General features: G+C 40.6%; 1 protein-coding gene and 1 pseudogene across 3 annotated transcripts; both read right to left on the reverse strand.

Moving 5' to 3' along the window:
• Positions 1–21,333: 21,333 nt before the first annotated feature.
• Positions 21,334–120,714, reverse strand: PARM1 (prostate androgen-regulated mucin-like protein 1). 3 transcript variants are annotated; one of them, XM_036413722.2, is made up of 4 exons: positions 120,592–120,714; positions 60,667–61,401; positions 38,614–38,692; positions 21,334–25,278 (listed from the first exon to the last, which is right to left on the reverse strand). In XM_036413722.2, exons 1-4 carry the CDS (start codon positions 120,632–120,634, stop codon positions 25,194–25,196), a joined length of 942 nt encoding a protein of 313 aa, XP_036269615.1. In that variant the 5' UTR covers positions 120,635–120,714; the 3' UTR covers positions 21,334–25,193. The 3 variants fall into 3 exon arrangements, with proteins under 3 accessions (XP_036269615.1, XP_045427642.1, XP_036269633.1); XM_045571686.1 differs by lacking the exon at positions 21,334–25,278 and adding an exon at positions 27,009–27,222; XM_036413740.2 differs by lacking the exons at positions 21,334–25,278; positions 38,614–38,692 and adding an exon at positions 48,842–49,119.
• On the reverse strand, positions 45,462–46,231 carry LOC118705255 (annotated as a pseudogene).
• Positions 120,715–144,179: the final 23,465 nt, after the last annotated feature.

A 144,179-nucleotide genomic window follows, 5' to 3' on the forward strand; every position in this document is an offset into this window, starting at 1 on the left:
GACACAAAAACATCACATAGTCTATTCTGTATGCTCAGTGAAATCCTAGCTCTCTTTTTTATGCACCCAGATGAGCTTTTAATTAAAGGGTTCACTTGAGGCAAATGTGAACATATTCTAGCAGCAAGATTCAGTTAAATTTTTAATCAGTATCAAATACTGTCCAAATGGTAGGATGTGGTACCAGAAGAAATACCAAGGCCTTGGGCATCATTTTAAAAGATACAGGGCTAAGAGGAGTGTCTGGAGGTGAAAGAGAGTATGAGGGGATAAGTGGTGATGGAAAAAATAAAGTAAAACAAAAAGAGATTAAAAAAAAAAAGATACAAGTCTGTTAGCATTACTAGAGTCCTATATTTGCTTATGCAAGGGTGGCAGTTCCTGTACAATCTTTTTAGTTATTCCATATAACTGGAAGACCATTTATTTTATCAAAGAAAAATAATTTTCAACATTTATTATACTAAGTGATAAACCTGTTGATCAGATAGTAAAGTAAGTAAACCCTTAACATCGCTGCCCCTGGAGTGGATTTTGATTTGAGTCTTTCACCTACTAACTAACCATCCTGGAGGGCATATTTCTGATTAGGGTAGTTCAGGTATTAACCTACCATTCCTGTTATGGGTAGGGAAATCTCCTTGCTCCCACCGGTTGTTGTGGGAGTGAGGTTCTTGGAGCGCCACTGGAATAAGAATTTATGGAGGCCCCCAGGGAAGCATGAGGTTTTGTAGAAAGCTCTATTTCTGTGGAATTATACCCCTGAGTTTCCAAAGTCCCATTTCCCTCAGTTCCACCATAGAATAAGTGTAGCCATGGTTTTAGCAGGGTTAGGATCAAAGCCAATTTGCTCCATGTTGGAGCAGTGTTCCGTTCAGCATCAGGCTGGTTTAGTTTGTGTTGCCTGCTGCAGTGGATTAGCCCATTGCATGTGGGGTCTGCAGGAGCAAAGTCAAAGGAACCAAAGAGCCAAGAACCAAGTGCCAAGAGCCAAGAAATAGAATACTCCTTTTTGGGGGGGATTATGTATTCTTAAATTTTTGTGGGCCACTACTGTCCCCTCTGGCCAATGATCTTTGCTCCCAGGTTTGACTGACAAGCATCCTCTGTATCTCATCCCAGCTGTACATGGTATGCATCTCTCTCCTCTTTGTTAGACCGCTTCCCAGAGATCTGTGGAGAATGGGCCAGAGGTTCCCTGGGGAGTGTGAAATTGCAGCTTCCTGGTGAAGCTGCCAAAATGACATGTCTCAATAGTGGCTGGCCTTCCCTTTGCTCCTTTTCTATTATTAATAACTAGCTAATTGCAATGTTATCATCCCTAGTGCATAAACTAAAGTGCTCACTTATATATCACAGATTATTGTGAAGTAATTTAAAGTAAATTGCCAACAATATAGCAATGGTTAAATTTGCAGGTTCGTGTCTAGTTTATTTACTAAAATGTAAGTTCCATGGAGTGGGAGGTGATATATTTATATTATATACCCTGAATCTGTACAGTTCCAGACCCAGGGCAGGTGAATCTGTACAGTTCCAGACCCAGGGCAGGTGACCTAGGAATGTTTTTGTAATAAATGGAGATCATCTGCCTTTTTGCTTCTCATTTTCTCCTGTCACTCTCATTTCTAGTTGTTTGTCTTTTTATCTCACTCTTGTCATCATTTCCCTCCCCCTTTCTCTTTTTCTTCATTTGAGAAAGACATGTGGCTTTTCCAGAGTACTAGTTGAATATTCTGCTATTAAAGAACTGGAGTGTTTGAAGACTTGCTTTATATTGATTAGTTGTCTTGAAGCATTATAGTTTTGTTTTCTTTTCCTAGTCTGTAAAAACAGGATAGCAGTAGCCTACCTTAGAGTGTTGTGAGAATTTATGGAGTATTCCCAGCATGCTTAATTCTCTCCCAACCCATCTGCTCCTTGTTTAGCCTTAAGCCCCATTTCACTAATTATTTGATTACTTTAATTTCCTTAGCCATGAAGTCATTTATTTCTTTCCCCAACTGGTATTGGAAATGTGAAAATGCAGCATCTTTTTTTGCTGCGTGTGTATATGTGTGTGTGAGGTGGGTGGGGCAGGGAATGGCAAACTAAAGAGAAACACTTTGCCTTTCTCTTTCTTCTCTTCTAGCTGAGTTCTCTAAAAACAATCCAGTAAATCACTTGCAGCTTTTGTTTTTCTGTCTGTAAGGTTGTGTTATGATGGCAACCTCACAAAGATGTCATGCAAATACAATGAGATTAGTGTATGTGAAGAAAGTTGGCCAGATAGATACTCAATAAATGTTAATTTAGGTTCATTTAGGAAGCTGACTTCTCTGAACTATGGATGCAGGATTTATTGCAGGAATTAGATCCTATACAGGCATAGGAGGCTGGGAAGTGAAGATCTGAAGGCTGAGGTGAAGGATCATAGATGACACCAACCAGTCAATCTGAAAGCCAACCACATTCAATTGCCAAAGTGAGACCAAAAAGGAAAGTGAAGGACAGGTCTATGGGAAACACATCTGTTGAAGAACCTGAGATTTCTGTTGAACAGCAGGGTGAACAACAATATGGAGCAGAGAGTGACAACAACATGGAACTCACTGGCACCTGCATATATGTCTATCACTCAAATCCAAGCATGATGACCTTCAGAGGATAATGACTGCTGCTTCATTTCCACCTTCCAAATTCCATGCAAATGCCAGCTTTGACCGATTTTAACTCTGTATAATATACAGGCTTAAGAATTCTGGAAAATGTGGTTTCAGCTTTACCAAGTTGACCTGGCAAAACTACCATACCAATATTTCCATTTTATAGCAGTCTTCTTTTAGCTTTGACTTGAGTTACTATTTCCTTCCAAGGAATGCCAAAGATTACCCTTTAACCATGACCTTAAATTTATGGAGTTAAATACAGTAATATTTAAAGGGATCAAATCCCCTACTTCACACTTGAAATATTGTCACATAAGAGAAGGATTTTAATTTAATTATATGTTAGTTTCCTTACAAACAGGCAAGGGGAGATTTTTTAAAAATATGTTTTTATTGATTTCAGAGAGGAAGGGGGAAGGAGAGAGGGACAGAAACATCAAGGATGACAGAAAACCATCTATGGGTTGCCTCCTGCTTGCCCCCTACTGGAGATTGAGCATACAACCCCGGCATGTGTCCTGACTGGGAATCAAACCCTACTCCAGATTCATAAGTCAATGCTCAACACTGAGACACACTGGCCTTGTGGCAAGGGAAGATTCTAATTATTATAATTTGGGTTTGAATGCCAAATATACACTAGCAATTACAATATCCAGGGATTTTACATCTTATTCATTTGTTTGTCTCCTCCCACTAGATTTTAAGTTTCATTGTTTATCTTGCCATCTCTTTGAGTCCTAGGGGCCTCTGACATGAGAAGGCTGGACTCTTTCAGACCCATGCTTCTATATATCCAGTGGGCCCAGAAAACTTACATTAAGTGCCATCTCCAACTTGTTAAGGAGACATAAGTATTAAGATTCTTGAGTACTTAAGGTTAGGTTCCTTAAATTTCTCTTAATAAAATTCACTACTCCCCCTTACTGAAGGCTGTTAGCATAACTATGAGGCCACTCACTTGAGGAGTTCAGTGTAGTTTAAAGCATTGATCATATTCCTTGGTAAACATTGGGAAATGGAAATATGGACAAAATGCTAGCATTATTTCAAGGGACTTAAAATCTACCTCAATAGTGTGCTTGGGTGGAGGGGGAGGGAAAAATGATGAGATAATTTTATGTTCAAGGTATAATAATCAGGAAAACATTGGGGAGGAGAAGGCAGAAATCTGGGCTAGCAAACTGGAGAAGATGCCTTCTGTTGTAGGTCCTTCTCTAAGATTTCATTAAGGTAAGAAATTAGTCAGTGTGTTTATTCCCAGTAGGGGAAACTCAAGGAGATCTGAACATTTAATTAATCTTTTAACAGCCCTGGTTGAGTGAACTGAGAAGTTTAGTTATTTTAACAAATTAAAACCTGACAAGAATCTATATAGGGGAAGATAGAGAGCAAGGAAAATAGAATGAGTTTGTGATTGCAGGAGGTAAATTGTTAAGGGGATGAAGTTTATTTTTAGCAACTTCATTTATCCTCTGTACCTCTCTAACCCAACTACTCTGAGCATCTCAGTGACCTTGTTTCTATGGCCACTCCCCTTACATTAATGTCAAACCTTGGCTAACCATAACTCCTTCTCCTGTTAAACTTTACCTGTCTTCATTTGTTTTTGTGTTTTGTTGTTTATTAGACTATAAGCACTTCTTTACCCAGACACTCACTTTCCTCATTCAAATTCCTTATGTTGCAGTGTTCCTTAAACTTTAAGTTATTTTAATATATTATGTAAACTTTTAGATCAACTTATTAGAATGCACTAACATGTTAATAAGTCAGACCCTCTAGGTAACACAATGATATGTTAACAATTAGCTATTCAAAATAATACCATACTCCCCCAAATTCCTTAGATCTACATAGTTCTTTATCCTTTGTAAAGTATTTTTCACATCTGATTTTTAAAAACATATTTTTATTGATTTCAGAGAGAGGAAGGGAGAAGGGGAGAGAGATAAAAACATCACTGGTGAGAGAGAATCATTGATCTGCTGCCTCCTGCATGCCCCCCTACTTGAGGTTACAGCAACCCTGGCATATGCCCTGACTGGAATCAAATTGAGACCTCTTGGCTCAGGGGTCAATGCTCAACCGTTGAGCAACACCGGCTGGGCCCACATCTCATTTTGAAGACATTTAGAGTGGTAGGAATTGGGTACTGGAGTAGACTGGAAGAGAAGATAACAAGGCAGAGTAGTCTCTGGGGCCAGGGCCACCACACTGTGCAACCCGAGGGGTGTCCTTGACCCCGTGGAGCCTGGAAATGGTACCCTTACCACTGTGGCAGGCAGATGCAGTAACTCTGTGATCCTCAGTTCATTCCTCTGGTTCCTCTGCCTGTGCCCAGGAAGATGGCTTACACCTGCTAGCCAGCAAGGATGACCAGGGCTCGGTGCAGAGAATCCTAACTCAGAACTTCCCAGGATGGAATAACTAAAGCCACCATACACCCTTCTTCCCCAAACCCAGGGGCAGTCATAAAACTATGCTTAGTACGGACTGGTAAAATCTTGATGGGGTTCAGAAAACAAACAAACGAACAAAAAACTATGCTTAGCAGATAAATTTTAATCTCAATGCTCAGAGTAAACCTGCTTGGAGTTATGATTAGAGTAGAGGCCGGAGACTATAAAAGCATATAAAGCATAACAGGAATATTTCCTTTTAGTATAAAACCCCCCTCCCCCAGGCAGCTGCCATGTACAGTTCAGCAAGTATATTCTCATTGCCAAGGGCCTGCAGACAGGCTGCTGTGATTTTCAGTTTTCCTGATGAATTCAGAAGGACTCAGTTTTAGAAACAGTTTGTTTCAGTGCTGTGCATTGGCTGTCAGAGCCCTTTCCTATCCATCTTTTACATCAAAGTGGTATTTTCATGGCTCTTCTGCTATAAACTCCTCTCTCACTGTGATATTTCTGCTTCAGAGGTCCAGGAGGTCTGAGAACTTCCTGATAAAACTTCTCTGATAACCAGTGGTCTTGAGAGCCCATTCGTACCTTAATAGCAAATCTGTAATTAATAGCAAATCTGTAATTAATAGCAAATCTGTAATTAATCTTAATAGCAAATACTTAGTATTTGCTATTAAGATTAATTACAGATTTCGTAAAAAATACTGTCTCATCCTAACAATCCAAATATTCTAAAAATGTTGCTATGTCAAAGGACAAGTAGGTCAGCTGTCCTTGCTAACATTCCATTCATCTCTATTACTGTGTTTGTGTTGGGTGTTCATTTTAAAAAGTTCATAATCACTTCTCTGGACACAGACATATTTTTGTTTTAGACTTCAGGGCCAAGAGTAAATGGCAAAAGCAAGATTGCTTTACACATTAAGGCATTCCTTCCTTCCCCATTTCGCTTGGCTCAGGTAAGGGATTCAGAGGAATGTGACCTTTTTGTATTCTTGGCGGGACATGTAGAGATCCACAGAGATAATGTGATAGGTTTGAGCAGCCATGGGGAGCTTATAATGAATGTACAAGAAGATTCTCTTCACAAATACATGGAAGCTGTTCAGAATACCACTTTATTTGGGGCTGGTTTTGAAGGCTGAAGTGAGTAGGGTCTATGAGTTGCAGCATATCCTAAGCCAGAATGGAGATTCTGTCCTCCCCTATTTGTCCACAACTACTTTCTTTGAACTGTACTCTCACATTTAGTTCCTGCCAGAACTTAACAGGTAGTTTTGACTTACTAGTACAGATTTAAAAATATGTATATATTATCTTAGCCTCCAATTTATGTCTGTCTCAAAGTCACTCTTTGTCGTCATCTTAGGTAGTTTTATAGAGGTGAGCTTATACTAGTATGACATACATGTGTATTCATTTGTGCTCTCACACCAATAACTTTTTACTTCACAGCTGTCACACTTACAAGCTCTCTGTCCATCTCTTAAACTGAAGGTGAGGCCATTATAAACTATTGTGCATAGAAATTCTGACAAGTTGAGTATTTTTTCTCCTAGCACCATTCTATTTTATTTGGTATTATTATTTATGTTTGTTATTTTAAAAGTTTGGTTGTTGTATGATATCTTGATTTTATCCAAATGATTCAAAGTTTTAAAAGCACTTATCAAAGTAAAAATATAATGACAATAATACTCACATAAATATTATAACTCAGAATGTATTAGGTCTAGTTATAATTAATGTCGTTTTCTAATACTTTTTTAAATCGAATTTATTTAAACAATACAACAAAATTTAATCAACAATATAGTTGCCGTTGTTTTCTACTACTTGTGCCCAATGCTCAGGAAGCATTTTAATCCCTCTGTTGTAAAATTCTTGTGATTTTGATGCGAAAAATTCGGTCAATGCATTTTTGAGGCATTCTTCATTATTAAATTTTTTTCCAAGAAGAAAGTTTTGCAAAGAACGAAACAAATGGTAATCGGAAGGGGCAATATCAGGAGAATATGCAGGTTGAGGGAGAACTTCCCATTCCAACTGGCGCAGTTTTTCAGCAGTGATTCTTGCAGTATGCGGTCGTGCGTTATCCTGGTGAAGAATTACGCCCTTCCGATTAATCAGCGTGGGTTCTTTTTCTCTTAAAGCTTGGGCTAACCTTTCCAATTGGGCACTATACACTGCACTTGTAATGGTTTGGTTAGATGGTAAAAGTTCATAATGAAGAATTCCTTTAAAATTCCACCAAACACACAACATCACTTTTTTCGCATGCAAGTCAGGTTTTGGCGTGGGCTGCGGAGCCTCATTTTTGTCCAACCATTGAGGCCACCTTTTCAAATTAACATACAGCACCCCTTCTTCATCTCCGGTAACAATTTGCTCTAAAAACGGCAAACGGTTTTGACGAGAGAGGAGCGAACTGCAAATTGTGACTCTTTGATTATGGTTGTTGTCGGTCAACTCATGAGGAACCCATTTTCCAAACTTTTGGATTTGCCAAGTGCACGCAATTGATTGGAAATTGTTTTTTGTGAACAATTTAAAGTTGTCGCAAGCTCTTGTTGGGTAATTTGAGGATTTTGCACCAAAAGAGCTTGAAGAGCTTTTTGATCAAAATTGGACACACGACCTCGACCACTCTTGTCATCTAACGAAAAATTTCCCTCGCGAAATTTCTCAAACCAACGCTGGCATTTTCTGGCACTAACTGCATCTTGACCAAGAGCACTACAGATGTTTTTTGCAGCCTCACTTGCTTTTCTTCCTAATTGGAACTCGTAAAGCATGCAGTGCCGAATATGCTCTTCATCCGCCATCTTCTTAGCCCTAGTTTTGCAACAAAAACCAAACCAAACACAAACTTTTTCAAGCAAAACTTGTTAATTGCACTTCACACATTCTGTAGATACCACGTGTTTGAAGGTTATGTCAATACAAGTCAACGCCAAGCAAGATTTTAAACGAATGTTTAAAAACGACATTAAGTATTACTAGACCCAATATTGATAGAACTTCTACATATAGAATGTGAATATAATGAATTTATACTAAATTTCATAGACATTTAGCTGGAACTAGAGAATCATGGAAATAATTTTTCATAAGGACAAAAAGTATTATTAGAAGCATAACAATAAATATCTGAAAGTTGAATGTTACTGGACTGACAACTTAATTTTCCCTAATACTTAGACTATTGTTCACTGAAAAATATTGTCTAATAGAAGCATGAAGACATTATAGCTCTTGAATCTTTAAAAAAAAACATTAGAAAATAATTTCAGCTGCATTTAAGAAATTAACACTGAAATAACAGTGACTTGAAATGAGCATAATTGAAAGAGCCTCTGGGACAACATCAAGCATGCTAAATTCCTCTCATAGGAGAGCTAGAAGGAGAAGAGAGTGAGCAAGGAATTAAAAACCTATTTTTGAAAAAAATAATGACAGAAAACTTCTCTATCCTGGAAAAGGAAATAGTTATTCAAACCCAGAAAGTACAGAGATTCACAAACAAGATGAACCCAAAGAGGTCCATACCAAGACACATCATAATTAGAATACAGAAGGTTAAAGACAAAGAGAGGATCTTAAAAGCAGCAACAGAAAAGCAGTTGCCTATGTGGCACCCATATGACTCACTTGATTTCTCAACAGAACTTTTGCAGGCCAGAAGGAATTGGAATGAGATATTCAAAGTGATGAAAAGCGAGGAGTTACAATCAAGATAACTGTACCCAGAAAAGCTATCATTTAGAACTGAAGGACAAATAAAGTGCTTCCCAGACAAGAAAAAGCTAAAGAAGTTCATCAACCCCATGCCAGTATTATAATAAATGTTAAGAGGTATTTTTTAAGAATAAGAAGAAAAAAAAGTAAAAAATATGAATAATAAAAAGGCAATGAATACATATCTATCAACAGCTACTTTAAATGCAAATGGATTAAATGGTCTTAACAAAAGACATAGGTGGCTGAAAACAAGACCCGTATATATGCTGTCTATCAGAGACTCACTTCAGATCTAGACAAACACAGACTAAAAATAAAGAGATGGAAAAAAATATTTTATGAAAAAAAGAGAAAAAGCTGGGGTAGCAATACTTATACCAGACAAAAATAGACTTTAAAACAATGTCCATGTATAATAAGAGATAATGAAGGACCCAGCAATTCCACTTCTGAGTATTTATTCAAAGAAACCCAAAACACTACATGCAAAAGACATAGTCATCCATGTGTTCATTGCAGCATTATTTACAACTAGAAAAATTCGTGTAATAGTCCTTCCTTCCCCTGGCTGCCAGCACAGTTTTCCTCCTGGACCCAGGCCTTTACTCCGGCTGCAGCAGAAAAGCCAGCCTCTTCAGTCTTAGTCATCTTTAGTCTTTAGTCTTCAGTCTTCACTTCGTGCCTGTGCATGCAAATTAACACTCCATATTTCTTTGGTTAATTTGCACACTCACTCTTGATTGGCTAGTGGCGTCATGGACGTATGGCCAATTTGTATATTTCTCTTTTATTAGTGTAGATAGCTAAGATATTGAAGCAACATAAAGGTCCATCAATAGATGAGTGGATAAAGATGTGGTTCAAATACACAATGGATTATACCTCAGTCATAAAAATGAATGAAATTTTGCCATCTATAACAACATGACTGGATATAGAGGCTATTGTGCTGAGTGAAGTATGAAGGAGAAAGACAAATGCCATAGGATTTCATTTATATGTGAAATCTAAAACAGCAAACACAAGTAGAACAGAAACAGACTCATAGATACAGAGAACATTTTGATGGTTTCTGATGGGAGTTGAGGGGATTAGTGAAAAAGGTAAAGGGATTAAGAAATACAAATTAGTAGTAACAGAATAATCATGTAAAGTATAGCATAGGGAATATAATTAATAATGTTGTAATAACTATGTATGGTGTTTGATGGGTGCTCACTTTGTAGGATATATAATGTCTAATCATGGAGTTGTATACCTGAAACAAGACCCTTATATATGTGAACTGTATTTGAAAAATAAAATATGATTTATAAATAAAATAATGGTGACTTTAATAGAGAAAGATTAATTCCTCTTTCTTAAAGAAGTCTTGGAGCGTATAGTAGGTATAGTAGGCCCATAGTGTCATCCAAGCCCCAGACTATTTTTTCTGTATTCTACCATATTAATATGTGGCTTCTACTCTTTCAGTTACTTCATGGTCAAAGATAGCTGCTGGAGTTCCAGATATCACAATCCCACTGTAGCCAGCAGTGGGATTGTGATATCTGGAAGTAAAGAGAGGCACACATATTCCCTCTCAGGGAGATTTCCCAAGATTCCTACACAGACATATCTATTTATATCTTAACTTAGTCACATGATAATACTAACTGCAAGGGAGGTGGGTAGGTAGTTCTCTATCTGAGCAACATTGTCCATCTAAAATTTGAGGTTATGATACTAAGGGAAGGGGAGACTAGAAGGGAATATATGAAATAATAGTTTTATCACAGAATTTCTGGTACTGGATATTTTGGCTTTTATTTCCCCCCCTCTATTTATTATTTCCCCATCACCATTTATCTCTATTGTATCCTCTTTCACCTCCACACACACCCTCCTACCTTGACTTTTAAAATTGAGATTTATTTTTTGTTGTATAAATGTGTTAGACAAAATAGTGCATTTGTTTTATTTAGAATTTTAAAAATCGCTAGCAAGATTGAAAATATTCTTACATGTACATTTGTAAAATGTCTGTGGGCATGAATATTTTTGGACCTGGTCTTTATATATGCTCCAGACCAATGGCCATTTCTTTTTAACTTTTTCTACTTGTTTCCCATGGTGCACAGCAGAAGACTTTGAAGTTTGCTAGTCTTGCTAACCAAAAATAGGACACTATTCTGTCCTCCAGTCTCCCATATTCCTAGAAGGGTCAATTAATGAAATAGGGTGGAGAATTGGGTTGGAAGTATGCTAAATATAAATAGGGTTTTTTTTTTATTAAGACATTATAAACATACTTCATGACTTTTCTTTGTTTGTTTAAGTTTTTTAAGTTTGTGACTTCAATTTTTCCAAGGCTGGGTTATTTTTTTTGGATGAAGGGCTAAATATTTTAGGACTAAATGTGCAGACTTAGCTCTCAGCATCCATGGCCCTGTATTGGAATCCCCTTCAGACTGACAAAAACTTCAGCTTTTATCTGATTTCATTAGGTTAGTTAAACAAACTTAAGGATATTTGGAAGCTTTTTCAAAAGTTAGAATACTTTCATGCCTTTCAAACTGCTACTGACATTTTAAAACTTGATTATGCAAAAAAAGTTTGTCTCTGGAACATGGAATTACCTACTGCCAAAAATAACTCAATTGAGACCTGGAATCTTTTTTCTAGCTCTGAGAGAAGTGATGTTAGTAGGATTAGTTAATGGACCAGAATCCTCATTTTGAGGAAAGACGTCATATGTGATAAATGGAATATTTGGAACAGGCACCTCCTGATTTAGGATGGCTTAACTTGAGAAGTTGTCTTAAATGCTATCATAAATAGTATAGTACTTTAACCATACTGAACAAACTTGTATTCATGATTAGCTAAGAGCTGAAATTCATGTGTTCTTAGAATAAAGTCATTGCAAATAATTAGTGGTCAGACAATGTGATGTGCTGATTTGAGTGGTGGAAACAACTTGATGATATGTATTGAGGACTAGTTGAGGGACATGTCTCTTTCTGGCAAAGGCACATTGATTGTCACGTGTATGAACAGAGCTTTGGAAACAATCAGAGCAGGTGATAAGTATAGTAAAGAATGGTTAAATCTTTCAGGCTGAAAAATTCTCAGATTTCTGGGAAGCTAAAAGGGCTGATATAAAGACATGGACAGCTCTTCTGGACAAGTTGGCTGACATCTTCAAAGATGCCAGCTACCGTTCAAGATAGGTGTTTCAAATTTTTGCAAAGGGAAAAGGAGATTACTGTAAGAGATGTCACCTTCAAAATTCCTCCCATAGAATTGACCATTCACACTCATTACCTCACCAATGAAAAAATTTCCCCCCAGTGAACCAAATATCCAACATTTCCAGAGGTCTCAGATCAATCAAAACTGTTGTTTCTGACAATAAAGAAGAGGAGGCATTTTCAGTCCACATTTCATTGGGCTCACGTTTTTCAGGAACCAATTGGCCCAACCTCACCCCCACCCTCATACTTTAAATATATATTTATATTATGTGTTTGGTTTTGCATATTAAATACTAGAGGCTCAGTGCATAAAATGTGTGCACTGAGCAGTGTCCCTCAGCCAAGCCTGCTCTCTCTCCAATCTGGTACCCTTTGGGGGATGTCCAACTGCCAGTTTAGGCCTGATCATGATCGAACATCCCTCTCACAATCCGAGACTGCTGGCTCCCAATCATTCACCTGCCTGCCTGATTGCTGTAACCACTTCTGCCTGCTAGCCTGATAACCCATAACTGCCCTCCCTGCAGGCCTTGTTGCCCCTAACTTCTCTCCCCTGCAGGCCTGGTCTCCCACAACTGCCCTCCCTTGCAGGCCTGGTCCCCCCCAACTGCCCTCTCCTGCAGGCCTGATTCCCCCCAAATGCCCTCCTCTGCTAGCCTGATCACCCCCAAGTGCTCTCCCCTGCCAGCCATCTTGTGGTGGCCATCTTATGACCACATGGGGACAGCCATCTTTGCAAGGGTGTGATGGTCAATTTGCATACTACCTCTTTATTATATAGGATTGTATAGGATATGATTTTAATGTGTATCCAAAGCATGTATTTTATTTTATTTTATTATTTAACATTTTAATTATATGATATGGATTTTTAGGAACAAATTCCAATTAAAGAGTCAACTGGGACTCTTTCTTAGCTATTATCCAGAAACTTTACTGTAAACCATCTGTAAACAATATCTGAATTTCTTATTCTAGTTTGTCATTTCTTCTGAGTTACAGAGAAAGGAAAAGAAGAGATGGGGTTAATAGTTATTGAGTACTATGCACAAATGATCTTATTTAGCTTTTATAACTATCATTATTGAGTATTATCATCCACATTTTCTGAGATGTAGAGAGATTAAGTAATGTGCCCATAGTCATTAAGGTTAGTAATTAGCAGAACTGAGACTTAACTGCAGGTTTATTCCCATATGCCGCTTTGCCAGTAAGCTATCCTACAAAAAGATAAAGATATGGCATTAAATTATTAACTTGAAAGTAACCATTGTGACTTTACTTCTTTTTACTTCAAAATATGCCTAGCTCAGAGCTAGACTCAGAAGAGATGACCCACAGGGGTAGGTGGGGAAATGAATAAAGCATTAATTTAGGAACTATATCACCCAGACTCAGAGGCTCTTGCTCCGCAACCACCACACACAGTCTCAGTTCCTGGATTCACCACTCACCAAATACATACTCTCAGGCAATTCAGTCTTCTCATTTAGTAAAATTGGAATAATGAGACCTATCTTTTATGGTAGTTGTGAGGAGTAATTGAACTGATGATAGGAAATCACTTAGAATAATGTCTTGGATATAGCAAGTTCTGAGTGAATATTAGTTTTATTATGACTAGTCAGACATATTCCATCACATTGCAGCTGTGTGAACTTGGGTAAGCCTCAGTTTGCTCATATGGGAAATAATTTATTTGGCATGGCTATTTTACTTAGCAAGCATGGTCTTTGCTAGATACTGTTCTATGCATTCTACAGGTGTTAACTTTCATAGCAGCCTAAAGGGGTAGGACCATTATGACCCCCATTTTACAGATGAAGAAACTGAGGAACTGAGATGTTAAATATTACATTCAAGAGAATACAACTAGTAATTACCTAAAGTGGAATTCAGACCTGCTAGCTCCAGAGTCTGTAATGACTATTCCATGCTACAGATATGATGAAATAATATTTCAAAGCACCTGTCCATTCCTGACACATAGCAGGAGTTTAGTAGATGTCAACTCCTCTGCCATCTTCTTAATAAATACATTTTTAAATTTTCATGGAATGCAAGACCATATGAACTTATCAGCTGGTCTACATGTTTTCCTCAATGTCCAAGTTTGTGTGGACATCTCTGTGCTCTTTGGGGGTACCCAGAAACATGTGATCTCTGAGTGGGCCCATCTTGGATCATCTTGTCTGTTGACACATTGGCATTCCAGGAAGCAAGGCATTAGAATGCGCTCCTGTGAACAGTGATATCTTGGAGAGCAGCTGCTAGTGATGACAGTTTGGAGCAGAACAGCTGGAGGGCAGAGCTGATGTTTCTAATAACTGAGAACAAGTAATGGAGATAAGGCAGTGAAGGGATCCCTGACAGCAATTCGCACCACCCATGCTACTGTTCAGGCTTCCTTCATGAGAAGGCTAAAAGAATTTTAGGTGGGACAACTCTGTGCTGTGTAGGACTGTTCTAAGAAAATCAACCTGTATTATCATACATAGAAGGTATGTAGCATCCTTAACCCCCAGATACTAAATGCCAGAATTATACCAGTCACTGTGACAACTAAAAACAAACTCAAAATATGCTGCCCTGGGGTAAGAGATGGTATTATCACCCCTATTGAAAACTGCTCCCTGTGAGGCTGTTGGGTTTACCTGGGTTATAAGAAGGCTGAATCTTATATCACCTCACTGCTCAAAAATGGAGCAGCCAGAAGCCTCTAACATCAGCACCATGAGGGAGATTATTACAAATACAGAATCTCAGGCTCCACTTTAGATCTATGAATCAGAGTCTGCATTTTCAAAAAAGATTTTTTATGGATATTTATTGAAAGAGGAAAGGAGAGGTGAAGAGAGAGAAACATAGATGTGAGACTGAAACATCCATCAGCTGCCTCTTGTACGTCCCCCACTGGAGACTGAGCCCCGAAACCCAGACATGTACCCTGACCAGGAATTTTATTGGCAACCTTTCAGTTCATGGGATGATGTCCAACCAATCGAGCCACTCTGGTCATGGCAGAATCTGTATTTTAATAAGTTCTCCAGTGGTTTGCATGCACATTAATGTTTGAGAAGCAGTGCTGTATTAGATAGAATATGGGCTTTGGAGTAAAAAGGTCAACAATTGAAATAGAAACTCTGCCTCTTACTAGCTATGTGACCATGTGAAGGTCGCTTAACCTTTCCAACCTCAGTTTCCTGATCTCTAAAATATTTTAATACCATAATTACAGCACAGACACATAATAAGCACTCAATAAATGTCATTTCTCTTCTCCCTTCCATCAAAAGACAGTCAGGAAAACCACGTGGACTCTTTGGTGATCATTAGGAAATCGTGGCAAGATGAAAAGATGACTCTTCTTCTCTTCATCTCCCCCTCTCCCCCTCTCTCCCTCTCCCTCTCTCCCCCTCTCCTCCCTCCCCCTCTCCCCCTCTCCCCTCTCCCCTTCCCTCCTCCCCCCTCCCCTCCCCTCTCCTCCCCTCCCCTCCCCTCCCCTCCCCTCCCCTCCCCTCCCCTCCCCTCCCCTCCTCTTCTCTCCTCTCCTCTTCTCTCCTCTCCTCTCCTCTCCTCTTTTCTTTCTGCAATTGGAGACGAAATATTTATCAACTTCTAGCCAGGATATTGTTGGGGCATGACAAGCACTGGAAGAGAGGGAGGATCTGAATATGACCAGGGTTGGGAAAGGCCAGTCCTCCTAATTCCAAAGGATCAGTTAGGAGAAACAAATTAAAATTTTAAGATAAAATCTCTGACCAATGGCAAAGGATAGAACTTCAAAGGAAGAGTGGTGGATGGCGGAGGGGGGGGGGAGGCAAAAGGTTAGGGGGGGGAGAGGGAGGAGTGGTTAGTTCAGGAAGTTGATAAGGAAGACAGTGGAGCAATGAAATTCAGAGAAGCATCTGGAATAAGGAAGATGAAAATAAGCTTGTCAGAGCACTTCCAGATCCTCTCAAAACATCATTTTCTGTGCTCCCAGTGTCCCATGCACATTATTCTACCTTGGTACCCATCATTGTGTATGGAAGCACATATTTGACTGTTTTAGTATAAGATTGAAAGTATTTTGAGGATGAATATTATCTTGGGGATTGTGTTTTGTTTCACTTGTTTACATATCTATAGAATGCATAATGAATACTGTTTTTTGAATGCTGAGAGAATGTAAGTGCTACAATTCCATCACAGTCCCTTTCTTAGGAGAATTTGTGGGACCTTTAATACAGCAAACATAGAGGCTGTTCCTGAGCAAATGAGTCCATGTTGGCTTCAAATCCCATTACCCTCTATCAGGTACCGTAGCAGCCTGGGTTTCCCACTGCCCCCTCTTATAGCTAGTGACCTAGACATAGAGAAGAAGCCAATGGGGAATTACAGAAAGCTGGCAGAATATCTGGCCTACCAGTTCTCCTTTGGTTATGATTTTGACTATGGTTGGATTGAAAGTCTGTTAATTTGCAGGGAACCAGCTGCCTTGGTTTCCAGGATCTCAGGAATGGTAGGAAATAATGATTGTGACTTTCTTTATTGAATATCTACATGTCAGTCCCTTGGCTGACTCATGAGATCAGTCCCCAAGAAGCTAGCTCAGGGATTTGCCTCAACTCGTGTGAGCATTAAAACTGGCCCATGGGAGACAAACATATACAGCCTCTCCACTCTAGAGGTTATGCTGGGGACAGGGAAAGGCCTTAAGGCCATGCCCCCTTGAGCAGGGCTGCCTGGTGAGTTTGGCTCATTTCCAGAAATGGCTGTTCAGGAGCACAGGGCATAACCCCTCCAACAACCACTGGGACTCAGGTCCTGAGATTAATTACCATCAAGGATTCTTTCTGAGGAGACCTCAAATAGATATGGGGGAGTTGGGAGGACTTGATGGATAGATAGAGATGTGGAATATCCTGGGTTCTGCATGCAGTAAGCTAAATGCTAAAAATGATGTTGAACCCCTTCTTTCTACTTTCTTCCCCTCCCCATCTTTTTCTCCTGTTTGTTGGGGGTGGATGAAAGGGGCTGGAAGGATGTGGGAGGAAAGAATACAGAGCAATGAAAGTAGGGAGGGGGGAGTATTTGGTACATTATATACAATGTGAGTCTCTTCCCTCCCTGCCTCTTATCCTTCCTCCCTTCCTCTTTTAAAATTTGGAAATAGAGTATCCAGGTCAGTAGCTCCCTTTCTTTCTTTTAGTCCCTAAGTTTTGCATTTCTACAGAAGGTTAAGTCATGGGTCACATATAGAACCATGATCAGATGAGATGTTGGAAGTTTTGTTTCACTTGTTTACATATCTATAGAATGCATAATGAATACTGTTTTTTGAAGGACAAAAGGAACATGCAATGGTTAGTGGAAGAAGAATGAAATAAATATCAATATGGTCAATGACTAGTTGCAGAAAGGAAGTCTTTTATAACTACTTATTCTAATTTTTGCTTTGTTATATATATTATTATATATTTCTGTCCTTTTTCTCTCCTTTCTCATGCCTCCTCAATTCCAATATAAAGTGATTAACCTTATAATGTAGCATTTAAATCATAGACTATCAAAAGAAGATTGCATCTGAACTAGGAGTGACTATTTTCAGAGCTAAAGCAACATACGGGACACTTTCTTTTTAGGGGGCTGGGGAGTGGACCCTTGGTTGTGTAAAAGACAATTGCATCACATTAGGAATAACATGATGTCCTTATTGTCCATTTTGGGAAGTTCTCATCTGGAGTAAGAAATGTGGACTGTGCTCATTAGCTTATGTTCAGCTCAGCATCGTTGCCACCCTTTTCTAACCTCTCCTTTGCAATGCAGAGGAGGAGCCAGGAACCACATTTCCTGCAATCCCTTTTCCTGTATGATTCTGGCTTAGAGCTTGTCCATGAGAGTTTCTCAAGATGAGATATGGAAAAGGCAAAACCATTTTCCAGAAACGGGTGTAGAGGCAGCTGTGACTTCCCAGTGCACTCTTGAAGACCTCCCACCTCATTACTGTAGCTTTTCAGCAGTCACCAGCTAGTGGCTTCCCTCACCCTTTCTCTTCATACTCTTGCAAAGTTTGTGTGAGACTCTAAACTCCATACACAATCCTTAACTTTGTATGAAGCCTTTAATACTTACCCCAGGAATCTGTGGAAGAGTGGTGTGTGTGTGTTTCTTTTCCCTGATGAAGCACTGTTACAGAGCTGACTGTCCTGGCACAGGAGCTGGGTGGGCATTTGTTTCTCACACCGCCTTATAACACCTGGCTTCTGACCGATCTGAACTTTTCAACATTGCCCAGCTGTGTTTATGGCAGTGAATTCTGTCCAGGTGCCAAGGGAGAAATGGCTGGTGGGAGAGCAAGACAGTGGTCTGGACTGTCTCACCACAGCTGCTGTGTGGATCTGATGACAAGGAAAGGTCATCCTGGAGGCCCCTGCTGTTGAGTTGGTGGATGTCGAGTGGATGACCTTGGATGGAAGTGCCAGACTCCAGATAGAGGCAGCTCAGAGTCTGCCAGGCCGGGTGCCCTAAGAGTTCCTATTCCTACCCATTTTTAGTCACTCTAGAAACTTTCTTTTGGGGGCCTCAGGTTGTCTCACACTGGGTTTAGACACAGATGGCCTGTCTGATGACGGGTGAGTGTGTGTGTCAAGAACCTCCAGCATAGAGTGAGGGCTTTGTAGAAGTGGTCAAGAGCATGGACTTTGAAGGTCAACCGTTGCCATTTGAATTCTGCCCCATCACTTAGTAGCTGTGTGACCTCGGACAAGATTCTATACCTTTTTGGCCTTTAGTTTTCTCATCTGTATACTGAGGCTATTAATAACATCTACTTCATAAGGGAGGATAATTCATATAAAGTGCTTATGACAATATATGGCTCATAGTAAGTGCCATGTGAGAGAAAGCTATCATTATCATTATGACACCAAGGACAGACTAGTGGGCATGAAGATGGAGCCTTTGGGTAAGAGCATGAGTGATTCCAAGGGCAGCATCCTTGGAAGCTGCTGTGGACTCACATGTAACTACAGGAGGAGAACAGGGAAGACACAAATGGAAACTAAGAGTGAGGTAGTCACTAAAATCTGGGAGACAGAGGAACCCTGCATTGGTGTCCTGCCTGAACAGGGTCGGGGGAGGCTGCCTCCCCCTTGGCAGAGAACACAGCCCAGGAGGGCAGCAGGAGTCAGCAGACACATGCTTGGGAGCTGACTGGGCTTGTTATGGGCTGTGTGCCAGATGCCTCCACGACTGCCCAAAATAGCTTAGGAAGACTTTGCAAAGGGTAGAAGGTCCCACTTTAGCAAGAGGTATAGGAACTGTGTCATACTTACATCAGATACCAATCCCTGAGGTAGAAAAAGACAAAGGGCTCTGGTGGCTGAAGAACCTGGTTTGGATCCCAACCCTGACTCATACTAAACTGTAAATATGTGGCGAGCAGGAGCCATCTGATTCATTATGGAGGACATAGAATTCAGCACAGACATGAATGACTTAATATTCTGGAACCTCAGTTCCCTCATCTGTAAGCTGGGGAGAGTGTAATGCCTATTGTAACTAATGCAAAAGTTACATTAGATAATGCTCACAGGCACCTAAAGTCCATAATGAATACTAATTAGAATCATTTTAAAAATAGTGAATATTCAGTGTGTTGCTCAAAATAGAAATACAATATATTTATTTGATCAAGTTGATTAATGCTGCTTTAGTGCAGTAAATGTAGTCCATTCTGCATTTGCCAAAGGTTAGGAACCTTAAGAGAAGAGATGAGACCTCTTACAGGTTTCCTCCCCCAATTTGATCAGTGCTTTTCAGTGTCATTTATGATTCAATTCTTTGACAACAGTCAAAATATGGCCAACATTTGGTTAGTGCTATTGAATTTTAGGAGAGTAAAAGATGTAGATAGGTTGCTAAACAATCAAAAACAGATTATGATCTGACTTCAGAAAGGTATAATACTTGGGAAAATACTGGATTTGAAGCCAAGAGTTCATACTATATAGACACTACATATTATTAAGCCATTTCTTTCTATGTGCATTTAAAAGTGATTTCTGGCTGGGACCGGTTTGGCTCAGTGGATAGAGTGTCGACCTGTGGACTGAAAGGTCCTGGGTTCGATTCCGGTCAAGGGCATGTACCTTAGTTGCAGGCACAGCCCCAGTAGAGGGTGTGCAAGAGGCAACTGATCGATGATTCTCTCTCATCGATGTTTCTAACTCTCTATCCCTCTCTCTTCCTCTCTGTGAAAAATCAATAAAATATATTTAAAAAATAAAATAAACGTGATTTCTGATCAATTCTGTTCAGGCATGCTTGGAATAATGAAATCTTTACTTGTTTTCATGCCCATACTAGGTCCTCAAGAAATAACAAATAATCAGTCGGAAAGGGACTGTCCCATGCTTTCTTCCTACTTCCTGACTTGGCTTTGCCCATGCTGTGTCCTGGAACCCAGGTATCTAAGATATAAATGTCCCAGGTATAAATGTGATGTGAAGTTTACATGCATTGTGACACCAATGAGCTCTAGTTTGTAGATGGTTCCATTCTTCTCATATGTTGCAAAATCCATGGCCACGACAGCTGATGCAAAGATTACATTTGACAATGCCCACAGGCACCTAAAGTCCATAATGAATATTAATTAGAATCATTTTTTAAAATAGCAAATATTAGTGTCTTGCTTAAAATAGAAATGCAATTATTTGTTTGCTCAAATTGATTAATGCTGCTTTAATGTAGTAAATGTAGTCCATTCTGCATCTGCCAAAGGCTAGGTACCTTAAGGGAAGAGATGAGATCTTTTACCAGTTTGGTGTTGCTCTTTGCTTCAGAACCAGAATAATCTTTGGTTAGCTTCATAGAGTTGAAATTATATTTTGGATGGTTGATATCACTTGCATTTAACTGTTAGATAAAGATGAATATACGGAATGTAACTTTTTGAAAGAGAATGAACCAAGTATTATCAAATGTACTACTGATGCCAATATGCTTTTACGTGACTTGATTATGCATCACCATCTATTCATTGAATCAAAGTTTTGTGTTTTTTTTTCATCTGTTTTATAAGACCTGGTATATAGTTAATAGTAAAATTACTGTTTGGAAAATTGCTTTATTCCTGATATTCTTCAATTCTTTTTAAATATCAGAGATAATTCCCTGCACTGTAGAAAATGTTATTTATTGATGTGGAATAAATTTTCTATAAGAGCAAGCAAGAGCTACTTAATATAAGCAATATTGGGCATATCAACTGAATGGCTTGAGTAACAAAACATATCAAAATGCGAATCACCATTGTCAGACACAAGCTTTTAACACCTTTAATTTATATAATTGGTATACAATAAGTCTTACAACAAATGTAGATACAATTACATCCAATATCAAAGAAGTTGCAGATCTTTCCATCTTTAAACGACGTTGGCTAACTCACCCTAAGAAAGCAATCTGGCAATGGTCTCTTGGTTAGCACTTATTACCAATATCAACTAGAACTTTTAAATCAAAGTTGAAATGGTACATTCATTTACAAAAAAAAAAAAAAAAAAAAAAAAAAAGGTTAAAGGCAAAGAAGGTGGATCGACATGCAAATTAGCATCTAGCCCAGTTGCAAAATTCATTTCTCAGATGCAAGAGGTTGAACCATGCATCCTTGCAAGCAAGATGAAGGGAAAACAGATGATATCAAACCAAAATCAACTCCACAAAGAACCCAGAAGACCCCAAGATGGCAAAGGCTGTTAGTACTCAGGCATCCATATTGTGCTACCCTAACCTCCTGGGTCCTAACTCAACAGTCTGTGAGCATATGTCTTAACCTTCCTTCATTTGCAGATGGAAGCTAACCTTTGTGGTTCCAGGCGTGGTTAACCTTCAAGCAGTAGCTGCACTGGTGGGTAGCCTGAAGCAGTAAGAGCTGTCTGATGTGGCTACGATACAGCTGTCATGTTATAGATTTAAGTAAAAACAACACACCAGTATAACAACAAACAAGGAATTGAGATCACTTATATGCCTATAGAATACATAAAATACTGAAAATGTCTATAAATATTCCTCTGCAGAAACTGAAAACACTGTAGACATGGTTTCATTAGTCCTCACAACACATTTGTGAGGTAGCATGGGGTGAGGTCAATATGAAAGCATCACCCCCATTTAAGAAATGATGACACAGGCATCCAGAGAGAACAGAGCCTTCACTTGGGCCACGAGTAAAGAAAATAAAGTTGGATCTCATTATTTCATCATTTATAAGCTACAGTCTAAGAAGAGGCTGCTTGCCTCCCTCCTGCTCTGACATTCCTCTAATGCTTTGACTATTCCTGTCCCTGGATGGTATGTGGTTGTTTAGATCTGATGGAGCCATTTCTCTTGGGTAGAGCTGGACACACTCTCCCTGAGTTAAAGGCCGTCAATTATCCACATATTTCGTGTATGTGTGTGTGTGTGTGTGTGTGTGTGTGTGTGTGTGTGTAGCAAGTTTGTTGAATTCAGTTGCTAAAATCCTTTGGCCAACTCAAAAATAGAAGAAAAAATGCATTTGGCAAAATAAGGTTTGTCTCATTGGTATTTTAAACTAACCTCTCAAGGAGTGAGAGTTTTTATGGGAAGCTGTCACCTTGGGGGAGGTGTAAAACTGCCTGCTGGTTGAGATCTGCTTTAAGTCCATGGTCCTCTCTCTTCTATAAGGATTTGGAAGTTAATAAGAACACCAAACGCATCAACTGCTCTTGCACAATCACAGCCTCCGTAAGGAAAGGTGCTGGCTGAGTCCATGGCTTGTGTTGGTCAGAATTCCTTGGCAAGAGGCTGGCTCCTCTGATCCAGTGTCTATGACGAAAGCAGTGTCCAGAACTGCACCTCTACCAGGGGTTTCCTGGACACTTTGTCAGAATGCTTTTGGGGAGAGAAAAAAATATGGAATGTTCTGATTTAATTGAATTATCCTTTGCCAAAATGAAAGCCTAGGCAAGAAATGAGGGTGGAAAAGAAGGACAGTTATTCAGGCCAACCATTGCTGAAGGGGTCATGGTTGGCCATTCCTGCCCATTTTTTTTTTTTTCTTCTGAGAATATCCACTTTAAACTTTTTTTTTTTTTTTTTTTTTTTTGCTTTAAATAATCTGAGATATCAGATTTCCACTCCTCATTACTCACTCCTTTTTAAAAATTGCCCTGGAGGTTGCTCATTCTCCTTTTGTGCTTAAAGAGTTTAGGAAGAAATTCTTTTTTAGAAAGTGGGATGGCAGGTTTGTGGACACGGCCTAGCTCCCGGTGTCTGTGACACCAGAGGGGTTTAGGACAGACAGACTGGCAATGGTGGTTTAGGCCAGTACTTTACTGGTCACAAGTGACAGGATGGGCTGAGGGTCAAGTTTCCAGAAACTAACAGAGTCATGGCAGCAGGTCCAAGTTCAAAAATAAAAATCAACCAGTGTCAAGCTCTTTATGACATCGCTAGACAATATAATACATTTTGAAATGGGACCCAATGGATATTTTCTCCTCCATGAAATCAGGACATCAGATGCCAGTTGCTAATATCATGTGTTGTAGGAGGGCTGTTATAGCCATGAAATAAAGCTAATCAAGAACACACAAACAAATAGAGAGGCAACTGGCATGCCCAAAACAACCTGTCAGCTAGAAAATGAAACACTTTTGAGATAAAAATTTGACAAATCATTTTATTTAATTAAAAATCTGTGAGTGCCCTGTTCTGTTAAGCTGGGCACGGCAATAAGTTAGGAATTCTCGAACTCAGCACTATTGACACTTTGGGCCAAATAATTCTTTGTCGTGGTGGGCTCTTCTGTGCTTCTTAGGATGTTCAGTGCATCCATGGCTCTACTGACTAATTAGCACCGCTAAAGTGCGATAATCAAAACTGTCACCAGACATCTTCATATGTTCCCCCACCAATCTCCTGGGGCGTGGTGGTGCAAAACTGTCTTGCGGGTTGAGAACCACTGCAATAAACGGGTACCTGCAAAAACGACCCATTCTTTCTCAAAATTTATTATGCAGGATTTTAAGACTATCTACCCAGGGTCTTGATTTAGTAGAGGGCAGAATTAGCAAGGTAAGTGTATGGGAATAAAAAAAATGGATTAATCACTGCATCTGTTTCCTATGGAAATGCCTCACAGAGCAATTGCAGGTAGCGTCTTAAAAATTTTTTTTTTCTTAAACAGTTTATAGTCATTATTCTACAGACAGCTAGCAGTAAACCAGTTGCTTTGTGGGCATAAAGCAAGGAATCCCTGGGCTCCTCCAAGCAGTGGATGCCTCTGGTCATTATTGAGAGCTGATTTCCACTTTACCTAATGAGATACTCAGTTCATGTCAGCTCCCTCCCTCCACACGCCTCTCCCTTTACTTCTCTAAGCTCAGCTCCTGGGGAAACACAACTCCATAAATGCTCTTGGCTGGGATCCCGGCTGCTGATGCCTAGGACACAGGCATCCTTAGCAGAGATGATGGTGGTCGGGAGGGGAGAACAGGTAGAAGGTGCACTGAGATCTGACAGCAACCTGCAACTCTGCCCCTCTGCCTGCTGCCCTCCTCGGAGTACTTTCTAGTTTCCTCTTTCATTAATTAAACAGCTAAGAGGCTAGGATGCAGCTAGTAGAGCCACACAGGGGTCCTGTCAGATACAGCCAGATAAAGAGACCTTCAGAAGGGATCTGAGAAACCATTGCTTCCTCACCTGCAAGGTGAGATCCTTCCACTACTCCTTTCTCTTCCACTGACTGAAATTTAATGTCAATTTCTAAATAAAAGTTTAAGAAATACCACAAACAGAAATTTCCCCTAAAAGTAACCCCCAATAAAACACTTGGATTCCTTGTCCCGTCCTCACAGTGGGTCCTGTGGTGGTGGGTGCAGAAGCTTCCATCCTGGTGGTCTGGCCCGGCGGCCTTGAAGGTTGGCCCATTTCAGCTGCAAATCAGCCTCCACACACCTTTACATAATGGTTCTTTTTGTACCAAAAAAGGGGAAGTTGTAGCAGCCAAAGGAGAGGGAGGAAAATGAAACAACCAAACCAATAAAACAGGGCTTAAGATTGTCGCTCAGGTACTTGTTATCAATTCTACTGGATAATCACTTATAAATAAAGAGCTATCCCTCTCCCCAGGCCATGTTCCTCTGTTAGGAATCGTCATACAGAGGGTTGTTGTAGTTTCCCCAGGACCCGTAGTCATGGTCGTCCAGAAGCCTTCCGTAGGAGGAGTGCCTGGTGGGAAGGAGAAGAGGTTGTGGTTATTTGGAGAAGTTGTCCATCTGAAGACAGCCTAATGCCTGGCAGTCTGAGCTGGGGAGGCTCACAGGGCCGCTGGAGGGAAGCCATGGTTCTTTGCGAGAATGACCCCTTGGCAACAGACCCAACAACCATAGGGGGGTCTCAGTGTACAAACACTCTGTGAGTTACAACTGATCCGCTGGGAGCCCAGATGGTGCCTTCTGTTGAGATCAGCAGGGTCCTCTCTCTCTCCTTGACCTCCAGTGCCGAGAAGGAGAGGTTTATTCCCACGGCTATTTAAAAAGAAGTAATGAGAAAAAGGGAAGGTTGCATTCCTGGCATTTTGACTTAGGTCCTGGGCTTAATTTTCCCTGAAATAAGAATGTTCCCACTCCTTCTGACATTTATATAGCGTTTCTACGTCTACAAAGTGCGTTTATGTTTTGTTTCCACTTGATCCCCAGAATGAAGCAATGGGGTAGATATTGGTTATCCTTATTTCTCCCAGGAGAAAAATGGGGCTCAGAGATGTTAACTGACACAGTCAGTCACCCAACTGAGCTATGAGTCAAACCTCTATCTCCTGGATCTAAGTACAGTGCTTTGAGCTCAGCTTCCCAGAGTCTGATTAGCACCTTAATTCAATGGCAGTAAGGGTTTAACAGGCTCTAGTGGGTCATTCTGGGAACATGCCCCACAATTAATATTATTTCTATGAGAATTTGAAATAATCTAAAGTCATTGGAAATGTTTTCAGTCTGACTGGTGTAGCTTGGTGCTTGAGCATCAACCTATGATCCAAGAGGTCACGATTAGATTCCCTGTCAGGGCACATGTCCATGTTGTGGGTTCAATCTGCAGAAGGCAACCAATCAATATTCTCTCTCATCATTGTTTCTCTCTCTCTCTTCCCCTCCATTTCTCTCTCTGAAATCAATAAAAACAAAAACAAAACAAAACAAACAAAAAACCTACAAGAGTTTGCAAAGCCCTACAAGATCTGGCCCTTGTTACTTTTCTAAGCACATCAGCTACTATTCCAGTTTTTCTTGCTCCCTCTACTCCAACATGCTATCTCCTTGCTCTTCCCTTTCATGCCTGGCATATCTTGCCTCAGAGCCTTTGCACTTACTGTTTCCTCAGCTTGGAACAGTTGTCTTCCAGATCTCCACAGGCTCATTCCCTCATCTTTTTCAAGTCTTTGTAAAAAAGTCACCTTCTCAATGAGGCCTTCCTTAAGAACTCCATTTAAACTTCCAATTATCTCCCTCCCTCCCCAACTCCCTATTTCATTTTTCTCATAGGTCTCATCACCATCTAATATACTATGTAAATTTTTATTTTTTTATTTTTTTTTTTTTTTTTTTTTTTTACCTATTTTGTTGTTGCCTCTTTTCCTTAACTAGACTAAACATATGGGTTATTTGCCCATTTTCTTTATTCCTAGCTCTATTTTCAGAAGAATATCTGGATCATAGTAAGTCCTTAATAAATGTTGGTGGAAGAAATAGTGATTGGGGGGGAAAACACATCCTGCAAGGCCAATCTGTTCACAAATTGGGAGCTTCCTGGAAAGAATTATGGTAATGTTAAGGCTAAAACGAATAACAGGATTGGGAAAATATTACACAATGAGCATGTGGTGCCTCTGAGGTTTGTGCTAGTGTGTGAATTATTACACCTTGCCGCTGGAAATCAGCTGTGCTATTTACAGTATGGATAAACATGCCTAGTCTTAGCTAGATATAAAAATTAAGCAAAATGAAAAGAACAATCTGAGAAGCGCAAGAAGAATGTGCTATACTTTTATTTGTTGCTAAAATAATTGTTGCTACTCTCTGCAGACTTCTTCCATCTGCCAGGTATTTGAAAAGAGTGGATTTGTTGTTAAGAACCACACCCTGATGTGTTGGTTTCTCTAAAGGTCCACATTCATTTCTGTGGGTGTGAGAAAGAAAGAGATCACAGATAACACACCACTGACCTTCTGGTTTGACTGAATGAATGAGCTATCCATCTCAACATCCCCCCATATTTGAAACCTTCAATTTCAATAAAATACTTTAATAAGATGGTTGAGAAATGGGTTCTGTAGAATGGACAAGTGAAAACCTGGGGATTATAAGACTGGAACCAAGCCTAAATTTCAGCATGACTTGGTAATGTAAGGCTGGCCAACATCTACCTAATAAACATGCTCCTCTATTGATAGGGCATTCCTGTCTCACTTTTGTATGGTAAATTAACTTCTCACACCATTTTTTATTTCTATCGTATAATTTTATTCCCTTAAGATGTCAGTAGAGCCAATGGATGTATGTTCTAGAATATGTTTTTAACCCCCTGTTTCTTCATCTATAAAATGGAAAAACTTAAAAAAATTTGTGTTAGAGTTGTTGCGAGGACTAAATGAGGTAATGCATATAAAAGGCCTGGCACATAGTAAATGCACAATAAGTGTTGGCCAATATCGCTTTTTAATTTTTATTATAATGAAAGTTACACAAGCCCATAGCAAATCTGTAAAAAGTAAAATACATTCAATGAAAAGGGAGCCTCCCTCCCACCAGGAACTCTTGAAATTACACCCCAAGCACAGTTATAAAACCAGCTTCTTATATTAATATTTGAATTTTTAAAAATTATTATCATGCTGGAGTGAGGTCAGAGGATTAAAATCCTTCCTGTCATCAGGTTTTACTGATAATGGTTATTTTAGGTAAGACTATTTGATCAGAACTGCACCTGGATCTGCTGAATTAGAAGAGAATTCACTGCACACACAATACAGTAGCAAAGTAAAGGAGTAGATGGATCTTTCATTTTTCTTAGCCTTTTCATTGGATTGAATAGTGTGTTGAGAAAAATACTGATAAGTAAAGATAGCAAAGCAAGAGATTAGATAAACCATATTTGGGAATGCACTGAACTCATAAGACTTATTTAATATATTAATTAGCTAAGCAAGAAGAATTGTGTGTGCTGGGATTCAAGCCAGATTTGTTGAAATCCTACTATATATATACACAAACACATATGTATGTGTGTGTGATAAGGGGAGAATAATTTATGATCACTTTAAACAATCTCTCTAGGTCAAAACTTCTTAAATTATGGCCTGTTTTAGATGGAAATGGAGGAGGTTTTCATTTACAGAGTCTAGAGGTGAAAATACTCCCATTTCCAAGTTTAGGAAGGTGGGGCTCAGGGAATCTAGAAAACCTTGTTCACTTGATTTAATGGCAGAGCTGGTACTAAAACCCAGGTCTCCCTGTCCTATGAACATAACACGGCCTCATCCAATTTCAATCTGAATAGTAACCTGAACAAATGGCATCATCATAAGGTCAAAATGGTTTTGTTTACTTAATCTCTCCGTGAAGGCTGGCACACCCACCAGCATAGCTGTTTCCACTTGCTGTGCCTTCGCTCCCCTTAAATGGTAAGCCTCTTGGGGACAGACTGTGTCCTGTATTTTTCTTCTTATTTTTCTGAACATCCCATATGTTGTTCTTGATGCAGTGGTTCTTTTATAAATATCTGATAATAACTGCATACATGCAGTAGCACATAAATAGTATATATGGAGTCTGCTTGGTCAATGCCAGCAGGGAGTTGTATGGCCTGTGGCAATTCATTGTGCACTATAACTGTGGCAAAGTAAAAACATCTTATTAAAGATCACATCTTAAAAATAGGAAGAGGAAAGAGAATCACAGCTAAATTTCTCCTGTGCAATGACATGGCTTTAAAGCATTCGGCACAGGGCTCATAGTCTTGGCTAACCAATGATGCTGTGCTTACTGCCAATGTTGTTCTACTGTACTGTTTGGTTTTGTTAGCTTAGAGCAGAACCCGAGGGGACAAAACAGGGAATGATTTGTATTAAGTCCTGGCCTCGTTGCTTCCTTCTCAAGTGACTTTGCTCCAAGAGGAAACAGTCCTTCCCAATTGCCCTCCTCCCAATCAGTGAGTCCTTGTTGATGACAACTGGTACATGTGATAGTGATACTGGTTTTGAGGCCTTCTCCACAACTACAAATGGTACCTGTTCCAAGAAAGCTGTAGCATCAATACTTAATGGAGCTCAATTGTCTTAGAAGATGAATGAGGTTTTAATTTCCTTGTGTTGAAATAAACATATTTTGGGAAGCACCTTTCCTTTATAAAAGTCAACCCCAGTTCCTCAACGAGGCTTGAATTTTATTACCTTTTCTCTCCTCTTTAGTCAAGTGAATCTTGCCACTCAATAATTAGGGCTTATTATGTGCTGAGAAGGAGGGATATAAAGATGAAGAAGACAGGGATCAGTGCTGTGAAAACACAGCTGAACTTGCATCTCATTAGTCATTAGTAATTAAGCCTTAGACTCTTATCATTCACTAGAGGCCCGGTGCATGAAATTTGTGCACAGCATGGAGGGGTGTCCCTCTGTCCAGCCTGCACCTTCTCCAACCTGGGACCCCTTGAGGGCAGTCGGACATCCCTCTCACAATCCAGGACTGCTGGCTCTCAAGTTCTCACCTGTCTGCCTGCCTGATTGCCCCTAACCACTTCTGCCTGCCAGCCTGATCACCCCCAATCACTCCCTTGCCACCCTGATTGACACCTAACTGCCCTCCTCTGCCAGCCTGGTCACTCCTAACTTACCCTTTCCTGCTGGCCTGGACATCCCTAACTGCCCTCGCTTGACAGCCTGGTCCCCCCAACTACCCTCCCTTGCAAGCCCGGTCCCTCTCAACTGCCCTCCCCTGCTGGCCATCTTGCGGCAGCCATCTTGTGTCCACATGGGGGCGGCCATCTTTGATCACACTGTGATAGGCCTAAACGGGCAGTCGGACATCCCTCTCACAATCCAGGACTGCTGGCTCCCAACTGCTCACCTGCCTGACTTTCCCCTAACTGCTTCTGCATGCCAGCCTGATCAACCCATAACCACTCCCATGCCAGCCTGATTGATGTCTAACTGCTCCCCTGCCAGCCCATTTGCCCCCAACTTCCCTCCTCTGCTGGCTGGTCACCCCTAACTTCCCTCCCCTACAGGGTTGATTGCCTTCAACTGCCCTTCCTTGTAGGCCTGGTCCCTCTCAACTCCCCTCTCTTGCAGGCCTGGTGCCTCCCAACTGCTCTCACCTACTTGCCTGATCACCTACAACTGCCCTCCCCCCTTACAGGCCTGGTCCCTCCCAACTGCTCTCCCCTGCTGGCCATCTTGTGTCCACATAGGGGCAGGATCTTTGACCATATGGGGGCAGCCATGTGCTGGTCAATTTGCTGGAGTGATGGTCAATTTGCATATTACTCTTTTATTAGATAGCATTAGCAAAGCTATTTTTTTAAAGTTTTATTTTATTGTTTAAAGTATTACAAATAGTAGTACATATGTCTACTCTTTTTTCCCCATTGACCTTCTCCTGGCTTCCCCTACCCCCAGGCACATGTCTTCTCTCCCCTCCTCTAGTGTCTTGCATCCACTGGTTATGCTTATTAGCACAGCTAGATTGGTGCAGCTATCACTGTCTCCTTCCCAACCCCCCCCTCCCCCTTTTTTTTTCTTCCATTGGTGGCTTTCATTCTTTGATTGTCATTTTTCTGCCTGGCTCTTTTCATTTAACTATTCAGTGAAAACCTACCATTATCAGGCTCTATTATGAGGTCTGGGGGATCCCACAGTGAATTAAAAAACCAAACTCCCTGTCCCACGTTAGCTTACATTTTCATGGGGCAGACACAATAAATAAGACATGAAAAATAATAAGGTGGATGGTAATAAGTGCAATGGAGAAAAATAAAGCAGGAGGGGAAGTGAGGAATTCCAAATGGGAGGCATGGATTATAATTTTGAATATGGCCATCAGAGAAAGTCTCACTAAGATGACATTTGAGCAGACATATAAAAGAAATCCGAGACTGGTTTGGCTCAGTGGATAGAGTGTCTGTCTGTGGACTGAAAGGTCCTAGGTTCGATTCTGGTCAAGGGCATTTACCTTGGTTGTGGGCACATCCTCAGTGGGAGGTGTGCAAGAGGCAGCTTATCGATGGTTCTCTCTCATCGATGTTTCTAACTCTCTATCCCTCTCTTTTCATCTCTGTAGAAAAATCAATTATATATATAATAAAGGAGATGTGATGAGCCACAGAGATGCCTGAGATACTGAGATACACCCTACAGGCAGAGAGAACAGCAAGTGCAAAGGCTCTGGGGCAGGAGCAGATAACACACCTGCAAGGTAGCTATTGGACTATAATTAAAGAAATTAACTTCTTCTATTGGAATGATGTTCGATTTATAAAAAATTACAAAAATAAAGTCCCATATGCCTTTCAACCAGCTTCCTTGGATGTTAACATCTTACATAACCATGGCACATTTGTCAAAACTAAGAATTGTGAGCTACGATTTTGAAGCCAAGAAAACTATAACCATTAGAGGTGATTTTATTAGCCCACAGTTACCAAAGCCAGTTAATGGCAGAATGAGTATCATAATTCAGGAATTCTATCAGTTTCATATTCTTATTACCAAAATCCCAATAATAGAAACATTTCTAAATATCATTTTCAAAGTGCTCTCTACATAGTCTGGATTTCTCTTTAAAAGCAGTTTCTTTCAAACTAATCTTTACATAGCCACATGTACTTTGAAGGGGCAGGTAAACTTGCCTATTATATTTTTTAAAATTATCTGCCAGATATCATGCTGGCAGACACTCAGTGAAAAAAAAGGCCTGCACATTAGAACACCTGTCCGTCTGTAAACAAGTTCAGAGTCCCGAGGTAACTAGTGCCAGGCATGTGGTTTAACAGGTTCCCCAGGCTTCCCTCCCACCAAATCTCATTTCTCCTGACTTGAAGGAAACAAATCCTCCTTCCCCTAAACTTTCCTGCCCAGAATCATTCACTTAGGCAACTGTTTATAAAGCAACTGCTATATTCCAGGCACTGCCAGGGCCTTTATATCCTTCTGCTGGAGGAGACTGGTGGAGACAAATTCCAGTACAGGGACCTGAGTGATATGAAGGAGGTGCATGCAGCAAGGAACTTCCAGTGGAAAGGTGGGGATGAGGCTCCTGGAGGGGGTCCCTTTAGAGCAGGGGTGTCGAACTCAATCAGAGAAGGGACCAAAATCTAAAATCCAGCCTAAATCGCGGGCTGAATGGTTTACTGAACAGTCATAAACTGTCATTGTGATGGAAATGCAGTGGAGTGCAGTGATGACAGCCCGGTGTGGGCCACATTGCAAGGCCTGGCGGGATGGATTTGGCCCGCGGGCCTTGTGTTTGACACATGTGCTTTAGAGCTAGACTGGTGATGGGCAAACTCATTAGTCAACAGAGCCAAATATCAACAGTACAACAATTGAAATTTCTTTTGAGAGTCAAATTTTTTAAACTTAAACTTCTTCTACTGCCACTTCTTCAAAATAGACTCACCCAGGCCATGGTATTTTGTGGAAGAGCCACACTCAAGGGGCCAAAGAGCCGCACGTGGCTCGAGAGCCCCAGTTTGCTGACCATCGAGCTAGACAACTTGGAATCAGCCAGATAAGAAAAAGGTGGACCAAATATCTCCGACAGAGGGCTCAGCATGTTCTAAGTAGCAAGGGCGTGAGGAAGCAGGGCAATTCATTTGAGAAACTCTATAGCAAAGTGTGTGTTTGGAGTGTTGGGAGATGAAGGTGGAGCAGGCTTAGTTAAAACGCGGTCATGAGCCCAGCAGCATTACACCGCCTGTGAGCTGGTGAGAAAGGCCCATGCTCAGGCCCCACACAAACCTACTGAAGTAGACCCTGTGGGGCTGAGACCCGGGAAACTGTGTTTTTAATAAACTCTCCCATTGGTTCCTGTGCCCAGAATCAAGTCACCTAGATGATCAGAATGCGAAAGCTGAACTGAAAAAGGCAACCTGTAGATCACCAATTCTAGAGCATTGGTTCTCAACCTTTCTAGTGCCGCGACCCTTTAATACAGTTCCTCATGTTGTGGTGACCCCAACCATAAAATTATTTTTGTTTCTACTTCATAACTAATTTCGCTACTGTTATGAATCATAGTGTAAATATCTGTGTTTTCCGATGGTCTTAGGCTCTCAGGTTGAGAACCGCTAGCAGGGTTGACTAAGACCATAGGAAAACACAGATATTTACACTATGATTCATAACAGTAGCGAAATTAGTTATGAAGTAGAAACAAAAATAATTTTATGGTTGGGGTCACCACAACATGAGGAACTGTATTTAAGGGTCGCAGCACTAGAAAGGTTGAGAACCACTGTTCTAGAAGGTCCTAGCCTTTGTGACTGACTACGTCTACCTCTTTAAACCTAACAATAACTAGAAAGAATCCAGTTCTATAAAATATAATCACCAGGAGACTTAAAGCAAAACAGGTGACTTCTAACAAGATGCCTTCAGAGCGAAGCCCTGTTGTGTCTATAAATCAATACCACATTTATTTTTGTGAAGGGAACAGCCGTCTTGTCTGTCTGGGCTGCCAGCACACCTAATTATAGCAGCATCCACGTTGCTGGCGATAGCAGATACGGTCTCTTGCGCAGGGGATTATCTCGTGGCTGACCGGTTTTGAGCCAATTTAAACTAAACAATGACTTACTTCATTCTTCAATCATCACTAATTAAAGACACCCTTCTGCAAGAAGCAGGCAAGGCCTCTGCTCTCTTTTAAAGTTGCAAATAAGCCCTGGAATAAAGAGTGCTAGGAGGTAGTTTCTATTTGTGAACATGCGACACGGATGCAACTTCATGGGCATTTAGAAGGAGCACAATTGAAACTGCCAAAATGCAATATTAGAAAACAGAGTTCCTGGGCCATCTCCTCCTCCTCTTCCTAGCAGCCCCCTCGCCTTTGGTTCCCTGATGCCTACCAAATGGGACTGCTGGACGTTACCATTTTGCTAAGCACCTGAATAAGAATTGTTTTAACAAAAATGGCAACAACAGTGGTTAGCCCTCCCATTGCTCTCATCTCATACCCTGGCATGGTATGTTTATCTGTATCCCAATGTAACAAGCCTGAGTTAGGTATTAGTATAGTTCCATTTACAAAGGAAGAAACTGTGCATGTTCTTAACCACCATGCTATCTGGTCTCTCCCAGTATTCTCCATTCATTACTTCATCTTCAAAACAAGCTTGGAAGATAGATATTACTTCTATTTGTGCAGATGAAAACATTAAAGATCCAGGAGATTATAATTTGCCTAAATGGTAGTAGAACCTGACTATAACACCCATGTTCCTTCTCTCATACATACCACACTGCTGCTGGCTACAATTGGCAGGGGGGTGGGGGACGGGGGACAGTTGATAATGGAGAGGAGCCCTGGAAGGCGCAGGGCACTTCATTTCTAGGAGCTGCATCAAAAAGTGACTTAGGTCTCAGAGATATGTGGTAGCTCTCCAGCAGGGGACACTGTGACAAAATTAGGGGTTACGGTCCCCAAAGAATCGGGGTGTGGAAACAGATGGCTAATGAGTTTACCGATGCCTTCGGAGGCAAGTAGAACTTAGGAGAAAAGTCAAACTACTAAGATTCTGGCAGCAGAGCTTGCAAGGGGCGCCCTTTTTTCTGGTTGTGAGGCTGCTGCTCTCTCAAGCAGACTCTTCTTTTGCATTTGCAGGGACACAGCCTGTGTTTCAGGCCAGAAGCTAATGGCTCCCTCATGGGTTGATATTTCAGTCACTTGCTACTCCAGCCAAGTGAGCTAAATGACCACAGACAGCAGACTTCTTGCCATGTTATTGTTCTCATAGAAATAAAATAAATTTCCAGCCAAAGCAAAACCCAGCCTTAGGTAGACACACACACACACACACACACACACACACACACACACACGTGCATGTGCACACACATACACACACATTTGTCAATTGAGCCAAATGTATTTTTGATGAATGATTAGCAGGTCTTTCCAAGAACCTGGCAAAACAACAATTGAAGGGGTTTTAGCACACAGCCTTAAGATTCATGACAGTTATTAACCTCCTTATGCTATTTTACCAAATAATAAACAGAGCAGCAGAATGGGGTTTTCCTTAGGGGGTTTCTAAGCAGAGATCTAATCACTTTATTCATCCTGAAGTATGCAGTGCTAAAGATGAACAGCACCCTTTTGCCCCGGGGGGGCCTTTCTATTCAATACATTTGGGAGGATCTAAGTATCTTGGGGAGAGGAACCATGACTGATTTAACGTAACCACTCACCACATTAGTCTGGTGCTGAGAATGCCTTGAGAAAATATTTAAATTTTTAAAAACATATTTTATTGATTTTTTACAGAGAGGAAGAGATAGAGATAGAGAGCTAGAAATATCAAAGAGAGAGAATCATTGATCAGCTGCCTCTTGCACAACCCCCGTTGGGGATGTGCCCGAAGCCAAGGTACATGCCCTTGACGGGAATCGAACCTGGGTCCTTTCAGTCTGCAGGCCGATGCTCTATCCACTGAGCCAAACCGGTTTCAGCTATATTTAAATTTTAAAGATAAAATGATATACAATTTTAACCAGTACTCATTAGAACCCATTTAGATGGCCTGCTAACAAAAATGTTCCAAACACAGTAATTTCTGTGGTGGCAGGACTGTGTCTCATCCCGGATGTGATGCCCCGCTCCCAGGCTCAGAAGGGTGCCTGGCACATAGCTAATGCTCAGAACTACCATCAAGCCATTGTCCCATTGTTGGGATAGTGTCCTTTCAGTTGATCACTTTGGCGGTGCTGAAGATGATGGTGGTGGTGGCAGGGCTATATCTTTGGGAGGCATTATCCAATAATCCTCCCAGCAATGCTAGTATGAGTTAAAATTAAGGCCCATATTTTACATGGGAGGGAAGTGAGGACGAGTGAAGCTCCATAGCATGCTCAGGTCACACTAGAACCTGCTCCAAAATAGTAGAGCTGGGATTCAAAGCGAGCTCTCCCTGCTGAGAAGTCTGAATTCTCAATCACTATTCTAGACTACCTGTCTGTAGTCAGTGGGAGGTTTGAGATGGTCAATTTGAATTCTTGCCTTTTCAAAAAGAAAAGTCCTTCCTTGGGTTATTTCAACATAATTTTTTGGTAAGTGTGTGGCAAGAGGGAAGAGTTTCTATTTCTAGCCACACTCCAGTGGAGGTCCCATTCCAGGAGACATAGCCCTTCAGACACTCCCCAGTGGTGATTCCAGAATGACTCTAAATCAATCCGCAGGGCCCTTTTTATGAGCACACCCAACACAAAGAGAAACTTTGCTATAAAGTGGGAATGAGGTTCCTAGACTAGTTCATAAAAGCCAATTTAACTTATAATTAAAATATAGTGTATCTGCAGTAATAAACTAGTAATTAAAATAGTGAAAAAGTGTGCCATTTAGTAAGATATAATTTATAAAATTAAGTTTGCTGCTCAAGAAAATGTAAATTTAATAAAGAGAGAAAAAATTTTTTTTAATATGAAAGAGACTTAAGAATGCTTTTATAAAAGCTTTTAAACACAGGTAATACTGGCCATTTGATTACAATTTCTCTTCCAAACCTGGCTTTTCTGTTCTTTGTATCTTAGATATCACAGGGCATTCTTCTACTGGACACCATCATTACATTGATTTGGCGTGCATTTAAAACAGGAAGTGGAGAGAAATAAAAGGGAAGGAGGAAGGGAGAGTTTCCTACTAGTGGGCTTTGTTTAGGGCAGGGTGACTAGAGGTGATGAGAGAGGGCCAGGAGAGAAGGCAGCAAAGGTGATGTGTGCATAGGGATGAGAAATTAAATATGTGAGCACCACCTGGTTTTGAGATTTTGGGATTTCACAGAGCAATAGACAACAAAAGTGGGGGCTCATAGTTTTGTAACTTTCTATTTAGCTAAAAAGAGTAAAAACTCAGCTACCATCTGTGATCACCTTCATTTCATAACAAAAGGTATTTTAAAATAAAAAACATAAGGACATAATCTCAGGGGGGGGGCATTTTATAGAAAATGCTACATTTCTTTGTATTTTCAGCATTTTGCTTTAGGACCAGTGAAAACTTCCTTACAGATTGGCATGCATCAGAACTTCAGTAGTTGGGAACCACTGAGCCCACTGCTATGTCCCATTTCCAGGTGAGACAATTTGAGGGTCAGGAGTCACTTCCCTCAGAGTCAGGCTCTTCCCTCATGGGCAGTGAGTTAAGGGCAGTGAGGCAAGGCCTCCATCTCTTGATTCCAGATACATTCTTGTTCCATTACATCATCATGCTGTGTATTTCAGCTGTTTCTTCTGCTTTGCCAAGATTCAGATACTGTACCATCTATTCCTGTCCACTGTGGAGTATACTGGCCATTTTCACTTCCCTGCCAATATATCTGGGACCTAAGACACTTATTAAGAAACAAGCATTTAACAAAATAACCCTCTGTCTGGAGCCAAACAACATGGGATCCCTGTCTTCCCAAAGAAGAGTAAGATACGAGACAACAGGGAGTGACCTGGCAGGTATTATGCAAAGTGAAATATGCCAGTCAGAGAAAGATAATTAGCACATGATCTCACTCATATGTGGAATCTAATGAATGAAATAAATTGACAAAATAGAGCCAGAGACATGGAAGCACACAACCAACTGATGATTCTCAGAGGGAAGAGGGTGTGTGTGTGTGGGGGGGGGGGGGGGAAGGGGCAGGAAGAGATTAACCAAAGAATTTATATACATCTATAATAATAAAAGGGTAAGATTCAAATTGGTCATGTCACCCTCACAGTAACAACTGAACGGCAGGCTGTGTGGGGCGAAAAGGCTGGCAGGAAGGTTAGCGAGGGATGGCCTTACAACTGAGCAGCAGGCTACGTGGGGTGACCAGGTCGACACGGGGGTCAGTGAGGGTTGACCAGGCCAGCAAAGGGACAGTGAGGGGGGCAACCAGGCTGGCAGGGCAGCAGTGAGAGGCGAGCAGGCCGGCAGTTAGGGGGAATCAAGCTGACAGGCAGAGGCGGTTAGGGGTGATCAGGCTGTTAGGCTGGCAGGCAGGTGAGCAGTTAGGAGCCAGCGGTCCTGGGTTGTAAAAGGTATGTCCAACTGCTGGCAACTGGACATCCCCTGAGGGGTCCCAGATTGGAGAGGGTCCAGGCCGGGTTGAAGGGACCTCATCCCCTTGCACAAATTTTGTGCACCGGGCCTCTAGTATATACATAATCCATGGATACAGGCATTAGTGCAGAGAAGGCCTGGGGAGGGAGCAGAAGTGGGGAGGAAGGAGTTAATGGGGGGAGGGGAGTGGAAGCATCTGCAAAATTTCCAACAATAAAGATAAATTAAAAAAAAAGAAAGACAGTAAGGTGCCTCTCACCTGATCTTCATATAAGCTGCAACTCCAAACACCAGCAACACCACGGCAATGACAGTCACAGTAATGGCGGCGATGCTGCCTGTGAAGGGGGAAAGGCACAGAGAGATGATGAGAAAGGGGAGTCACTCCAGATCCTTTTGCAGTGAAGTCAGAACTGGAACAAAATCCAGGGTCTTAATTATATTACCAAAATGCTTTTCATGCTATGTGAGATTTTGGGAAATGGTCAGTATTTAGTAAGATGGTTTTGCTGGCCTGGAGATCAGAGAACAGCCCACAGTAATACTTGATTATCTTCTTAAGAATGACACCAATCTGCTGTTGCTGCAGCTGCTGTCTACGGTGGTAGGGGATTTAAAATACCCTGAAATCTTACTTTGTTATTTTATAAACTCTGGTTCCTCTTTCTATCATTGGCAAAATATTGGGAGTCTTAGGATGTTTTGTTGGAGGATTACTACAAAGTAATGAGGTTGATTTTTAAATAAACCAGAATCACACAGTTGTATTAGTAGTGTCTGCTTCAAAAGGATCATCTTGGTAGGAGAGGCACTAATCTTAATGATGGCATCTAATCAAAGCATTTCAAAAAATTCCTCTTTGGGAAGTATGTCCAGTTTTCATCCTTGAAGGTGAATTTGATTTTATAGAGAATAAAGTCAAGCTCGGTCTAAAAACAAGATCAAGTCTAGTAGGTCACAGTATTTTCTGTTTATAGACTTAATCTGGTACAATTACAATGTATCATGAATGTTTTATTGTGTAGTTTGAAATGGGGTTCCAAAGGCAACCATTAATGAGCAGTTAAAAAACAACAACACACCACCCACCCCTTTGAGCATGTAGCCTTGAAAGAATAACCATACCGATTCCAAAGATTACTACTTTGAAACACAACACTCTTTTTGTGTGAGCTCTGGACTAATAATGTATATAGTTCACTTTTACTTCACCTTAGAAATGCCAAGAATCAATTGAGCTCTTGTCCCCTATAGTTATATTGACTTTCTGGCACAAATGCTATTATTAGGGACCCCACTTACTCTTTCAGGCCACCGAGAAATTATTTACTACTTCAGCAAATGAATAGGCCTCTGAGAGCTGAGGTGGTTCGTTACTAAAATAGAGACTAAGACCAGAGCTGGGTGTGTCCACACAAATAGACTGTATTGCACCATTTCAGAGCTTCCACACTCTGGACACTCACTCACATGCCCATTTCCTTCTCCCAGAATCTTTAGAGCATGAATAGCATAACCATCAGTACATTTATCTTCACTTTTATTTTATTTATTTTTTTTTTTACTATTGTAAAGGTAGCATTATGGCACTAAATGCTCCAATGTGCAGACCAGATTAAATAGAGAAAGTTTAAGGTCAGATGTTCTTATGAAAATCCTCCACTCCTATTTTGAAAGGCTGTACTTAGCTTCTGGGCCTCCAAAATGCACTGAAATGAGAGCAATTTCATGTTCATGGAAGCCTATTGACAGCATTTTTAAGAGCTTATTAAGAGGAAGTATTACTACAAGGATAGGTGTTAGGAGTATTTCAAGTTTCAAAAAGATACAGTGGTTGCAATTAAGAGCAAATTTAAAAATAGGCATTTTAATTTAATTCAGCCTCTTTAAAAAAGTGGGGTATGGTTGGTTTCTCTATAACTCTTTTTAAAAAAATATATATTTTGTTGATTTTTCACAGAAAGGAAGAGAGAGGGATAGAGAGTTAGAAACATCGATGAGAGAGAAACATCGATTAGCTGCCTCCTGCACACCCCCAACTGGTGATGTGCCTGCAACCAAGGTATAATACATGCCCTTGACCTGGAATCGAACCTGGGAACCTTCAGTCCGCAGGCTGATGCTCTATCCACTGAGCCAAACCGGTTTCGGCCCCATAACTTTTCTTTCTTGCCCAGGGATAGTTTAATATAGGAAATTGTAGGTTTGACCTTTCTCAAACTCGCTTCCCTAACTCTGAGCAGTTGAATTCCCTCCAATTGTTTGATTTACTGAATTTATTTATATGCCACCTGTTCCTAAAGATAAACCAGGCAGTTTTCCAACTCAAGTGCAGTTCTTTCTTTAAAAAAAACAGCAAGTGATTGAGTGACCTGCTTCTCCTCGACCTGACTGGTAGCTGTCTAGTATAACCATGGTTTTCAAATGGGGTTCTTTAAGGCCACCTTTTCTTGTTCAGGGATAGCCCGTGCGACCAGAGCTGTAATCAGCAGGTGATTTTCTACCTGATGGGGCCTTGAGGGAAGCTGAGCAAAGGGGAACTTCTGAGGGTTGGCACTGCCCATCGTGAGACCAAAACATGCCGGGTAAAATACATTATACTTTGGACCATCCTATTAACTATTCTGCCACCCACCAGCTCTCCTCAGAGGGTGCCAGCCTTGGGAGCAAAGGTCATCTGGAACTAGGAGACCTTTATCAGGCCCCTCACTTAGGATGTCTTATGTCCTGAGCTCCCTGTCACCTCCACAGCATCTGCCACTTTCAGAAGCAGTGGGGAACCTCCCCCTGGGAAGTTCCACACCTTAGGGCATCTTAATTTGAACATATGAGGGGGTGGCTGAGCCAACATTAGCACAGCTTTAAATGGTAACAGAAAAGGCTTCATTTCCTCCTTGTGAAAACAAATGTCATTTCCTACTGAGTTCTGTTTAAACTAAACTGGAATTCCCCTTCTCCTCCCACTCTTTCTTTTTTCAAGGTGGGGCAGGGAAAGAGAACATGAGGAAGGTGCAGTGGGGCATGGTGGCTTTGCCCTGTGAAGGAAAGTGTGGACAGTTGGTGGGCAGTGCACTGGGTGTGGGGTGGGGTGGCATTACAGTCCTTCCTCATTGGGATCTGATTAGGTGTGACTCACACTGTAAAGTCTGGGAGCCAGAAAAATTAAGATAGAATTGGAATACATTTATCTGTGTATTTCAGAAGCCAAGATACAAGAATATTCCATTGTGCTAGCACATTGCACCATGCCAATGTGTTCTGCCTTACCAGAGGACTATTGGAGATCTAGGAGCCAAAGCCTTCTTGATTTATGGACCTCCACGAAAGCTCAGATTTCTCAGGGTGCCATTTTACCACTTTCATAAGAACCCAGAACCAAAAAAAAACCAAAAAAACACACAACAGAACAGGCAGAAGAGTAACCTACTCCAGCGTTTTTCAACCGCTGTTCCGCGGCACACTAGTGTGCCGCGAGATGTTGCCTGGTGTGCCGTAGGTGCAGACAAGACAAGAATTTTATAATTTTTCACTATTTTGTTTACTTAATATTTCATAATAAAGTAATTATAAAATACTTTCTTTGTGTTTATTTGATTCCTATTCAAGAGAATTACTTTATATATAGTCAATATAGGCACAGAGTTAAATTTTTTAACATTTTCTAATGGTGGTGTGCCTTGTGATTTTTTTCATGAAGCAAGTGTGCCTTTGCCCAAAAAAGGTTGAAAAACACTGACCTACTCTATATTTGCAGGTGGTTACTCTGGGCTGGCATTGGGCTGAGAATTTTACAGCTACCATCTCATTTCATTCTGTCTGTGACCTGAGTCAATTACTCCCATTTTATGGATGAGAAAGTTAAAGCTCAGAAAGATTAAGGGCTTGATTCGGGTTTTACAATCTGATAAATGATTAAGCTAACATTTGAACCCAGAGTTGGCATTTGTAATCATTGGCATACTGGTTGCTTCCCTGGCCCTTTTCTCAGCTTGGCCAACTCCTACTCTTTCTTCATGACAATTAATATAAACCCCTCTGAGAAGCTTTCTTGACACCCCAAGCAAAATACAGTGTTGTTGTATGTTAGCTCCTCATATCTGCTCCATTCAATTACTCTGTGGTGAGCTTCCCCATGCAGATTCTAAACCTATTCATCTTATATCTCTTTCCCCTTCTTACCACACCCTTAGCCCCAGCCACAGTCTATAGGCCACAGTGGGTACTTAACTCACTCATTTAATGTTGAATGAATAAATGTCATACTGGAAAAAAAAAAGTAACTGGCAGTCTCTGAGCTCAGTCACTGAGCCAAAAAAGTTCCCAAAGCAGCAGGCTCCCCACCTGTCCAATATGGAGTCCCCTGGCCCATCTCTTACCTGAGTATCTATTCCTGTGATTCTATTTCATTGGTCCAGAGGACGATGGAGCTGAGGGAGAGTTATTTTAGGAATAACTGTCTGAATAGGGTCAGATCATTTCCTTGAAGGAGCCAGAGCCAACTCTCAGAAGACTATGCTCCTGGTCTGACCTGGTCAGACTCCTCGAGGAAGGAGACTGCCCTGGAGGTCATCACCTGACCTGCCTTGACTCTGTTCTAAGGTCCTGTGCAGTCCTGGAATAAACTGAGGCATTGTTTTTAAGGGATCTTTCCCTCCATATCTGTCTCTCCCACCACAGATACCCCCGTCTCTTTGTCACACTTTATGGACTCAGGAAGTCTTCCACAGTCAGAAGGGACTTTCCTGTCCAAACTACCCCCCTCCCTCTTCACTTGAAGGTGCCCTCCTGTTTCCCTGGGCTTAGCAATATTCCAAGTTCTTCAATGTTCCTCTGGGGACTCTTCTCATAGAGGCATTTTCTCTTTTCCTCCCTTTAAACATGAAAGAAATGTTGTAACTGTCTCCTTTGACAGGATACTTGCCAATTACATCCAACATGACAACATTAGGCTGTGATGGGGTGACCCTGAACCACCTCTAAAGAAAGAGCTTTTTTAGGCTCTTGGAGGTTATTTATTTACTTATTGTTAACAGCAGAATGTATTTTATTTTTTTTAATCTGTGAACTAGTTAATGGCTAGTATTTTAATAATCTGGTACATAAAGTTTCAAAGTCTAACACTTGGCAAAATTTTGTTTCACAAATTTACTTTTGGAATGACAGGGACTATGTACATCTTAGACTCCAAATTCAGACAAATGCCTTTTTTCCTTCCTCAAAATAAAAGCTTTAAGAAGCACAGTATAAAAATTTTAGATAGGTAGGCACTGAATAACTCTGTATCACGTGGCTGATGTCTTGCTTTAGCTGCAAGAGTAATGAGAATATTCTACACTTCATTTAATGGCGCATAGGAAACTTTTTGAGGAAGGACCTAGCTCTCCTCAAAGGGGAAAAACAAAACAAAAACTTTTTGGCTCATTTAGTTAATGAATTCCTTTCCAAGATTGCTTTTAAAAGGCTTATCTGGAAAAGCTATCTCGAATATGTCTACTACAACTATGCCTCATCTTATTCTGCATGAGTGTCATAGGATGTGAGAAGAGTACTATATGTGTGGAAATAAGTATATTTCCAAAATAATAATTTATCTGTTATAATAAAGCTAAATATACCTTTTCAAATCCACTGTTTTTACATAAATGCTGCCAACATATGATCTATGAAAACAATTTTAAATAGTTAAATTTATAGTATTTTTATAAATCTAATGAACAGATTGAAGTCATTATACTTTCCAATTTTTAAACACAGGGGATTTTTATCTGCTCTTGACATGTTGATTGCACTGGGTAATAATGATGTATATGATTCGGGGAGTGTTCTGGTTTCCTAAATTGTTATAAAAACAAAAGCCATGGCCAGAGGACAATTAACCACATTTGTTATTATTTTAGGAACCAAACTGAATGCTATCAAACATAATGTGAACTATAATAGTAGCCATAGGAGGCTTCAAGATGGCCTGGAAATTCATATCCTACAGTTCTTTATATATATATATATATATATATATATATATATATATATATATATATATATTGATTTCAGAGAGAAAAAGAGAGGAAGAGAGAAAAATATCAACGATGAGAGAAAATCATTGATTGGCTGTCTTCTGCATGCCCACATTAGGGATGGAACCTGCAACCTGGGCATTTTGCCATGACCAGAATCGAACTGTGACTTCCTGGTTCATAGGTCAAAATTCAACCACTGAGCAACACCAGCTGGGAAATCCTATAATTCTTGGTACCATATAAGTTGACTTCAAATCCCCTTTTTTGAGGGCATTCCAAAAAGTAATGGAAATTCACCCATTAAATTAAACCAAACTATTTGTTAGTACAGGAAGAAGTATTTTAGTTGAAGTGAACTTTGTTCTTTTGAAGGCCCAAAGATTATTGTCCAGGAAGCTAAAATTATCTTTATAACCTGGCCTTATGAGACATATCTTTTTACAATTGCTTTAATTACATATAGAGAAGAAAAAATTATATATTATCAGAGAAGTTTCCGAACTTAAAACAACACATAAGAGAAAAATTACTTAAAAGTAATTGTACTTATATTCCACAATTTGCTCAAATGCTGGTTTCCTTTCTATTTACACAACTTTTTGTTGTTTCTGTTGTTAATCCTCACTGAAGGATATTTTTTCCTTTGATTTTAAAAGGCAAAAGATTTATACGATCTGAAGAGAAACCAGAGTATTTTCCTTTGATTTTAAAGAGAGTGAAAGGAAAGTAGGGATGGGAAGAGAGAGAGAGAGAAAGAGAGAGAGAGAGAGAGAGAGAGAGAGAGAGAGAGAGAGAGAGAGAGAGAGAGAGAGAGAGAGAGAGAGATGAGACATACATCAATGTGAAAGAGATAACACTGGTCAGTTGCCTCCCATATGAGAGTAACCTGACCAGGGCTAGGATCGAATCTGCAATCCAGATACGAGCCCTTGACTAGGATCTGAACCCTCAACACTTCAGTGTGTGGGCCGACACTCTAACCATTGAACCACTCTGGCTAAGGCTCTACAGGGTTTTCAAAAATATATTCTTCACATTGTGTCTTAGTAACTGACTTATCATGAAATTTCAGGGAACCAGTTCTGTGAGTTTTTTTTTATAGCTTTGTACTGAAAGGTGGCAGGTGATCACATGCAATCCATGTGAGATTCGAACATGACATTGAGTGCATTTTCTGACGTGGATCATCCCTTTGATGCCACAGGTAATGCATCTGTTGAAAGATGGTACTGTAGATTTGGATTACTGCTGTCTGCATCTTCCAGCTTTTCTGTGTTATCTTCTCAAATAATATGGAATCTTGTAACTCTGGAATTAGATGCCAAAATGTTCCTTTGAAGCTTAGAAAAGTGGTTTTACTGGCGGATTTCCCCTTAATTCTGTCTCAGGATGTTCATTATTTACACAATAGCAACTCTAATAAATTCTTGACCTGGATAGATGCATGTGATTAGCACAACTGTTACACCTACTGCATCTGCACCTGGAACAAGTCCTAGATGAGGTGCATCGGCCTGAAATACCAACATATGCCTTCCTATGGGCACAGGGCCCACTAACAGAGTCTAAACCTTGATTATATTCTTCACTTTCTTCAGAGCCCACATCGATAATTTCCCACTTGAGGTCTTCAGACAGTTCCTCGATACACTGGAAGGTGATCTTGCACTGGAATGATTTGTAGACGGGTTATCCAGAACCACTACACTGTTCACCTGAACCTTTCCCATGTTGTGAAAACAAAACAAAAAACCACAAAACCACCCAATAACACAACAAACAAAAACAATAGAACTGGGGCTTGCTGGGCAAAATAAAGTCCAGCTCTGGAGAGAGCATACCCCGCCCTCATGCAGCCTGATGTCCTGCCTGGTCCTAGCTCTTTTAAAAGGTTGTTATTATAGCTTGAAATCTGGTATTGAGATCCCTCCTACTTTACTCTTCTTTCTCAGGATTGCTGTGGCTATTCGGGGTCTTTTGTTGTTCTAAATGAACTTTTGAAGAGTTTTTTCTAGGTCAGTGAAATATGCCATTGGTATTTTAATGGGGAGTGCATTGAACCTATAGATTGCTTTGGGAAGTATGGACATTTTGATGATGTTGATTCTACCAATCCATGAACATGGTATGTTCTTCCATCTGTTTACATCTTCCTCTATCTCTTTTTTCAGTGTCGTGTAGTTTTCCGTGTATAGGTCTTTTACCTCCTTAGTTAACTTTATTCCTAGGTATCTTAATTTTTTTGGTGCAATGGTAAATGGGATTGCCTTTTTAGTCTCAGTTTCTGCAAGTTCACTATTGGTGTATAGAAATGCCATAAATTTCTTGGCATTAATTTTGTATCCTGCTACATTGCCAAATTCATTTATTAAGTCTATTAGTTTTTTGATGGAGTCTTTTAGTTTTTTAATGTACAATATCATGTCATCTGCAAATAAGGATAACTTTACTTCTTCTTTTCCAATTTGGATGCCTTTTACTTAATCTTCTTGTCTAATTGCAATGGCTAGTACTTCCAGCTACTTATATACATGCATATAAGTACAACAAATGGACACAAAACTCTGGGGAGGGAGGGCATGTATGAGAAAGGGTGGGCAATGGTATATGTACAAAGATAATAATTTAATAAAAAAAATAAAAAATAAAGGAAATTTAACAGAATAATAAAAATAAATAAATAAATAAATAAGTAAATAAATAAATAAAAGGTTGTTATTGCTCTGAGAGAGCAGAAGGCAGAGGGTTGATGGTGGGAAGTTTCCAGAGGTGACAAAAATGTGAATGTCTTGCTCCTCTGTATCGATGACTCCTGAACCACATGGTCCTTGGAAATTCAATAGTCAGCTTATTTAGAATGCCCCTGTCAGTACTTTGACCAAGTCCCTGGGTCTGTGAGGACCTGATCTATTTTGAGAAGCGTCTTTAACAATCTCTTTGACTGTTTTTCAATATTTTTGCACTTTTCTTTCCTCTCCCTGGTCCAGGGAGTAGGTAAGAAATGGAGAAGAGAAGCAGATGGCCATTTTAGAGTGTGTGGCGGCTCTTCCAGTCAAGGTCACCCAGAGGAAAGGAACATCTCGTCTCAAAGGGATTCTTTCTCTGTAAAAGCACATGTCTGTGCTGGAGGAGGGAAGTGGGCCTGGTGAAGAAAGGGCTTGAAGGTTAGAGGTCTGTCTGAGCGTAGATTTCTCTTTGTTACCCTAGGAAAAGGCTCCTCCCTCTACAGCAATAGTCTCACATTGCAACTCCTTCCTCCAAACAGCAATGATAATAGAAGTAACAGTCAACAACAGAAAAAAGTGATAGCCATCCACACATTCTTGTTATTTATCCTGTGTCAGGGACTATTCTATGCTTCAGTTATTTCAATTAATGTAATGTAAATTTCCTCAATTTTACAAATGAGGAAACCAAGGCACAGAGACACTAAGGGCCCAGAACCACATGGTAAGGAGGAGAACTCGGACACAGGGCAGGTTCCATGCTGGTACCCAAGAAACTCTCCTGCCAACTTGGGCTCTAGCGATAGCTCTGCGTCTGCTTGTGGTAAAACCTGCCCCTCTGGGTTTTCCAGTGCAAATGCAGCTTCCTCTGTCTGCTTTCTATTGGTGATCCAGGAATCAGGCCTGCCTTGGGGCTGGATTAAACTTTGGAGCAGAATCTCCAATATCTCTACTTTTCACTTCCTGTCATCAGGAAACCTGTTTTTATTTTATTTTTTTTCTCTAAGAGCATTTGACCTACAAAGGTAGCATATAGTAAAAAATGTATATATAAATATAAATCTCTGTGGAGAAAACAAAAGTTTTACACTCGCCCAGGCAGGTGGCTGTTCCCCTCCCATGCATTTCTCTCTCATGCATTCATATCGGCTGTAGTTGAAGGACACACAGGGAGCTCAGGTTTGCAATTAATGCAACCTGGGGCACACAAGCCAGCACAGTCCCTGGTTATCAACATTTAAAAGTTTCTTCACTTCACTTACAATTACAATCTTTCCCAATGCAAATGAGGCTTCTTTCCCTCTGGAATTTATTATAACTACCTGTTTAGGTCACCCAGTCCCAGCTCTCCTTTGACTCCTGTAATGTGTGAACTAGACTGGATTTCTAAGAATAGCAGAGGGGACTCCCACCCCATTCCTTTTCCCATAGCACTAGGATACATCCATGACTGCACAGCAGTCCCAGGTCAATGTCAGGGAGCATTCCCTTCCTTCAAAGACTGTTCCAAACTCAGCCTTGGCTTAACAACAGTTCCTAGGGAATGTCTGTAGTATTGTGCCAAGAACACTAATGGAAGCATCGAGAGAAACAATCCTCATCATCAAAGTGATAGAAACCACCTTTACTGTGGCTACCTTGTGCCAGACATTAAGCTAGGCAGAGCCGGTTAGTAATCTGCAGTTTGAAGTTTTGAGGGTAGAGGGGGTGTGGTGTGAGAAACTAGGCTGGGGGTAAATCAGCTGCCCTCAGAACCCCTGGGAGAGGCCAGGAAGAACAGAGGGCAGGAGCTGGGCCCAGCAGTTGGGACTGCTCCAGGGAATGTGGCAGCTTCATGAATACTGCTTGTTGGTGGAGGCCCAAAGTGAAGAAAATGTGGCACAGGAGGGACAACTGTCCTGACTCAGCCACTCCCAGGAGTAGCAGTGCAGACATGAACAAAGACTTCACTTCTAAGTCCATGATGTTAAGTCTGTCCTCCCTTAACATGCTCCATGTCAGTTTCTGCCTTTCTCATATTTCCTGCAGGACAGATTCATAACTATTTCACAATTACTTTATATAATGAATATTACTCAGCTTGTGCTGAATTGTAATTTCTATTGGGCTAAGTGACATGGGTAGGAATATGAACTCTGTATCAGCCCCATTCCAGATCAGGATGGAGAGGAGGGTGGGGTTGGAGAGATTTCTGGAGAATAATTGAAAAAAGAAGGACAGAGGATCCCCTCTATTGTTTGTCCTGGATGAGAACTCTCCTGCTCTTCTGAAAATTCTTCCCTATAGCATGAGTGCCTTGGCTGTGTTAAGTTAGGTCATCTATACTCCTTGACTGGAGGACATAGATATTTCTATTCAGAAGTCAAGTCAGAAAGAGGGAAAAAGATCCCTGCATCTCTGCTATCTGAGTGTCCTAGATGCAATTAGTATTGAAATGCTTTAAAAAAATTATCTGGGATATTTTCAGTTTGGAGCAACTAGCTGCATGACAGTGGACAGGAGGGGTGTGTGTAGGGACAGAAGTCAGCCTTAAGGGCCAGATTAGGGGTCTCAACTCTGAAGTCAACTCTTTGTGAATGACACATTGAGGGGCCAATAAAGTACCGCAGAGTACTTTATTGTCCTGCTTAAGAGCTGCCATTCATCTACATGAACACAGAAAGAGGTTTTGGTTTTTGTTGTTACTTCCTTCTCTATCCCTTTAGTATTTCAAAGATGGAAATAAGACATGACCATGGATCAAACAATACCGAGGGAGAAAGCTGGCATGTGCCCTTTTTGAGACTCATCCAGTCTGCAGGTGAAGGCTCTTATTTCTTCAGGGTTCACCAGTCTTAGTAACTAAGATGTTCCACACTGGTTTTTTTCTTGGTTCAGAGAACATAAGCGAGAAGGAAGGGGATACTTCTCAGAGCCCAAGACAGAGTCCTAAAGTTGTTTGCTAAGCAGTGTGAAATTTGTCATTTTAATTATGGAATCCATGTGTGGAGCAGAGAGTCACAGTTTCAGATCACCTGTCCCAACACCTTGGCCAAGGGCAGTCACATCAGTATAATTACTGTGGCCCTAGGACTCAGAGATCTCTGGGAACCATTAGTGCATTTAGCTTTGCTCCGTGTAATTAATCACCAAGGCCAGGCAGGAACCTGCTTTTGAATACTGTATTTTACCCAGTTTTAACTTCTTCTAGATTAAGGGTTAAAAACTCTGGAAAGAAAATAATTTCCAAACGATAATGCCAGCTAAGGGGAGAGGGCAATCTCTTAGGGGCCAGTGGGGCCTCGGCAAAGTCCTATAGCTGAACCCTTGTCTCCTCCCTCCCCCCAAGGCTTTCTTCCTTCCAGCTAGAAATCTCTAGTTGTTTGCACTCTTTTACCCCTTTGCTTTGGATTTTACAAGTTTTGTGAAAGCATTACTACTTCAAATGTGAACATAGTTATTTTTCTCTTCCAACACTTTTTGTGTTATCCTTTTTTTGTATTGTGTGCTAGGCAGGTGCTTACATGTATCTTTATTATATAGAAAACTTATAGTAATAATCATTTTGGGAGTCTTAAAGTGTTTATAAACATTCTATTTCTTTTCAAGTGAAGAAAACCAAAGTCTTAAAGAGTCAACTGTTATTGGTATCCACACTGAGAATTAGGGACCCAACTGTAGTAATAATAACAGCTAACATTTATTTAGTGCTATGTGAAACACTTTATAAATTTGTCTCATTTAATCCTCATAGGAATCCTATAGGGCAAGCCAGTACTATTATTACCCTCATCTTACAGATGAGGAAAATGTGACACCCAGTGATAAATACAATGGCTCAAGTCTCCCATCTAACAAATGGCCTCATTGGGATCTGAGCCAGGCAGTCCGATGCTGAGATTGTACCATTAGTAACATTCTTGCCTTCTTGGAACCTGGCTTTGAAATGACCCCCTAATTTTTCCAAGTAGAAATATGGCAAATGGTTTTTGATGAATCACTTCTATGGATTTATTGAAATTATGTAATTTTAACCTACATTTACCTTCATTTTTTAGCCTGTCATCCAACCCCAAAGGCCATGAGCCCAATGATAAAAGCAAGATACTGTTAAATAAAATTTTGTCTCTTATTGGCCAATATTTCCCCCCCCTTTCCCCCCCTGAGAATTGAGAAACAAGTCATGTTGAGGAAAATATCAATGCAGTATCCATTATATGTTCTCTGAATACAGTGCTCCTGACTGGGGTGGGATTTTTAGATCCTTTTATGATAAAGATGATGGGCCTGTGATGATTCATTCTCACTTTCCTGATATTATTTTATAACCAAAAAGACATGCTCTTGAGTCAGAAAATTACAGTGAGGATTCATTTTGGATATGGAATCAGGCCTTTACCAATCTGTTTTCTCAGTGAGCCAATAAGCCATAGATTCATTAATGCTATCAGATGTGCTTATAAGCTAACTTGCTTTTCTCAGTGAAGCACTTCCAAAGTCATTTTGGTCATATATAACTGGCAAGAGCATTTGAAGCAGGAAGAAGAAATTGTCCCATGGAGGCAGCAACTCTCTAAATGTAATGAATGGTGACATTGAAGCAATTAAACTACGTCACATGTATGCTGTAGAAGTGTTGTAAGGAGTTGTATTCTGGTAGATAACTTAAATGGTAACTAGCTGATTTTATTACCTTGGCATATATTTTTTTCAAAGGATAGTTTGTAACTTTTTCAAATTCAGATTAAGATTTAAGTAGTAAAAGTAAACCAAAGGAGAAATAAAAGCAATGGAGAAAAGAGTTCAGAATAATATTTATCTAAAACAAAGTCTGACCATTGAAGCTCCTTATGAGAGTTTACTTGGCATTAGCAAGCTTTAAGGTGTCAAGTTTAAAGAATTGAGCACAAAAGAAAAAGAAAAAAAACACATAAAAAATGTGAGTGACAGTTTTTTACAATTTGTAACTTGTCAGCCCTTAATCCTTGGAGACCAATGATAAGAGTCAGCATGGTGGGAAAAGAGAGGAATGGCAGCAGGAATAGGGTGGGCAGAACCCAGAGTGGCAGCAGCAAGCTCTTTAGACAGTATAATGATGGGGGGGCATATTAGAGGAGTACACAGGTATTAATATGGACTAAATGCCTGGTTCCTCCCAAACTCATATGTTGAAATTATAACTGCAAGGAGGTGGAGCCTTTGGGAGGTGAAGTCAGGAGGGTGGAGCCCTGGTGAATGGGATTAGTGCCCTTATGGTGGAGATCCCAGTGAACTCCCTTTCCCCTTTCACTGAGTGAGGACACAGAGGAAATACAACGTTGTATAAACCTGGAACTCAGCTCTCACCAAATACTGAATCTACTAGTAGATTCCCCAGCTCCGAGAACCCTGAGAAATAAATTTCTGTTGTTTAAGTCACCCCATCTGTGGTATTTTTTATTATAAAAGCCTGAACAGCCGAAACCGGTTTGGCTCAATGGATAGAGCGTCGGCTTGGGGACTGAAAGGTCCCGGGTTCGATTCCGGTCAAGGGCATGTACCTTGGTTGCGGGCATATCCCCAGTAGGGGGTGTGCAAGAGGCAGCTGATCGATGACTCTCTCTCATTGATGTTTCTAACTCTCTATCTCTCTCCCTTCCTCTCTGTACAAAATCAATAAAATATATTTAAAAAAATAAATAAATAAATAAAAGCTCTAGCTTAAAATAAATAAAAGCCTGAACAGATTAAGACAACAAAGGTGTTTAATTTTTTTTCATTCTCAATTCCAAGGTCCGCATTTATGAAGTTCAGAAAATATGTAAATTTATGGTCTACAGCTTGATATTTTGTCATTAGAAGTCATTCATTTAGGAATTCATCAAACATTTATTGAGCACCTACACTGAGTTAGACACTGTTAGTTACTGGGGATCTATGTGTAAGCCCAAACAGGCAAGGCCCCACACCAAGTACTTGGAAAGGCAGGGTAAGCAATGTGCAATGCTGCCACACAAGCACATGAATAATCATACACTGTGGAGAAGAGAGGCAACTGAATTGTGACAGGTTGTCACTGGGAAACCACAGCTGGACTGGGGCCCCAACAGAGCTTTCCTGAATAGATAACCTTTGAGCTGAAGCCTGAGCAATGAGTTGGAATTAACCAGGTTAAGTAGTGTGTTGGTGGCTCTTTGTAGAAGGATCTGGATAAGGAAAGGCTCTGTCTCAAGAGGGAACTCAGCAGATCCATGGAACTGAGAGATAGCCAACATGGCGGTGCAGGGGGTGAGATGAGGGAGAAAGACCGGAGAGGCTCCACCCTGTGGGCTTGTAGATTTAATGCTAAGAGCAGAGGATGCCCAGAGGGGTTGGTGGTAGTGTGTCTGTTTTTTACCAATTAGTCCAATGTGTGTGATCCAATGAAATCTGTGTCTAATTGTCATTCTGGCTGCTATGTGGAGAATGGGCAAGATGTGAGATGGGTGCAGGAGAGGAAATGAAGGGCCAGTTAGGAAGCTATTAGAAGGTTATGGGAGTTTTGACATGAGAGTAAAATTGAAAAGAAATAGGTGAATTGAGAGCTACTAACAGTTCAAAATCAATAGTATTCAGTGGTGGAGAGAACCCAGGCAGTGAAGGACAAGTGAACTGAAAAGATACTATAGGATGCTGGGCCTGGGCATGTACAATGATATAATATTTGTAAAGCTGAGCCTAACATAAATATAATACTTTCTAGGATTATTGCTTCCTGATATATTTTGGGCATTCCAAAAGAATCTGATCAATAAAAGTTTATGAATATTCTTTTACATGGTCTTCTCACTTATGATTTTTTATTAAATCATCATTTTCACCTTTAACATATATTTAATACATCATCTAAATATGATGGTCATTAACACACATATTTTTACTCCTAAATTTTTTAGTGACTACTTTAAAAGTTATTTTCACATTTTTTGGAATTCTTTTCTTTCAAATTTATGTTCATTTTAACCTGGAATAAGCAGATGTCCTGTGAAGCTAAAAGTCCCTTGCAGGTATGGGCACATAGTGTCTAGATGTCTGTGCCTGCTTAGAGCCCTTTATTTAATAGTTTTATTAGAACAGTTTATGCTGAACAAATACTGGGGTTCAGACTAGCAATTTAAAGTTCAAAGGCCTTTACCAATTTTCAGAATTATGTGTCCTTTTTGTAATGGGAAGTATAAGAGACTAGAAGATCAGCAGACACTTGGATTTTACAAAAGAAAGAGAATATTCCCTTCGCAACAAGTGCAGTGAGTCTAATTCTAAAGTTTGCCTATGCAAGAAGTGATGATGTCTTGAATATAACTTGGTGTGCAACATCAGTTAATCCCTGAAGCATTTGCTGAGCAACTAATTGTGCACAGCACCATTCAATTTAGCTCAGCGAGTCAGAAATACTCCATAGTCATAGTTTCCAGCCTTGAAGAGCTTAGATTTAATAACATAGGTGACCCAAATTTAACACATCACAGTTGTCTCTCTTCCTTTAAAAGCAAGACAAAAACTGAAAAAACAAAAGTCAAAACTCGTTTTTTCTGGACAGCTGCCTTGGATGACTGCTACTACCACCTGCTTCTCCTCTCATAGGGCAGCCCCTCCCTGTGACCCAGCGGCCGGCACTCGGCATGTGGCAATATTCCACGTCACTCATTTCCACAGAAGTTCTGGAGGCCACTGGTCCTCCCCAGCTTTTCTTTTCTGTGAATTCAGGTAAGATGGTGTGGCGAAAGGAACACTTGATTCAAGGTCAGTCAGGAGAACTAAATTTGAGTTTTGGCTGGGTCACTCAGGTGAGAATTGGAGTAAGTCACTCTGGGCCCATTTCTTCACTTGTAGAATGGATAGCCGCAAGCTCACCTCAGTCACTAGCTCCATCCTTGCAACATGCATATACTCAGCAAAACTCATGTGAATATGAGCCTCATTCCTTTGGCATAGGGTAATTTAAAGAAACAATCTGAATAGTATAATAAGCCAAAAGGACCCTGAAAGATTACCTCCCCTGTACCTAGTTTATAGCTAAGAGCTCTTACAGTCAGAGTAGTTAGTGACGTGTCCTGTCAGTGACAATGGCAAGCCACAGACCAAGTATAAACTGGTCTACCTGTTCCTAAGCCTGAACGCCATGAAACTGAAAACACACATTTCTTCTAGTTGAAACCTATTGAAATGTAATTCTTAGCCTTTCCTTCCCCTGAAGAAAAGCCTTTGGTGACTATCAATGCCCTGGTAAGTAAAGTAAGTCATCTCATCCTGCTACTTGGGGTCCTCTAACACTTGTTCTGAAATCCGACTTCCTGCTTTCCTGCAGTGTTCCTCTCCACAAAGTCTGGGATCCAACAAGCTACAATAGGTTATTTGACATGTTGTGTACATGCTAAATTGTAAACTGCATGAGGGAGTGACCGTTTTATTTATTGCTGAATTCCCAGTACTTAACCAGACGCCTAACTCATTGCAAAAGCTCAATAAAAGTTTGGTGAAATAGTGGGCATTCTTCTTTATGATAACTGTATCAGCAACAAGAAGAAGAAAGACAATAGCAAAATGGTAACAATAATAATAAATCATAAAATGATGCTGTAGGAAAATAATAATCACAGTTATCGACAGAGCCATTGCTCAGTAGCTACTATGATGCAAAGTTATTTTCCCAATAAGACCTGACAATAATGCTGTCATGTGACTATCCTTTTCCCCTCTTCCTGATGAGAAGGCCGAGACTTAGAGAGATGAAATAGCTTCTCTGGAACTGGTTGGTTATTGAGGCTCAGTTCTAGGGGTTGGGAGTAACATACATCTTCCTGTTTGTGAACAAGATTCCTTGCTTTCCTGGAGCTGACAGTCTAGTGGTAGAAAACGGACACCTACTCACCAAGTGAGATAAAGTCAGAAAGTGATAAGGGATCAAATGGAAAATAGAGCAGCATTGAAGGGATCAATGGTGATGAGTTTATTATTTCAGACAGGAGTGTGAATGAAGGCTTCCTTTTCGTGAGTCAAGACTTCGGGTAGCTGTCATCTCTGACAAGGAGTGAGCCCAAAAGACCTGGCAGGAGACTGTATTAGACACAGGAAGTAGTAAGTACACAGTCCCTGAGGCAAGAGTGTCCTGGGTCTGTTTGAGAATAGTAAGACTGCCAGTGTGTCTTCTGGTAAAAGAGAAAGGAAGTGAAAGCAGGGAGGCTGTGTGGGTTCGGATCATGCTGAGCACTGTAGGCATGACACAGACGTGGGCTTTGCTCAGACTCAGGGAAAGCCAGGGGAGTGTTAGAGCTGAGCAGTGACAGGTTTGTCCTCGGTTTCAAAAGGATGATGAGTAGTGAGTTCAGTTGAAGGAATATTAAAGTCACACTTTGCTCAGTAGCTACTATGATACAAATTTATTTTAGAGATGACAGAGGGTGAGAGGAGACTAGGTTCTGATGGACTGGAATATGTGAGAAAGAAAGGAGTCTAGAATTAGCCCAATGTTTTTAGTCTCCAGAACTGCAAGAAGAGAGGGAGAGGTTGAGGGAGAAGCAGACTGAGGGTTGAGGAAATCGGTAATTCATGTTATACATATTAAGTGTGCGAGGCCTATGAGCCACCCACATGAGGAGTGTGAGTTAGCTGACAGCTGGATTTACATGTCTTTAGTTCAATGAAGCAAAACAGGTGTAGGATTTTACATGTCAGGATTATCAGCACATGGATGGCATTTTAAGTCATGAGACAGGATGAGGTCATGTCAGGAGTGAGTGTAGAGAGTTCAGGGAGAGAGGAGGGCAGTACTGGCCCCGGGGTGCTCCAGTGTAGGAAGATGAGGAGTGAAATAAGGCAGCCAGCCAGGTAGGTGAAGAAGCAATAGGGAGAGTGTCCTGGAGGCCAAGTGGACAGTGTTATAAAAATGAGGGCAGTGACCACCTGTGTTAAATGCTGCTGATAGGTCAGGTCAAGCCAGGCCTAAGGATTCACACCAGACTTGGCAAAGTGGAGGGCACTGGATACCTTGACAAAGCAATTTTGGTGCTTATAATTTCTGAGAGCATTCTGAGGTCAGGTGAGTACAGCATCAACTATCACTTTTGCACAAAGTGCCCCAATTGCCTCCTTAGGCCTAAATTTTCTTTATCTCCTACAACTTGGCACCATCTTGGGATCTTCCCTAATTCCTCTAGTCAAATTGAACTACACTAGCTTTAACCTTGTTTTAGAATTACTTATTGGTTACTATGGATGGTTGAATTCTTGGATTAATAGAAATATGCTATGTGAACCTCCACAGAATAAGACAAGATGCTAAGTAACAGTGTGATATTATTACTATAGTAGGTCCTCGGGTTATGTAGGAGATCCGTTCCTACTGTGTGAGGTTTTCACCATAAGTTGGAACCCACCCCCATAAGCACATATGTCACTCACATGGAGCACATACCCAGCAGTAATGAAATGAAACAGTAAAAACATTTCAAAGAAAGCTAATAATCCCTGACCTTGTGGTAAATAAATAATAAAAAACATAAAGCACATATGTACATACATCGAAATGATGGAACTTTTTAAAAATAAATAAATAAATGGGAGATGGCAATGTAACCGTGAAACAGCGTACGTTGAGTCCAACGTAACCCAAGGACTGCCTGTATATTATATACACTGTTCAGGCAGCTAAACAAAAACATCCCTAAATAGCAACCTGTGAGCAGTCTCAGGGTGCTGTTTGATGTGTGGGGCTGAGAGAGGAGCAGTGCAACAGTGATGGGTGCTGAAAGAAGACTTGATTGTGGTTTTGAGGATCTGGGCTCTGAGCCCAGCTCTGCCACTAAGTGGTGTAACCTTTTGTGAGGCACTCCAAACTTCTGGGACATAATTTCTTCACCTTTGAAATGAACAGATTGTATCACATCTGCTCAAACATCCCTCCACCTTGTTCTTTCTCATTCATATTAAGAGTGACTTGAAATCCAAAAGGACAGGTCTTATACTCCTTATGCTTCTTTGCATCAAGCACAGGGTCCTAGGAAAGGCATACTTCATAGTCTTTTATTTAACAGGGGATAAATCCTCTTTGGTCTGAGAAATGGAGTCTGGTCCTTGCTCAGTGATCTCCCTCTAACCTGCCACATTTACTTTTTGTCCAGTCATTCAATCCTTCCTTCCTCCATAACTCTGGAGTTCCTACCAGCTACAATATCCTCTGGAACTTTATAGGGTCATGACCAGCTCTGACACTAATTTTGTATCTCTTGACCTTGCTGGCTTAGAATTGAGGAAATTAAGATACATGGTCTAACACATGAGCCAGAATATTGGAACAGGACTGTTAGATATTCTAGCCCATGAACCTAAGGCACTTGTGGAAAGTAGTAAGACCTATCAGATTATGGAGATTCTTACATGCCCATCTCAGAATGTGTGGATCCACCATGTCTGGAGTACTCCGGAGTGGGTAGAGAGTGGTGAAAGGGAGATCAGTGAGAAAACTGAAGAAGCAGTGCACACAGGTGGCGATGAGGATCTGAACTAGGACAGAGAGAAGAGATAGGGCCACTGCCAGCAAGCTGCCTTTTAGGGCACCTTGGTTAGGGACAGTCCTTTAGACACTGAGTCAAGTCAACACCCACTCTGCTCCAGGTTCCTAGACTATGCTAGAGATATTACCTGCATGTTGGGAGCATGGAAAGTATCAGGCAAGGTGGCGGGTGGGAAGTGGGATAGAGACAGAGACAGAGACAGAGAGACAGAAAGGGCACATCTAAATGCGGTGTGATATACCTGGCTGGAGGTATAAACAGGGGTGCTTATGGGGAGGGAGCTGCACAGAGGAATCTACCTTTGAATCTGATGTGCTAGATTTCTTCCTTTTGCCTCTCAGGATCCACTCCCACACTTCTCCCCTCTGCTCTCTGCCCAGGCCTCCAGGAGGCTGACCTGTATGGACCACATCAGTGGGTTTCCCTGTCCTTGACTTCTGTATATCAGAGCTTGGAAGAGGGAGACAGAGGGCAGAATACTGATTCCCTTCACTCTCAGGAGGTTAACTTTGGGTTAGTTGTGTCTCTCAACCAAGAGTCATTGCTGCTCTCAAGGTGGTCTATTCTACAAGAGTTTCTCCTTTGGGTTCTGGTTACATGGCCTAACTTGGCCTAACTCATAGCAACTTTGCCATTATGGTCTCCTGTGGTTCCCCTGCATGCTAGCCAAACCTTTGTAACGAATTCCTTTATGTCGGTTTGATTGAACCTCCCTTTCTTTTTTTTTTTTTTTTTAATATATTTTATTGATTTTGTACAGAGAGGAAGGGAGAGAGACAGAGAGTTAGAAACATCGATGAGAGAGAGTCATTGATCAGCTGCCTCTTGCACACCCCCTACTGGGGATATGCCCGCAACCAAGGTACATGCCCTTGACCGGAATCGAACCCGGGTCCCTTCAGTCCCCAAGCCGACGCTCTATCCACTGAGCTAAACCGGTCCCGGCTGAACCTCCCTTTCTTGATGGGACTTTCACTGGTCTACTAGGCTTTTGAAATAAGTATTTGTAATTCTTTGGGGCTTTATTCCCTAAGGAATCACATCTTGTTCATCTTAGCTGTATCTCTCCCCACCTTTACTGTCTAATAAAGTTTCTATTCATAGTGATTGTTTATATTTTTTCCCCAAAGATGTTAATTTCTCCTCACAGCCATTTCTTTCACCCCAGGTGGTGTGTCTGAAATATTCCCCTCTCAGTCCACCCCTACACAGGACTACCCAGAAAAGAGCTTCAGCCCCATGTTTCCCCTTCACCTGACTGTTCTTACTTCCCTGTTTCTTAATAAAAACTCCAAATGTTCCCACTAAATTATTTTCCTGCTCAGTTGCCTAAAGTTTAGTTTCCATGCCAAGGCCAGATGCTTGTGACCTCAGAAAAGACCCTAAATCTCTCTCCATCATAATTTCCGAGATTGCAAAATCAAGATAAAATAATACTAACTTCACAGGGTTGCTGGGAAAATCAAAACAAATGTGACAACCTATAAAATTTACTGTGTTCCTCCTGAAATATATCAATGACTCTAAAGAATAAATAAGTTCTCTATATCCTCCTCTTACTTTTTTAGACTGGTTTTCATAAACACTTTGTTAGTACAGAGCAAAATTTTAAAAATAACTGATATCCCCTGAGCACTTAATCCCTGTCAGGAACTGTTCTAAGCACTTTATATATCATCTCATTTAATCTCCACAAGAACCATATGCTATAGAACCTCTTGTATGCCCATTTTACAGGTGAGGATGAATAAGGCCACAAAGTGATGAATTAACTTGCCTAAGGTCAAGAGCCAGAATTGAAACTTGGGAAGCTTGACCAAATGCCATGCTGTTAATGCCTTTGCTTACATATTGTCATTCATTTACATTCTCTGTGACAAATCATAAAATTGGCAATTGGCCACAAGTATCGAGATATCATGTGGAAATTTTGGGGAATTATACTTCAACTTGTGTTTCACTCCAAAATTCAAAGTTGACAAGTTGTGTTTGGTTAACTGAGTTGCTTTCTTAACATCTCATGGTCAAAATGGTAGTAGGGTTCTAAACGGAGACTCACCTGAACTTAGTGCATGTTCCACTTCCTGCATGATCACCCTTGGGGAGGCGGTGGTGGTCTCAATATCTACCAGGATACAGGTCACTTTGGCTGGCACAGTTGTTTGGGGCGTTTTCTCTGTGGGCACCAGCTCCGACGTGACATGTGGAGTGGGGGTATGGCCAGAGCTGTGCTCCTGTGCTGGGGACTCGCGCGTGGTTGGGGCTCCTGTGGTCTTGGTGCTGGTCTCAGTGGAACTGTGGTTGGTGTTGTCCAAGACAGAAGAAACCTCTGGGGGTGAGGTTGATAGAATTGGCGGTGGTGAGGTTGATAGGGCTGGGGGTGAGGAGGCTGGAGTCTGAGCGGAGGTAGGTGAAGGAGACTCACTTAGGGACCTCGACCCTGTAGCTGACACACTTGCCTCTGGAGTGCCCAAGCTGTGCTCTGTGGGCGTGGGTGGCGTGGGTGTTAAGGGGACCTCACTGCTTGTTGATAAGGCATCTGTATTTGGGTCTTCCAAGGTCAAGGTGGTCTCCTGTCCTGTGGGCACCATGACAACATTTTTGGGGGTTACAGGTGTCTGTACAGATGTCACTGTAATGGGGGGCACTGAGTTGCTGGGTGTGCTGCTGGTGGGGGAGGCAGGAGGGCTCTGTGGAGAGCTTGTCCAGAAGGTCGTTGGCGTTGGCAAGATAATCTTTTCCATCAAAGAAACAGGCAAGGGGGCTGATGTAGGCATGCTCTGCACTCTCAGTCCTGTGGAAGAGCCAGTACAAAAGTGGTTAATGTGTGAAAACCTGAGAGGCAAGGTTGTTTTGCAATTCCCATTTTGCATTGTTCACCCTCAACTGTGAAAGTGACTTAAATATTTTTTTCCCATTTCCCTAGCTGGTTTGGCTCAGTGGATAGAGCCTTAGATTACAGACTGAAAAGTCCCTGGTGGATAGAGCCTTAGATTACAAACTATAAAATCCCTATCAAGGGGACATGCCTGGGTTGTGGGCTCGATCCCCAGTAGGGGGTGTGCAGGAGACAGCCAATCAATGATTCTCATCATTGATGTTTCTATCTCTCTCTCCCTCTCCCTTCTTCACTGAAATCAACAATAATCTATTAAGAAATATTACCTTCCCCCTAATTGCTCTCTCTTTCTATGTGGCTATCAGTAGAAACCAGCCTGGAGGCTTAGTAAGAGCATTTAGCGGATCAGTCAAAGCAAGTCCAGCCAATTCATGGAACAATCTAATCTTGCCTCCTACTTGCTTCAAAGCTAGCCCTTATAAAGTGAGACTCTCTGGAGGGCTGGCTCTATGGGAATTGGTCTGGATTGCTGAGGGCCCTGCTCCACATGCCTATGTGGGAATGCCTATGGTTTGTGTGGGGTGGGGAAGGCATGGTTGGTGAATGGAAAGCTGGAGGAGCTTACTGGTTGGCTTTTCCCTGCCCCAGGGTTGTGAGCTCTGTATTTATGCCCAGGGATGCAAGGTCTATGGGCTTGCTGGCTGAAATGAAAAAAAGTGTGAGCACTTTCCCTGCAGAGGAGGAAAGGCAGGAGGTCCAAGAATAAAAGCTGAGAGGAGGATCTGAGGTTAAGATATATTTTCTGAAACTGGAACTCCAGACTTTTGAATTTTAGCCTGGGGTCTTTATGATTGTATCATTTTACAAAATTTTCTTCACATTTTGTAAAATTTATAATTAGTTTTCTTTCTTCCTCCTTCCCTCCATTTATCCATGCAATTTAATTAATTAATTAGTTCATTCTTTCCTTCAAGTATTTAATAAATGGCTTGTATGTGCTAGCACCCTGCTAGAATCTGGGCTTATTATTTCATTTTTCTGTGAAACTTCTTTTAATTGCCTCCCCAATTGCTCTTTGCCATTTGCTAACAAGCTTTCACCAATCATTTCTATCTCAGTGGATGGCACCCCTTTTCACTCTGCTGCTCAGTTAAAAACTGAGACATCAAACCTCATACCCCACATCAAATCCACTGGCAAGTCATGATGATTCTACCTTGAAAATATATCCTAATCCAACCACTTTTCAAACCTGTCCCATTATCTCAACACCACCTGAGCCACCAGTTACTAACTTAGACAACTGACAGTCTCTTAATTGTCTAAGGCTCCAGGTTCCTTCTTTCAGTCTACTTCTCACACAGCAGTCGTATGATCTTTTAAACCAGTAAATAAGATCATGTTCTTTAACTGATCAAAATCCTTCAAAGGCATTCTGTTGCAGTTACAATAAAATCCCAAAGTTATAAAATCTCTATGACGTTCCATGTTAAAATATACATGCCATAACACTTACCATTTTAACCATTTTAAAGTGTATACTTCAGTGGCATAAGTATATTCACATTACTGTTCAACCATCCTCACCATCCATTCCTAGAACCTCTTCATCTTCCTTAATATGCTCTGTACCCATTAAATAAAAATTTCCATCTATTTCCTTCTCCATAGCTCCTGGAAACCATTATCTTCCCTTCAGTCTCTATGATTTGGACAACTCTAAGTACCCCATGTAAGTAGAAACACAGAGTATTTGTCCTTTAGTGACTGGCTTATTTCACTTAGTCTAATGTCTTCAAGGTTTGTCCATGTTATAGCATGTTTCCGTCCTTTATAAAGTTGAATAATCCATTGTATTATAGACCACATTTTGTTTATCTATTCATTCATTGATGGACTTTGATGGGTTGCCTTCACCTTTGGGCTTTATGAATAATGCTGTTATGAATGTGAGCATACAAATATCTGTTTTAGACCCTGCTTTATTCTCTTGGGTATACACCCAGAAGTGGAAATGGTGGATCATATGGTAATTTTATGGTTAATTTTTTTAGGAACTGCCATACCCTTTGTTCATTTTTGTTTTCTCATAAAATAGTTTATCCCTTGAATTGCAAATTATTTATTTACTTATTTATTATCTCTTCTATGAGAGTGTAAGCTTCATAGGGTGCAGGGACCTGGTCTTATTCACTGCTATTTCCTCCAAGCCGAGGACAGTGCCAAGGTCATATTAAATACTCAAGTACTCGCAGAAGGAAAAGAAAAGAAGGAAGGAAATAAGGAAGGAAAAAAGAAAGGAAGGAAGAAGATAGAAAAGAAGGAAGGAAAAAAGAAAGATAGTGAGGAAGGGAGGAAGGAAGGCAATAAGAAAAGAAAGGAGGGAGGTAGAAAAAATAAATTAATTTAAGAACTACATATCACTTAGTATGGCCACATCTATCATTGCTGCCTCAGGAAGGGCTGCCTACCTAGTGTTATATGAGGTCAGAAATCTTGTTTAAAAAGTCAGCTTAACTCTGTGTCATTCTACTGTGATATATCCCTATGCCTGCTGTCTTGTTAGGTCTTTGATTATTTAATCCAGGAGGAGATTCCTTGGGTATAGCATATAGGACATAGCCAACCATGATCAAGATTCATAAGGAATGAAACATAGGCTAGATTCTAGCACAGGAGAAGGGAGAGAAGATGTATCAGGACATTCAGCCACTTGGGACAAACCTCTTCCTTCTTCATCCTTGAACACAACAGATTCAGTAGCTGATGGAAAGTTCTGCTACAGAATCTATCCTGAAAACATAGTTCATTATTTAACGAAATTTAGCATTTGGATTGTTATAAAAATAATTGGATTTATTTTATTTAAAAAAGGTTGGTCAAGACCACAACCCACAAGAGTAATTCTCTAATAAACATGAGGATGGACCTCTCAGATTAGGCTACATAATAGCCCATTTTATGCTGGAGGACTTTTGGCAACTGTGGACAAATAGTATTAAATAATAAGGTCACGTACATCTTACTGGCTCTGCATCTCAGTAGCTCTCATTGTTTATTAAAGATTCTGGGATCATAAAAACAAAAAATGACAATGTTTACTATTGTTTATAGTATCATATAATAGACTAGCAGCCTGGTGCATGAAATTAGTAAATGTATATGAAAATCTCCCTCTTGTCAGAGTTTGGAGCATGCTGCAGGACCCAGAGTTAAATCTTAGCCTGCCCAAACACACCTTGAAATTGCAGGAGATCCAGACCTAGCCGGCCTCACCTATGTCAAGTCCCACCAGGCAGGGGGTGCAGCCTCAGGTCCCCTGACCCAGCACTGGGGTGTGGGGTGTGACCTGAGATCTTCCATCAAGCCCTGCCAGGCGGCGGGCATGGCTTGAGTTCCCCTACCCCTACCAGGTGCCACACAGCTTCAGGTTCCTGCTGATTAGTTGTTAAGGCATCACAGTGTGACAACCATTTGCATATTAGCCTTTTATTATTATGATGGGCAGATGGAAGCAGAGAAAGCCCCAGTCTGGTAACTAAATCAGAGTCTTTGGAAGTCTGGGGTAAGTGAGAAATGAATCATATACAAAGGAGCATTCATTCATTCATTCATTCATTCATTCAAGTTTTTATTGAGGAGATTCCATAGAGAGTTCACTGTCTAGCAAGAAAGAAAGGACACCATCTTCCTATAATATGATATGATAAGTGTCTTATGAAAGACAAAGCAATTTGCAATGAAAACCTTGAAGCAAGATAAATAAATTTTGTATAGGGACCATGAAATGTAAAAAAATACAAATGTCATTTTTCAAATGACATTTAGAAAAAGTCACAGAAGAGAAGACATTTCAGTTGGTTCTGAAAGGATGAGAATGGACAATATGCTACTTAAGATATATGATGTTCAGAGTGACACTTGCATTGTCATTTCCAATGGAGCTAAGAGCCATACCATGGAAATTATTATAGTGCTAAAAATGATGTGCTTCAAGATTTGATTTTGTTGTACTAATTTTCTTATTTAATTCTGACCATTATACTTTAATTTTTAAAATTGATTTTAGAGAGAGACATCCATTTTTTGTCCCACTTATTTATACCTTCATTGTTGATTCTTGTATGTGCCCCGACTAGGGATTGAATCCGAAATCTTGGGGTATTGGGACAATGCTACAACCAATTGATCTACCCAGCCATACCCTGACTAATATACTTATACAACTCCTATCCTCCAAAGAGGTGTTCATTCATTTTCCATGTACTTTACAGTGTGTTCATTCATTTTCCAAGTACTTTACAGTCTAGTTCAGGCAATTCCTAGTCCTAACAAAACAACCATGTGCGAGATCATGTTTAACAATACTGGCTATCTTCACTTGAACATTAAACATTAAAAACATAAGAGTATCTGCCGTATTTGATGGTACATTCCATATTTCTCTGACTGCATGAGGGTGGTCTTCTTTCAACATGAACATATCGAAGATTCAGGCACCATGACCATCCTAGAGAATGTTTGCTGTTGGCTCAGTCTGCCAGAACAAAATTCCATAGACTGAGTGGCTTTAACAACAGAAATTACTTCTGACGGTAAACGCTGGAAGTCCAAGCAAGGCATGGGCCAGTTCAGTTTCTGGTGAGAGCTCTCTTCCTGCCTTATAGGTGGTTGCCTTTAGCTGTGTTCCAGAGTTGCCTCTCCTTGTGTTTGCTTGAGGAAAAAGAGAGGGAGGCAGGAATGGAAGGAGGGAGTGCAAGCTCTCTGGCATCTCTCTTACAAGGACACTAATCTCATCATGAGGGACCTACCCTCATGACCTCATCTAATCCTAATTCCCCAAAACTCCGTCTCCAAATGCCATCACACTGGGGATAAGGGCTTGAACATTCAGAATTACCGAGAAAATATAATTTCTGCCGTCTCATAGGCAGGACTTGTGTTTCTTGTGTTTCTATAGGAATACCAAACTGAATAAGTCAAACAGCCAAGGATATTTCTTCAGGATTTCAAAAAAAAATATTTAGAGCCTAAATGATGAGCAAGGACAGCCCCTCATTGGGAACAGACATAGAAAGGGAGGTGATGTGATTGAACTTATGCATCTGAGAGGAAGAATTAGGCAGTGTTGTCTGGAAAAAGTTGTGTAGGAATAAAGTCAGAACTAGAACTCCCACCCTCTGACCTCCACCACCACACGTGCCCTGGCCTCACAAACTGAGAACATACTGTAGCAGCTATCATTCCAGAGTGAGCAAGGAGGAGCCCACGTGAGACTGGGCCACCGAAGAAGTTAATGTAGTACCCTCTACATCTCCCAACCCAAGATAGAATCACTTTCCATTGAAGAAAAGAATTAGTTCTAATATTTCCTTGAGAAAATGGCAGAAGAAAATTAAAATAAAGAAACTGAATCCATTCATCTCTAAATTAGAAGTGAATGAGCATTGTTCCAAAAGAGAGAGACCTTGCCAGATATGGTGTGCGCTGCCTGAGCAGTGACAGACCTGCATGCCTGAGACAGACTGACTAAAGGAAGGACATCTCTTAGACTTGTGGGGTCAAGGGGAACGATGGCCAACAAAATCTGAAATTCCTCCCTGTAAGCTTACAAATGACAGTTTTTCCTAAAGTTTGGTCAGCTTTGATGTTATAAGAACAGCTGACAGATTATTTGTTGTTCAGAAGAAAAGCAGATTTGTAGTTGTATAGAAAATGATTAATTTCCATCTATGTTGTCCTTTATGGGGAGACCAATATCACAGTTTACGTCTCTTTGATATATGAAGGAGCTGTGCCTGGCTTGATCCCTGGTTTCTTGCCTTGCTAGGAGGGAGGATTTGGGGGCTGGGGGCTGAGACAGGTAGATGAATTCTCCCAACGCTGAGATGAGTTACAGGACATTCTAGGGTAGTGAGCCTGTGTTTTGCACATGAGTTCCTGGCTCGACTGGTTGTGAGGAATATGAGTCTGTGACACAGATGCTGGTGGACAGTGAGTGCCCTGAACTGTCACCCTTTCCTGTGTGTTTCATGAGCAGCAACTTGGGTCAGCACCAGAGACCCAGCCAGCCTGATTACCTGTGTTGCTCTCATCTGTTCTCTCTCTCCCCACCCGCCACCTCCGACATGTCCTTTCCTGCCCTTGGCTTGTCAAGTACCTGAGAAAACATGTGACAGAGCTTTGGCAAATTCAGTGAAACTCGATCAAATCACAGTCAAGGCCACTCCTGTTGCTGCCAAGTCAGCCGAGTGTTGCCTATGGTCTCAGTGGATCATGCCAGGCGAGCCTGGCAGAGGCCCCAGGGTTGCGGAAGGTCCGCACGCTAAGTAATTACTAATGGTTACTCCACACAGCCACTCCCCACCCCCACCCCCACCCCCATGAGCTTCTTGAAGGGCCCACTGGACCGTATCACCTTCTGGGGAGGGCTGAGGGGAGAAAAGGAGGCTGCATGGGCTTGTCTCTGCATTGAGGATAAAATTTCAAATCCTCACTGAGGCAGAGAAGGTTTCTGTGATCCCATCCCAGGCTGCCTCTCCAGCCTTGCTCCCCACCAGATCCTTAAACACACCAGCCTCTTTGCTTTATTCCTTCCGCCTAAACAACTCTCCCTCTTCTCTCTGCCTGAGTTATTCCTGTTTATCCTCCCAGTGTTAGCTTAAGGGCCTTTGCTGATTCTCTTGCTAAATCTGACCCTCCTGCCCTCAACTCCACATGTGCTCAAAGCACTTCTGTAATTCTACAGCACTGAATTTGGCATGTAACTGTAATTCCCCTTACAGACTGTGTGTGTGTGTGTGTGTGTGTGTGTGTGTGTGTGTGTGTGTGTGTATGAAGTATGTGTTCTATACAGGGCACTGTGCTGAGCACCTTTCACATATCATCTTATTTTTATTATTATTATTATTTTTATTATCTTCACCGGAGGATATTTTGTTCTTGATTTTTAGAGAGAGAAGAATGTAGGGAAAAGGACAAGACAGACAGACAGATAGATACTGTGTTTCCCTGAAAATAAGACATCCCCTGAAAATAAGACCTAGTGCAACTTTGGGAGAAAAAATTAATATAAGACACTGTCTTATTTTTGGGGAAACAGGGTAGATAGATAGATGATAGATGTAAAAACATTGATGTGAGAGAGATATATCAATTGGCTGCCTTTTAGATGGGCCCTGACCAGGGTGGGGATTGAACCTGCAACTGAGGTACATGTTCTTAACTGGGAATTGAAACCTCAACCCTTCTGTCCACAGGCTGACACTCTAACCATTCAGCAAAACCAGCCAGGGCATGCATCATCTTACTTGATCATAATAACCATTATTATCTTGAATTCACAGATGACAAAATAGGCTCAGAAAAGTTAAGTAACTTCCTCAAGGTCATACAGCTACTATATGGCATAGCTGAACCTTGAACCTGAAACTGTCTGGCTCCAGGCTAACCTTTTAACCACTCTATTGTATTGTACTGGGAAATGCAAGGGTGTTTTTGAAGTCTGGGCCCCAATTTTTTCTCCATTTCCCCTAATGAATTCTTTAGTATAGGCCACTAGAGTGATCTTTAAAAAACTTATCCTTCAAGCACCCTTTAATCCTGTAACAGGCTCCCCATTGTCCTATGGATAAATCCTGAGCTCCCTGGAATAGCACATAGCACCTTTAATGATTCCCTGAACCCACCCCCCTCATGAGCCCTGCAATTTTAGGGTTCAGAGTCACAGTGTGTTCCTGTCTGTCTATATTCTAATATACCCACCATCTGCCTCCCTGTCTTTGCAACTGCTGTTCTTGCCACCCCAATTCCTCTCGCCACCCCATTTATGAGAAATGAAGAACCTTAATTTCTCTGTGGCCACACTGAGACCTTCTCCTTTCTGTGGCCATGGCATTTCATACAAACTTTAATTGTAGCACACATTATACTGAGCCATACTTTCCCTCCATGCTTGCCTCCCATCTGGCTGGCAGCCCTAATACTAGGGACTGTGTGTTGTTTTTTTGTGTCTTTATGCCTGCAACAGAGAATGTACTCAATAAATATTTATTGAGCAAAAACATGGATTTTCTGCCCTTTGGGAAACAGGAATGTTCTCTGGCTTATATGCAGGGCCAGGGTAGCAGAAGTGCATCCTCCCTTTCTTGGTCCATAAGTTCCATCAAAACCACCAGCTAATGAGATTTTGGGTGGATCTCTAAACAGCCTTTTGCTATGTTTGCTTGCTCATTTCTACTTTGGAGATTTCATGAATTTCTTCTCTGTGTGCATGGCATAGACCAGAGTCACCAGCTCTTGAAATGCTGACTATCAATCAGTTGGCTCACACAGAGGCTGGACCTACTATCCCTGCATTGAATGAACTAAACTTCAGCAAGCATTATGAGAAAGAGAGATAGAGTAAAAAATAATCTTAAAATCATATATATATATATATATATATATATATATATATATATATTGATATATTGATATATTACACACACACACACACACACACACACTAGGTCTTAGTATTCTTTCAGTTGAGTGAAGATACTGTTTGGACCCCCCACACTTACAAAAATTCCTCTTGTTGCTTTAGGTTGGGTTAGGGTTGTTTAGGGCCCCCAGCACTCCAGAAGGTTCATCTAACATCTGCAAAAATATTACCAATCAATCTGGGCCAACCATATGGTATTTGAAAGCTATCATATGTCTAGACAGAATGTGTATGCCCCAAAGCCATCAAACTGTGTTTAAGAAGATACTTGTTTGGAGCAGAAAAGCCATGTTTTCGTGAGTATTTTGTTTATGGAAATGAGATAAAAATTCTAGTCCAAAAAGAGGAAACGTGCTCTGTGATCCAGCTGCCAAGTCAGAACCTGCAGACCTGGTGTATGACTCAGTTTCTCCATCCATAAAACAAGAAGCAATGGTATCACCAGGCTCTTGTGGGTGCTGCAAATGCCGAGAGAAAAACATTTGTGAAGAATAGTGCACTTCCTGGGGAAAAATATACCATTTTCTTTTTTTCCCCCTCCGGAAACAACATCTGTCTTTGTCAGTCAAATCCATACACTCCTGGCCCACCCCAACACATTATCATTAGCTTGGGAGGACTGTGTTACCCGGCCTCAGGAGGAGGCCGTGCTGAGCAAGGATGCCAACAGATGCCTGAAATTCCGAAGGTACCCTATCAGGAGTTCTCAGGATGGGCAGTGGAGAGAAAGAAACCACATAGAGAAGTCTAGTACCTTTTCTTCAACTGCATTGTGGATGAAAGTGGATATGAGTTAGTACATTGGGTAGTGGAATGGGATGAGAAGACACACCTCCATTAGGTAGCAAGGCACTTCTGAGTAATAGTCAGGATCTCAGGTCCCTTCCATGGGCCCAACTCTAACATGTGTGGGGCTCAGTGCAAGAGAATGTTTAACTACAAAACTGTTATGAATCTAGATGTGTCTGTGACCCAGCCTGTGATCCATCCAGGGCATGCAGCCCACTCCCAGGGACCCCTCAAGATGGACAGAATCTGGGAATTCCCGGAGCAGTACAGGCCAAAGCTGGGTCTGAGTCCACCTGAACCCAGGATGGAGACTGACCTGGAACGTTTCCCTGGCAGCTTTGGCAGGCAGACTCCCCTTCATAGGCCTCACTTTTCTGGCAGGATTTTCAGGCATTCCTAAGCAGGCGGGGAGTGCAGGTAGCACCTTGGGTGATTTCTGGTGACCCATTTTAAACAAAGGCAGCTATTCCTCTGGTGACCCAGAGCTGAGGATGTGCTTCTCTCTCCCCACACTCAGGTGTCACTGGCCACACCCTCTGGCCTGGGAGCCCAATTCAGTTCCAGTGGATTCTCCTTTTTGTTCCCTGAGTTACTGAAATATCAAAAAATTTATCATGGTGTTGAAAAGAAAAAAAAAACACACACAGTGTTTTGTAAAATGTAGTGGTCGCTTGCCTGGTTGAGGGGAGGAGGCATAGCCTTTTTCCACTCTACCTCCTATAGGTCCAAATCACACAATCAGCTCATTTCTTATACCCTACAATCCTGGGAACTATGAGAACTTAAGAAAGCCCATAATATTGGCCTGCTTTGATTCTGAACCTCTTACTTCAGAGGATCTTTTTCTAGAGTTGCCAAAATGGCAGAGGAAGACCTGGTATAATTGTACCATTGCTTTCTCAGCCTAAATGCACCTGCCCTACTGTGTCTCCAGCTCAGCTAAGTGCCCTGTCCATGCCTCCTTATTCTACAAAGAGCTGTAGATTTTATGTGCTCAGTTCCCTGGCAATCTGCCTCTGGAAGAATGTTCTTAGGGGCTCCCCAGGCTAATGTACCCTGGTATTCTTATTGAAGAATTAGTAAGCAGGATAATGCCCATGAAATGCAATCAGATAAGTGAAGCTGCTTGCTTCTTAGCATTTTAGTTAACATGTTTCTAGTGCCAAGTTCTGGGTACTCTGTAAGTGTTAAGTCAACCTCCACAATCAACCTAGGATAATGTTACTATATATAGTCCTCACTTTAAAAGAAAGCAAACGGAAGCAGAAAGAGGTTAAATAATGTATTAAGACATATAGGTAGGAAGTAGTATAGCCTAGATATTCAAACTCATGAAAAGCAGACTACTTTAATAACTTGCCTCCTTAATCATCTTGTAGAGCTGAGATTGATGGGATAAAAGCTAAGGGACTTCTGAAAATATTTTGCTTCTCTATTTGAGGAATATAGAAGTAAGCAAAATTTTCTTGATGCCTACTCTTTCACCCTCCTCCCTGTCTTTCATGTAGATGTGATGTCTGGCACACTGGCAGTCATATTGTGAAGCCAATGATAAAAGTCTACCCACTAAAGATCATAAAAGAAAAAAAAAGTTTTCACCTCAATGATATTGTTGATTTTTTCCAACCTATGCCTTATATGCCTTTCTCAGACTTGCTGCTAAGTAAATACAATAATAAATGCCATTGGGGTTTTAGGTTTTCTTACAGTATAGAATATAGACCATGCAAAAGCTTATTATGTGGCACAAAGCAAGTGTTCAGTAAGTATTAGGATATTATTTTAACCTCTAAGCTCCTTTAATCTGCTAATGATTTTCAAAAGGCACTTCGTAGGCCCCAGTAGGGGGAGACTATGGCACCACCTATGAGCCACAGGAATAGAGTGCTCCTGACATCCTTCATTCAACAGAACAATAGACAGCTGGACCCATCAGTGTACCTGGAGGTATTCTCTAGGTTGATGCTTATGAAAGCCTAGCTGCCTCAGAAACCCACAGATTGCATCAGAAAGGAGGGGTGGGGAAGCAAGCTAAATAAGATTTTTATTTTTCCACTTTATTTAAACATGGTTCAGAAACTTCTGGGACAGTTTTCACCAAGTCTTGGTATGACAAGCATGAGACTGAGTGGCTTCAGGAGGCTGAGGAAGCAGAGGCAATAGCACCTAGAAACAATCAGGGACCTGTACTTTGTCATTATTATTTTTTTTAATTTTTGAAATATATTATTATTGATTTATGAGAGGAAAGGAGGGAGGAGAGAGATAGAAACATCAATGATAAGAGAGAATCATTGATCGGCTGCACCCCCTTTTGTGGATTGAGTCTGCAACCCAGGCATGTGCCCTTGTCTAGAATCAAATAAAGTTTGCAGGCTGATGTTCTATCACTGAGCCAAACTGGTAGGGCTACCTTGTCATTATCAGAAAAGCTGGCCTGCTTTATCAGTGCTATGAAGTACAAGCAAGAACACACTAGGATGGCATCCTACTGTTATTTTTTTTAATTTTAAGCATCACTCAGCAGTTTACATTTAAAAAAATTGATTAGACTTTTGTTTGTTTAGGTTCAATTAAACCAATGCATATTAAATGCCAGCTATGACCAAGGCACCCAGATATCTAAGTGATGGGCAGAAAGACATACTGGGAGAGAAAGAAGTTTGTTTTATATTTCATGTAGCCTTTTCATAGATGGTTGCAATTCGGTTTTATTTTCCCCCTCCCTTATGGTGATGTTTAATGTCTCTGTACTTGACCGTTCGGCATAATGACCTTTGATATTGGCACAGTCATAGTTCCTCCTCTACCACCTTTTCTTTACACGGATTGTCTGTTGTGTCTAATATGGTCTGAATGTTTGTGTGCCCTCTCCCGACTCAATTCATACATTGAAACCTAATCCCCAGTGTGATGGTATTTGAAGATAGGGCCTTTGGAGGTGATTAGGGCATGAAAGTAGAGCCCTTGTGAATGGAAGTAGAGACTCCACCCAGCTTCCTAGCAAACTTCCTCCTGGTGAGGCACAGAGAGAGGCACTGGCCTTCAACAGAATGAGACCATGCTGGGGCCTTGATCTTGGACTTCCCAGTCTCCAGAACTGTGAGAAATAAGTTTCTGTTGTTTATAAACCACTCAATCTGTGGAATTTTGATACAGCAACCCAAACTAAGACAGAAGGGGATAAACGAGTGGGTCAAGGGGATTAGTAGGCTATTCATGAACACACTAAAATAAGGTAGCAATTGATTATAATTCCTGCTCTTTCACTCTTTTTGTCCTCTTTAGACATCTAAACGAGCTTTATTTTTGAGTGTCTGAGGCTGGAAGTACTGAGGCAGAATGTGGAACCTTGAAGTCTCTATCTGGTTTTGTGGGTGTTGAGGTCATAATTTCTTGAACAGGCTGCTTCTTTCTTTGAAATCCAGCTTCCCTAGTTATTAACCCCTTTTCCCACAAGGGACCCTCAATGCTGTGCTTGGCCTCTCTGCTGAGGGAGGTTATTTTCACAACTAGGACTGGATGGTGGATGGAGGCTGTGGATGGAGCTATATGTGGAGCAAGGACCCCAGGAGAGGACTTGGTGTTCTGTTTTCTCATGGAATGTGGTCCAAGTCCTGACATGTTGTTGAAGATGGGCAGACTATCCTATAAAAAAAGGGCCCCATGCATCCATTCTCTCCCTGAGTAAGGAGAAGGAAACGAGAATGAATGGGAGCTCAGTCATTAGGAAGCTCCATTTTCGTGTACAAGCTTGGAGCTCACATAAGGGTTTGAAGAACATAAGCTAAGTGGGGACAAATCTTATTTCCAGTTTACATGTTATTAGAGTAAACTTTAATTTCATGGAAGTGAATCCCCTCTGCAGAAATGTTCCCTATAATGAATGAAATCAATATGAGGAACCATGCTTTATATAAAAGATGTTGTGGGTAATGAATTTCAATCAAATACTTTACATGATGAGGGGAACTAGCTGTTTGGAGAAATTCCACAGTGAATCCTTACTTAATGCGATTAATTACCTCCTAATTTGTCACTTGTATAAGAAGCTTTCTGATTTTTAATTTGCGTACAAATCAGGGCTCTTTCATGCTCTTGTTTCCTAACACATTCACTTACTCCAGAAAGAAGCTGCTTGCTCTTCTCACTCAAGGAGTTTGCATCTCGGCTTAAAATAATGTATATCACTACTTGGCCTTCAGGGTTTCATTTGTTAACCAACCTCCAACTGCTGCTACTGCGCTCAGTATCTCTTAATGCCAGCAACACGGCCACCTCTGCTGAGGCAAGTGTCAGCAACACCAACTGGGGAGGGACCACTGGCACTGCTACTGGAGAACAGCCTAATCTGATAAAAATCTTCGGGATCCATTAAAATGCTGCTCCACAGCCTCTGCTGGCAGATGCTCTTAAACCCATCAATCTGGAAGGACAGAACCTGGCGATGCTAGCTAACTTGGGTGAATTACGGAGGCTGTATAAAAATTGGCTCTGCTGGTAACTCAATTTAAAGAATAATTTAGAATAGCTTTGGAAGTGTTGCTACTCAGAAAGAAATTATTCAAAAAGTAACTGTGCCCATTCTATACCTCATGGACCACTTCTTAAAAATGTTCCATGTTCTCTCTGGCAGTGCTGGGATTAGGCAGGGACACCCTAAAGGCACACATACTTAATTTGAGGCAAAGGCAGCTCTACATCATGGCTTTATTTTAAATGCGGTTCCAAGGTTTCCATATCCAGCCTTATGTCATCTCCAGCGTCCCAGGCTTCTTTCCTCAAATGCCTTTTGGGCTTTGCACTCAAAAGGTCAGTAAGTCTTGCAACTGGTTTGTTTTTCTCCTCTGAGCTTCCCCTCCTTCTGTCATCACCCTCTTCCTTATCCAAAGTTTTTACTTTGTTTTTAAAAAATAAAAATGGATTTAAAAAAAGAAACTAAACCACAATCGTAAGATTTAACTCAAAATGGAATAAAGATTTAAATATGAGACCCAAAACCACAGAATTTCTAGAAGAAAGCATTAGGCACTAAGCTCCTGGACATTGGGCTTAGCCATGTGTTTGTGGATCTGACTCCGAATGCAAGGGAAACTATTATTAAAATAAAAAAGGCAACTTATAGAATGAGAGGAGATGTTTGCAAACCATACATCCAATAAGGGGTTGATACAAAAAATATAAAGTATTCATACAGTTCAACAACAACCACAAAACACAATTAAAAATGGGCAGAGGATCTAAATATATATTTTTCCAAAAAAGACATACAGATGACCAACAGATACATGAAAATATGCTCACCAACACTAATTATAAGGGAAATGAAAATCAAAACCACAATGAGATATTACCTCAAACCTGTTAAATGGCTAGATGAAAAAGACAAGAAATAATAAAGGTTAGAGAAGATGTGGAAAAGAGGGAACCCTCATACTCTGTTGGCGGGACTGTAAATTGATGCCACTATGGAAAACAGTGTAGAAATTACTGAACAAATAAAAAATAGAACTACCTTATGACCCATCTATTCCATTTCTGTGTATGTATTTGAAGAATATAAAACACTAATTAGGAGTGATTTATGCACTTCTATGTTCATTGCAGCATTATTTACAACACCTAATATATGGAAACAATGTAAGTGTCCATCAATGGATGAGTGGTTAAAGAAGATATAGTATATGCTATATACAATGGAATACTACTCAGTTATAAAAACAAATCAAACCTTGCCATTCACAACAACATGGGTGGGCCTTGAAGGGATAATGATAAATGAAATAAATCCAAAAAAGAAAAAAAAATTCACACATATGTGGGATCTAAAACAAAACAAAAACCCCCAAACAGATCATAGATACAGAGAATATATAAGTGGTTACTAGAGGGGAAAGGGGTTGGGAGTAGGTAAAAGAGGGCAGAAGAGTCAATTGTATGATGATGGATATAGTATTGTAACTAGAATTTTGGGGGTGATCACTTTGCAGAATATACAGACATCAACTTATGTTGTAAACCTGAAACTTACATAATAATACAAATAAAATAGTATATATTTAAGGTATAGATTATATGATTTGAGATTATATATATATATATACACATGCATATATATATATATATTCTGTATAGTGACATAATTACTATAGTCAAGTTAATTAACATAGCATCTCCTCCCATAATTACAATTTTTTTTGTGATGATAGTTCCTAAAATCTACTCTTACTATTAGCAAATTTTCAGCATACAATATAGTATTATAAACTATACATATCTTGCTGGACATTAGGCCTGTAGAACTTAATTCATTCTACATAACTACACTTTTTGTCCCTTTGACCAACATCTTCTCATTTCCCCTATCCTTCACTTCTAGTAACCACTATTCTCTCTGCTTCTATGTAGTCTTCTTTTTTAGATTCCATATATCAGTGAGATCATGTTTTTTTTTTCTTTTCTTTCTGTTTTCTGGCTTATTTTACTTAGCACCCTGTCCATATACTCCAGATAAATCTATGTTGTTGTAAATGTCAGGGTTTCTTTCTTTTTTTTTCTTTAAGGCTAAAAATTTCTTTATTGATTCAACCAAAGTCACACAACTTACAAGAAGCAAAGCTGTGGTTTGAACCCAGATGTACCTGACTATTCCACTAGTCCTTCAGGTCTTTTGAGAGGAGAATATTATTCCTGTTAACATGGAGGCTGCCAAGGCAAATACTTGGCAGTGAAATACTAAGCTGCTCATGAACACACAAAGGCATAGATACACATGACAACACACAGATGCACACACACACCCTTCGAAATGATCCATCAGAGAGGAAGAACTTCTGCTTGCCCAGTCAAACATAGATGTTCCCCATAAAGGTAGCTGGGAGGTCATTCTTCAGGCCTTAATACAGATGCCCACATGTACTCGGGCAGGGGCCATGTGACAGCCAGACTACTGACACCTTCTCTCTAGCTCTGAGGCTGCTTTTAGCATGACAGACTCACATCTCACCCTAAAAGCACTTATCAATTGTTAGTCTCTGCGGACTGAAGCAGAAGCACTGGGCTGGGTATGGCTCTGGGGCTGTAATTGCATTCACAAGTCTTCATCCAGAAAATCCACCTTTCACTAAGTCCTTATCAAATAATGATATATGGGAAAGCCAAAATTATTCTTTGCAAGATCAGAAATAGCATTTCTATTTGCTGCGTAATTGAATCAAGACCATTTCAGCTTAGGCTTCTTTCTCTGAAATCCATCCTTTCATTTGCGACCTAAGCACACAACCGCAAAAAATATGAGAAAACTTTCTGAACCATAGAGACAATTAATTCCCCTTTCTATGTATAATGATAGTTTTGATGATAACTACTGATTATTTTTGGCAATAAAATGGGTGGTAGTTAATTACTTGGTAATAATTTTGATTTATGTTTTACTCTTACAAAGCTACCACCAGTCTAGGTAAGCAATACTAAGAAAAAAGGAATGCAAAATTCCCTTTTACAAAAAGTGGTCAATTCTCCAGAAATTAGGAACTCTGAATCTCCAAACTCCCAAATGAGTCGCTATTCCATTTCAGCTGCACATGGGGCATTTCTTCTTGGAAGGAAGGCATTGTATCACATATTCATTAGGTCCCAATCTAAATTGACCAATTCCAAAACAGTTCTCTAAATTGCTCCCTTAGTGCTGCCAATGGCACTAGGTAGGTTAATGTATTAGAAGAAGGTTTGATTTCTTTCTCACTTTCGTTTCCTATGCCCTGTCAAAATCGATGCTCGTTTATTCTTCAATTAAAAAAAAAAATTTAGAGCCCACTACGTAGTTAAGTACCCTGCTAATTTTTGGTACAAAATAATGAACAAGGTCATTGTCCTCACAGAGCTTAATATTCAGTGGAGTGAGCCATTGATTAAGCATGAGGTTAGGAGTGACGGCAATGGGTACTGTTCAAGCACATTGAAGGGCCTAAGGCACGTGTGGGTCAGGGTGTTCCAGCAGATGTTCTGAGGGCAGTGACCACTCAGATTGGATGTGGAAGATGAGAAGAAGTTCTTTGGGAAAGAACATGGAGGGTGGGAAGTCAAGAGCCTGGAAAGCAGCTTGAGGCTGTATCAGAGAAGAGAAGCCACTGTCCTGGTTGAAGGTAGTGCCGTGGATATGAGAGAAATGAATGTATCCAAGACCTCCCTTGGACGGGAGCCCTTTAATGTCTCTCTCAGTACCTGTCATGGGCCTGCACACAGTGGACACCTTTGGGAGTGCATAGCAAACATGGAATTCGGGAGCCAGCATGCACTGTTCAAAAACCTGACTCGGCTCTTCATTAGCTCTTTGACCAGGAGTAAAGTACTTAGTTTTTTGGTGCCTTAGTTTTCTCAAATGTTAAATAGGGATAACAATAGCATACTAGTAACCCCATAGTAAATACACAGTAAATGCATAGATAATATATGTAAGCACTAAGAACAATGCCAGGTACATAAAAAGCACTCAGTAAATACCAATAATTATTACTAAATGTATTTGGCATTGCATTGCTCTTTTCTTTACTCACAGTCTCATCACACCTTACTCCATGATGGCATCTTAAACAGCCTTCTCACCTTATTATTTCCTTGCCTAATCCTACTCTGTGCATGACTTCTAGATTTACCTTGAAGACATCTTTCATGATATCACTCCCCTTTTCCAGATTTCACATGCCTCCCAATTAAGTTCAAAATCCTTAATCTAACAACTATAACCCTTCCTTAACCTGGTCTTATTTAATCTTCTCTAAGCTTATTTCCATTATACTTATACCCCAGAGAATGCCCTTTTTAGTTTACAAGAATTTAAATTTGCAAGGAGTTTCATGTAATATCTACTTTGGCTTATGCTGATGCATTTATTCACATTTATGAGAACTGTTTTGGAAGGTGTGTGTCTCCCAAGTAGCCGAATGCCAGGAAGAGCCCCTATGAGGTCATCTTCCCAGTGGTGAAGTATTCCCAGTATTTTTGATCTACAAGTCTATAATAGTGACAATCTTATGTACCATTTGCTTTGCTTGTATTGATTTAGTTTGTCTTTTGTGGGCTGAAAAAGGAAAGGACAGTAAAGGTTTAAATGTATGTTACTCAATAGCCATAAATGAGCTGAACAAAGGCATTTAGCTTTATCACAGAGTAATTACTGAAAGAAAATTGTCTTGGAGGCCATCCCTTGACATCTAATATTGTTCACTGAGGTGACAGTGTCTGTTGGAAGGGGGATTTGGTGGTGTTTTGGTATAAGTGGCTTAATTCCGGGGCTCAATAAACATCGCCATCTCTTGAAATGAATAGTAATTGTGCTTTAGATTTATAGAAATTTGCCTTATGGAGGTTTTCAGGAAGACATTATCCTTAAAAGACTGAGGAAGACTGTGTTCAGTGCTGGGCATCAGCTTATTTTTCTCCTCCATACACCCTATCAATTCCTGCTTCTTGATCCTGCTGATACTCTGTCCACTTCTAACAATTGCCAAAGCCCAACTCTATTGCTAGGGATTCTGTCCTCTGTGAAGTCTTTTATAATAATTACAGCCCACATTGACATTTCCATTTTTTAACCTTCTATTGTCTGTTCCTTATTTTTTTATTTGTAACTTTTTCTGACTTTAAAAATAAGGTACAATCAACAGCATATATTTTAAGTATACAGAACTAATGTGATTTGTTTTATACACACACCTATGAAACTAACACCACAATTAAGTGAGTGAACATATCCATAATCCTTTAAAGTTTCCTTGTACCCCTTCATTATACTACCCTTCCTTACAGCACTATTCACAGACAACCACTCATCTGCTTTCTGTCACCAAAAATCAAAAATTGTCATTCATTTCTATTCTTGATTTGATATAAAATTATTTTTGTCCTAAACACTCAATTATCTTGTAAAGATATGTAAAAAGTAAGAGATAAAGTATTTTACACTTATCCCCACATGCATTCCATTCCCATTCTCCTTGTTTTTCAGTTATATATTGCTGCATAACAAATCACCCCAGAACTGAAGCAGTTTAAAACAACATGTATTATTCCACAGTTTCAGTGGGTTGGCAGTGAAATGTCTTCCCTTTGCTTCCATGATAGTGTATCCTTTTGAACCTTCTCTTATCTCTGTCTCCTCCATTTTTAGTTCTTCTTCCCAGTCTATAAACATAGGAACTCTTCACAATATCACCTAATCTGATGGCTTCAGCTGTTATATTTGTTACTTAGTGGCAAATTGACAGCACCAGAGGGCCTCAAAATGAAATTTATGTGCCAAATGTTTTAAAGGCGAACAGAGGTGAAAAACTGCCATCTGGCAAAAATTAGTCTGATTATCCTGGTTACTATGCTTGATTGACAACCGCTATTTTGGCTATCTCTCTATCTTCTGATCCTAAGCTCCCTCTTTCTGCTGTAATTTTCATTGTCTTCTCAACTCAACTGGTAACAACTTATGATTGTCCAAGACTTTCGTTGGATGGTCTTATGTCCCTGTCCCTTGGATCACAGACAGAGCCTGAGGTCCACTTACTGTTTCTGGTGCTATTCCTACATATGTAAGTTTCTTCTCTGGCTAGATCTGTGTTGGGCTGAGGTCAACAGTATTCTGGAGGAACTCACAAAACCCTATTTATATTGTAGTTGCAAAATTATTTCTCCTTCCAGTTGGAAAAATGGTTTTATAGATAAAGATATCAATAAAAGTGAAAGGCAGTTCCTTCAGGACCAATGGCTGTGGCTCCCAGGTCTTGCTAGATTGAATTAAAAACCTTGTCAATGGTTGTGCTATTAATTTTCAAGCAGATACTCTGCTCTTACCTCGAGTCCAATATATTCACCTTCTCACTTTCCATTTCAATCTGATCCTTCCCCCGTGGGCCCCTATATTCACTAAACTTTAAAGTTATTAACTCTAATGGCTTTAAAGCTCTGGAGTCATCTCCAAAACTTTGACTTCTTACTATTTTCACCTGATCTGCTTTCCAGTCTCAACAGTTTTACATTTATGATGCTTCCTATATGTCAATGAATTCTGACACTCCAGTGGTTCTCATTCATTTTCCCCCTCTAGCTTTCCATTATCGCTCCTATGCTGGAAGGCCGCATCCCTGATCTTCTTGCCTCTTGCATACCAATCCATCCCACACAGTATTTCCAGGTAAAACTCCCTCAAAGATGGCCTGCTTATATGAATTCCCTCTTCCAAAGTTTCAGTAGCTGCCCACTGTCTAAAAAACTCAATCCAAGCCAAACCTCCAACACTAAAGGCCCTTTCTTTAGTGATTTTGGCTTCTGCTACCTTTGTAATCTTAGCCTTCTTACCTCACCCCACACCTGTCATCTCTAGCCAAACTGAACGTCTAGCTTCTCCTGGAATTCTCTCAGGCCCATTTATGCCTGTTTACACCTATGAATCTGATCTGTAAGGTCCAGTACATATGCCAATTCCTTCATGTCATTTTCTCAAAGTTTCCAGCCAGAAGCAATAGCCATATGCTTATGCTTAGAACAGTGCCTGGCAGACAAGAAGTATTTATTTGATGAACAAATGACTCTTTCTCTTTTATACTTTCGTAACATTTGGTATGTGTTCAATAGTACTTTTGTCATCTTGCTTTAGTGCACCAATTAGTTTATTAATTCAACAAGTAGTGACTGAATACCTATGATGTGCAAAGGTTCCATGCTACAGAGTTAACTGAATAGTGGTCATCTCTCCCTATGGCAGTGCGAATGTGTCCACTGCATACATGGCTGTTTCCTCCCACAGTGACGTTTCCAAGGGAACAGACCACATCTTACCCCTTCTGGCTTCACTCATGGAGCCTAGCATACGGCTTTGCACGGCACCCAGTAAAGGCTGAATTGAATAGAAATGGATTCTTTTCAGAATTAATGAAATAAACGCAGTTCAGACAAGAGACAGGATCCTGACAATCTGTTTCTGTCTCAAACAATTGAAAGGACAAAGATCTTTTAATATCTCCAGAGGAGGTAGGTGCTCACTTGCTTCTTCATATCTGACTGCAATCCCTTTTCAAAACAGAACAGAACTCTGTTCTTATCGATCAACCACAAGGGAATGCCTAAACCAAGACAAAATCTGTCAAGTTTAGTTTCTTCAAAAAGTAATCAACCTAAGTGAGCAGCAGACTTTAAAACTGCACAATTTTATCTCCTGACCTTGACATAACCTGGCTTAAATAACACCTCAAATATTTTATTTTTTAATGTATGGAATGGATATTTGATGTAGCTATTATTTTAAATTTAAAAGAGATTTCTACAAATAATTTCACTTCATGATCTTCTTATATACCACTTAAAATAGGATTCAATTTACACACAAATCTTCCCTTAATATAATTACTGTCTATAAATAGGACTAGTAGAACATTCACTCTTTCATTTATAATTATGAATATTTATAGTAGACACAACAGTGTTATGGAAATTCTGTGTCACTTCAAAGGAATGGGCCACTGTAGTCATACCCAGACATTGTGGTCCTGCGTTTAACCACAGCTGACTGGGGCAGACACTTGACTCATCGACCTCAAAGCTGGCCCAATCAGATACCTTCCTCCTAGAAATTGTATTTGGGACTGATACACCAGGTAGAATTAATGGTTCCACTGGGAAGGCATCTTTCCATGTGCGTAAAAAAGGAGGGTAAGCCAGTTTGCAGATGAAAGGGAATAGGAATAAAGCAAACCTGAGAGAGAAGCACAAATACCACTGAGACTTTAACATGTGTCAGGTACTATCTCCTTTAATTCTCTTAGGATGCAACTAAACTCAAGCGTTTACAGTCAAGAGGCAAAGAGAGATTACTGGAAGAGACAGAGCAGGGATGTGAACCCAGCAGTCTGAGTCCAGAGCCCAGCTTGTTGGTGTGTTTACTCTGCCCTGGAATAGCAGAGCAGGGTGGGGAACCTTGGACTCAAGCAGTTGAGCACTGGCTTTCTTATCAAGAGATTTCCTCATCTTGCCTGAAGCTTGTCTGAACTTTTTGCCTTTGGATATTATAAGGAAGACCAATTTTTTCCCCTTAAATTCTCCCCCTTTGGAAAAATGTTGGACCTGTAGTCCAAAAGTCACATACCCCCTGGGTCAAACCCAACTTCATCATCCAAGTTCAGGTACTTATGCTCCCATTACCACTCCTACAACCTCCTCTAATGTTAGTGCTGGTTTTACATTACACATGGGCACACATGCACAGCATGCATTTGCACCTGCTTCTACCCTGTACATACAAATCAGTTACTTGTTTGTGGGAATGTAGAGAGAAAAGCGCCAAGGGTTTGGAAGAAGATGCCTGGGACTTTGTTTAATTGATGGGCCTGGTTAAATTAGGAGGAAATATTTTGTTGTGAGTTGCTGTTCATAACATCTGCAATTAATGCTTTTAGTGTAATTAGGCAGTTCGAACATTAGCTAGAGAAGGGTAATTAAATCTATATTTTGCCTTTCTAACTGCAAAGGGAAACTTTCAAAACAACTGGGAAAGGCAAAACCTAGCCAAATCCATTTTTTACCAGGGAAGTTTTTGGCAAACTTCTGCTGGTATCTAGATGTATGTAAATCTTCAAATGGGTTATCATGACAGGCTCTATGCATTGTGAAAATGCCATCTCTTAGCATTATTGTTATTCAAGGGAGAAGGCAAAACAATGAATTATTTTTATCAGTATATAATTTAAGTCTAGTACTTGTGGTTCTTGCTGTATGAAATGAGGCAATTGTATGTTGTTTTGGCTCTGATTTTAGACTACTCAGGGTTAAATCACTGCTCACCACCTAGGTGTTATGCAACCTTGGGTGAGGTACTTTTGACTTTGGGCAAGCTCCTCTGTTACTTTTCTTCCTTTGGGCCTCTGTTTCTTTATCTATAAAATGGGACAGTAGTCATCTCTGCGTCACAGGATTATAGTGAGGATGAAGGGGACAATCCATTGTTGGGAAAGGCAGTCTGCCATTGGTCCAAGCACCTGCACAACTTTATGCTGAGAGTGCCAAACTGCAAGTCTTAAGGTTCCTCTGACACTGAGCCATTTCTGAAGTCACACAGAGGAATAAGTAGGTCAACGTGACAGAGAGACTACCACCTGACTACTGACTCCCCAGGGGGAGCCTGGCTTGCTCACTACTTGCCATAAAAGGTGCTGAGCCCATGATCCTGGATTCCTCAGCTGCAGCACAAGTGCCTACACAGGCATCATCTGGTCCTATTGCGTCCTGTGGGATTTGGTGGCAGAGGGGCTGGCTCTGTCATGTGATGCCCTGGCTGTGCTGTAAATAAAAGTCATCGGCTCTTATCTTTTGAGTCTCATTGTCTCCTTTCGGTAACTATGGTGTTTTGGCCAGCCAGTCTTCTTGCTGCTTACTCGGGTCTTTTGGATGTTTTAATTCCTCTTGCCATCCTTTACAACAGGAGTTGGCAAACTTTTCAGGGAACCTGATATTAGTTTAGGCTTTAGGCATATTAGTCTCTCTCTCTCTCTCTCTCTCTCTCTCTCTCTCTCTCTCTCTCTGTATGTGTGTGTGTGTGTGTGTGCTTTTCCTTTAAGATCCTTTGAAAAATATAAAAACCATTTTAATTCACAAGTTCAACAAAAATTGGTTGAGGGCTGGATAGGACCCCACTCTTATGTGGCTGGGGTTCTTCCCTGATAACCACATAAAGCACTTAGAACACTATGTACCAGGTTAGTGAACATTCAAAAAAACATGAGCTATTCTCGCACTTCGTGATTTTCATTTCATTATTCTCTAAAACTAAGGAACCCTGTTAGTACACAAAATAATGCTCCTAAATAGTAGAGAACTTTCTGGTATACATACAATGCACAGTGACTACTTGTTTCTACTCCTACAAGCAAGCTCGGCTTGCTTGGTGGCAGGGCAATTCTTTATAACAGACTTCCAATGTGGTGCCAAGAATGGGTTATGGGTATATGTGGACATGAAGTCACTCAGTCTTCGGGGCAGCTAGGCAACTGGCTCTGGATGCTACTTTGTTAACTCTGATGCACTATGCAAATATTTCCTACTTAGGTCAAGGCATGGCAAAAGTTAAGTTCTGCTCCAAATCATGGGGTTATTATTTCATAAAGTCCAGCTTTGGTGTATAGTCTAAGGAGGTTTCACATTTTCAAACCACTCTTCTCAACTAGAGTGTGGGAGGCATGAAATGTAGTAGAGCTCGAAGTCTACTGATCCCAGGTGACTGTGGAATGATTTCTCCAACAGGACAGGAGAGAATAATGTCATACTAGCTGGTTAGCTTTTAATGGTCTAGACAACCTTGGAAAAGAACTATGAACAAAAGCAGCCAGGAAGTCATCAATGACATAAAGAATAAAGACAACAAGGTAGATCTTGGAGGATTGCCTAACTGGAAGATGAAGAAGTAAGGGGCAAAGGGAAGCCAGAGTGAAGTATAATTCAGCACCTACAAATTTCCAGACACTGGTTCTAGTTAAGAAGGCAAATTCTCCAGGGCCAAACCTAAAATAGTGGAGTGAGAACAATTCGTGAAAGAGCCTCATGGTACTGCCTTAAGCTCACCCTCCTTCGGTATTTGTAGCTCCTCCAGTGGTTCTGGCAGGCTGGATTCACTGGGAATGACTCCAGAAACACCAGCATTTTCATCCCTGCCCTGCTCAGAGACAGGGACACTCATGTTGTCCATACCTCTGTTCATCCTTACACACCCCCAGCCAGACCTCCACTCCCAATGACATCGAGGAGCTCTATGTTAATAAAGAAGCACCTGCCACATAAAATCATTATGCTGTGGCTGCACTCTGGTCCTGGCTGGGATGGGTGCCATTCAGCTAATCGGTGCTGCAGGAAGATTGTGACCCAGTACCTCAGACTTCTCAGAAACCTTGAGGACTTTCTCCTGGGAAGAAGAGTCTAGACCAGCCTGGGAGAAAATTAGATCAGAAATAAGGTCATTAAGAAATTCAGGCAGTCCTCATTAACCTGACCAATGGATCAAAGGCATGGAATGAGCCATTCAGCATAGCAGAACCCAGAGCCTTAGAGCTCATATCGCTTCATTTTCAGATCAACAAACACAGCTCAGAAACATGACCTAAAAAGTAGGGATGATCAGACGCACCATTATTTTGTGTACTATAAAGAGAGAGGCAAATTACCACCAATAAACTACAATAGGCCATTGGTTGTGACTCATCCAGTTTCAGAGATGGCAAATGTAAAGACATAAATGTAGTGCCTGAGCACTGATGAGTGTAGTAAGCAATTGCCTCGGACACTCAGTACTCGGTCCTTAGGTCTCTTCCTAAGTCTCTACAAATGTAGCTTCATTTCACAGATCAGAAGCCTAGAGTCCAGAGGTGGGTGATTTACTCAAAGTCCCTGAGCTTCGGAGGAGCTGAGGCAGGAAAGGAGACCCGTGACTCCTACAAGGTGGCTTCATCAACTCCAGGTGGCCTCTCACTTCAAGGTATTGATTGCTAGCTCTGGGAAACAGAACTAAATTTGTCTGTGGAACATTTGCTCCTGGTTAGGTTGTGCTTGTGATAATATAAAAATTGAATAGCTGCCTTGAACACATACAGACAGGTTGGGAAAATCTGGGTAGATGTTTGCCTGTGGGAGAGAAGGTGCCTCTGGATTTAAAATGTGCTCAGGGAAGTCTATAACGTAGAAAATCCACATGCCTGGCAACAAAAGGCCTCCTTGTGGCAGGGAGATGTGATGTTTTACTCGATTTTAGACAGCCTGTGGGATGTACAAGGCCTGTGAAATCATTTGATCTGGCCCTGCCAAGGTATTAGGGGTAAGTTAATTAAATGTTTGACCAAATACAACAGGCTAATATTTAAACTGATAATTTTGTATGGCCTGAGAAGGATATTATCAATATCCAAATGGCCTTTGGCAAAAAAAAAAGAAAATGTTCCCTACCCCTGATCTAGACTTACTGGAAAGTGAGAAAGAGGAAAGGACAATTTTATTTCCTAGCTCTTCTCTCCACACCAAAGCTAGCATGCTAAGATTTCTCCACAACTCCTGTGCCACCAAATGCTAGGCCTGTCATCAAATGCTCTGGTGGCTGTCATGTGAACTCTCTAGCTCCAGGTGGCCCAGAAACCCCCCAGCCTTGAGAGGATGGACAAGGCCACACAAGAGCACAGCCCCCTCTGCAGTGCCTCCTCTGGCCAGGCTGGCATCAGGACACTAATTAGGCGTGGCAGAGAATGATCTGGAATGTTTCATCTGGCTGGTGCCCCAGATCCTATGCACCTCTTGTCCACATACTGTCACTTCTAAGTTTAACTTAGGGAGGTATACGTGGCCTCTAATTTTGCGTGGGGACAATCATGCTTTTACTCAGAGCACTTGGCCCCTGGATCACAGGTTGGAGGACACTGATCCTCTGGCTGGGAAATGTCTTGTTTTCTGAGGATGCCAATGACTTGGACAATAGAAAAAGGTCGCATCCATATTCATTTGACCCCTGTTAGCAGCTTTGGAGCTCAGCCCACAGATCTTAAGATGGCAGTGTGATTCATTATGTTCTCAAAAAACTGTGGAAACAAAACCCAGATGCTCCCTGGCCACCCTCTGTTGCCCACAGCCTAATAGCAAGATGCTAAAGAGCACTCAGCAGAGAAGGAGCAAGGAGCTGCTGGGCTCCTTGGAACAAAGGCATGGCCTTCTCACAAGGTATCTGGTTCCATCATGCCACCGTCTGGTGTTCTGAGTGTGAGTGTGTGTGTGTGTGTGTGTGTGTGTGTGTGTGTATGTGTGTTTGTATGTGTGTGTATGTGTGTTCCCAGCTTCATGAAGAAAGGAACCACTCTCAGAGCTGTGCCTTCAGATCAGTTGCTTGAGAGAACGCATCACTTCTCTTGAGATACTGGCTGTTTTCACAAGGAAGATGGGTACTTCGCTCTTGGAATGACGTGTGGGGCCATCTGCCCTTTCTGTCTTCCTCTGGCTGTGGAGGGCCATGGGAATCTGGAAGGCGAGACACATGTGCTAGCCTGGGTAAAATGGGGGTGGTGATTCAGATTGGTGCTTGTATGTCAGCAACCTGGATGATGTGACATTCTGGGTGTTGTGCTATGCTCCCTGCATTTAAGTCTCTTCTTGTATATTAAGTCGGAATGTAGGTTTGTGCTTTCCTTCCAAATGATTGCAAACGCACTTGAAGCCACCTAACACAGCCAGGAAAGGGCCCTGGACCTCCCAACAGCACCACGAGGGGCCTATGTGCTGGGGCCCCTACGGGCACTCCTGAAAGTGAGACAGACAGCAGGAGGATGTCAGCTGCTCTTCCTCAGTCTCTCCCTCATGGGCAGGAGAAGCCCTGTGCATACACCCCATGGCTATCCTGTTGATATCTACAGGCAATGAGAGGCTGGCAGCCCAAACACGAATCACTGTGTGCCTGTACTCAGTCTAGTCTGGTTCTCTGTCTGGAAGATTACTCTATTTTTGAACATGAACCACTTCGGCAAGCCAGCTCATAGTCTACAATTGTCTTTCACTGCATTTCTTTTTTTCTTCTGCTACAAAGAAATCTTGTTACAACTATGTTTTTCACTTCTGGGTTGTACATTAGAACCACGTGGTGATGCTATAAAATTAAGCAACATCCAAGTTCTATCCCCAGAGTCTCAGGCTTCTATGCTCTGGCATAGGGCAGTGACATTGGAATGACACCATTAGCCATGTAATTGGAAACATTTTCGATGCATCACAGTATTTCTTAAATATCGGAAAACACCTCTACTCTGAGAATGAACAGAAACCAAAGATCTTACTGATCGGTATGCGTTTCTAGGATACAAGTCTGACACCTTCCCAAACTTAAGCTTTTAATTCTGTTCAATGAAACTACATCATGTATTTTGCTACCTGTGAGTAATGGGGAGATAGATGTAAATGATCAAAAGGAAAAATTACTTCTTTTGTTCTGGAAAAAAAGTGGAGGAAAAATGAGCAAAACCCCATCAAGGGGATGGTTGCTGGTTTCACATTAATTATTGTTTCAGTTCATTTAAGTGCCAGTATCATTTTCCCTTCTTTTCCTTCTTCTATGCACACTGACAAATAATTAGGGTAGGGCATGTACAAATTTCAAATCTCACTTGAGGTTGAGATGGTATGAAATTTAGGAAGAATAAAAGCCTTATTACAGAATACAGTACTCACATACAGGGTGGGGCATGAAACCAGAATAAATCGACTTTCTTATTTCCTGACCTGTACAAACTTAATTATGTAGACCTGATGTTTTAGTAATCTGATTTCCAAATGATGCAGTATTCTCTACCTTAATTTTTCTTGAGACAAATGCTCTAATTTTATTTGTAGCATTTGAGGGAAAGTAAAGTTCAATGTCTAATTTTTTCTGATATATTTAGAGCTACTTTCCTGTGCTTTCTAGGAGACAAAATAGAGAAACAGAAATGGGATCAAATTCTATAAATAAATTATGGTTGGCTTGTCCTTAAATATTATAAACAGCTGAAAGGAAATGAAGTCATAGATATACATCAATTTTATTTTGAAAGCTGGCTAAGAGATGGCGTTAAAATTAAAGATTTTGCAAGAAGGAAAATGAAAAGAAGGGGGGGAACAACCTTGAAAATACTTCAAAAATAATGAAACTCTTATATATCTTTGTCAGTCCTTCAAGACATCGGAATCCTGTGACTCTTGTTTTATTTACTGGGCTGGTGGGATGCTCAAGTGACCACCAAAGTGTTGGGTATTAGCTGACAATCTGTCAGCAAGTTGCTTAATAATGTCTACATTTTGCCCAATATTCTAGCAACTCCTTCACCTTCTCCATATATTAATATACCCTGGAGGAAAAACCACAGGTTAAATAACAGCAGAACAGGAGGACCTTACAGGTAGACATGAATTTGGTTGGATTTTATGACCTTCTTCCATGTCCCTTCAGAATTTATTTAAGGAGTTGAGCGAGTCAAAATATGTTAGCTCGTGAAATTGTTTTTGGAACAGAAACCAAAAAAAAAAAAAAAGGTACTACTTTGAATTTACGTTTTCACCAATTCAGCCCATGCATGTGCCAATGTCAACCTCCGTCATCCATCCCCCACAAGCTGTCCCCTCAAATGCTCCCTGTGATACAGTCTGTCTTGTTGCAGACGGAGCCTTAAGATGCCCCACAGCCAAAGCCAGCTGGAGAACTAGGGCTATTGTGAAGATAATTTTAGGTCAGAATACAGGCCAAAAACCCAAACTGGTACTGCTTGAAATTGCCTGGCTGTCCTCATTTTATCACTTGGCTTTACATGGAGAGACACGACTAGTACGGAGACCTATACAAATGACGAACAACTATGTCATTCTACACCAAGAGGAATGTAAAGGAGAGACAGAGCTTATCAATTTTTGAAAAGCCCTGGACACCTGGATGTATACTGTGAACAAATGTGATGGACAGGGAAATACAGCCCTCGTGTAGTACTTCTTCATCTGACTTAGCAGATTTATGGGGTCTGAGTTTATACTCTGTAAAGTTCTTACCTCTCCCTAAGGATCTTTTGACTGGGGGAAAAAAAAAAAAGGACTCTTGCCATGGGAAAGAACTTCCTGGTGGGTGGCAGGTACCAAACCATCTGCAGAAGTGCAGGCCAAATGCTCAAAGCTTGCTGAATCCAGGTCCACCAGCCAATCAATTTAGGAAGAGATTGGCTCGTGTAACATTAATCTGGCAATGTTAGTGGCCAAGATCCAGATGCTGGATGTGAAATCACAGGTGGAATCTGCTGTCGGGCTACAACATGCCAAGATTACAGATGCATCCAAAATCATCGGGCTACGAATCAAGCAAGGCTGGTAGCAGAGACGCCACTCCAATGGAATTAGTGTGCCTAGTGATGATAAAGACGCCCCTTAACCAAACGTTAGTTAGGGTCCTGTGAGCCCTCCTCTAGGCTTTGACCTTGAGGTCCCCTTTCCCCTCTCAATGTTGTCTTTGGCCTGCCCAGCCCAATGTTAGCAAGAATTCTGCGAAGTCAGTTTAGTGAGAAACCACGCCCCCCCACCTTGATATCTGATCATTTTTAATACCTGACCAAGTTCTTCATCCCCCACCTTTCATGCTGTATGTCCTTGGCCTCCTTTCTGCAAGATTCCCACTAAGTCAGTTTAGCAAGAATCCCCCTACCTTTGATGTCTCCTCTTCATAATTTTCCATACATTGACCCCCTCATTCTGCTCCTTGGCTATAAATGTCTTTGCTGGGTTCAGAGTTGAGCCCAGGCTCCCTCCTTTATTGTGATGGTCTTGGCACTTCTTTTGCAAGAGTCTTGAATAAATCTCCCTTACCCTTGTCACAAGTGTCAGAACGATCTTTTCTCCCTCAGTGATGGCTGTGCTGCAAGAGGAGTCAAAGGTCAAGGCATTGGTAACAACAGATGTCACTGTCTGCTCATCAGGGAGCTTCAGTTTCCCTTTTGGCGATTTCTTGGTTTAAAGAAACTGTTTCAAAGAAAAACTTTAGTCATTATTTCACTTGCTTTGCCCACTAGTTCAGCAAGCAGCCAACATTGACTATTTTAGTTTTGAGGTTTCACCTTTAAATAAACTGTTTATGTTGGAATGGTTTTAGATTTACAGAAAACATGGGCTATTTTAGTAATGAGGTTTTACCTGTAAATAAACTATTTATTTTGGGATAGTTTTAGGTTTATAGAAAAATTACAGAGATAGTACAGAGAGTTGCCATGGACCCCTCACTCAGGCCCCTTTCCTCTGTTAATATTTTTTTTAATCAAAACTAAGAAATCAGCATTATTACACTACTATTAATTAAACCTTTAAACTTAATTACAATTATGACTAGTTAGACTCTCCTTGGATTTCATCAGTTTTTCCATTAGTGTCCTCTGTCTGTCCCAGGAGCCAATTCAGGGACCACCTTGCATTCCGTCTTCCTGAATCCCTGGTCTCCATCTTTGCTGTAATCATCTTGCTGGTCTTGAGGAATACTGTCCAGCTGTCTAGGAGAATGTCCCCCAAACTAAGTCTGTTTGTATTTTCTCATGGGAATGGGGTTCTGGGGTTTTGGGAGAAAATGCCACAGAAGTGAGGTGTCCCTTTTATCACATGACCCTATTTTGGGGATTATTTTTATTGTTCTGAGCATTGCAAATATGGCAGCTTTTGCTTGTTAATCTTAGAGCAAGACCCTTCACACTTCATAGCTATCCAAAGGGAAACTCACGTCCAAAGTATTAGGAAGAGGCTTTATTGAAGATTTCACGATGGAAAGTGGTAGAGGGTAGGGAGGATAGTTGCATGGCAAATAACAGCACAAGTTAATGAAAACCCCCACCAATATCAGTGTTCCACCTTCTTCCACAGGAAGGTCATCTCATGAGTCTTCCACTTGCCCAGAAAGCTTATGTGCCCATCAACTCCAATCTGTCTGTACCCCAGATACACCCAACTCTAATGCATCTCTGCACCCACCATCTGGTTCAGCAAAGGCCCCTTGGAAGACCCACCTGCACAAAAGTCTCTGGGGATAATAAATAAGAAACACGTTTTTCTATCACAAATAATTTTTTCCTTTTATATTAAAGAAGGTTTATTAAAATCTTTTTTACTCACAGTCTATCAGGTGAGAAATGGCTTTAACACAATGTCCACCCATGCAAGACAAACTGTAGAATTAAGGCAAATTGTCTCAGCCCCAGTAACTAGGCAGCAGGATGGGTTAGTAGAAGCTTATTTTGCCTAAAGGTTCAATATCAGCTTTCTTCAAAGCCATGTTTACAAGGCACACACAAATTCAATTATCTCACTGCTTTAGTTGCTTGCCACTCACTCCTCCTTCTCTGTGTCCTAAACGGTTTGTAGGTAACACGATCTCTAAACTTCCCAGGGAAGCAAAAATTAATCTAGAGTTCTCATTCATTTACTCACTCGACAAAAATTATTCTTTGTATATTGTTGCTAAATAAGCTATGATACGGTTCTATGACACAGTTCTTCACTATGACACAGTTCTTCACTTATGTTTGAATTCAAGAAATATTAGCTAAGCTCCTACTAAGTGTGTGGAACTGGAGTGGATTCTAGGATAAATAAAACAGACATAATCCCTACCCTCATAGAATCTATAAACTAAGGCAGTGATTTTCAACCTTTTTCATCTCATGGCACACATAAACTAATTACTGAAATCTTGAAGCACACCAATATATATACATATATTTTTCCAATCTAACAAATTACAGGTATAATTTGATTCATTGACACTGGGTGGCTATTGTTCTGTTGTCTACTGTTTTTTATTTGACAATCTAAGGGTTAGTGCCCAGGACTAAAAGAGTCAGGTATTACATGTTTTAAAAATCCTATAAAACACCAGGTTGAAAATTACTGATCTAAGGATATAGATATTAAACACATAATCATAAAAACAAGGTATCATTTTAAGAATTATGCCAAGAATCATAATGAAAACATCAAGGAAGGATGAAATGAGACTTACTCGTGTGTGTGTGTGTGTGTGTGTGTGTGTGTAATCTGAAGGGTGTTTTTTTTCTCCTTTTTCTTCCAGGGTGTTAATAGGAGCTAATTTACTCTTTTAGAGTAAGAGTTAGGGAATGCTATCAGAAGGACTAACATTTATAGGAGATCTGAAGGATGAGTAAGAGTTAACTACACTGACTATGTTATGAAAAGCACAGCTCAGGCTGAAAAGAAGGCCTCCTGGAATGTTCTAGGAGCTGCAGAGGCCAGTGTGTGCGCAGCATAGAGACCTGTATGACCTCAGCACTCATGCAGAGCCAGGTTAAGAGCCAAGGTTGTTAGTGCTGTCCTTCATATAGGCTGTGGTGAGACGGCTCGGGAGGACAAGAGTTAGTACCTCCTGTGCTTCATGAAAGAGCATGGTGTGGATAAATGCTAACTGACCTGTCCTGCCTCCCTAGCTGTTCACCCTGTGCTTCCATACCCACAGCCACAACTCAGGTTATAGTATCCACACACACAGCCACGTCCCTTGTGTTACAGTATCTGTTTGCAAGGACAAGAATGAGGCAACAAACCCACAGCTCAGCTCCCTGACACCACCTGCCATGCCTCACCAGGGTTTGCCACAGATAAAGGTGGGGGCTTCTCCCTACAGGAAAAGGAAAGGCCTATATTTGTACCCTGGACACCATGATAGTCCTTTCAGCGTATCTGCCTCTGGGTTCAAGGATAACTAACTACGTTGGTTGTTGCAAAGACTTGTGTCTGCAACAACTTGTGTCTGATCATCCCTCCTTAACTAATAATTCTGTCAAGTGGTTTAATCTCCTCAAAATTCCAACACAGAATCTGGGTTCATGTTTTGTAAATAGTGTAAAAAAAAAAACTTGGTATTTTTTGTTGATTCTTCGGTTTAATACCCAGGCAAAGAAACAAAAAACAATAATAGAACAAAAACAAAAAGTACTAGTTATGAAAACAATGGTTGTACTAAACAAGCTGCTGCCAATACACAATGTTCCCCATTAGCATTTGTCAAAACTAGGAACTAAAGTACCTATCAATGAGTTTTGGATTCATGGGGACCTACTGGATGCAGCCTATGTATTAGAAACAAAAGGAGCAGAAGTGTGCATGGTGGGGAAAGGGGAGGTGGCCAAAAGGACCTACGATGCTTGGGCAAAGGGGACTTTCTAAAGTGAACATTCCCATCAGACTTCAGGACAGTAAGAACCAAGTCAGAAGACCTGCTAGGTTCTAGTGCTAGGTGTGTCATTAACTAACTGTGTGGCCCTGAGCAGGCAGTTTCCCTCTCTGAGCCTCCATTTCCATATCTGCAAAATGGCAGTGGTTGGGGAGATTGTGAAAACTTTAAATCTACCTCGAAGATCTCTCATAATTCAATTTTATAATTCCATGACTCTAGGACCCCACGGTCTAGTATAGCAGCCAGCAGGCACAGGTAGCCATTTAAATTAAATAGAATTAAGAGAGCAGTTTCTCAGTTGAACTAGTCACATTTCAAATATTCCATAGGCACATTCAGTTATGGCTGCTGAACTAGATGGTGCAAATAGAGAACGTCTCCATCATCACAGCGAGTTTTATCGGACAGCTCTGTTCTAGATCTCTCTCTTTTAAAAAGCCCTTTGAGAAGTCTAAGAACACTACTCATGTTCTTAGTTATTGACTTCATTGCACAACTAATTATTGCCGCCACAAATACTACTAAGAGTTGACATTTACTGCGCACTACTAGTGCTAGAATTGGGCTAAGGGTTATTTTGATTTAATGCTCATAGCAACCTTCAGCAATAGCGACTGAGCCATTCAGTCATATTCTAGAAGTAGCAGAGCCAGGACTTGAGCCCATTGTCTAGCATATTCCAGAGCCCAGATATTTCACCCTTGTCCCAAGCTTGGTTCCTGGTCTCATTGTCTTATGGCTGTGCCTCATGGATTTCTCACAATCCCTTGTTGTGGACACTGGGCCTTGGTACATGCAACATCCTAGGATGCCCTCCCTCTCCTCCTTCTCTTTGCTTGGCAACTTTCTATTTACCTCTTAAAAACTAACTCAAATACCCCTCCTCCATCAGGCAAAATAGTTACCCTGACTGCTTAGGGTCCCCACTCCACTTCACTCAGACCTCCCACACAGAGCCCACCAAGCTGTGCTATAGGATTTGTTTGCAAGTCTGCTCTCCCACCAGACCCTGAGTGCATTCCAGAGGAGGTATATGACTCAATCACTGCTTCATACTTCCCAGTTCAAAGAAGGTGCTGTGTCAATGTCTGTCGAACGAAATATCAAAATACCATTCTGAGATTAAGAGTCACTACGTTTTCAATCACTCTGGCTTATCTGGATGTTTTCCATTTTCTCTGGAACGTGCCATGTAGGTGGTTCATTATTATTTGATAGTTCATTATCTGTCAGCAGAGGGCTCCAGGGCCTTCAGGTAGGGAGCAAAGTGAAATACATGCATACATACAGAAATAATTAATTATTTCTGAGACTAGTAATTCTTCCCCAGCTGCTCTGAAAACAGGCTATCATTTACAGGCAAGGAAATACTGCCAGTTTCTCCTAATTCTGGTGAAGTTCTGTCCACCTTTCCAGTGCCCTAGGACACGGCAGTGCTCTGGGCTACCTGCCTGCCTTGACAGAGGCCACTCAGAAATACTGTAGATCCGTCAGGGTGCAGCTTGGTCGTGATCCTGTCTCAACTCCTCCCACAACAATGGGACTCCCCTGCTTTATGAGGGATGTTAAAGTTACGCACAAGGCCTACGAGCGCAGTAAAGAGACACCTGCACACTCCACACATTCTCCCCGGGAGCAGAACAAGACCATCCCACTCCCCGCCCTGCAGTTCTTCACCCCAGACACAAACAGAAGAACAAAAAGTTATCTCCCTTCCCCGTTCTCTAAAGTCATAGAAGCACCTCTGTTTAGAGGCAACTTTTTGCTTCTGCATTTTAAAAAGAGTTGAGCTAGATCCAAATCTAAACAAAACAAAACAAAACCCGAATCAATCAACCTGACAAACAAACCAACAAAGAAACAAAATCAGAACTTTACCAGAGCAAAGTATAGGAAGAGAAACACAATTTGAGGAAGATCTGTGTGTATCCTCCGGTTCTGGGCAGATTATTCTTTTGTATTCCAACAATCCTAAAAGATATGCTGAGTAATCAAATTTACAGACAGAGACAGTGAAGTCCAGAAAAGAAGCCCTAAATAATAGAATGAGCATGGGTTTAATGGGTTTAGAGATATCTGAGTTCAAATTTGAGTGCTATTAGCTCTGTGGGTTTGGACTAACTATCAGACATCCTTAAGACTCTATTTTCTCATTTGGAAATACAGACCAGTAATACCAATCTTTCAGGGTTGCTGAACAGCCAGATAAGGAAATGTCTGTAAGGTACCTAACACATGCTGGCACCTTATTAGATTTAATGTTAGTTACCCTTTCCCTTATCTGCTAAATGGTATAATAGTTGTATTCAAAAGTAGGGTCATGGACCCCAAACCTAAGTACTTTAAAAAATATATATAATTTTTATTGTTGATAGTATTACAGATATCTCCCATTTTCTCCCCCTTTCACCCTTCTCCATCCAGTCCCCCCTCCATCCCCCAGGTCTTCACTACCCTATTGTCCGTGTCCATGGGCTATGCATACAAGTATAGAAGTTTTTTGGTTTATCTCTTCTCATCCTCCCCCCACCCTACCCACACACACTACATCGAGGTATGTCTGTTGTTTGCAGCAGTGGAAGGAGAACTTGTCTGAGCTGCTCCTCTACCACTTGTGATGATAGAATCAGACTAGCTGCATTTGAGTGTTTTTTCCCCTTGTACTAGCAAAACACTCTATTATTTTATATATCTATGCCCCATTGTAAATCTCTTAGAGATGGAAATCAGAATACATAAATCATGCATCTTCCAGTGCATTATAATGTGCCTTCAGCACAGACTGATCATATAAACATTTCTGCCAGCTACTTAATGTCGTAGAACTGCCTAGGAAAAAGCTTTATCGTTGGCAAAAGATAATAGGATAATTATTGAGTTTTTGAATCCTATGTTATTTGCACAAAGCCAGTAAGACATAGAGAGCAACAATAGCCTTTCTTGTCCTAAATCTCTCTCATAGTCCCCCTGCTTTGAAGTAGGCTAAGCAAATCCACAACTTTTGCTTTTGTAAGAAGTTATGGGCTGCATTTAGAACCAGGGAAGATTTCAGTCTCAGTAGTTTTCCTCTGGAAATCTGTAAGATTTCCAGTCTCAGAGCTATTTAGAAATACATCTGTCCTTCAAATCTAGACTCCAGGAAATGCACTGTAATTTCTTTTGGTCACAGCTCCCTCTTCAACTCTTGAGTCTATGAAAATGGTTTCACCTGACAACGTATTTCCCAGCCTGGGCACCCTTTCTCTACCCCTAGTGTCCTAAGAACATTGTAGAGACAGCTATGGTCAAGTGAAAAGGTGCAAAGCTGGGATTGGCATTGAGTTCTGGCTCTGCCCTTTTCTTTGCGGTTTTGGACATGTGCCCTCACTCCTAGGAGTCTTGACTTTCCTCATCTACATAATGGGAGTACTAGCGGACTGTCAATAGCTTGTGAGGATTGAGGGTCGTTTTGTACCTGAAACCTCTGTGGGAAATACAAGGTGCTATTCAAAATTTTTATTAGAATTTAAGGAGCAAGGGCCTTGAAAAAAAAAAAAAAAGTATGTCCAGGGTTATATTTTCTAAGTATGTTTTTATCAATTTTTAGAAAGAGAGAAAAGGGTGGGGGGAGAGTGAGAGCAACATTGATCTGCTTCCTCCTGCATGCCCTCTTCAGGGGATCAAGCTGGCAACTGGGGCATTTGCCCTGATTGGAAGTCTAACAGGTGAACTCTCAGTGCATGGAACGATGTTCAACCAACAGAGCCCCACTGGCCAAGGCAGTATTTTCCATTTTTAAATTGAAATTCATACTTGCCACTAGTCTGATTAATTTTGTTTTTAAAAAATATGTTTTTATTGATTTTTAGAGAGAGAGGAACGAGAAGGATATAGAGATAAAAACATCAATGAGAGAGAAACATCAATGATCAGTTGCCTTCTGCATGCCTCCCACTAGGGATCAAATCCACAACCTGGGTAAAGTGCCCTGACCTGACCAGGAATCGAACCAATGATCTCTTGGTTCCTGGGTCAAAGCTCAACCACTGAGCCAGCCCAGCCAGGCTGAATCTGATTAATTTTGGATCAATGTTCTTGGGCTCTAAGAGTTTAAAGACCTTAACTAACAAAGTTGCCTCCAAAATACTCAGCTGTGTGCATTAAAATGTAGCTTCTAAGGCATACTACATAACAGACTATAATAGAAAGAACACCAGATCAGTAAGTAAAAACACCCATGACAGACTCCCAGGGCTCTCACTGACAGCCTCTGTGACACATTCTGAGCCATTCTGTCCCCAACCCCATTCCCTTATCCACAACTTGAAAGGACAAGCTATCCCTTTGCTCTTTGCAAGAGAAGCCTGTAGATTGAAAGCCATGGCCCAAATAAACTTGAGCTGGTACTACTGTTAGTGTAAGGACACCCATAAGTACCAGACCCTCTTGAGGAACCTTATGACTTTTCAAAGAAAACGTGAGTCATTTAAGGATCAAATTCATTGCAGAATGAATGTTAGATGTTCTTAACCTTATTGGGGTTCCAGTACTGGAAAAAGGTACCTAAGTACATACATGCAAATTTGGATACAATTTCAGTGTGTCATGGACTTACTGGTGCTCATTTATGGGTCACCTATGTTTTGGCTGATTTCAGGTTAATAATCTGTTTTAGATCATAAAGAGCTAATATTAAAACCTATCTGATTTAATATTCTTGTTTAATAGATGACAGATGCAAGCATGGAGTTTATCAGTGACCTTACCATAAATGTTAAATATAGTTTTAAATATGTTTTTATTTCCATTTTTATTGAAAAGTGAAAACACACATTATATAGAGAAAGCTTAGTTATTTGGAATATTTTATTTACTAGAACATTGAATTCGTTATCCCTATTAAATCAAGACAAGCTTAGGCATATTGCATCCATTTTCTATACCATAAGTTGATTTCCATTTTGAAAGGATGCTGTGTACCAGTAGCAAGGAAGCACAGACTGAGGTAATCCAATGTCCCATTTAAAGACAAACTGTTAATGCTTTTAGAAGGATATTTTATAAGCCAGGGGTTAAGCTTAAATTCTTAGATGAATTTTGATCTAACAAATTAATCAGGTTTTCTGAATTTACACAGCTCCCAGCCAATCGACTACGGTATGTTCTGCCAAATACCTCATCAAAAAGAAAAATCTAGTGTTCCTTAAGTCTGATGCTAAGGAAACTATATTTTCATAAAAATAAAATCAAGAAAATGCATACACATTATAATTCTCACATTTAGGAGTCCAGGTGATAAGGACCCACATTCTCATCACAGATGGGACATGGTGACTGCCACTTATTCACTGTCATGACAACCAGCAGAATATGCTCTCCTGCAAGTGGGATTTGTTCGTGTTTTCTGTACACCATGCTAGAGCAGGCTATCAGCTTCACAAGTGAAAAGAAAATGAGCAGGTAGAACCATTGAGCTTACAGCAAGGTCCGAGCTACACAACATATTCTGTGTACTGTCAAAATAGAAGCATTTTGTTGTTGTTGGGCATTCTGAGTCAAACACAGGGCAAATGTGGGTTGTTCAAAACCTTGCCGTGAGTGTTCTGTAAAGAATACAGGTGCCTTTTCAAATCTAAGCAACTAGTGTCACTAAAGTTTGACCAGAATAACCATGTAAATGGTGCAAAGTCTTATGAGGTATCAGCTGGTTTGTGTCAATGAACTTTGTCTCCCTACTTTGAGTTTTATGTGCCTTCTTAGACACCCATCCCTGGTTAAGTCAAGAAGAAGTTGGGTCATTTCCTTAGAACTCCTGTCACTTCAACACACCATCTTAGAAAGCCTTTGTTGTTTTTGTTTTATTGTTTGTTTTCTAAGTGGCTCTTGCTTAAATAGTGAATGACCTCTTCCCACTAATGTTAAGAAGATTATAGTGTGGTGATTGAGCCTGAGAGCTTCAAGCCTGTATTCCAGATCCAAGTCTAGTTCCTGCCCCCACTGCCATGCAGAGTCTGAGCATCAGCCATGTCACCTTTAGAGAGGAAGTCTCGAGGTGGCCAGGCCAGTTTGACTTGCCAAGGCAGACAGACTGTTTCATCAAATGTGACCCACTTTCCTGCTTCTTCCCGCCTGTCCCTTCGGGGTTCGAGCCCCAGCTGGCTCAGGAGCTATCCTCTGTTGGATGTCTCTGGAGAGGCCAGGATGCTCTCAGATGTCGGTGGCGATGGGGATCACTTTTCAAATTTTAATGTTTCTTGTCACTCCTTTCATTCTGGAAGAATTATCATAAAGTACAATCTTCCATGGAAAAGTTTGCTCATTGCAAGCATGTGCCCCAAACCAGACATATGAGCTGGTTGACCTGCTCACCCTTATATAACCTCAGATTTCCTGATTAACTCCTTTAATCTTAAATTTTTTTTTAAGTTCAAAGCTTCTAAAGCTTTTTACTCCTAGTCTCCTGGGCACCGATGTTGGGTCCCAGGCTGTCTTACCACATTGCTTTGGCAAAACAATGGTTCTCCCTGGAATTTTAAAACATATAATGAGGCTGTTCTCTTGCTTTGTAACTTTTTATCTCAGCATGAACTCTGTTCTCATCAAGCAGCTTTGGTTTTGGTATAAGAACTTAAATTTTTTTTATCCTTTAAGAATAACCCAAATCAATAAAGGCTTTAGACAATAGACCTCTCGCTTTTCTTTGGCTATTTCTTTTGCTTTTATAAGCAAAGCTATCTAAGCCATTAAATCTAATAAGTGAAATTATATTTCCCCTGGGGAAAGGAATTTCAAATGTTAACTTTCACTCTAACTTATAAGGAAAACTATGATTCAAAAAACCCCATTAAGTAGATAACTACAGGACCAAATAAGTATCCATGTTCTACCTAATAAACATCCTACTTATTAATCAGAGGACAGAGGTATAAATGATTATAGCTATTAATATATAGAATATTTGCTTTTTACGGGAAGGGAGAGATGAATATTAGATATTCCAGAAAATGTATGAATCCACTGAATATATTTCTATGAAAAAGACATTCATTCTAGTGTCACTGGTCTCCTCTTTTTTAAATTCTTCTAATTATTTTAATAGGGAGGAAGCAGGTAAGAAAGAAGGGAAACACACATCCTATCCACAAATATACATGTATATACATAACACACACACACACACACACACACACACACACACACCACTGGCAAACAGATATCCACTGTACCTGAATGTCATGATTTTAACATTTTTCCATGAAAGATCCCTGTGACCTCTTATGTCCTACACCCAGTAATAGTTGTATACCTAAAACTTATAGATGTTATTAATCAATGTTACACAGATGCATTTAATTAAAACACTGAAAAGATTTTTTAAATATATTTTTATTGATTTTTTACAGAGAGGAAGGGAGAGAGATAGAGAGCCAGAAACGTCTATGAGAGAGAAACATCGACCAGCTGCCTCTTGCACACCCCCTACCGAGGATGTGCCCACAACCCAGGTACATGCCCTTGACCGGAATCGAACCTGGGACCTTTCAGTCCGCAGACCGACGCTCTTCCACTGAGTCAAATCGGCTTCGGCGGGAAAAGATATTTTTTAAAAATATATATTTTTATTTATTTCAGAGAGGAAGAAAGAGGGAGAGAGAGAAAAACATCAATGATGAGAAAGAATCATTGATAAGCTGCCCCCTGCATGCCTCCTACTGGTGATAGAGTCCCCAATCTGGGTATGTGCCCTGACCGGAACTGGGAATCAAACCTGGAATCAAACTGATGCTCAACCACTGAGCCACACCAGGCTAGGCAAATTTCTGTTGTTTTAAGTCTCTCAAGTCTGTGGTAATTTTTTACAACAACCCTAGGAAATGAAGACAGTAGCTAGTCTATATGTATCAGAGCTTGGCAGGCTGACATTGTTCAGCGGGAGCAGGCAGTTGGCAGCAGTCTGGAGAGAGTACTGTTTGGGGACCAGACACTTAATTCCTGGCAGCCCCGGCTGCTGGGAAACTGAGGGGACAAGAGAAGGTGTTCCCTTTCTATGCAGGAGGGCACCCTTCTTTCTACCTATGGGTCCTTTAAAAGGCAATTGTTACTGGATTCACTTATCCGGAGTGAACTATTCTTTCATACAGATGTGCAGGTAAGGGTGATTGCCCAAAGAGAACAAACTTGTCTGGAAAGCCAGTATAGCTCCTTTTCGGATTTCCCACGTGGTACTCATCTATTACCACATGAAACAGGCTGCATGGATCTCCTCTCCTTTCTGTGCTTCTCCGGGGCGGCCTATGGGAGTCCAGCGCATTCATGGTGCCTCTCACATCGCAACTCCTTATCTCGTCCGAGTCCAGCTCCCAGGCCTCTGTCCACATTTGTACTTAGGCCCCTTCCTGAGGACTCTGTGCTCTCCATATTCTAGCATGACAATAGAGAAATAACTTTCTGCTACTCTAAATTAATGTGTTCTTTTCCTCAGAGACCTCGAAGGGGAGGAGCGTGGTGCACAATGCTGAATGGGTTTTGGAGACTTTGAAGTTATATTCCTACGTACTTTGAGATTTTTAGTCCAAGGTCAGCTACTCATGAGCTGGGAGACCTTGGGGCCCACATCTTTGAGCCTCGGTTATCTAAGTCCGATTCAACAAGTACTGAGCACCTACAGTATGTGCACTCAAACATGGGAAGGAAGGATATGAGACTAAGAAAGGATCCCTGCCCTCCAAAAGCTGGAATTCTGTTGGGACTAACACCTGCAAACAACTTCAGGGGAAATTTGAGCCCGCTGGATGAAGAGTTTTGGTGGCAGAGAATGGAGGAGTATGAAGCTCTAGAATGAGAACTGGCATGGCCAGGAGCCTGAAGATATGTGGCAGGGGTTATTGTCTTTGGGAAGACTTCCCAAATAAGAATGACCCATATGCTTCTCCAGCCTCTCAGACCATAATTATCTGTACCTTCTTTCTTTGGTTCTGTGTCCAATTCAGATCGAAAGCCACCTGCTAAGGAGTTTGGACTTATTTCTGGAAGAAATGGGAAAATCTGGAATGTTGATTTTACAACATTTTTTATAATAGAAAATTTTAATCATCTATAAAATGGGAGAGAATAGTTTAATGAATCCCTGTGTTCCCTCTGCTCAGTTTCAAGAATTAACTCACAATAATGTTTTTTCCCCCTAATAACCCTATCTATTGTCTCACTCCCACATTATTTTGAAGCAAATCCTAGGCATCATAGCATTTCTTATCTAAATATAAACATATGTATTTCTAAAACATAAGGACTTTAGTTGAAAACATATGGGATACATCGTTATCATGCTGAAAATAATGCCCTAATATAATCAAATATATAGCCAAGGATTAAATTCATAATTGTCTCATAATGCCACCATTTATGTTTACAGTTCAGGTTTGATTTGGGATCTATAAAAATCCACAATTGCTATGCCTCTTAGTCTTTTTAATCGATATGTACTTCCCCATGCTACCCCCAATTTTTCTCTCATCCTTGCTCTTTTTTTTTTTCCTTTGCAGTTTATTTGTTGAAGAAACCACATTGTTTATCCTGTAGAATTTTCTATAGTCTGGAGTTTGCTGACTTTATTCCTGTGGTGTTATTTAACATTTTCCTTGGTCCTCTGTGCTCCCTATCACTCGGTTATTGGATGTGGAGCCTTGATAGATGTAGTTTCCTTTCAATGTGACACACTTTTTTTTTTTTTTTTTTTTTTTTTTTTTTTTTTTTTTTTTTTTTTTTTTTTTTTATAAGGGATAGTGTGTTTCTCCATTGGGAAATATACTGGTATATAGAATCTGGTTGTTTCATACTTCATGATGTTGACAGCCACTGATAGTCAGTGTCAAAATCTACTACCTCATTAGGTCATGTAATATGGTGATATTTTATTTTTACTGAGCCATCTTCATTTACTTGGCCATCCCATCCTATATAAGAAAAGCCTAATATGCAAAGTGTCTAGTCATCAGTCCAACCAATCAAAACATAGTATGCTAATGATATGCTAAGGCCACTCAACTGCTTGCTATGATGTGCACTGACCACCAGGGGGCAGACGCTCCAACTGGTAGGTGAGCTTGCTGCTGGGATCCGGTTGATTAGGACTGAGTGAGATGGGCCATACAAACCCTGGAGCCTTCCCGCGACCTCTCCCCAGCTGGCCAACCTCCCGTGTCCCTCCCAGGCCCCGATCATGCACCAGTGGGGTCCCTCAGCCTGGCCTGCACCCTCTCACAATCCAGAACCCCTTGGGGAATGTCAAGAGCTGGTTTTGGCCCAATCCAATCTCACAGACCAGGCCAAGGGACCCCACTGGTGCACAAATTTATGCACTGGGCCTCTAGTTATTTAATAATTGATCATCCCATGTTATACCTCATAAAGGCAAAATAAGATCAATTAATCAATAATACTTAAGTCTTTCTATTTTTCAAAACATTGTGTTGGTTTATTAGCATCTCCCAGTGGAGATCAATGAAGTTTTGTGTTATCATTGTTTTGTTTCTGGTATCAATATGAACTTATGAGTTTAAACTATGTGATTCAATACTGCAATTATCCTTATTGATGCTCAAATTGTTCCATTTTTGGCCATGGGATCCTTATTAAGTGGTTTTGAGTTTCTGTGATAGGAGCCTGGTAGTCTTTAAAAGCATCATTGATATATGATATAATAAGATATTCCAGACTCATCATATACATTTCTTAACCCAACATGGAATTAGAGACTGCTCTAAGGATGTTTCCTTTCTTTTAGTGGGAATGGAACTTAGCAACCACAATCCAAGCACATGGAAGACTCTAAAGCAGATCTTAGTCTGTGCCTCAGTTGGAGGGGAGCAGGCAATTTGGCCTCAACAGCATGGCAAGAGACTGAGAAGAGAAAGGGTGACCAGTGACTAACAGTTAATGTAACAGTCTAGGAGTGATGATAAGGTTTTTAATCAGAGAGTATCTATGGGATATGGAAGAAGATCAGAGTTGGGAGAAATTTTAGAGATTAAATTAACACAAAAGGATTTATTAGCTGATTTGGCAGATCAGGTAGTAGGGGCTGAGGTGGGTGAAAGATAACAGACCTGGGTGCAAAGCCTAACTCTCTCACACCAACGTGTGATCTACAGCTCATTACTTCAAGACTTTCTGACCTAAACTCCTAAGTGGGAATAGTACTACCTAGCTCATAGGGCCGTTGGGATAGTTTTATCTGTCATATGAAGGAGTTGGTCCAGAACACAAAGCCTCTTCTGCTCCAGCCCTCTCCCTAGTTACACTTGCATTGTCCTCTGCTAATGTCATGGAATATTACTAATGGATCCTCAAGTGTTTGCCTAAACCATATCTTATTGATTATTTTATTAAAAAGATGATATAACAAACTTAAAGTTGCCAAAAGAAAAACAAATCAGCTATTCTTCTAAGGGCTGTTTTTCTTATTTGATATCTAAGTTGACAAATTTCATTTTAGAAAAGCTTAGAATAATGTTTTCATTTAAAATTGCTCCCATAAGAGAAAATGTTGAAGATATTAAAAACTAGCGAAGAACGTTAAATACTAATCAATTAGCTCAGAGCCTCTGAAAATACTATCTAAGATGGTTGTCCTGATCAATGATTTATGAAACACTCTGGTGTTAGAAAATATAATGTTACTTTAAGTCAACTTTTTCCCAGAACCTTCCTTGCCCATTCTGTCAGTGATATCCTGTAAATCTTTCTGAGATTATTTGCTTTTCTAAGATCTTATTTTTGAGGGCTCTGTCAGAAGAATTTTTGAATCAAGATTTTGAAGATAGATATAGCCATCTAGCAGTTAGATGGCCACATTAACTATTGATAAAAAGGATTTAAAACATTGATAATATATTTATTTTTAATTGTGAAGACAATACAAATTATTTTTAAAATTCAAGCCAAACAAAAGAGCATAAAAAGTGAAACCCAAGGAAAACCACTGTATCCTTCTTAACCATTTTCTCACATAAACATGATGCTTTAAATATTTCATCACAATGTACATTTTATTCCTTAGGTTACTTTTTCAATATATTGTGAAATATTAGGTTACAAAATTAGTTCAATATATTGTAACCCTTTTTACCCATCAGTACATAAATGAACCACTTCATTATTGTAGGCTTATTGTTGCCGCATGGAATAAACATTTAAATGCATTCTAGTTTATCAGATTAGCACTATATAGTTAGACATTTACATTGTTTCCAATGTATTAATATTTGTAAAAGTTCTTAGCCAAACCAAATAAGTCTAAATCAGGTTTGAACACATATATTATTATTATAAATCTCTGTGTATATTTATAGTTTCCATAGTAAGAAAAAAAAATAGATCAGTGTTTGAGTGCAGCTTTTAAAAACTGTTATAAAACAAGAGGCAACTGTCACTTGTTGACAATTGTTTTTAACAAAAAATTGGCTGTAAATTTATAAATCTCAGAAATCACACCTCCCCTTTTTCTGACAACCCCCCAAACTAAAACTCTGTTTTTTGTAATGTGGTGATTTTTTCTCCTTCAGCAGCCACACTTACCTTTGAGATTTGAGGTATCCCACGCCTTCTCTTTTTAATGCAGCTTCCTTTTCCTTCTACTGAGAACCTAGGCCCTGCTTTTCGTTTTAAGCAAAGATGGTATCTCCCCTGGAGGAGAGGTGGAGGAATGGTCACCTGTCCTCCAGTGTCACACCCACAACATCAGACATATGTCCCTGCCTGTCCTCCAGCTCGAGGTCAGGGTTACTCACTTTTCAAGAAAGGACTGGAATGCTTAGTCAATGCTGCTGCATTTCAAGATGGCAAAGTGTCTTCCCATGTCCAGAAAACTGAATGGACAAGTGGACCTCAATGAACAAGTGAGGTCCATGTTTTTAATATGAAGTATCATTTTCCCCCATTTTTTTTATTTGTTTATAGGCTGCTCTTCAAGTTGATATAATCTGAAATTTTACCAATATTCCTAAGGCTTCAAGACCGAACATATTGTTATTATATATATATATATATATATATATATATATATATATATATATATATACAAGCTCATGTTCTTCCTGGCAGCTGCTAATAAATTAAATGTTCCTATTTAAGCTAGAAAGTACCATCAGTATCTGTGGAATGAAGAGGATGAGTGATTGTAATAGCAGCCATGTCAAGGGGTGTCAGCCCTGCAGACTGGTGCTCAAAGGGTCCAGATTTGATTTTAGTCAGGACTTTACTTCTATTTACTGCTTGGACTAAACCACAATTCCTCTTTCAGAATCACCAGTGAGGGGAGAGGAAACTCCCAGTCTGTTCTTCTGCTTCCTAGTGACTGACTGACACTCGCAACACTCAGGTTCCTAAGTTGCTCTGACATGCCTGGGAAATGGCTGGAGCTCCTTCTCTCAGACCCAAATCGCTTTCATCGTCAGGCTATTTTCAGGTATTCAGAAAATGCTCAGAAACGTTCAAATAGTGGAGGTCTCTTTATCTCCTTTAGCTGAGCTCAAAGGTGACATTTCCTTAATTGGCTAGAGAGTTTCAGAAGTTTCAGCTATTTTGCAGTGATGGCAAAAAAAAAAAAAAAAAAAAGAGAGAGAGAGAGAGAAAGAAAGAAAGAAAGAAAAAAAGGCAGACATTTTAAACAGAAGTGTTCTGCATGTGCACAGCTCCCCAAAAATGCTGATTTTTAAAGTTTAGCTTTTGTAACCCTCAATGAAAACTGAATGCCTTGGCTCATTTTTCAAAAAAACTACTTGGAGACACTAGACAGAAGCACCTGATGGTAAGCAAGTTTTGCCAATGTCTCAGTTTTGGGTGATCTAAGGAAAATTTTGGATTAAGTTTTCACTTTGCCAGCCCACAAAAAAAAATGTATTTTGTTCATTCCACAAACACTGTTGGTACCCCTTGAGTGCCACAGAGTATTTAGCCTCAGGGACAACACTGTAAACAAGAGATAAAGTCCCAGGCGGGAGAGGGAGGTGTGAAGGGGTGGAGAGGGTTTTACATTAAAGAAAAAGCAAAGCCCAGAGGCAGATAAGGGACACCGGAAATACTGTGTTCACAGGTGAAACAGAATGCAATTTTTAAAAAAATATATTTTATTGATTTTGTAGAGAGGAAGGGAGAGAGATAGAGAGTTAGAAACATTGATGAGAGAGAGTCATCGATCAGCTGCCTCTTGCACACCCACTACTGGGGATATGCCCGCAACCAAGGTACATGCCCTTGACCGGAATCGAACCCGGGACCCTTCAGTCCCCAAGCCGACGCTCTATCCATTGAGCCAAACCAGACCCGGCGCAGAATGCAATTTTTAATGTCGGTCAGGATGTGTCCCATTGAGAAAGTGACATTTGACCAAAGGTTTGAGGAAGGTGAGGGAATTAGCCATGTGGATATCTGGGGAAAGTATGCTCATCAGAGGAAGGAGCCACTGCATGCTATAAGGAAGCCAGGGTGGCTGGTACAGGGTGAGCAAAGGAAAAGCAGATGGCCCGGTCCAAGAATGGATGGGACAACAGCTGGAGCAGGTCTTGAGGGTCATTGTAAGGACTTGGAATTTTACTCCCAGTACAATGGGAGCTATTGCAGAACTGCGAACAGAGTAATAATGACATCATCTGATACATTTCCATTAGATCAGCTGTTGCTATGCAGACCTTAGGAGGGAAAGAGTAGAAGCTGGTGGATCTGAGAGGAGGCCATTGCATTACTCCAGGAGAAATATGTGTGTGGTTCACACCAGCGTAGGAGCAATGGTGGTGGCAAAAAAGTATTTGAATTTTGTATATAGTTTGAAAGTAGAAAAAACAAACAAACATATTTTTCTGAGGGTTTGGATAAGGGGTGTTCAGAGAAAGGGGCACAATGATGACTCTTGATTTTCAGCCTGGCCAACTAGAAAGTTGGAGTTGCCATTAATTGAGACGGGGAAGGCTTTAGGGGAAGCCTCTTAGAGGAGGGAACACCAGGAGTTCAGATTTGGACATGTTGAGCTTCAGATGGTGATTAGATATTCAACTTCTGATTTTCTTCTCACAAAATCAGAGAATGTAAGTCTCAGAGGGTCTAGTTTTGATTCATAAAGTATCTCTAGAGCCTTGGACAGTGTTGAGCACATGTAGGTTCTCAATGAAAAATATAATATTTGCTAAGACTGAGGACAATGCAGGGATAAAATAGCTGAAATTCTGCTCTCCTGCACCTTAAAGTCTGTCAGTGGGAGGCAGACAAGTAAATGAAGTAAAATAAACTATCTGTTGGTACACCTGCTCACTAACATTTGTTGACTATTTACCCCATGTATGTTATCACCCTCAGGGAAAAGGATCTAAGATCCCTGAGTTGGCATTCCACGGCAGCCTGTCTTTCTCTAAAGCCCCTTCCACTGCACCATGTTGTTTCTCATATGAAGTAACGTAAATCCTCTACTCCCCTGATGAATATCAGCACTGTGTTCTCTTCCTATAAGCATGTAAAGGAGAATATACTCAAAGTAGGACTCTTTTTGAAGTGCAGTTCTAGGAAGGCTGCCTGGGAGTGAGTAACCCCAGGCCCCTCTGCCTTTCTTAATGGATCCAACCATGTGGGAGAATTCCTCTTGACATCTCAGGGCATCGTTGCACTCTTTGCCCCCTTTCACAGTGGCTAAATACCAGCCACTAAGGGCCACCACATTGTTTAATCTAAAGGGCTCCATTTGTAACCTTTCACAAAACTAAAACACTATACTAAAATAGATTTTTATATTCCTATACATTTGAGGAGGAATCTCTTATTCTACCCCCTAAAAATGAAACTTCATGAATTCATTCCTATCATCATCATCAAGGGAGTGGTTTGGTTTTCAGTAGCCCCAAATGATTTCTAGTTATCATCCCCCATTCTGATATATTCTTTCCATCTCATACAATAGACAGCCTCCAGTCTATCCTTTGCATCCTATGCAGAATTTCTAAAATAGCCTCAGCCCCTTTCTACTGACAGATTCCATATGTAATTTGGGACATCCTTCCCCACCAACATCTCCTAGAATGTAAATGATGAATGATCATTTAGCCTCATAAATAGATAATCCTTCCTCCTGCTCAGATCTGCTAGAACAGTTCTTCAAAAATTCCAGGGAATTCTCCTCTTGAATGCCACCTCTATCAACAATTATAATTTTTAAGACAAAACATCCAGGGTTTCCCATTGGTTAGATGATGGCCATATCTATCTTCACCCTGCCTCTCACTCAGCACATCCATCAACAGCAAGAACTGCCATGACTGGCAGAGGGTATGATCCACAAATAACTTGACTCTTTTCCCAGGCCAAGTGAAGTGTTCAGTCCGCCAGATTTCTTTAAGACCCTCTGTTGAATAAATGGGCATTGAGGACCCCCCCCTCCCATGTTGTAATTGGGAGACTACTGATGTCCTTTCAGAATGACTGGAGTCTTAGACATTTCCCTACAGACATAGTGACCACCAATGCATTTTTGCTTTTGCATAGTGAATAAAGAAAGTATCCTTTTATCCTCACAACTAGTGGCCTGGTGTATGAAATTCATGTGTGGGTGCAGTCCCTAGGCCTGGCCTGTGATCAGGGCCATCTTCCCCAGCTGTCCACAGATAGCTCCACCCACACCACCACCCATCCTCGGTTTCCGTTTGCCATAGAGTGTTTGGAGCCTGATGGCCAGGAAAAGGGACCAAGAGGTGGTCAGTGCACCACATAGTGACTGGTCCAGTGGTCATTATGCCCTTAGGATCAATTTGCATAAAGAATAGAGGCCTGGTGCACAGGAGAGGGCCAGCTGGCTTGCCTTGAAGGGGGCCCCAGATCGGGGTGGGGGGTTCCTGCTGGAGGGTGGAGCTGGCCTGGGTGAGGGGCCATGAGTGGTTTGCAGGCTGGCCCCGCACCTCCCCCCCCACACACTTTGTCAAGAAGGACACCTGGAATGACGTCTGGAAGACATCCAGTCTATCAGGTCTAATTAGCATATTACCCTTTTATTAGTATAGATAATTGTTATTGTTCTTCCTAAAGGATCTGAATCACAGTACAAAGCAAGAATCATATATTATAGTATAAATGTTTAGCAATCAAATAAAGGTTCACTGCTAGTATAGTGGTATTATTCTGCCGTCTATCTGTGGGATCACAAAAGCTTTTCCACCAGAAACTGAAAAGGTTTCATAACGGGCAGGCAGCACTAGTCACAATCCATCATGGGTATAGCATTGGGTGAATCAACTATGTCATTAATGAGGTTATGCTTCTAGTCTACATAAAGCTGGCAAGAATATCTTCATTTAAAAGATGACATATTTTAATAACCCAATATAAGAAAATATATATTCTAACTAATGGAAAGTTGGAATAATAGCTGGAAGTTTATTACCATGGCCAAAAAAAAAACAAAACAAAAAAAAACCAAAAATCAAACAAACAAATAAGTAAAACCTTCTCTCCCTTAATCCTTTTCATGTTTAACACCTGCACTAAAGCTCCCATATTTTTATTTCCTCATGAATGGAAAAGAAAATCAGGTGTCAGAATTCGGGCAGAATTTGGGCAGGAAGATATCATCAAAGTTATAGTCTACCATTCATCTTACTTGGTGCTGAATTTACTCATTTTCTAAATATAACACCTGGTAACTCCCCACAATTTTTACTACTTAACACTTACCTTCTTAGAGACTTTGCCTTGGGTATGAAAGGTACAAATTTATGCCATGATCCAATAGCTTAAATAATTTTATCTGCCTTGAAATTGTGTCTAATATGTTGCTTCAGGCTTTATATAGTCACAGTTGACATCAGTAGCCCTATCCCACTGGAATCATGTAAACCTTATCCAATTACTATGTGTGAGATGTATAAGATCTTGGCACAGAAGAAATCATTGAAATCCAAAGCTCTTCTATAACTTTCTTTTGTAATCATCTGCCAGCTGGATTCTAGAAGGCTTCTACTTCCACTTCCTATGCATGAACATTGCCACCCCTTTAAAAATATAGTTTTGTAAAGAGGAATGGTTACAAGGGGGTCCAGTATTGTAGCTTCAGGGAGGCCACAGAAATCCCACCAAATGATCAGAAATACACAATAATGCACTATTACTGGATATACACTGAGTGGCCAGATTATTATGATCTCTGAATGAATAATAATCTGGCCACTCAGTGTATATCCTATATAATAAAAGGCTAATATGCAAATTGTCCCCTCGACCCAGAATTCAACCAGCAGGCAGGCCAGCCAAACCCCTATGTCCCCTCCACCTGGCCAGACTGGCCAGACCTCACCCATCTCACCCATGCATAAATTCATGCTAAATATATATAAAAAATATATAATATATAGAGTGACCAGATTATTATGCGTTCAGAGATCATTATAATCTGGCCACTCAGTGTATAGTCAGATTCCAAATATTAATATTTCATTGGAGAGCTGCCTCTCAATCCTAATCCTTGTAGCTTCTCTTCAAGAGAGAGCTGCTCTGAAATCTCCATGTCTTCCCATGAACAGATTGTTATGGGAAGGGTGAGGTGGTGTTGATAAAGGTAATCTTAACGTCATACCCAGTGCAGAGATGAACTGCAGGTGAATAGCCCAAGGTGAGGTTTCTCGATGACTCACAGGATGCCCAGTTAAATTTGAATCTAAGGTAAACAATGAAGAATTACTTAGTTTAAGCATGTCCCCAGGATTGTGTGGGAGGGATATACTTAGAATTCACCATTTATTTAAAAATTCAAATTGTATTGGGCAACCTGTGCTTTTATTTGCTAAATCTGGCAACACTAGTCAAAGGAAAATTAGAACAGCTTATTTTCCATCTACATTATACCATCCTGTACCAAAGAAAAACATTATATAATTGTAATGAATTATGTAATTGTCTATTTTGTTTTAATGATTTGTATTACTTATAAAATGGCAAAGGTCTCAAGGTTTATAAATGGCATTAAAACAGGTAAAAGAAATAAGCTATGCAGCTGTAAAAGATAATGAACATTTAAAGATCCACAGCTTAGAAAATCTGATGTTATGTCAATCCTTATCACTTAAATAATTTAAGCAGTGACTAAAAAAGTAATGCCATGAACTACATAGACAAATCATTCTTAGTTCATGGTCACCCTGCTTGCATACTAACTGGATGATAACCTATTAGCCCTGCATTTCCAAGTAAAAAGTAGCCATTGCATCAGTGCTCAGCCTACCTCTTTTTAGAACTGCCTCTGCTTCTAAATGAAACATCAATTTCCCCAAGCAACTCTTTCATTTCATTCAATCTCTTATTAGCAAAGCAAATATTTGGTTCCCAAACTAACACATCCAGTTTCAGTGACAGATCATTTCAAAAAAAAGCAAATTGTTATATAAATGCCACGATTCCTTTCATTTGGGTATTAAGACAGCCAATTTCTCTTGAAACTATTTTTTAAATGCCTCTCTCTATTTAAATATCTCTCTCCAATGGATGCTACAGCCTCTACCCCCCACCCCCAGGAAAAAAAAAAAAAGATTGCTTTCAAAAGGCCTGCTAAAACTATGAAAATACCAGGCCAATATTTTTTTATATATATATACTAGTAGCCTTACGCATGAATCCATGAGCAGTAGGTTGCTGCCGCCTTCCTGTAGCTCCCCCTGCACCTCCTCATAGCTTGATATCCTGTCCCCTCCTGTAGCTCTCCATCACCCTCTTGTATTTCACTGATGCACCATCCTGCAGATCTGTAATCCTGATCTGCTTGTTATACAGTCAGTTGTTATGCCTCAAGGTGTAATAAATAATTAGCATATTACTCTCTTATCCTATCTAATAAAAGAGTAATATTCAAATTAACCATCACCCTGCTATACCCATAAGCCACACCCACCAACCAATCAAGAGCAAGTATGCAAATTAACCCAACAAAGATGGCTGAGACCGCAGAGAGAGTAGGAGGGAGGCTTGGGTTTCCCCGGCAATGGAGGAAACCAAGCTTTCCGCACACCCTGGCTGGCCCAGGCCTCCACTTAAGGATACAAAGTTTCAATTATAGAAGATAAATCCCAAGAAAAATGGCAGTAGCCACAGAGCTGGAGAGAGCAGGCTAAGGTTACCCCTGGGGACAGAGGAAGCCAAGCTTTCCACTTGCCCTGGCTGGCCTAAGCCTCCACTGCAGGCTACAAAGTTTCAATTATAGAAGGTGAATAAAACCCAACAGAAATGGCTGCCACTGAGGAGCGAGCAGAAGGCTTGGTTTTGCTCCAGGCTACAAAGTTTCAATTGTAGAAGATAAATATATACCAGATACCAGGGCCTTGGCTTGGGTCACTGGGGGGCATGGCCGGCCTGCAAACCACCACAGGCCCCTCACCCAAGCTGCCCCATGCTCCAAGGGAAACCCTATCCTGATCCAGGACACCTTCAGGGCAAACCAGCTGGTCCCCACCCATGCACCAGGCCTCTAGCCTATCTAATAAAAGAATAATATGCAGATTGACCATCACTCCAACACACAAGATGGCTGCCCCAAGTGGTCAAAGATCCTGCTTCCCTGTGGACACAAGATCGCCACCACAAGATGGTCAGCAGGATAAGGCAGTTGGGAGGCACCAGGCCTGTAAGGCAGGAAGGCGATCAAACCTGCAGGGGAGGACAGTTAGGGGTGACCAGGCCAGCAGAGGAGGGAAGTTGGAGGCAAACAGGATGGCAGGGGAGCAGTTAGACATCAATCAGGTTGGCATTGGAGTGGTTAGGGGGTGATCAGGCTGGCAGGCTGAAGTGGTTAGGGTCAATCAGGAAGGCAGGCGGGTAAGCAGTTGAGAGCCATCAGTCCTGGATTGTGAGAGGGATGTCCCACTGCTGGTTTAGGCCTGATCCCGCTGGAGGGGTCTCAGATTGGGGAGGTTGCAGGCTGGACTGAGAGACTACCCCTGCCGCACCCCAGTGCACAAATTTCATGCACTGGGGTTATATAGGATAAAATCACAAATATAATTAGATCAGGTCCAAATGTGCCAATCAAATGAGTGATCTGACCAATGTGATTTAGGTACTGTAGAAAGCCATTCTGGATCATTCAGATACCATGAGCTATCTATTCCTAAGTTGTTTGATTGAATTATCCAAAATCTGCATGTCTGAGAACTTGATCTTATGGTTTAGCTGAGTTGGGCTTTTGAAACATACCAGTTTGTAAAAGACTGTAGAAATATAAAATCCTTGGTGAGACTTCTATTTGTTACTGAGCATTTTTGGGACTGTTGTGCTAAATCTGAGCTGGCATGTTATTAACCTTTTCAAATTAGGCATTTAGTAGGCTGAGCTGAATCTTTTCTTAATTTGCACATTAGGGTTTGCCAGAACAGCTGGCACTGTGCTGGGATATTAGTTGAGATCTTTGATTTACATTGTCCAAGAGTAACCATATAAACTCTGCTTTTGGAGAGGATGACCTAATTGGTGTAAATATAGTAAACTTTATTAATAGGACTAATACCAACACCAAAAACTACTATTTATTGAGTGCTTACTATGTCCTGGGTACTGTAGGTCTCTTCAGTCATTTAACACTTTATACAACCTTGTGAGGTTTGATCCCCCAATTTCGTAGATAAGAAAACTCAAGGGGTTAAGTTACTTGCCCTAAATTACACAATTAGTAAGCAGTAAGACTTAGCTTTGTGCCTAGACAATCTAGATGCAGGATCTCTGTGCTTATCACTTTGCAACTCTGCCTCCGTAAATGTATCAGGTCCCAAAGAAGAGCTTCCACCTTCTCAGGTGAAGGTGTCATTTCTTGAACTGTGACACAGTTCATCAGGAGGTCATCGTACTCAAGGGATGAAAGCAACCTTTCACCTTCATTTCCACCCAACCACAGGCAACCTTGAGGTTCCTATAAATGTGTGTACATATTTTTGTTTACGTTTAACATGTTTGTGAGGAGATTTACGATAAGGTTTCAATATGCTGATGATCAGGTGCTGACACAGTGGTAAGAACAGAGCCATAACTGTGTAGGGTGGGGTCTTCCTTAAGGGACTAGGACATTCTAGCTGTCAGTCACTTGGAGGAGAGCTGTGATAGGCCCAGAACACAGATAGGACTCTTAGCTGGGTGGCAGACTGGAATCTAGCTCCTGGTCCTGATCACCAAGGAGCTAGTAAGTGGGCCTGTGTGGCGAGCCAGAATGCAGTCCTCTCCTCACACGGGAGACAAAGGGCAGAGAGGGCAGGCCCTGGGCAGGAAAGGTTGGATCCCTGGGGTTTGTGTCTCTCTTGCTTATGCTTCTTTCAACTTTGTCCTTCTTGAGTGTTTGGGAAAGGCCTTTTGAAAGTCCCAGAATATCTCATTTGTCTCAGTGAGGAAGTGTTTAAAAATAGGGACATATCGATAGAACACAGAAGGGTGGCAATGATGGTGGTGATAATGAAGGAAGAGAATCTAGAGGGGAGAGAGGGAGGGATAGAGATGGAAGCTTCTGTGGCAGGCTATCCTCCCTCACTCCAGATTCTGCTGCCAAACCTCGAAGGTTCTGGCTTGTGCTTTAGTTTGGAGGTAGGACTCCTGTATGCCTTGTACTGGCATTGGAGGTGTTGGGGAATGGCCTGCATGACAGCTAGTTTTCTACCACAATTAACTTTGAGAAAAGTGAAGACCGTCCATGGTTTCTCTCTTCCTTCTTTTAAAAATACAAGTGAGCAAATATGGAGATCTACTTTGTTGGGTTGCCAATGCACACATATTTGCAGGTGTCCATTATGAAGGGTGGAGGAAATGCTAAGTATATATTGATTTTTTTTTTAAGCTAAAAAACAGTCCTCTGCCAAACCCCATTCCTGGCTCTCAATAGTATCATCTTAAGAGTTTTACAGAAATTGTCCTGAAGCCTCTAAAGCTGCAGGGGGGGCAAGTAGGGTGGGAGAAGAAAACAGAAAAGAAGCAACTGCCTGGTGAAACAACTGGGAGCTGAAGCAGGCATGCCACTTTCCTCTCAAGAGCCCTCAACCTCAACCCTCTGTCCTTTACCGGCACATCTATTTATCCTTTAAAAAGTGCCTTTTCAGTTTCTGAAAACACTTTACTCTGGGATGCAAAGAACCGCATGAGGTATTAATGTCAAGTAGCTCTAACACCACACTGACTCCTAAGGAGATTCCTTCAGAGGTACAAACTCAGCTGAGAGAAGGAAGCTTCATCACTCTCTTGGGGAGGCACACACAGAAGCGTAACTTCTTCTTCCCCGTCAGGACAGCCTCAGAACCGGAAGCCTGTAACCTGCTTGGCTCTGACCTCCACCCAAGTGTGCAGGATGGAGATGAGGCGGCTCCCTGCTCTCCAAGCCACCCTCTACCCCTGCCCTCCTCATTCTGGCAGTGAACAAGGTATTATTCCCGTCCCTGGAATAGTGGAGTGGTACTCTAAAATAGGCTAAGAAAAAAAATAAAATCTTGAGCTCCTTAGGAGGGGAAAATGTCACAATACACTGCCTAGTAGGATTCATTCCGGTTTTGCCAACTGCCAGTGCTGTTTAAAAAAATAATAATAATTAAAAAAAATATATATATATATATATATATATATATATATATATATATATATATATATAATAAAAAGACAAGTAAAATAAAATTAGCAGACAAACCTTCCTACTAGCTCTACAGTCTCACTCAAGGTTCTCTGCGTCTCCCTCGAGCCTCACGAAAGGATTTCTAGCAAGGAGAAAGCAAAGGCACCCTTCGTGTCACTTGGTAAACATCTCTTGCTCAGAGGATCCCGGATATTGCCACCAGGGCAGTCTTGAGGCTGGATGCCCAGTTACACCTGCCCGATCTGGGCGCTCCCAGCCCGGCCCAGGGCTGCGAAGCCACAGTCTCAGAGACTGTTCCGGATCGGTCTGCAGACGAGTCTCCTCCAAAGGGTCCAAATGCCAGAGGGAAAAGGGTTTTCTCAGGCTCACAGCAAGTAGAGGAAAAACGCACGCTACAGCCTCATGTCGGGAAACTTTCCCTCACAACCCTATTATCTTTTAAGAGCTGCCAGGAAACCCTAGCTTCTTTTCAAGGGACTGTAGCGAGTGGTGTCCACAATGACAGCAACCCAAGCAATTCAGGAAGAAAACATACGTGGACGACCAGCAGGAGTCAAACTGGCATGTGTCTGTGACTTTGCAACATTCTTATCTAAACCTGCCAAGGTCCGGCCTTGTCCATACTCAGGTGTCCCCTATCTGACTGCATTTTCTGCAAAAGCCGGATATCCCAACTCCAGTCTTTGCACCTCTGTCAGCTCCCCACCACCCCCCAAGTCCAGCTCAGCCCTGCTCCTCCCTCTCCAGACCCAGAGGCGCTGGCAGGAAGCCTTCCCGGGCAGTGCTTTTATGTCCTGTGTGTCAGGGAGAGGGGGTGAAACGGGGGGATGCTAGTTTCAGCTACGTTAACAGTTTCTGCCACGCCACGCAGTTTTAGAGGTCCCGGACCACTGGGCAAAACTGCAAACCCCACTGGTGAGCTCGAGCCTGAACCCGGCCGGGGCAGCTTCCCTGGGACTCTGAATGCCGCATCATCATCCCGAGGCAGAGACGACCAGAAACCACCAACTCTCCGCGAACGCAAACCAGCCTGGCGGGGCGCGGGGCGCGCAGCCCCTGCTTAAACCCTTCCTGGTGGACTTCCACTTTCCCCCCCATTTCCTGCCCCCCAGCCCCTCGCTTCTTCCCTTGTTCATCCCTCCCTCCCAGGGTCCCACCGCACCAAGAAGCGAGGTGCCCCATGCCCGGCAGGGCAGGCTGGGCTTGCGGAGCCCAAAGCCGCGAGGAGCTGTCAGCGTTGCCTACCCGCGACCCGAATGCGTCGCGCAGCCACCTGTTCTCCAAACTCAGCCGGAGTTTGTGGGGCGCGGGCTGCGCCCCGGAGGGACCCAGTCCTCCCCTCGGTCCGACTGGGTTCAGGGTCTCCAAAAGGCGTGCCTCACCCCAAGCCCCAGGGCGCACAGCTCTTGGCACAACCTCCTAGGCTCCCACTAGTCGGGCTCCCACCGCGCGCAGGGACTGACTTCTCAGCCTCCCTGCTCCAGCCCCTACCCTGGCGCCAGCCGCCCGGCCCCCCGGAACACCGCGCCCCGAAAGTACCTGCGGAGAAGACGCAGAGAGCAAAGAGAATCTGGCAGATCATGGTATCCCGGTGCTGGTTGCCGAGTCCGGCGCGGGCAGCGGGAGAGTTAGTGGGGACTGACGGAGCGCACCTCGGGCGCCCGCGGCGGGAGCCAGAGGCCCGGGAGGTAACGGTGGTGGCGGCGGGGGAGCTAGGCGAACGCAGCGCGGCTTGGCTCCTTCAGCTGCATGTCCCCTGGCGCCCGGCGAGCTTCTGCTCCATCCCGGCTGCGGGAGCTGGGGCCGCCTCCACCGCCGCCGCCAGCCAGTGCTAAACCCCTCCCACCCGGGCCCTCAGCCACCACAGGGCCACCCCCGGCCTTCCCTCTCCCGGCACTGCGTCCAGGGAGTCCAGCCCAGGGCGGCCTCTGCTGGACAGTCAGGGCTGGGGACCCGCGTGTGGACTGGGTTCTTGGAAGGTTTAGTGTCTGGCTCTGTGTTGGGGACTAGGGGATGCAAAGATGTGTGAGCAGATCTCTGCCCTCAGGAATTTATCTCAGGTTTTTGTTGTTGTTTTGTTTTTACAAGAGCTCACAGTCTTTATTTTAAAATATATGTATATTTTACTGATTTTTTTACAGAGAGGAAGGGAGAGGGATAGAGAGCTAGAAACATCCATGAGAGAGGAACATCGACCAGCTGTCTCCTGCACACCCCGGACTGGGGATGTGCCCGCAACCAATGTACATGCCCTTGACCGGAATCAAACCTGGGAACTCGAACCAGGGACCTCTGTCTGCAGGCCGACGCTCTACCACTGAGCCAAACCGGTTTAGGCAAGAGCTTACAGTCTTTAAACAGATGATCATATGCCATGTTAGGCCTCACCTCCAAGGGCCAAACTCACCATTAGAAAAGCACACACATTCCTTTCTACCCTTTCTCCAAACATTCCTGCCTGCATATTAAACCCTCGAGCACACATTCAACACCACTGCACTTCCTGGTACCTGAGCCAGGATGTCTGCTGCTTTATTTAGCTTCTTACTGGAAGAAATGGGACTAATGTCAGGTAACATTGATCATGGCATTACTGAGCGAGACATAAGACTAGGTGTACCATGACTCCTTCTAACAACCCTATGACATAATAATAATATTTATAATTATATTATTATTATTATTATTATTATTATTATTATTATTATTAGAAAACCAAGGCACAGGGAAGTAATGTGCTCAATGTTGCACAGCTGGTAGGGGGCGGGGATAGCAAAGGCTGACATTTCTTGAGTATCTGCTGCGTAGTGGACAATGGTTTTCACCAAGTCGAGTTCTCACAGCAGTACTTTGAGGTGGGCACTGCTATAGCTTCCCTGTTGGGGGAGGAAATGGAAACACTGAGAGGTTTAAGTACTTGTCCAGGGTCTCATAACTAGCTAATGGTACCGATAAGATGCCTGGCAAACACGCTGGGTTACGCCCTGTACTCCACTCCTTCAAAGTCCCCCAAGTTTTGTGTTGTAAACACTGATCAAAGCTGACCTTTCATGTAAGCCTCCATGATCTCAGACTCACTTATTTCTCACACCTCTGTCAGACCAGATGGCGGGACATCACCTGATATCTCTGTGGCTATGGGTGTGGTGGTGGTCTAGGGACTGGATGTAGGAAGCTGCAGGAATTAATGAGCCTTCCGAAAGAACCGATTTGTCCAGGACCATTAGCAGCGCTGGAGAATGGCTGTGACTTCTTCCTCACATACCAGAGCTTCAGGTTTTACCCTTTCCCCTTTTTGGGCCTCGTTGCTTTATCTGTGACAGGGTCAATTTCTCTAGCTGACAACCACCTGTAGAACTTGTCGTGCTTCTACAACCAGGAGGAAACACTGGGCTCAGAGTTTCCTTTTGCTTTTGCTAAATTTATTGATTCCTTTTGGAATGAGAAGTGAAATATATTAGCACAAACAGTGCCCACCTCCCTTCCTCCTTCCTGGCCAGAGAAACTGCAAATTCAATTTGTTAAATACGTTCTCAGAAGGCTTTTGACCGGAGGTCTTCCTGGCTTCTGATGTAATCTATGTGATTATGAAGAATTGCTGCATCTGGGCTGTGGTTGTCATGGAGTCAGGGACCACGCACAGATGGATTTTCGCAGGGCTGTTCCATAAGGAGCTGGTGCCTTTAACTGGGAACATGTAGTAAGTGACTCTATGACAGAAATAAAGATTTTTCAAAACCACAGAAGAAATGATTCAGTTGAAATTCAACAAAATGTTAACGAAGTCCCTATGGAGCACGAAGCATGTGTGAATCTAACTGTGATATGTAAGATGATTATTTGGTACCCAAAGGATGGTGATGCCCACATACTAATCAGTTAAAATGTCCAAGGTTTGTCATTGTATATAAAAATAGAGTTGAAATAATTTCTTTAACAAAATCATTTACTTTTTATTTTATTTTTTGTTAATCCTCACCTGAGGATATGTTTTCCCACTGATGTTTAGAGAGAGTGGAAGGGTGGGAGGAAGGGGCGGGGAAAGAGAGAGAAGGAGAGAGGGAGAGACAGAGAAACATAGATATGACATCCATTGGTTGCCTCCCGAATGTGCCCAACTGGGGACAGGATCGAACCTGCAACCCAAGTACGACCCCTTGACCGGGAATCAAACCCATGACCCTTTGGTGCTTGGGCTAATGCTATAACCATTTAGCAACACTTGCCAGGACTAAAATAATTTATTTTTATTAGTAATTAAATCTTTTAATATATCAATTTAGTGAAAACACATTTGATCACCCACTAGGTACCAGATCCTATGCTAGACTGTGGTAATGTAATAAGTTGTATAGTCACGGTAGGCTTGGTTATCCTGCTATAATAAAACACCCTAAAATCTCAGGGGCTTAAGCAATAATGGTTTATTTCTAACTCATCAACGTCTTCTCCTCAGAGTAGCTGTTCTCTACGTCAGGAGTCAGGATTGTACCTCCAGATAGAAACCTGCTTCCACACTCACCAAGATAGGGAAAAGGAGAAGTGGAGAGTCAGTGCAACATTTAAATCTTTCAACAGGAAGTGTCTACTCATATTTCATTGGCTAATGCAAGTCAGTGGTCATGCTCAGCTTCAAGAAATTAGGGAAGCACAATCTCCTTGCGTGCTCAGAAGGAAAGGATAGCTGATAGCCATGGACAGCTGTGGGTGTGCCATGGTGGTTAATTGTCTCTGCCATTAGGAAACTTATATTCTAGTTAAGGGGAGTCAAAGATTGAATGAGCGATCTCAAAAATAGATGCAGTCATTTATGTTGTATGATATGAATAATAATACCCACAAATATTTATTGAGATTTAGCTATGTGTTAGGAAATTATTCCAAGCATTTTATGTAATCTGTTTAAACTTTGCACTCTAGAAAGTTATCCCAATTTTATTTTAAAAAAAAACCTACAAAATTCACACAAGAAAAAACACATGAGAGATACTTAAAGAGAGTTTAAGTCTGAAGGAAACCAAAAGATACTATAACACACTGGGTTATGCCTTGTACTCTACTCCTTCAAAGTCACCCTATATGAGATCTTATAGGGTGACTTGCACTCCTCCATGAGGTCAGGGATGGAATTTGCATACAACCCGTTAGTCAATCCTTACAGCAAAAGCAGGTGTCTTTACAGAATCCTCTTGGTTCTTCTGTAATGTGCCACTGGGATAAAATCTAAAATACATCTGCCCTTTACTGACTTCCACTTTTTTTTTTATTACTGTTAAAATGAATTTCTAGTGTTGGAGACATTCAACACCTTCAAAAATTTTGACACCCTTATTGACTTAATTTTTGACATCCTGAATTATTATAATTTAGATAATGTTATGTAATATATGTTAGATAATATAGAGGCATTAGCCTTGAACTCTGACTTTCATTGTGGCCTAAGAGACAGACAGAATACCATGGCTGAGAGAGCTGGGTGAGGCAGTAGTGTAGTGGTTAGGGTTGGGTTCTGAGGTCTAGCCCATGGCCCCCAAAGGCTGGATTCTAATCTGCCCTCTGCCATCTCACCAAGTGACTCTGCTGTCTAAGTTGATATCTCTATGCCTCCGTTTTGTCCTGGCCTTATTGGGAAGATTAAATGGATTACACATGTGAAAAACTTGGCATAGTCTAACTGCCAATAAATGTTAGCTGTTATTAGAGGAGAAACTTTGGGGTACATTTAAAAATTTTTTTTGATCTATATTACAAGGAGAAAGCACTTATGCCAGTGTCAGCTACTTTATACACAGATCTGTAACTTGGGCTCTGCCCTCAGTAATTCCACTCCTGCTACAACTGAGCTGCAGGGGAGAGCTCTAAACTGTCTCTGACAGCGCCTCCCCTGCTCCCACCCCGCCCCCGCTGCTCCCACCAGCCTCTGCCCAAAGACAGGAAAGCAGCAGAGTAGACGCTGGTTTATTTCACCTTGATCTCATTCCTCTTCCCAAGCAGAGCTGCAAACATGTCTCCATGGGTTCTGCTACACTTCCTCACATCACTTTGCTTTTCTCTTCTTAACTCCTAATCCCTCTTTTTTAAAATATGATTGGCAAATGGTATTTAAAACAGTTATGCAATATGTGCACAAAAAAAGATAAATTTGGATCTTTGCCAAGAAATATTTGCTCAAAAAAGGGCAGTTTTAATAGGGCATGATGAAATATGATTGTTTTTCTTATTTAAATAAAGTTGTTTGGAGCTGCATGAGCTCTTTGAGGATATTTAACTGCAGATCACTATTTTTTATTTTAATTAAGGAGAAAGCCCTGATACTATTTCAGGAAGAAAGAAGAAAGAAACAGGCTTCTGGAGGTAATGCACATAATGAAACCTCTCATTTAAACAAGTCTAGGGTCTGATTGTTTGATACTGTACACTTGCGTTGTCCAGAGAACCAACACACGTGTCACATATATAACTTAAACATTTCTAGAAGTCTTATTTTTAAAAAGGAGAAAGAACAGATGAATTTAATTAAATTAATTACGCAAAGCATATTTAACAATGTTTTATTTAACCCAGTATATCTAAAATATTCATCATTTCATATGTAATGAAAACAAATATAGTAATGAGGTATTTTACATTCTTTGACTCATTCTAAGTCTTTGGCACCCAGTGTATATTTTATACTTACATGATATCTCAATTCAGACTCGGTACATTTTGAATACTCAATAACCAGATATTGTCAGTAGCTACAGAGCATTGGCCAAGTCTGTTGCTTTGCCACATGGATATGTTCTGTAAAAGTACATAGTGGTGCTGGTGGACTTTATTCACTGACAGTGGCTTGTTTGGAAGCCTAGCATTTGCTGATTGCATGGCTTCTAACCTTCATTAACCTCCTAAGTCTCAGTTTCCCCTTCTATGAATTGGAGATGATGATTATAATACTTTGCTTAAAAGGGGAATTGTAAGAAATAAATTATGGAAAACATTTAGAACAAACCCTAGACAGACCAAAGACTCAATAAATGCTTATTGTTATAATTTGGTAGGAACAATTATGAGAATGATGAAAAATGATTATGAAAAGTAAAATCTTCCCCTTGTCATTGGGGTATTAGAGACTCCTTACTACTCAGAGACATTGAAAATATCACTTATCTCTTGAGGTCTCTGAATGCATAGTTTAGAGAGGCACTTCTCAAATATTTTGGTCTTAGGACACCTTTACGTCCCTGGAATTTGTTAAGAAACTATTTGTTTATGTGGAAGGTTCATGTTAAAGGCCCTTTAAGATAATTGTAGTTTTTCTTTTGTTATATTACACCAAAACTCAACAAGTAGTATTTTCTTAAAAGTTAGCAGCAATGTGGAATGTGAAAGCATCCTGATAAAATTTTCGTATTTTTTGTTTTAACCTTAAAACCCTTTGTTATATCTTGAACTTTGAATATATCTTTTATGCATGTATGATTTTGTAACTTCATGCATTGGTCATATAAAAAATATTGGTCATATAGAAAAATTTAGAAGATCTGTGTTATGCAGATCTTTCAAATGTTAACACATTTCATTATAGAACATCAAAAAATTACATTTACTAATCAGAAAAGTCTTCAAATATTGGGAAACTGTAAAATTAATGGTAGAGAAAATAAGTTAGTTAAATTTCTGATTTTCACTTAAAAGCTTGAATGTTATCCTTGGCAACAAAACTATTCATTGTTTTATCAGCACTTGAAGCAATAGGCTATAACTTCATGGAGAAAATGTCATGCAAATATCCAAGCCTAAAAAAATACAGTATGTCCCCTAGTCATTTTTTCAGGTAAAAACAGTGTTCCATGGAAAGAACAGTTTAGATTGCAACTGAAGTCATCACAAAGTGCATTTCTTTGAGATGGTCATCTCATTTTGATATGCAGCCAAAAGGCTTTCTGCATACATTCTATTTATTTACAAAGATATGAAAAATGTATATTCAAGATCAAGATTTAATAAGACCTTCTTTAGTGAAATTTGCTTTCTCTCCCACTTTAGATTGAACATTCACAGTATGTGAAGTATGTAATGACTAAGAGCACAATTTGGTGCCATTGGCTTCATTTATGTTAAGCTACCAGAAGTTTTTCCCCCAACTGCTTTTATACCATCAATGCAAAAGTCAACATGCCACTATCAATCAATCAATCAATCAATCAATCAAATAAATAGCATCCTATATAATAAAAGGGTAATAGGCAAATCGACCAAATGGCAGAATGACTGGATGCTATGATGCACATTGACCACTAGGGGGCAGACACTCAATGCAGGAGCTGCCCCCTGGTAGTCAGTGTGCTCCCACAGGGGGAGCGCTGCTCAGCCAGAAGCTCTGAGCACAGTGGTGGTGGTGGGAGCCTCTCCTACCTCTGCAGCAGCGCTAAGGATGTCCAGCTGCCAGCTTAGGCCTGCTCCCTGGAGAACCCCCTAAGCCACATGTGTCAAACACAAGGCCCGCGGGCCAAATCCGTCCCGCCAGGCCTTGCAATGTGGCCCGCACCGCGCTGTCATCACTGCACTCCGCTGCGTTTCCATCACAATGACAGTTTATGACTGTTCAGTAAACCATTCGGCCCGCGATTTAGGCTGAATTTTAGATTTTGGCCCCTTCTCTGATTGAGTTCGACACCCCTACTAAGCCGTCAGTAGGACATCCCTCAAGGGCTCCTGGACTGTGAGAGGATGCAGGCCAGGCTGAGGGACACTCCCCTCCCCCTCCCCCCAAGTGCACAAATATCATGCACTGGGCCTCTAGTCTTATTACAATTATGGAAATACCTTTTACTTTGCAGACCTGAAAGCATTTTGGGAACCCCTACAAGTCTGTGGCCTATATGTTAAGGTTTATTGGTTAAGTGAAATATCTTAGAAGGTTGCTATGAATATCAATTGTTTTATCTGTCCAAAGCAAATCTTTCTTTTCAGGGAAAGTTCTTTCCCCTCCCCTATGCAGGTGGTTCCAGTGCTGGCTGCATTTCCCCATGCAGCCTGCCATTGTTGCCAGGGTGATTGGTATGGGGTGGGCATCAGATTCTGTTTGCCTTATTGAGTGCACTTTCCCAGGATTTTTACACTTGGGACCACAAATGTCCACTAATTATTGCTCTCTTGAGACAAAGTTATGGGTTTCTACTGCACTAGTGGGCTACTCTAGCATGTGGAAGAAACTAGTCAGAAATAGAATATAGAAACCTGACTCTCAGAGAGTAGGAGAAATGGGAGAAAAGAGAGCTGGTGGTATTCTAGTCACATTTGCTCTGAGGTGCAACCACATCCTTGCCCTTTTCATACATCTGTGAGCATTTGACCAATTTCCCCTTTTGGTCAACTAGTTCAAATTGGGTTTCTGTCACATACAACACAAAGAAAGTCACTAATGCAGAGGGCAGCAAAAGCTAATTTCCAAAGTCATACAGTGTTCAACGATAGTGAATGAGGACAAGTTCTCATTCAGGGAAATTTCATTCTCAGATCTGAGCTTAAAATACACACACAATAAGACCATACCACTTCTAAATTATTTCACTAACGTATGATACAGCAAGTCAGAATATTCAGTTTCTATTTCTGGGGGGTTGGAGAAACCCATGAAACTGAAAATGGTTAAGCCCATGAAAGCAAATGAAGTTCACCATTGATGCCACAGGCTTAATAATACATGACAAATTCCAATACTTTACACAACTAATGTAAAAATACATTAAATAACTTTGGCTTTAAACACATCTTCACAATATTTGCATATTTATTCAAGTAAGCTTTTCTTTTTCTGCATATTTTTTTCCATCATTAGTTGTAACATATCTTAGTAGATTTTACCTCAGGTTGTACTGAATTCATGCTTTCTTGTGTTCTTTGAAAATATTCTTTTTAAAAAAAATAGTTTATTGTTTTTTAGAGAGAAAGGAAGGGGGGAAGAGAGAGAGAGAGAGAGAGAGAGAGAGAGAGAGAGAGAGAGAGAGAGAGAGAGAGAGAGATGAGAGCAAAACATCAATCAGCTGCCTCACTGAGGATTAAGCTACAACCCAGGCATGTGCCCTGACAGGGAATTGAGCCAGCAACCTTTCAGTACATGGGACCAGGTCCAACCAACTGGGCCACATGGGCCAAGGTTGAGAACATTCCTGACTGAGTTTTACTCAGTTTATTCATAGAGACTAATGTTTCAGTCATTCCAAATTGAGCATTGAACCTCAAATAATTACAACTGAACAGTTTTGGTAACATCTGTTGACTCATCAAGAGCCAAGGAAAGCCATTCAAAATTATTTTAGTTGATTTTTGACGATTTTGATTTTTGAGGATGCTCCTAATGTCCTCAACTCTTTGAGTAACAGAAAGTCTAATCATCCAAACAAGTTTATTTTCTCTGGACACTGTGTCTTGGCTGTTATAATTAAATATAGTTTAATTAACTCACAATTGGTAAACAATTTTTCTTGCTTGGCTAACAAATGAGCTACTTAGAAAGTACTTTAATTGCAGCTTCATTTTGATTTAAATTTTTTTTTTTTGTGGAAAAATTCTGCTCTAATGAGGTTTTGTATTACATATTCTAAATTTTCTGACTGTTTGGGGAATATCTTACTTTGGCAATCGTGTGACAATTATTTCATCTGGTAATACTGGCCTATATTGTATTCTTACAGCAATAGCATAATGGTTTGCAATTTAATTAGAAAACAAAATAACCCACATTTTCATTGTGCTTTGAAAGTGTGATACTCAGAGTCTACTCTTCATTTTCTTTTTTATTTGTTTTTTGTTTTTGCATGAAGGGTATGTAATAGTGAAGAATAATAAAGTAAAATGTGGTGGTTTGCTGATATGTGTGGCCCTCACAATGCTTCATTTTTGTGCTTTGTAGTGTGCTGAGCAGCAGTGAAAAGCCATGAGAATGCCATATGTAGAGTCAGTCACAGCTAGTCAACACTAATCTGTCTGTTGTAGCATGAAAGCAGCCATAGGCAACACGTAAGTCAGCCTGGGGTTTCCTGAACTATGTAATGTCTATTCAAACTCCAAGTCCAACCCTAGCCAGTTTGGCTAAGTGGATAGAGCTTTGGCCAGCAAACCAAGGGTCCCAGGTTCCATTATAATCAAAGGCACATACATATCTTGGTTGTAGGCTCTTCCCTGCCCCAGGGCCTTGTTTGGGGCTCCTACAGGAGGTAACCAATCTATGTGTTTCTCTCACATCAATATTTCTCTCTGTCTTTCCCTCTCTCTAAAAATCAATGGAAAAATATCCTCAGGTGAGGATTAAAGCAACAACAAAAAAACAAAAACTCCAAGTACATATGAGTTTAGGACTATGGTTCTGATGTCTGAGGGAAACTATTTTCATTATTTTTTTCTCCCCTTTTCACATGGAGCTCAGCTGAGTCTTTGTCAAATAAATGATCTTTTGTGTCTCCCTTTTACTATTAGACATATTTTTTCTAGCCTATCTTCTTATTTAAGCTGTAATCATCCTTTCAATGGTCCTCACTTTGCACAAGAATCTTATCCCATTTCTCTGATTCATGCAAGCTAAGACCTTATGGCTTGTTCCTCATTTGGCCATTAAACCAAGGGTATCTACAACTGACCACTCTAATTGCAGCCCAGTTCTCTCTTTTTTGGGGAAAATGAAGCTAGGGATTTCCTTTGCTCTCATGTAAGTCCAATACATATTTATAAACCATTTACAGTAGTTTATTCAGAATTTTAACGATATGTTGCACGGAGTGGTATTTTAGAATAACTAAATCTATTATATTTTGCAGATGTGAAAGTCCCTTGATTTTTCTTAGTCTCATTTCCCTTGCTACTCACCACCCCTATTCTTTTATTCCCTTTTCCTTTGTCTAACTTCATTTTTATATTAAGCCTTCCATCTCATTAGGTTGGTGAACAATGTTAGCACTAGGCATTACTATTTACCCCCAACTTAGTTGAATTTTTCTTTTCTTTTTTGACATAATTCCAGAATATAACGCAATGCCAAAGTTTGAAGTGGGGGTGAGAGCATCTGCTTATTGAGTCATCTGTTTTGAAATCCAGGTTACTGTTGAGAATCAGTTATTTTCTTCTACATAAGTCTTCAAATGTAGGGGCTCTCTGTCAGGGTGGGGTTTAGGAATTTTTGCAAGGCTGCCTAGATTTTCTCAAAGGTAGGCATTTCACTACTGAAGTATTTCTGCTCCCCTAGTGGCTTTCTCTAGGAAGTCTCCTCTAGTATTCAGACCTCAGACCTCTCTGATCTCATGATTTAATCTATTCTCTACAATCATAGAAATTTTTTCTTGTGTTAGGGAAATCATTTTGTTTTTGTGATTCTTATCTAGATACATTTTCTATGCCCTAAATCATCTCCCACTTTTGGAATTAGGTCTTTGGAATCAAAGGCCTAGAAGATTACTAAACTACTTCTGATTTTTGCTCTGCCATGGACCTTACCTCCAAGCCTCCTCTCTGTTAAGCTGGCAATGAAAACTGGATCAAGTATTTTTTTGAATGAAGCCAGTGGAAGAAAGAAATATAGTAATAATAATAATTTTAAAATATTAATAATTTAAAGTATTCAGGACCAATGTCCTTCTGGATTCTGTTCAATGTGACTTTTTTAAGCATTAAAAACACTATTCTATTTATTAAAGTTACAAATGCCAAAACTTGTATATTCAGCATACAAATTTAATTATATTTCTTAATTAGCCAAATTTCATATGTAATTTTATAGTTTTTGGATAATACCCTCCAATACAAAGCAAGTTGACATCTGAAGGCATTTTAAGGTACAATTACAGATTTAATATTTTAAATTTCCTTTTAGCTTTTTCTATTGTTAGGCATAATGGATGAAACCTCTCTAAATTTTTGAACAATTCTTTTAATTCTAACAAGTTAAATTTGCAAATAGTGACACTCAAGTTCTTTAAATATTTTAATAACATATAAACTAAGAAATTTGCTACTTAAAATCACCAATCTAAATAACATACTTATGTATTTTTAAATAGAATGATGACATAATTCTGTAATAGGCCAAATTCTCTGAAATAGTAAGAGTATATAGAATATGAAATATGTACATTCCAAAACCACAATTATATTATTATTTTTATACACACACACACACACACACACACACACACACACACACACACACACACACTGTATTTTCCGGTGTATAAGACGACTTTTTTTTTTTTTTTTTTTTTTTTTTTTTTTTAATATATTTTATTGATTTTGTATAGAGAGGAAGGGAGAGAGTTAGAAACATCGATGAGAATCATCAATCAGCTGCCTCTTGCACACCCTCTACTGGGGATATGCCCGCAACCAAGGTACATGCCCTTGACCGGAATCAAACCCGGGACCCTTCAGTCCCCAAGCCGATGCTCTATCCATTGAGCCAAACCGGTCCCGGCTAAGACGACTTTTGAAACAAAAAAAAAGTCAACCAAAAACCAGGAGCAAAAGACCAAAATTGCACAAAAATTACCTGCAGATCTTGACGGCAAAGTAAGTCTTTTCTTTGAAGTGGGGGGGTAGTCTTATACAGTGAATATAGGCCTAAACCTAGGTTTTAACTGTAAAATTAGGGGGTCGTCTTATACACCGGAAAATATGGTAATGCTCTAAAATATTTTTTTTAAAAATTAATACTAAATCTTCCTGTATTCAAAATATGTTTACTCAGTATAGCAACATTTATAAAATCCCAAGACATTTTAGGAATACCTTCCCACATCTGTAATGGCTAAAGTTATTAACCAAGGTGATGACTGAATTCTTATTTGCAATACCAATTATTAGAAAGACTTCATACTATAAAACATTTAATCTCTTAGTCTCTTAGTTAGCTTACGTATCTGCTCTGCTCATGGAAATCATTATTACCATATAGGTGGCTTAACTGAATTCGGCATTTCCTTGGCTCTTAACATAGTTGTAAATCCTTTGAACATGACTGACCTTTCTTCATATACTTCTATTTGGTAGAACCATACAACTCATAAAGCTGTAAAAATGACAGTCAATTGAATCCTGGAAATCTTGTCTTTGGGTGACAATTTGTTCACAAATTTTGAAGTGTTATTATTGTCAGGTTCCTGGATTTCAAGCCACACAAATTGATTCTAGCTAATTTATGCAAATAGTGAGTTTATTTGAAGCATACGAGTAGTTAAAAATGAAAGGAAAAGTTAAACATCAAGCCTAAGTAGCAGGAACTAAAGAAATGTTTGTTTCCTAAGCCCCCTCAGGAGGATCAAAAAGAATTCTCTCCATCTATTTTTAGTTGTTAAGATTATCAACACAAGGTTTAAAATCTTAGCTGGACAAGTTTGATTGGTCTGGTTTGTGTCAAGCGATTCCCCAAAGGAAAACAACTGCTACCTGAGAAGCAAAAATGTGAACCTAAAGATGATGGCTCTATAGTTTTCCAGGGACGGAAACTGTGTGGCTAGCTCTGATTCCTCACAAGCCAACAAAAATAAACCCTTTTGAGTCATCACTGGAACATCAGTAATATAAAACCTAATAGCAGTATTTAACCAATTTTGATGTTATTGACATCCTAAACAGAACCCATACTGTATAGGAACCCATATGCAAACTTACACTAGTGTAGCTTTTCTATTAACAATTTCTCTCATATCATGTAATCTTTAAGTTAATCACAAGTTTCTTGTCTGGAAGGAAAACAAATAATTAGGTCAACTCAATTGCCTTTGGCTGAAGAGCATAATAAATTTATTCCCTGAGGTAGCGAGGGTGTGACAGGTCACCAAGAGTGATGTAGTAACTTCTTCACTGCATCAGCAACCACTGGGTGGAGGCATGGTGATTATTCAGGAGAGCAGAAGCAGTCTCTAGCCCAGCTACCTTATAGAATCAGCATTACCTTATTTTCATGGTCAGCATCAAACTTTCCACATATTAAATCCATGTGACTGCACAAGAATATTGCCTTTTGAAAATATGATTCTTTTGGGATTTGCATTAATATAAGAACCCAAGACCCTGAATAGCTGCAGCAGTCTTGAAAAAGAACAATGTAGGAGGTATCACAATACCAGATATCAAGCTATACTACAAAGCCACTGTTTTCAAAACTGCCTGGTACTGGCAACAGAATAGACATATAGTCCAGTGGAACGGAACAGAGAACCCAGAAATCGACACAAGCCAGTATACTCAATTAATATCTGACAAAGGAGGCAAGAACATACAATGGAGACAAGACAGTCTCTTCAATAAATGAAGTTGGGAAAACTGGACAGATATATGCAAAAACACCATACACAAAAATAAACTCAAAATGAATAAAGGACTTAAATGTAAAATAGGAAACCATAAAAATCTTAGAAGAAGCCATAGGCAGCAAAATAGCAGACATTTGTCCTAGTAATATCTTTACTGACATAGCTCCTAAGGCAAGGGAATAAAAGAGAAAATAAACAAATGGAACTAAATCAAAATTAAAAGCTTCTGCACAGCAAAAGAAACCATCAACAAAAGATCAAGAAAGCCCACTGCATGGGAGAACATACTTGCCAATGTTATCTCTGATAAGGGTTTCATCTCCAACATTTACAGGGAATTCATACAACTTAACAAAAGGAAGATAAACAATCTAATAAAAAAAAATGGGCAAAGAACCTAAATAGACACTTTTTGAAAGAGAGCATTCAGAAAGCCAAGGGATATATGAAAACATGCTCAAAGTCACTAATTATTCAAGAGATGCAAATCAAAACAACCATGAGGTGCCATCTCACACCTGTCAGAATGGCCATCATCAACAAATCAACAAATGACAAGTGCTGGCGAGGATGCAGAGAAAAAGGAACTCTCGTGCACTGCTGGTAGGAATGCAGACTGGTGCAGTCACTGTGGAGAACAGTAAGGAGTTTCCTGAGAAAGCTAAAAATGGAACTCCCATTTGACCCAGTATCCCACTTTTAGGACTATATCCCAAGAAACCAGAAACACCAATCAGAAAGGATATATATGTACACCTATGTTCATAACAGCACAATTTACCATAGCTAAGATTTGGAAACAGCCTAAATGCTCATCAGCAGATGAATGGATTAGAAAACTGTGGTACATCTACACAATGGGATACTACACTACTGTAAAAAAGAAGGAATTCTTACCATTTACAACAGCATGGATGAAACTGGAGAACATTACCCTAAGTGAAATAAGCCAGTAAATAAAAGAAAAATACCACATGATTTCACTCATTTATGGATAATAAAGAACTTTATAAACTGATGAACAAAAATAGTTACAGAGGCAGAGCAATATTGGACAGACTGTCAAAATACAGCAAGAAGGTTGTGTGTGGAAGAGGTAAGATATCAACTGAAGGACTTGTATGCATGTATATAAGCATAACCAATGGATGTAAGATACTGGGGGGTAGGGGAGATTGTGGGAAGGTCAATGGGAAAGAAAAGGAGACATATGTACTACTCTTTGTAATACTTTAAACAATAAAATAAAATTAGAAAAAATAAGAACCCATTTGCCTTCGAAGAGACTATGATCTTTAATAATTTTGTTTTGATTATTGAATTCAATATATTTTTCTGTATATTCTACTTTCTAGTAGGTATACATTTGCTGTTATTTAAGTAATACTTTATAGTTATAAATCATCCAAAAATTAACTAGTAATTCTTATTTTTAGATGTGACAAGCATTCACTAAAATCAATTAGAGATCCTTGTATTATTCCTTCACTTTTATGCTAATAAAAATATACTGAGCTATATAGCTAAAATCCAGTGTGATTCTATTTCAAATTATCTATACTTTAAAATATTATTGCAAATCATTTTCTGGGTATGCAGTCATGCTATCTTGGGTTATAATGCTGACAATTAAGTAAGGGCAGACTTTGTGATTAGAAAACTTTGGCAGGCAAGGCAACATTGAAAACACTTAGGTCATTTTTGCAATATGTAAAATTTTGACACACCATTAAGTAAAGCTATTTTAATAACACAATAAAGCCCCCAAAGCTTGAAGGAAGCTAAAGAGAGCTTTGTGGACTTTACTCTTAATAATTCAAAATGTTAGTATGAGGAAGGCCTTATCCAGGCTAAGAACATTCAAAATGAAGCAGGCCGAAACCGGTTTGGCTCAGCGGTAGAGCATCGGTCTGTGGACTGAAAGGTCCCAGGTTCGATTCCGGTCAATGGCATGTATGTTGGTTGCGGGCACATCCCCGGCGGGGGGTGTGCAAGAGGCAGCTGGGTGATGTTTCTCTCTCATCGACGTTTCTAGCTCTCTATCTCTCTCCCTTCCTCTCTGTAAAAAAATCAATAAAATATATTTAAAAACAAACAAAAAAACCCCAAAAAAACAAAAAACAAAAACAAAATGAAGCAGAAGGTTGTGTAATTAACCAGCAATGTGCAGACCAAAGAATGTGGGTTCCTCTGGTTTTTTTTTTTGTTTGTTTTGTTTTTTGTAGTGAAGTTTAATTAAAATGGGCTTGGCTAATTATATGTTTATAATCATTAGCTAGTTGTCCACTAAAAATTTGGACTCTCTTTTCCACATTTGATATTGATAATGGGAGGAAGGTACTAAGACAAGGCCCTCCTCCTTGCCTCCCAGTGTAGCAAATGGAGTGTGACCAGCAGAAATGACCTGCGTCCTTCCCAGGATTCTATACTGCGCCCTTCTCCTCCCTTTATTAGACAGAGGGAATCTGGGCTCTGATTCACCACGGAGGTGATCCCCTCTCACCAAGAAGGAACACCTGCACTAAATTATTATGTGAGCAAGCAACCAACTTCTGCTGTATGAAAGCATTATAATTTTGTTGTTTTTGTTATCAGAGCTATGGTAGTATTACACTGATTAATATACTATCTTTAGCAGAATGCTTATGCAATCCTCTCCTTTAATCTCCCCAATCTGAAGGGGAAAGCAAATTAATTTTGCAGAAGTATATGTTGAAACATACTATAATTTTGAAACTTATCAAAGTACAAAGTAACTGAAAGATTTGTCTCTTAAGAGAGTTAAGATGAGTTTTGTTAGACTTGGATTAGGTCTGGTACATTGGGAGAGACAGGGTGATTACCTATCAGCCTAAGGGAGAATTACTCAGCAGAGAAGTGACCTTTATTTCAGTATTTGTGTGTAACAAAAACAACAGGTATAACAGCCACCAGTGATTATATTCCTATTGTGTTCCAGGTCCTGTGAAGTTTATTTTCCACAGCAAAGCAGGCTGTTTCTCAGCAGGGTTTTGATACAGCCCGATCTGGAATAGTGACAAGATGAGATCTGTTGCCTCTTTAGGTTTCTCTTACTGGGATTTGGTAGCTCAGCTTTCTCCTGATCTTCTTGGCTCTTAAACCAAGGTGTTATTCACTTGATTTTGGTTTTGGATTACTCCCCTTGTGGGCTATGTGGCCTGGTCTCACCCCATAACTTGAAGACAAGACTCTTGTTCTGGCTCCTGAGCCCCAGGACGCTGACTTATCTGGCCTCCTGCTCCCCATTTCAAAACTTGAAATTCCATTCACTCCCTTCCACTTGCCAGCCAGGGTAAAATAGAGAGAACCGGCTTGGAGTCAAGGTGCTTAACCATTCCAGAATTCCACTTGTCATTTTAAAAAGAAAATAATAAGAGCCACTTTACCAGATTATTCTGAGGATTAAAGAAGTAATAATTGTGAATAGATCCAGCGCATAGCAGGCAGTCAATAAATGTTATTAGAACCACATGAAGGAAGTTTACCTTTTTAATGTACTTATAACTATTGCCTGATCATATTAAACTTTTCACAAAGGTGAACTATCCAACAAAGCTGAAGGACTAAACAAGGTCTTTGAGGCTACCAAGTTCAACCCAGTTTTATTGTACTAGAAAATGTTCTTTTGTTTAAATTTAACTATACCTTTACTTCCCTGTCTTTCTCTAGAAATTATAGTAATGAAAATAGAAACCCAGTGCACAAAATTCATGCACTGGAAGAGGGCTGTTCCTCAGCCCAGCCTGCACCCTCTCCAATCTGGGACCCCTTAAGGGATGGCAGTCAGACATCCCTCTCAGAATATGGGACTGCTGGCTCCCAACTACTCAACTGCCTGCCAGCCTGACTGACATTTCACTGCTACACTGCCAACCTGTTCCTCCTCAACTGCCCTCCCCTGCCAGCCTGGTCATCCCAACTACCCTCTCCTGCTGGCCTGGTTGCCCCTAACTGCCCTCACCTGCTGGCTTGATTGCCCACAACTGCCCCTCCCTTGCCAGCCATCTTGTTGGTGTCCATCTTGTGATCACATGTGGGTGGCCATCTTGTGTGATGGTGTGATGGTTAATTTGCATATTACCTCTTTATTATATAGGATATTAATACTGTTGAATACTGTGCATTTTAAAAAATGTATTTTATTGATTTTTAAAATTTTTATTTTTTTACAGAGAGGAAGGGTGAGAAATAGAGAGTTAGAAACATTAATCAGCTGCCTCCTGCACACTCCGTTTTGGGGATGTGCCTGCAATCAATGTACATGACCTTGACCAGAATCGAACCTGGTACCCTTCAGTCCACAGGCCAATGCTCTATCCACTGAGCAAAATCAGCTAGGGCAATAGTGTGCATTTTATAGATAAATAATCTTACCAACTTATTACCCCTTTACTCACATCATTAATTTTTAAAATCATATGGATTTCATATAATTGCATAATAATCACATACTATTTTACTTTATACTATGGCATATTTATAGTAAGTCTTCTTTTATTTAGACTAATGAAGCTGGAAGAAGTGATGAATATTAATAAAAATTCTGATTAATGGCTCATTTGAAAAGCAGATTTTTTTTTAGGCAATGATGTCATCAAGGTGGCAACATAAGTTGTTCTTGACTTCAGTCCCTCTTAAAAGAATAGCTAGCAATCATATTTAGACAAAACAAATATTCCAGAACAAGGTTGGGGTGCACAAATTGTTGTGTCCGCATTCAGAGGTGGTTAACCAGCAGGACAGATATCTAAGGCACAAAGTGAAGACATTTTATTTTGGCAACTGTTTCTAGCTCTCATTGGATCATCTAAGTCTAAATCCTCTGATCTTTCACGAAAACTCCTGCATTGATATATACTCTCCTTATTATCATTATTCATGCAACTCTATTTTCAAATGGCATAACTCCATTAAAGATTATTTGAGCCTTCAATGACTACTCTGGAAAGCATCTGATTTCTCAATGAAAAAAAATTGTTGCCGAAACCGGTTTGGCTCAGTGGAAGAGCATTGGTCTGGGGACTGAGAGGTCCTGGGTTCAATTCCGGTCAAGGGCATGTACTTTGGTTGTGGGCACATCCTCGGTAGAGGGTGTGCAAGAGGCAGCTGATCGATGTTTCTCTCTCATTGATGTTTCTAACTCTCTATCTCTCTCCCTTCCTCTGTGTAAAAAAATCAATAAAATATATTTAAAAAAAATGTTCATTGAGAGGTACCTTATATAAAAAAAAAAGAGTAAGATTTCTCAGGCCCAATGAGCAGTATTTTTATGCAGAGATTTCCAAATCAACTTTTTATAAATAAAATAACAAATTTAATAAGTTGTCCCTGAGTTAGATTATGGAAGTATAACCTTCAAATTCACAAATTAGACACAGAATTGAATCTTTGGAGGCTGAGTGTATGTTCCTTCTCAGATGTCTCATAGGAAGTTATCTCTAAAATTCTTGCTGAGCACCCATAGCGGCTTTATATAATCTGTACTCATTGAGAACACTCTTCCTTTCCCTGAAATAAATTTACAGCAAAAAACTAGATTCTGATGTAGATAAAAAATATTTAGTGATGAAGGACAACATTGTTAATTAAAACATGTTGAAAAGAAAAAGGCAAATTATAGGGATTCAGATTTAGATATTACATTTACTCCCATAAAGTAGTACTTATTTAATGTTAAATTATTCTTGAATAAATCCAAACTCCATTATTATAAATGATAATTGAGAAAATGGCCTTTTGGTTCTGACAGTATATGTAAATTTAATTAAAATTTTATTTTATTTTTATTGTGAAAAGATACTTGAGCTCTACCCTTGAGTATGTCAAAGAGCCTAATACAGTATTGTCAAGTATTTCAAATCAAATTCTAGTTTAAAAATGGTCCCACAAAAATATTCTTTGGCCAAATCTAATGAATACTTTGACCAACTCACTGCAGCTAATTAAACTAATTTCTCTAATTAGTCCTCCCCCTTCTCCTCCAGTTTCCTCCCTATTTAGGAGATGACTTACCTAGGAGAGGAAAGCACTCTCTCTCCTGCTAAAGACTAGGCAAACTTATCCTGGACCCCTCACAAAATGACAACTGAGAGGATTTCTAAGTATAACTAGATACTGTAGTCAGTGGGTGCCATTTCCCCCCTGAATTATGATACCTATTCATGAATTAATTAAGTCCTCAGTAAGAGACTCTCTGCTCTTGGAGCCCAAACAGGAACAGGTCTGGAATCAGAAGGAGGCTCTTCAACATTCTCCTTCCCTAGGGATCTGTATTAGTTTCTTATGGCTGCCGTAGCAAGGTACCATAACTGCATGTCTTCAAACAACAGAAATTTATTGTCTCAGAATTCTGAAGCTAGAAGTCTGAAATCAAGGTGTTGGCTGGGTCATGTTCCCTCTGAAACCTGTAGGGGAGAATCCTCCCTTACCTCTTCCTGGCCTCTGGTGTTTGATAGTAATCCCTGGCATTCCTTGGCTTGACAATGCACTGCTCCAATCTCTGCCTCCATTTTCTCATGGGGTCATGTTCTCATCAGTCATGTTGGATTAAGGGCCCACTCTACTCTAGTATTACCTCATCTTAACTAATTACATCTGCAACAACCTGATTTCAAAATAAGGTTGCATTCTCAACTATGGGGATTAAGACTTCAACATGCCTTTTTAGGGGTGGGGACACAATTTAACTCATATCAGCATTTCTAATTACAAACCGCACTTTATCTATTTATAAATGAATGATATGGATAAACCCTGTCATTTTAACTCAACATGATGGAAACCATAACAATTATAACTTATTTTAACCTCAATCTTGACCTGGTTACAAAGGCCCCTTGTTTTAAGGCAATAGCTAGCACTGAAAAATTTGTTGATGCTTTTGCTGAGCTAGCCCTTGGTTCCCTGCTCTGTTCCTCATACAGTGTGGAAATTACTATGGTCTGAAAATACACAATAATTTTCAGATAGGCAATTAACCTCTTATGAAATTTTTTACTTTCAACCTCTCACATAATTATTCACTGTTGTGAAACCATGAATACTACCACTTTCCTGCCTCTATCAGAAGAAGGGGGACTGCACAATTGTATGACCTCAGTGAGGGAACTTTATGTAACTCACTCAGATTTATTAGAGATTCCTATAGATAACCCTGACCTAATACTATTTGTTGATGGATCCATCCTATCTTAAAACTGGAACTAGAGGTATGAAGCAGGATATGTGGTCATTAATTTAAGAACTCCTTTAGAAAATTGTCTTCAATTTGAAGTAAAATCAGGTCAAATGGCAGAATTTATCATTCTCTAGAGCAGTGTTTTTCAACCTTTTTTGGGCAAAGGCACACTTGTTTCATGAAAAAAATCACGAGGCACACCACCATTAGAAAATGTTAAAAAATTTAACTCTGTGCCTATATTGACTATATATAAAGTAATTCTCTTGAATAGGAATCAAATAAACACAAAGAAAGTATTTCATAATTACTTTATTATGAAATATTAAGTAAACAAAATAGCGAAAAATTATAAAATTCTTGTCTTGTCTGCACCTACGGCACACCAGGCAACATCTCGTGGCACACTAGTGTGCCGCGGAACAGCGGTTGAAAAACGCTGCTCTAGAGCTTTTAAACTATTCAAACATTAGAGAATAATCATTTATACAAATAGAAAACAAGTTTTTGGAATGGTACATGACTTTGAGATACTTTAGAAATGAAGGGAATTTCCCACTTTGTCTAGAAACCTAATTGAAAATAAGTAACAATTAAGAAACTTTAAATACACCCCTACTTTCTAGAGAGTTATCTATTGTAAATGTTGAGGTCTAACATGGATGAAACTGGAGATTATTATGCTAAGTGAAATAAGCCAGTCAGAAAAAGACAAATATCAGATTATCTCACTTATGTGTAATCTAATGAACAAAATAAATTGATGAACAAAACAGAACCAGAATCGTGGATACATGGAACAGAATGTCAGGTATCAGGGGACTGGATAAAATAAGATGAAGAGATTAGCCAAAGAACATATGTGCATATCCCATAAACACATACACACACAAAAAGAATGGTGAATGTCAGGAGGGGTGGACAGGGACAGGGTGGAAGTGGGCATAGGTGAGGGTGGGAGACATCTGAAACTGAAGATTCTCAGAGATCATCTACAAACACTTGATCTTCAGATGTAAACCACTGACCAAGCTCTTCAAAATAAGCCAGTGGTCGTCAAACTGCAGCTGGTTAGCCACATGGGGCTCTTTGGCCCCTTGAGTGTAGTTCTTCCACAAAATACCACATACAGGCACGCATGTAAGTGCGATGGAAACTTCATGGCCCATGAGCAAAAGTCAGTTTTCAGCTCTCAAAAGAAATTTTAATCGTACTGTTGATATTTGGCTCTGTTGACTAATGAGTTTGCCAACCACTAGAATAAACCAATGATCTCAGAGACTAGACAGATTCACCCAAGATGCTGGACCAGAATCATTAAATATTTCCTGTTTTTTGCTTTCCACTGTTTTTCTTATAATCATCCTCATCTTATATAAATCCTTGTTTTTCAACCACTTATAATAGTTCCTTTTTTCTTTCCTCTTCGTGATTACTGTTATATCAAAACAGAGTTACTCTAGTGCCACTATTAGGTTATCTAAAAAAAATAGCCAATGGCTTAGATATTACTGACTCCTGAGCATTTCAGCCGACATTGGACCCTCATGATAAAACCTCTGGCAAATTTTGGTTTCATAAAAAGGAATAATAGGAAATTATAACCAATGACATTTCCACTTGCACCTTAAACATGAATAAGCGACCTTAAACAAATCAACCTGCATCTTTTCTGTGTCCTTCTCTTTTAGAAAAAGGACCAATTAATAAAATCTGCTGATAAAAACCAAGTTTATTCTAAATTTTGACTCAACATCCTTTATAAGATGATGATCAAATACTTGCCACCCATAAGAGGCTAACAGAAATTCAAATATGTAACACAACTAATCTTTTTAAAAATATATATTTTATTGATTTTTTTTTACAGAGAGGAAGAGAGAGGAATAGAGAGTTAGGAACATCGATGATAAAGAATCATCGATCAGCTGCCTCTTGCACACCCCCCAGTGAGGATGTGCCCACAACCAAGGTACATGCCCTTGACTGGAATCGAACCCGGGACCTTTCAGTCCGCAGGCTGACTCTCTATCAACTGAGCCAAACCGGTTTCGGCAACACAACTAATCTTGATTCAGACCTTCTTTTCCAGGAAGCACTTCTTCTTCTTTTTTTTTCTTCTGGTTCTCCATGTCCCCCACTGAATACCACTTCCACTGTGTCCAGAACATCTGGTATTGTTTGCCTCAGACTAGCACTTTATACACTTTAGAAACAATACTCTGAGACTTGTCTGTGCACAGAACCCAATTCCATAAATCGCCAACTGGAAATTCTGATTCAGACACAAGCCCCAAAACAATGCCACCCTTGATTATTTAGGTATTCCACCTGGGATATTACTGACTCATTGTTTATGCAAACATTCAGAGCAGTGTTCCCACTTGTGGGAATCATAAAAATGGAAAAGATGGTAAAACTCTTATCACTAACCTTGGCAGAAGTTATTAATGATACCACCTCTGATGCAGATGAAATACACAATAGATCAGTCTCAACTTGTTGGCATGATTAATGATAGACAATCATGTTACTCAGGAATTCTTCTTGCTGGCTAGTCATGGTGGCTTCTACTTGTATCAACAGTAGAACATAGCAGAGCAAGATATACATAACCATTAATATTGAAGAAAAAAAAAACC

Source organism: Pipistrellus kuhlii, unplaced genomic scaffold, assembly GCF_014108245.1.
Source record: "Pipistrellus kuhlii isolate mPipKuh1 unplaced genomic scaffold, mPipKuh1.p scaffold_m20_p_1, whole genome shotgun sequence".
NCBI lineage: Eukaryota > Metazoa > Chordata > Mammalia > Chiroptera > Vespertilionidae > Pipistrellus > Pipistrellus kuhlii.

What these genes read in the sequence shown, in the direction of transcription:
- PARM1 (XM_045571686.1), bottom strand. Translation starts at nt 120,634, where the DNA reads ATGATCTGCCAGATTCTCTTTGCTCTCTGCGTCTTCTCCGCAG. An exon ending in TCTCTGCGTCTTCTCCGCAG is followed by an intron (nt 61,402 to 120,591) that starts GTACTTTCGGGG and finishes GCTCTTCCACAG; the next exon opens with GACTGAGAGTGCAGAGCATG. An exon ending in GGAACATGCACTAAGTTCAG is followed by an intron (nt 38,693 to 60,666) that starts GTGAGTCTCCGT and finishes CCCCCTTCACAG; the next exon opens with GCAGCATCGCCGCCATTACT.